This window comes from Notamacropus eugenii, chromosome 5 (assembly GCF_028372415.1).
Source record: "Notamacropus eugenii isolate mMacEug1 chromosome 5, mMacEug1.pri_v2, whole genome shotgun sequence".
Classification (NCBI taxonomy): Eukaryota; Metazoa; Chordata; class Mammalia; order Diprotodontia; family Macropodidae; genus Notamacropus; species Notamacropus eugenii.
This window is the reverse complement of record NC_092876.1, coordinates 152,579,959-152,711,333: the sequence shown is the minus strand read 5'-3', so window position 1 is coordinate 152,711,333 and position 131,375 is coordinate 152,579,959. Positions and strand designations below refer to the sequence as shown.

At 39.4% G+C, this 131,375-nt stretch overlaps 1 long non-coding RNA gene and 1 pseudogene across 1 annotated transcript; one reads left to right on the top strand and one right to left on the bottom strand.

The window, feature by feature from the left end:
* Positions 1–12,790: 12,790 nt before the first annotated feature.
* LOC140505351 (uncharacterized) lies at positions 12,791–70,428 on the top strand. The gene is made up of 4 exons (XR_011967461.1): positions 12,791–13,460; positions 40,578–40,640; positions 66,169–66,248; positions 70,269–70,428. It is a non-coding gene; the product is annotated as an uncharacterized lncRNA (long non-coding RNA).
* LOC140505350 (cAMP-responsive element modulator-like) lies at positions 43,151–45,629 on the bottom strand (annotated as a pseudogene).
* Positions 70,429–131,375: the final 60,947 nt, after the last annotated feature.

Genomic DNA, 131,375 nt, shown 5'->3' with positions numbered 1-131,375 from the left:
ATCAGACAACATACCAAAATTTTGTGCATGCAGGCAAAGCAAATAGATCTCTCAATACTTTCACCGACAAAAACAAGAAAAATAGACCAAGAAATGGGACATAATTTTTTTAAAAAATTAGAAAGGCAACATTTTTTTAAAACCTAAATAAATGCCAAAATAGAAGTTACAAAAATAAAAAAGATAAAAATTGAATTAATAAAGGCAGGGGTTGATTTTTATAGTGATAAAACAATAAAATACATAAACAATTGACTTTTAGCTAAAAAGAAGAAAAAGGAAAATCAAATTACCAGTATCAAAAATCAAAAAAGGAAAATTTACAAGTAGGGATCACAGTAAGTATAGCACTGGACCTAGAGCTAAGAAACCCTGAGTTCAAATTCAGCCTCAGACACTAGTTGTGTGACCCTAGGGAGGTCATCTTGCCTCAGTTCCCTCATGTAAAGTGAGATAATGATAGTACCTACCTCCCAGGGCAGTTGTGAGCATAAAATTAGATAATACCTGTAAAGCACTTTGCAAACTTTAAAGTTCTATATTCAGTTCTATGTAAGTATTATTAAAGAATGTTATCAAAAACTATTTTGTCCAATTTTATACCAACAAAGCCAACAACTTTAATGAAATTGATGAATGTTTAATAATATATAAAACACATAATTTAGCAGAATAAAAAACAGAGAATTTAAAGAAGTCAATCTCAACAAGAAAGGAAAGAAAAAAAGAAATTGTACAAGTTATCAATGAACACACAAAAGGAAGAAAAAGCCCTGGACAAAGCTGGATTTACAAATAAAAGAAAAACTAATCTTAATATTGCTTAATCTGTTTTCAAAAACAGAAAAAGAAAGGAATCCTACCAATTCATCATATAATATAAAAATGGTCTTAATACTAAAACTAGGCAAAGTCAAAACAGAAATAGAAGTATAGAACAATAGCCTTAAAAATATAATGTAAAAATGTTAAATGAAGTATAATCAAAGCTACAGCAAGATAGCAAAAAAGATTAAACACTGTCATTGGATTGAATTTGTAACAGAGATTCAGGGTTAGTTCAATATTAGGAAAGCTATAAATATAATTTAGCCATATTAAGAACAAGAATAACAAAAACCATGTGATTATTCTGTATGTGCAGAAAAGACTTTTGACAAAATGCATTCTATGCAGTACAACTAAATATAGTCCTCTTAAGTAAGATGAAAGGTGAAGCAAGGATGTCCATTGTCACTACTGTTTGATGCAGTGCAAGAAATGCTAACTGTAGCAGTAAAAGAGGCAAAAAAATGAGGGATTAAGCATAAGAAAAGAAGAAATAAAACCATTGCTTTATGTAGATGATAAGGTTCTAGAGAACTCTAAAGATTCATCTAAAATTAATTGAAACAATAACTTCAGCAGTTTCAGGTTATAAAATAAAACTACATAAATCATGTATATTAACAATAAAACCTCACAGGAAGAGATGGAAAAGTCCACTTAAAATAACTATGGAATATATAAAATATCAGGGAATATCTCTATCAGGAAATGCACAGGAGCTGTGTTAATACAACTACAAAACATAGTTTATAAAAATAAAGACCTAGATAAGTGGAGAAATATTGCTCGCGGGAAGACTAAGCCAATCTGATAAACATAGCAATAGTCTCTAACTTTATTTTCTTGTTTAGTGCAATAACAATCAAATTACCAAAGGATTACTTTACAGAATAAGAAAAATAATAAAATTCACCTGGAAGAACAAAAAGTTAAGAATCTCCTAGTAAATAATGAAAAAAAAAAGTGGGATGTAATGCAGTCTTACAGTGCCAGATCTCAAACTGTACTATACGGTAATAATTATTGAACTATCATTTTGCTCTCTTCAGAGTTACCAATGATCACTTATATGGCAAATTTGCAATTTTCCCAATCTTCATCCTTAAAGGAAAAATTTGTAAAACTTAGCAGAGTGCCTAGCATATAGTAGGTACTTAATAAAATTCTTGTTCCCCCAATCCTCCTCATCTTTGTTTATCTCTCTATAGCCTTTGGTACTGTCAATTATATGCCTCTCTTTGATATTCTTTTCTCAAAAGATATTCACCCTTTTTTACTCTCTCCTAGTTCTCTTCCTATCAGGCCACTTCTCAGTCTCCTTTGCTGAATCTTTATCCAGATCACACCTGCTAAGCATGTGTGTCCACCAAGGATCTGTCTTCAGCCTTCTTCTCTTCTCCCTCCATATTGGTTTTTTCAGTGACTCTCATGGATTCAGTTATCATCTCTATGCTAATCATTATCAAATCTACTTATCCAACACAAACCCTTATACCGTTCTGGTATCTCCAGCTGCCTATTGGACATCTGAAACCAGATATCCTATAGGCATCTTAAACCCACATGCTCAAATCTAAGCATATCTTTCCCCACAAACAGTCCCACCTCCCTAACTTCACTATTAATGTTAAAGAGGAATAGTGTCCAGGCCTGGAGATGTGACAGTCCTGCTGCCTGGTCAGATGACATCTCCAAGACACTGTTTGATTGAAACTATTAATGTTAAGAGTATCACTATCCTCCAAGTCACTAAGGTTCACAACCACAGTGTTATCTTAAAGTCCTCACTCTCACCCTCCACATCCAATCTGTTGTCAAGGTGTGTTAATTTTACCTGTGTAACATCTTTCATATATGCCCCTTTCTGTTCTAATACTGCTACAACTCTGATTCAGGCTCACATCACCTCATTCTTGGACTATTATAATAACCTACCGGTTAATCTCTATACCCTAAGTCCCTCCTCACTCCAATACATCTTCTACGCAACTGTCAAAGTGATTTTTCTAAAGTGCCAATCTCCCTACTCAATAAACTCCAGTCACTCTCAATCACTTTCAGGATTAAATATAAAATTTTCAGTTTGGTGCCCAAAGCCCATTCTAACCTTCCCTCTTTAGCCCCTCCACCTTTCCAGTCTTCTTATACCTTACACTCCCATGCGTACTCTGCAGTTTAGTGATACTGACCTCCTTGCTCAAAACACTCCAGTTTTTTATGGGCAATTATGGACATCTGGACCCTCCCCTGTGCTTGAAATGCTCTCCTTCCTCATCTAAAACATTAGGGTCATTCCCAAGCGTAATAGGCTGCCTCAGAATGGTATCTGGGTGGGAGACTCCCTCTCACTAACAATCTTAAAGCAAAAGGTGCATGACCACTTGTCTGTCATGTTGTAGAGGAGATATATGTTGAACTATATTCAATGAGTACCTATTTCACATAAATGTGTATTAACTTGTTTATAGAAAGTAAGATCCTTGAAGTCTGGGAATGTTTCACTTTGATCACTTTATCCCTAGTACCTGGCACAGTCATTGACATATAGCACACATTCAATATATGCTTGTTGAAAGATCAATCGAATATCCATTCATTCAAAACACTTTTTTTTGGCTTGGCACTAAGAAGTAGAGACAATGAATACAATTTGCAGAGGCAAATTCAGGCTTGATTTCAAGAAAAGCTTGCTAGCAGCTCGAGCTGCCCAAGGTTAAGTGGACTTCATAAAACCTTTCATAAGAGGTAGTGGATTCTTCTCTCTTTCTTAGGGGACTTTAGTCAATGGCTAGATAATCACTTATCAATTATATAGTGGTAGGGTTCCTTGTTCACTTGTGGGTTAGGCCAGACAACTGCTGAGGTCTTTCCCGACTCTGAAATTCTATCATTTTCATAGTATGGAGATACAAAACTGGAAATGAAATAGTCCTTGCCCAGCGCAGGGGATACAAATGAGATGGCAGTCCTGAGGGGAAGCCAGTCGCAAGTGTTGGTATTAAAAAACTTGAGCTCTAATAATAATCATAACAAATCACACTTATCATTTGAAGGCTCTGAAAGCCCCTTATACACATTATCTTATTATCACAACAACCCAGTGAGGTGGGTGCTAGTTTCATTCTGACAGACCTCTCCTGGTATTGCTGCCAGCCAGATCTCCAGGGATCTGAGGATAAGAATAGGAAGCTCAGATCATGCAACTGCCATTACCAACCTTGGGTGTTCCTACAAGTCCAAGGATCCTTCAGAGAGACAGAGACACAGAGAGAGAGACAGAGACTCACAGAGAAAGAGACAGAGGGAGAACATCTCCATGACGCAAAACAAGTTCCCCTTTGTTTCTTCTAATAAAATCTTAGTTCCTTGAGGGTAGAGTCTGTTTCATTTTTGTCTTTGTATACTTAGAACAGTGCCTTGTATGGGTAGGTACTTCATAAATCCTTGGATTTAATTGTATTCAAAATTCATCATCATTATCATCATCCCTTTAAAAATATCCTTCCTTCCTTCCTTTGCCATTACCCCTCTGGATGTTCCTAGCCATTATATAGCTACAGCTTAGTGACAAAAACAGGGGATGCTGAAGCTCCATACAAAGGAGGGGATGAGTTCAGAGAGGCTTTTGTAACTTGTGCACTGTGAGGACTCATGGGCCCAGAAGGCTGGGGTGGCTCTTCTCACTATGAAGTTCCAGCTGTGCACTCCTGAATACCAACACTGGAAGAGATTGGCCTCTAAAGAGAAGGATCAGGCTTTTCTCATTTGTCTCTGGCTCTTTATGCCAGAGTAGAATTCTGGGACTAATCACTTAAGCAGAGTTCAAGTTGGTCTCACATCTAACATCTAAACCAAAGAAACTAACTGGATCCATTCTAGAAACAGACTCAATGTACAAGAAAGATCAGGTAGAGGATAGATAGTTGTTGATTTTTCCACCATAAAGTAAATGTTTAAAACACAAAACTCATAAGCACATACTGAAAAAATTTAAGCATGAAGAAGTAATACAGTTTCATCTCAATATAATAATAGCTAATATTAATATAACACTTTAAAATTTGCAAAGATTAAGTAGCTTAAAAGGGCACTAAGATTTTGAAACACACTTCCTTATTGACTCATTTGATCTTCACAAGATAGGTCCCTATTTTATAGATGAGGAAACTGAGGCTAAGAAAAATTGTGACTTGTCCATGGTCACAGAGTTAATAGCATTCTGAGATAAGGCAGAAACTCAAGTTTTGGGACTCCAAGTCAAGTCTAACACTCTCATAGCCTAGCTGTCTCAGATCTGCTGTCTGAGCAGCTTACTCAAGGCTCCCATCTTCTGGCCAGCTAGGCATGGCTTGTCCTTATCTACCTGGTGGAAGTGTTCTCTTCCCCAGAGTGTTGTAGCAGCTGCAAGGAATCGCTCCTGTGGAGCAACCAGCACCTGGACCCCTCAGGAGCTCCTAGCCCTCTTGAATTCACAAAGTTGTCACCAAAGTTAGGAACATCTCTCAAGATTGCTGTTTAGTCACCTGAGTTCAAGGAAAAACCACAAAACAGAAGAATCAGGAACAGACTTGAGGTCTTGTCTGAGGCTTTCCTAGGCTGGCACATGTGTTTACTGGGATGTGTGGGCAGCAGTAACCACTGCTTCTAAGAGAGTGAAAGAGTGCCTTCCCACATAGAAAGTCAAAGATGGAGTTTGAAGAGTACTCACAGCATAGGAAAGGAGAGAGTTTAAGAAAGGTGAGTCGTAGTAAAGACTCTGGAGTGGACCACTTTTCCTTGATGAGTGACCAATACTCTTTGACACGGTCTCCAGTTCTGTGGGTGGGTAAGGGTGCAGAGTAGGTCATACATGGGGACTAACCAAAAGCCTCTGTCCTCACACATTCTTTGTCAAGAGGACCGCCAGAAGGGGCCAGTGTGAGGAGGCTTATCCCCATGTATGCTCCTTGTGATTATGGTTACAGCAAAATCTCAGCTAGTAAACGCTTAACGTAAGAATTATGTGGCAGATCTTACTTGCTCCATAACCAGTACTCAATCCACCATGACAATGAACCCAACTCTATCTGAAATTGGCTGTTACTAACTGAAATTGGGAATGATTCATGGATCCAGATCATACCGTAATAACAGAATATTTTTTTCATATAAGACAGTAAAGCAAAGGCCCAGAAAATTAGGGGCAATATCCAGAAAACATTAACTTCTTCATAAAAATGATACTCAGGGAAACTTTTGTTACTTTCTCATGCTTTTGCTCCTCTGTCGTATAAACTGACCTCTCTGGACATGAATGACAAGTAGGAATTGTTTGTTCCAAATGAAAACAATGTTTTTTTTTTTCTTTCTTCTCCTGTCCTCTCCTCTCCTGTCCTCTCCTCTCCCCTTCTTTTCTTCTTTTTCCTCTCCTCTCCTCTGTTCTCTTTTTCCCTTCTCTTTCTTTCCCTTCCCTTCCCTTTCTTTTTGACTCAGTAACAACTTGTCAGCGAGTCAATTTTTTTCCTAGACTCAATAACTGTGGATCTAATTTCCATTTGAAAGTAAAGACCATGCAGAGAGCATTTTCACCATTTCTTTGGTGCTCCTAAAGACTTATGTTGAGGATGCTGGGCCAGTGCTGCTGCAGTTACACCAGTCTCCCTTCTCCCAGGAGATTCTGGCCCTCTAACCCTCCTTGACACCCCTACACTTCCCTGGAAGGCTCTGGTAAACATAAAGAAGTGCATGTCTACCACAGAGAATGAAATGACTTAGAGAGAGGGGAAAACATATTTAACTTAAGGGATATCATATTGTAAAGGGGAATGAAGCATGGGCGGGGTGGGGGCAAACTAAAAGACAGGGGTGCTGCAGTGGCCTTGGCTTTGGTTGCCTAGAAAGGGAATCAGTGGAATGAAATATCCTGAGTTTGGGAGGGGAATGCAAAGAAATTATCTACACCTTCTGGAATCATCTCATCTAGTCTGGTGTCAGATGCTGCCAGAGACCATCCCAAAGTAAATAAATAGAGGCCACACAATTCCAAGTCTTTCACTGGCTTGACAACTTGTTTGCCTGAATTAATTAGAATGTCAGGGTACCTGTACGACCACAACCATAGAATAATTGTGGGCTAGGTCTCCGATTTAGATACCAGCTCAACAGCTATGATTTTGAATTTTGAACTTTCACTTTTTGGGCCACTCAGCCATAGCCCATAAGGGGTTTGAACTCTGTAATCATTAAGGTCACTTTTAACCCCATCAGTCAACCGATGTCCCTACTACTATCTCAGGTACCGTTCTAAGCATCTGGAATACAAAGACTTTATTTAAAAGAAACCACTTTGGAAAGAGTTCCATTCTACTAGTGGAGGCAATATGTACAAGTATGTGTATGTATTTACAGAATGTACACATAAACACAAGGTGATTTTGGGAGGAGGCATTAGCAGGAGAGGGAACCAAGAAAGGCTTCAGATAGGTGCTGGAAACTAGCCTGAACTCTGAAGGAAGCTAATCATTCCAAAAGGTTATTCCAGTGGTTTCCTTCTTTTAATTATTTCCTCTTTATCCTCTGTATACTTTTCTTTGCACATATTTGTTTCCATGTTGTGTCCCATATTAGATTGTAAGTGTCTTGAAGGTAGGTATTGCCTTTTGCCTCTTTTTGTATCCCCAGTACTTGGCATACTGTCAGCACTTAACAGATATTTAGAACGAATGCATTGCTGGCCTGTTGGACAGATGGTACAAAGGTGCAGACGTGGGAGATATGCCGTCGTACAGAGGATATAGTAAATATGCCTTTCTGCCTGAAAGATGGGATTGTTGTTCAGTTGTGCCTAACTCTCTTGGCAAAGATACTGGAATGGTTTGCCATTGCCTTCCCCAGCTCATTTTACAGAGGAGGAAATTGAGGCAAATAGGGTTAAATGACCTGCTCAGGGTCACATAGTTAGTACATGTCTGAGGCCAGACCTGAACTCGGGAAGATGAGTCTTCCTGACTATAGGGCTTGTGCACTATCCACTGTGCAACCTTCTGAATGTCTAAAATGGTATATTGCAGCAAAGTTGTGAAGGGCTTTGAATGTCATTTTTATTTTATCCTGCAAATGACGTCCAAAGGAAACATACTGAGTGGTTGAGTGAGTGGTCTGACGTATGCTTTAAAAATATCAGTTTGACAACTGCCTGGAGAAAGGATTGGAGATGGAAAAGATTTCAGATAGCAAGACCAATTAGAGGGCTATTCTGATAGTCCAAATAGTCTGTCTAAAGTTTGATTATTCTGTGTAATTTATTTAACACAAAAGCAGATTGGGACTTAGAGGGAAATGGATTAAAATTCTGGATCTCCCATCCTAAGCAAGTCACTTATGCCCTCTGACCGTCATATACCCTCTTTAAAAAATAAAGGTGGGGGGTTAGATTTACAACTGTAACTAGAAAACTGTTCACCTAGGGCAAAAACAAACGATGGAAGTGACCAATGGACGCTGAAGATGATTCGGTGGGTAGAATTGTACTTGGAAAGGGAACATATAAGACACCACGGAGTGGGAGGTGGAGAACACTAAGAAAGGCACACAAGTAGACTATTCACCAGTTTGACTGGAATGGAGAGTAAATGAGGAGTAATCCAAAATAAACCTGGTAAGGTAGGTGGCAACAAAATCCTACGAGGGCTGTAAATACCAGAGTGGGGGTTTTGTATTTTTATTCTAGAGACAACGGGGGATCACGAAAGGATTTTGAATGGAGGAATGACATGGTCAGATTAGTAGTTCAGAAACAGAATTTTTGTAGCAGTGTGGAGGATGGATTGGAGAAGGAAGAGACAAGAGTCACAAAGACCAAATAAGAGACAAATGCAGTCAGAAAGAGGGGAACAAATGTGAGAGAATTTTGTGGAAGTAATCAAACCATAAAGAAATAGAACTATTGTAATGTAGGTAGGAAAAGAGAATGCTAAGAAAAAATAGCAATTTTTTCCCACTAACTTCCTCTAGCAATTCCTTATAGTGTCATATGGTTGACCCTTTCCAGGTGACACTGGGAAGTTCCTGTATCTTATGTTGAGATGAAGAACATAAAATGATACATGGGACAATACCCTAAGTCATAACACTGATAGGTAAAACCAGTGATACTTATGTCTGATGCTTTGAGGATTCATAACGCTTTTCTTTAATTATTTAAGACTTGAATTATAAACTTTAAGAATGGCTAATGTAGAAGAAATAATAAAGATCTTTTATTTGTATACAGACATTTTGGTTTTCAAGGGCAAAGAAAAAGAAAAATACTAAGAAAAACAGAAATATTACAAAGAAGTTCTATGAAAGTTGGTAAGCATGCAATCGGGGTTCATCTTTCTATCTCGCTTTAGAAACAATCAAAAACTTGCCCAAGAGTCCTTTCCATATTTGCAACAGTACAGAAGGAACTCTGGTAGTTGTCTCTCTCATCCTATTTGGATGATAAACATCTGGTCGTTTTCCTCTTCCCACTCCCTCTACTCTTTTTGATTCCATCATTCAAAAGATCATAAATTTAGATCCTGCACATGCCATCTATTCCAGCTTCCCCTCTTATTTCACCAATGAGGAAACTGAGATCCAAGCAGGTTAAGTGACTTCTCTAAGGCCAAATAGCTAGTAAGTGACAGAGGCAGGATTTGAGTCCAAGTCTTTTGACTCAAAAGCCAGTGCGCCTTCCATTCCATTACATGATCACTTTGATTTCCTCTGTGTAGGGACCACCACCCTTAGTGCTCAAAAAAGTTCATTAACCTGGTGGCCAACCATTTGAGGCAGATTAGGTCTTCTGTCCCTCAGAATATAGGCATATAGTTCACCTCTGGGACAATATTTAAAGCATATCCAACTTGAAAGGACCTAACAGAGCTTGTACTCTGTGGTGAAAGCTTTTGAAAACCCAAGGCTTAAAATGTTTTTACCCATCATCATGGAGCCCCAAGGAATTGGTCTGAGGACCATTCTGCATTCCTCATTTTATTTATTTATTTTTTATTTCTGTGTAGTTTTGCAAATGATTTCCATACTAGTTGTGTTGTATAGGACTAACTATATTTCCCTCCATCCTATCCTGTCCCCCATTACTTCTATTCTCTTATGATCCTTTCCCTCCCCATGAGTGTCGACCTCGGATTGCATTCTCCTCCCCATGCCCTCCCCTCTATCCTCCCCCCCACCCTGCTTGTGCCCTTGTCCCCCACTTTCCTGTATTGTGAGATAGGTTTTCCTATCAAAATGAGTGTGCATTTTATTCTTTCCTTTAGTGGAATGTGATGAGAGTAGACCTCATGTTTTTCTCTCGCCTCCCCTCTTTATCCCTCCACTAATGAGTCTTTTGCTTGCCTCTTTTATGAAAGATAATTTGCCCCATTCAATTTCTCCCTTTCTCCTCCCAATATTTCTCTCTCACTGCTTGATTTCATTTTTTTTTAAGATATGATCCCATCCTCTTCAATTCACTCTGTGCACTCTGTCTCTATGTATGTGTGCGTGTGTGCATGTGTATGTGTGTACTCCCACCCAGTACCCAGATACTGAAATGTTTCAAGAGTTACAAATATTGTCTTTCCATGTAGGAATGTAAACAGTTCAACTTTAGTAAGTCCCTTATGACTTCTCTTTGCTGTTCACCTTTTCATGGTTCTCTTCATTCTTGTGTTTGAAAGTCAAATTTTCTTTTCAGCTCTGGTCTTTTCATCAAGAAAATTTGAAAATCCTCTATTTCATTGAAAGACCATTTTTTCTCCTGAAGTATTATACTCAGTTTTGCTGGATAGGTGATTCTTGGTTTTAGTCCTAGTTCCTTTGACTTCTGGAATATCCTATTCCATTCCCTTCGATCCCTTAATGTAGAGGGTGCTAGATCTTGTGTTATCCTGATTGTATTTCCACAATATTTGAATTGTTTCTTTCTAGCTGCTTGCAATATTTTCTCTTTCACCTGGGAATTCTGGAATTTGGCCACAATGTTCCTAGGAGTTTCTCTTTTTGGATCTCTTTCAGGCGGTGTTCTGTGGATTCCTTGAATATTTATTTTGCCCTCTGGTTCTAGAATCTCAGGGCAGTTTTCCTTGATAATTTCATGGAAGATGATGTCTAGGCTCTTCTTTTGATCATGGTTTTCAGGTAGTCCCAGAATTTTTACATTGTCTCTCCTGGATCTATTTTCCAGGTCAGTTGTTTTTCCAATAAGATTTTTCACATTATCTTCCATTTTTCCAATCTTCTCGCTATGTTCTGTGATATCTGTCTTTCTCACAAAGTCCTTAGCGTCCATCTGTGCCATTCTAGTTTTGAAAGAACTATTTTCTTCAGTGAGCTTTTGAATCTCCTTTTCCATTTGGCTAATTCTGCTTTTGAAAGCATTCTTCTCCTCATTGGCTTTTTGAACCTCTTTTGCCAATTGAGTTAGGCTAGTTTTCAAGGTGTTAATTTCTTCAACATTTTTTTGGGTCTCCTTTAGCAGGGAGCTGATCTGCTTTTCATGCTTCTCTTTCATCCCTCTCATTTCTCTTCCCAGTTTTTCCTCCACCTCTCTAACTTGATTTTCAAAATTCTTTTTGAGCTCTTCCATGGCCTGAGCCCATTGGGTGAGCTAGGACACAGAATCCATGATTTCTGTGTCTTTGCCTGATGGTAAGCATTGTTCTTCCTCCTCATAAAGGAAGGGAGGAAATGTCTGTTCTCCAAGAAAGTAGCCTTCAATAGTTTTATTTCTTTGCCCTTTTCTGGGCATTCTCCCCAGCCAGTGACTTGACCTCTGAATATTCTCCTCACACCCACCTCGCCTCCTGGTCCTCCCAGCCAGCGTTTGGGGAGTGAGATTCAAATGCTGCTTCCCTCCTTAGGGCTTTTGGCGGGGGCAGGGCTGCTATTCAGTGTGAGAATTAAGTTCAGGTGGTCAGGTCGGGGCAGGGCCTCCTCTCAGGCTCAGTTCCCTCAGGGGGTTTATGTACAGACCTTCCACAATGGATCCAGGCTCCCGCCCGCTTGAGGAGCCCCTGTCTGCAGCCGCCTCTCAGCTTCTATCTCCCGGGGGGGCCCGAGCCATGGGGGTACCCACTCGACCCGCCAAAGAGACTCTTTCACCGACCCCCATCACCTGTGGGTGGAGGGGCTTGTGCTGTGCTGGAGATCCCGTCCCCGTAGCCTGCTCGGATCTTTTCCTCACGGTGTCGCGGCTGCTGCAGGGCTGCCCTCTGCTCCCAGTCCCGGCGCCCAGTCCGCAGCGTGAAGGACCCCCCGCGAGAGGTTTGCTGGTCCCTCCGGAACAGAAATCTCCCTCGCTCCAATGTTCCGTGGCCTCTGGGTGCAGAATTCACCGTGAATTGGTCCCCTCTAGCTGTTGTGTGGGTTGTGGGTTCGGAGCTATGCGTATGTGCGTCTTTCTACTCCGCCATCTTGGCTCCGCCCCCGCTGCATTCCTCATTTTAAACATAAGAAAACACAGAGAGAGATGAAGGCAACTTTTCAGGCTCATTGACCAATTAGAAATAAAGTTAGAGCCAGAATTCAAATACCCCAAATTTTCTGCCTATAAGTAAATTTTTGTTATTATTTCTCAGAGTTCAGTTTCCCAGGATCCAATTCCTGTTCCCAAGTAGTAAATATGAGTTCCCACAGTTATGGTTCAAAACATCTCTACCATGCTTGTGCAGCATTAGATGATGGTAAATAATATAAACACCCACTGCGACTGAACAATGAGATACAGGAATGAGGTGATGTAAACCTGTGAGGCTACTGATGGCAACGTGCCTTCTTTGTCTATTGGCCTATAAAGCAGATGGCTATTGGTCAGTGAATGAGGAACTTTAGAGTTGAATGCACGAATGCTGTATGTGCCTTGACGGGCCCCCATCCAGGCTTGGGGGAAATCTGTGTTTGCCTCAACTGGCCCCCACTGAGGCTTGAAAGGATTTAGGGGATGCACAAGCTGTGTCTGTCTTGATCAACCCCATCGAGATGTAGGGATAGTTGCTCCCTCCCCCCTTCTTGTCAGTCCCTGCAAGAAGGGTGATTAGGGAATGCTGGAGGAGTTTGTCCTCCCATTATCAGCAATCCTCTTCTGAGAAAATGAGGGGGAAGTAGGATTATTAATCCCTTCTTAGTGTCTTTTCTGTATGACCAGATCATAAGTGACCCTGTGCTAGCAGCCCTCCTGTGTGCTGTGTTCATCTGTCTTACTCCCCCAAACCACATATGTAGAAAAAATGATTGGACGAGAAACTCAGAGAAGCAATAGGAACCCAAACAATTCTATGAAGACTACCACCCTCAGGATAAAAGGGAAAATGCACTTTTTGATGTCAGATTGCTTTTCCTTTAGACACAGCTAGGTCCCTACTTTAAGGAAATTGAAGTATGGAAATTCATTTTTCAAGAATAGATAAATCAGGAAGCAATTAACAAGGAAGTCCACTCAGATTGCAGGGATCTAGAGAACCTTGAGAATACAATTCAAATGACATCACAAGTATACCATTTATTTTAGAATTCTTAGTAATATCTGAGGAAGCTAAGGTAGCACATTCTATACCGTGCTCGACATGGAGTCAGGAATAATGGGGTTCAAATCTGTGCTCAGACACTGACTAGCCGTGTGACCCTTGGTAAGTCACTTAACTTCTGACTGCTTCAGTTTCCTCATATGTAGACTAGGGATAATGATAGCCTCTACCTCCAAGGATTTTTGTGAGGATAACATATTTCTAAAGCACTTTACACACCTTAAAGCACTATATCAATGCTACTTATTATTATCATTATATAATAGAGGACTGACTGGGAATCAAGAAGAACATGGTTCAAATCCCTTAACATCTTGTTTCTTGTCCAACTCCCTAAGACAATGCTATAGAAGGATTGTTGATCTTTATAGATTGTGGAGGGGATTCCATACACTGATTAAATTAAAAATCTAGACATCACTCCTATTGAGGTTCTATCATGCCTTACACCTCACATATAGTAGGCATTCCAGTACTTGTTGATGAAGTGATCAGAAATGAAAATGGCACTCCAAACTTAACCTGTGGTGTTTCTGTCCAGAAATGCACTTGTAGTATAAACGAGAAATTAAGAAAAGTTGATATGTGAAATTCCATATGTGATATTATCTAGAGGCACTGATAAAATATTGAATGGGACAGTTCTAGTGGAAAATCCTGTGGTACTGCATGAGAGACCTTCCTCCAAGCTGATATTGTTTCATTAATCAAAACTATTATGGTTTTGGAATGGAACTACCGTTCAGGTAAATAGTTCTGAACTTACCTCTTCTATCTCACCATTTTGTCCACAAGGAAAGCATAAGAAACTTTGTCAAACACCTTGCTGAAAACCAAATACACCATATCTAGAGCATTTCTCCAATTTGCTCTTCTAACAACCCTGTCAAAAAAGGAAATAAGGTGAATCTGTCAAGATATCATTTTAAAAAATTTTATTGTTGGTTTTCCATAGCTTTTTAAAATTGCTATTACTTCAAAATACCAATTCTGTCCAGAACGTCCATGTTTAAGAAATAGTCACACAAAGCAAATCAATACACTGACCATGTCTGGCAGCACATACCTCATGCTGAATTGATAAACTAACACCATCTCCTAAGAACAGCCAAGTTTGTTTCTTCAGGAGTCTCTCTCCCAGTGTAACTTCATCACTGCTAATCTCACCACCTGCTAACTCAAACCTTGATTGACATCATCTCCCTCAACCTCCTTTGCCCTTTGACTAGAGGATTGGAGGGTGGGGTGTGAAACTTTACTCAACACCTTCCTTTATAGAGGGCAGAAGCTAGACTCTTAGCTCATTACACTTTGTGTCTGCTGCTCTGCCTGGCTTCAACTCCATGGAACAAAATACCTAGTGTGGGTACCCCCTGGTGTCCCATCCCTCAACCCATTTTATTGCCTTCTTTTATGTGTTGTCTTCCCCATTAGAGTGTAATCTTCTTGAGGGCAAGGGACTCTCTTTCTTTTTATTAATTTTATCTTCCCCTGCTTAGCCCAGTGCCTGGCACACAGCTAGGCACTTATGTATTGAGTTGGGTGGAAGATTGATCACTGTGCTATCTGAATTCTAACGCTTTGCAGTACCCTTTCCTCTTACCTTTTTGTGGTGACTATATTATTTATGAATGCTTTTATTTTCAAAGTATTCTTGCTATATTTTGGTTTTGCATAGGCTTCTTTTCCAAACATGTCCCTCCTTGGTCCCCTACCCAAAGAGCTATCTTGTATAATAGGCAGAGAAAGAAAGAAACAGAGACACACAAAGAGAGCTGAAGCTGAAAGTATATGCCACATGCAAAGCTTCTTCCCTCTTCCTCCTCCAAATACAAAGGAGGGAGGTACTTTTTCTCTTCTCTTCTTCAGGATCAAGATTGGTCATTATGCTTATATAATGTTCTGTTATTTATTTGATTTTTTTTTGCCAGAGGAAGTTTTTGTTTTTGTTCTTTATTACTATTTACTTTGTTGTATTCATCATAAATATTGTTTTCTTGGTTCTGCTTATCATTTTACATTAATTTATGTTTCTTCCCATGTTTTGTTACATTCTTCAATCCTTCCTTCCTTTCTTCCATCTTTCTTTCCCTTCCTTTTCTTCCTTCCTCCCTCCTTTCCTCCTTTTCTCCCTCCCTCCCTCCCTTCCTCCCTTTCTCACTCCCTCCTTTCCTCCCTTACTTCCTTCTTTCTTCCCTCCCTCCCTCCCTTCTGTCTTTCCTTCCTTCCTTCCTTCCTTCCTTCCTTCCTTCCTTCCTTCCTTCCTTCCTTCCTTCCTTCCTTCCTTCCTTCCTTCCTTCCTTCTCCTCTCTTGACCTTCCTCCTTTTTATGTGACTACATTTTTATGTGACAACTCTCATGCCCAATTAGAAATTCAGTAGCTACTCATGGGCTCGATTCATTGACATGGAAGCTTTGACCTGCTCCATTTTCAACCTGGACCAGTCTGTTCATCTCTCCTTAGGAAGCATGGTGGCCCTTTACTACTGATTGCTTACCATATTGATGCTAGACTTAGTGTAGACACTTGAATGGCTTTAGGCTTACTGCAGCTTAGAATGCCCAAGCTCCAGTGGGAGATTTCAGCCTCCCAAGAAGCAAGGATGACATCCATGCGCTACTCTTCTTGGCATATTTATCATGTCCTACAACACAGCAATTTTCCATTATACTCATTTGCCATAGCTAGTTTAGCCATTTCCAAAACAATGAAAATATATTTGGTTCTAGTTCTTTGCTCCTACAAAAAGATTTGTTATAGAGTGTCCCACATGATTTACTGTAGCTTTAATTTTAAGCACTATGATTTGTGGGATGCCCTATATTTTAATATATATATATATATATATATTTTTTCTCCTTCTTTGACTCCCTTGTAGATATATCTAGCATAACTGTTTAATAAGCCAAAACTGGCTTGTAGGAGTCACCTCTTGCTTTTATAAGTAGCCAAAAACCATCTTTTTAGTAACCTACTCTGGAATTTTCTCCAGGAATTGATGAAAGTACATCTCTACAGGAAAATATTCATCTTCCTCCATTTTGGGAAAATCATAACTGTTTTTGCCCACCTTTTGTCCTATGGCATATTTCCCATTCACTGTGATTTGTCATTCTGGCTACAGGGAGAAGGGTTGTGTTTCCCCTGAGGTTCAACACAACTCCATTAATTGGTACTTTCTGAACACAATAAGGAAACCAAAAAAATGAAGCATCTTCAATGTAAGAGGGTCCTTGTGTCAGTATTAAGGTCGTTTCCGTCTCCAGTCCCTTGGCTAATAGCACTCCAATGACTGCACAGGGCTAATGTAGCAGAATGAATAGTTTGATCATTTCTCCCACACAATTTATCTTAAATGTGTGTTCTAACTATGTCCCTGACAAGTAGATGCAGTGAGAAAATTGTATCAATCAAAATGCTTGTTTGTGTATGCATTTTCATTTACAAGTTTCTTCCATAAAAAGAAAGTTTCTTCAAAAAAAGAGAAAAAAATAAGAAGGAACAAAGAAAGTCAATTTGAGTTTTACTCTCTGTCATCAACACATTTACTGAGCATCAATTATGTGAATTGTTCTACCCCAGGTGAGAATTTGCAGGCTATAGAAAAAGCTACCATCCCTGTACTTTGTGACTTTTCATGCATTCTCTATTTCCACTTCTTGTTCCCTAAACATATTTCATCTCCCACTTCCAAGTATTTGTGCATACTGTCCCTCTTCTCTAGAATGCAATTCCTCTCTACTTTTGTGTTTTGAAATGTTCAACAGAGTTCAGACACCATCTTCTATAAGAGATATCTCCTCATCCCTCTAGTTGTTAGTGTTTTATATTTCATGAAATTAGTTTGCATATGCAATGTATTTATTTATCTGCATACCCCCCATGTTCCCCAGTAAAATATAAGTTCTCTGAGAACAGGGACAATTTCATTTTTGCCTTCTATCTCCCATGCCTAGCAAAAGTTGATTGCATATAAGTAAGTGTTTAATAAATGTTGGTTGAGCTGAATTGAATTGCGTTAAAGAGGCAAAGGAACTAAACTAATGTGTGGTGACTAAGAATCATATGGATCATATCTAGGTAAGGTCACATACACTATTGTGTATATATGGACACAGGATAGGCAGTTAGACTGTGATTGTATCACTAGGCGGAAATGGCTGCTTGTAGTCAGCCCAGAAATGTTAATAACAACTTATTTTTTATATCCTAATTTGTCATTTTCAAGGCATTTTCACAATAGTCCAATGAAATAGGGAGGAAAATACTTTTATCTTCATTTATTCAGATGAAGAAAGGGAGAGGCCAGAAGGTTAAGAAGTAACATAATTCCTGGCAAAACCAGAAGTAAAGCAGTGTGGCAAAGGGAGGGAGCACTTTATATAGGTCAGAGGACTTGGATTCAGGTCCCAGTTGTGTCACTGAGTTATTGTGGGACCTTGGACAGATCACTTGATCTCCTGGGTATCAATTTTCTCTCATACTCAATGAAGGACTGAACCAGATGGTCTCCAAAATCTCTTCTAACTATAACCTTCTTTGTAGGATGATCCATGTCCTGGCTTAGATGAGAAAATGAGGGGACACTAAACAAGAAATAATTTAATAATTGCTTTAGAGATTTCCAGCAATAGTAGAAGAGAAATCATTAAGGTAGAGTGGAGCTCATGGGGAGATTTCTAAAGATTATTAGCTCCTGGGAGGCGTGGACTATATCTTTTCCTTATAAAATCAATTACCTAGAACCCAAAGCTCTGGGTTTATGTGGAACAGAGGGCTTTTTAGAAATTATTCTTTGATTCACATCCCAACTCAGAATCTTCCTGGAAATATATCAGAATTTGGACATGACAAAATCTCCACCAATACAGGTGGGAAGGACCTCAGGTCCAGTCATGCATTCAGGCTAACAGTATGTATCAAACACAGGACAACCACCCAGAAGCATTCATTGTCCAGAATCTCCTGCTCTCCTTATCAAGAGTCTGGTACAAGAACTTCCACTTCTCCAATGCTGCCTCCAGTTGCTGTCCCTTCTGGGACTTAGGGTTTTTTTCCTCTAGTAGAGCCACATGACTTTACCTTTAGCAATTCCTTCGCTGCAATGCTACTCCCTCTTCATAGCTGCCATATCTGAGATTTAGAGGCTCAGACATTTTCTATCCACAGCTACTATATCCCAGGAGCTATTTTGATATTCAGGCTTCACCCTCAAGTACCTCAGTGCATTCTCTGTGTATTGCTTCTCTCTCCACTTTTATGTGTATTTTAATTAAAATGTGGCAAACTCTAATGCTCATTAATAGGAATTAGATTCTCCTTTGTTTGGGTTTCCAGAGTAGAAGAAGGAGAAAATGAAAAAAAAAATCAGTTGAAATGATTCCTGAAGCAGCTAAGTAAGTTGAGGATGGCTGGTTTAAAACTACAGACTAGTGGAATTGGCCTTAACATCACCAGGTGATTCAAATGCAGTGAGTAGGTGAAGGAAGCTTGCATTCTTTGGAGAGAAGCAACTGAAAGGAGCAATCATTGTCGCCTGATGACTGGATTTGGCTAGAACCCTGCCAGTGATTTCCACTAGCTAGATGACCCATGGGCAAGTCATCCAACCTGTCTGAGCCTCAGTTGCATCATTTGTAAGATACAAAGAATAATATAGCATCTATCTCATGGGGTTATTATGAAGATCAAATGAGATAAGATGTGTAAAGGACCTTTAACACTTACACCTCTTAAGTATACAGGGTGTGTACCTAGCAGGCTCAGTGTAATTTTAAGAAGCTTATTTTATAATATTTAAGCTTTTAAAGTTTGAAATTGCACTAAAAACTTTTGGGACACCCTGAAATTTCATCAGCTTAAGGAACTAGCTCCCTTGTGAAGAAATTTATTCTACCAGTTCAGATCAGCTACTTTTCTGTGACACAGAGTTGTCTGGAGTACTGAGAGGGAACAACATGTGGAAGGTCACTGAGTCAGTATGAGTCAGGTGCCAGACTTGAGCCTAGGTCATCCTGGTTTGAAGAACAGCTCTCCATCCACCAGGTCACACACAGACCACACTGCCTGTCGTTATCCTTCTTATTCTTCTCATTTTATATTAAATGGAGTTCAGAGAGAAATGGTGCTGGAATAAGTCACTCTCTTATTATTCTTTTATGTTTATTATTTGACTGTTATTTAGATGAATAAATTGTTTTTTTGTATAACTGTATAAAAGGTTTAGGCTATAAATTCATCTGTAGGTTCACTGAAAGCATCCAGATAGAATGACAAAAATGAAGTGCCCCTTATCCTGTTCCCATGAAGTTTTGATTCCTCTTGCTAATTCTCTGTATTTGGGGAACTTTTTCCATATTGGAAGCACTATTAGCTTGTGAAGGATGGTGAGTTTGTTGTATGTGGTTCTGGCCAAATTATTGTGTCTTTCTAGGTATTCAGTAAATACATTTTTGTAACTTGCAGTAACAGATAATACAATTTCTACCATTTCCTTGTAAAATTTACATTAATCAATAAGTCTGAATTCCTTAAGGTAACCTTTCTGGCAGCAATGACATAGTAAAACAAATCTTTCTGTTTCTATAAACAAATCCACATGACTCAGCCATCTGTTTGTGGCTTTTTTTGTTGTGGCAATTAAAATAATTTAGAAAGATAACATTTTGTGTAAATTATAATCAATTTTGGCAATCATGGCCAGCAAGAGATTGACAAAATGGCTCCTCTAATTCTTCAAAAAGAGGTATGGCTACCTCTTTAGGTTTTTATGCCTTTAGACAAGAAGTGGTCCATCAAACAGCAATGAGTTCTAATTGGTTAACACAATGGAAGGTGGGCTATATTAGGATGAGGGGCTGAGAGTGACATCCCTCTATACCAGACCACCCCCAGTCTTGAGCTATCTATTCAAAGATTTATGTCCCCTCCCCCCCCAACCCCCACCCAGTCTGAGCTGTCTCATCCCAATAGCTGTGGCATCAGGGTGGGGTCCTAGTCCAATCTTATTATCAGCAATGTCCTTCAAGAGATTGAATTTTTAAAATCAGTAGTTGGGAAGAAGGGAAGAACTCTGCATCTCCCCCAAATTATTGGTTATTAATAATCATTTCTCTCATTGTCAACATAGTGTTGGCTGAATTCATGAACATTCCACTCATGGAAGACCTTTTAATTCAACTCTTGGATCTTAACTGTTTCAAATATACTATCCAGAGGGAAACTAATATTGGTCATATTTGACAAAAGTCCAGTGGCATGTTCCTAGAGTCAGCCTTTACTATTGTTCTGTGACTATGTAAGTAGTGTTTTTTGGTACCAGAAATATTTCTTTAAGTAATTACCCTATTTATCATATGATTTGAAAACATTAGTAAGTCCTCTTCCTCCTTTTACTTTTTCTATAGCTACCTTAAGGTGATGGGTCCAGAGTTTCATTACTGTTACACAGGTTGTGGTTTGGGGGATACTTTAAAATATAATATTATCCATATTACATTTTTAGAAGTATTCATTAGGCTACCATTACAAAGGCATTATTTGATCTCAATGCATTCTTTTCAATAAGCTTTTGGTTTAAGATGCCAGTATTTTGACATACACAGTCATAGCTTTCTCTTTGCTAATTTTATGCTCGATTTATCTTGCCTGGAGAAGACCAAGGCATTTCTAAATGCTGCATATAACCACTCGTTCTATCTGACTTGTATATTCAGAATTAAAAGCTTCAGTCTCTGTTTTTCCTTAGCATACTTTTAGAATTTTACTTATCAATTTCAAAGGACAGTGAAATGAAGAAACTGTTTAATATATTTTTCAGCAGAGCCATATAATTTGATGTCATTCACTTGTATCAAGTGATTTACACAATGTTTTTGTGCAATTCTCTTTTTAATTCAGGAGTCATGCTCAGGTCCTCCTATTCTTTGCTTAACTTAGGTCTAGGAGAACCGTAATGGGTTTAAACTGACTCTCTGAAATTGCCATTTTTTATTTAAATTGTGTTTGCTATTATTGTGCTGATGGTGTATCTTTAGCAGACAATGGTTTTCCCATGTAGACATCAAGTGCTCTAGCATTCTTACTGTATTTCACTCTATTTTATGTTAACAATACATGAATAAATCATAAGCACATAACAGAATTAAAAGCTTTTCAGTAATCAATAAGGGTAGTATAAATGTTATAATACTTTCAGGTAGCTTATTCAATATTTTCCACATCAATAATGAGTTGTTCTTTATACTCTCTGGAACAATCTTTTTACACATCACTCTTGATCCTCAGCTGACACATCATTTTCTTGTAATCATTTTTACATTTGTATATGTGTATATGAGTGTCATGCAAGTGAATGATTTGTATGGTGCATATCTTTAGGGATTCTCTTGATTTTTTTATATCTAAGTAAAGGTATTGTTTGATGTTGAATTATTTATTTTGTTTTTGTGTTGCTTTGTATCCTCTTAACCTTTTGGCCTTTGCTGTCAATTTTTGATTAAGGGTGTCTGGAATTTGTTATACTTCTGTTTTCTCTATTATATTCTGCATGTTATTTTTTTGGTACTTTCAATTGGGAGATATGATATCCATGTTTTTTATTGTGAGTGCTGTCTTGATGATGGTTCAGTCTTCTAATGCCTTTTTATATGTCTTCAGTAGCGTTCTTATGACACTTCTGCCATAATGGTGTTTGATATCTGTCATTGGGGTATTCCTGGAAGCCGCCAGCTTTCTTTGTAGAATCTTTATTGTGGCGATGGATGTAGAGTATGCTGTTGTGTGCAGATCCAGAAGGTTTATGTTAATGCATATGTTGGTTGGTTGATTAGTTGTTGTCCTTTGTTCTTGAATAGGACCAAAATGACATCACCATGATAAAGTGAAGTTTCAATGTGTCTGACTGTGGCTGATCAGACCAATACAAGCTTGGAATGCTTTACCACAGATCGGGCACAGATAATCCATGTGAATATTTGTGGTGGATACTCTAAATTTGTGCATCCTATGTTTCCTTTGAGCTGTTTCAATTCTGCTTTGCTCATAGAGCACAGCATCCTTTCTGATGTGGGCATGCCATGCTGAGCAGTCCTGTGTCAATGTCTCCCATGTCACACAGTCAAATCCAAAGTTCTTGAGAGAGACCTTGAGAGTGTCCTTGTATCACCTCTTCTGACCACCATGTGATTGCCTGCCCCATGCAAGTTCTCCATTGGCAAGCGCACATTTTGCATTTGAACAACATGGCCAGCCCATCAGAGTTCAGCTCTCTGAAGCATAGTTTGAATGCTTGGCAGTTCAGCTCGAGCAAGGACTTCAGTATCTGGTACCATATGCTTCCAGGTGATCTTCAGAATCTTCCAAACACATTTCAGATGGAAGTGATTCAGTTTCCTGGCATGGCACTGGTAGACTGTCCATGTTTCACAGGCATACAACAATGAGGTCAGCATACAACAACTCTATAGACCTTCAGTTTGGTAGTCAGTCTAATACCTTTTCTCTCCACTATTTTCTTCAGAACCTCCCAAACATTGGACTAGCTAAACATACATACACACATGTGTATACATGTGTACATATACATGTATATAGCCAGGGTTTAGAACTTATCCAGGGTCAAACAACTAGTGCATGTCTGAGACTGGATTTAGACTCAAGTCTTCCTGATTCCAGACCCAGCACTCTATCCACTGAGCCATCTAGCTGTCTATGTGTTAGTATACATATATATTATATACATATGATAAATACATATACACTTATGTATTTTACTAAGTACTGTGAAAAAATACAGTTGTTCATGATAGTTATAGCCAATGGTTCACGCATAAAACTCAAAATAAGCTTTTCAAAATGCTAAAAAAATGAGTATTTCCATATGCACAGAAGAACATAGAAAGAAGATTCTATATAAAGCTGTGAAGGTCCATTTCATACCTTTTATACTATTTAGAAGAAATACATAATAAATTCTACACATTATTTTCAAAACTGTTCTGTTTACCTGAGCTTCCCTCTGAATTCCATTGTTTTCTTTTGTGCAGATAAAAAAAGGGACAATGGCCCTCGTTTTTTGGACATCATTATTTCTAAACTACCCTCCTATCTATTCAGTTCCCACCCCCACCACTATTAACTTCTTTCAGCATCAGGAAATTTGTTTTACTTTTGAGTATTTTCTCCTACATGCTATCCCTTATCTTGCTCAAATATTTATTTTTCTAACATGCGGTCATTGATTTCTGCTTGGTCTATTCTAATTTTCAGAGATTTCATTTCTTTGGTAAGGTTAACTATTTTCTTTTTTTAGTTACTTTTTTTCCTTCCAATTATTTTGTTGAGTTTTATTTTTTTATTTCTTGCTTCATTTATATATTAAGGTATTCATGTAGTCCTTTTAAAATTTCCCATTTTTCCTCCTTGGGTCTCTACTTAAGAAAGTTTTGTTTTGTTCAGTTGTTTTGCAGTTGTGTCTGACTCTTTGTGACCCCATTTGGGATTTTCTTGGCAAAGATCCTAGAGGGGTTTGGCATTTCCTTCTCCAACTCATTTTATAGGCCAACAAGATTGAGTGACTTGCCCAGGGTCACACAGCTAGTAAATGTCTGAGACTGAATTTGAACTCACAAAAATAAGTCCTCCTGATTCCAGGCCTGACATTCTATACACTGGGAATTAAATTTAAAATCATTTTTGATAGTTGTCAAAATTTTCTTTGATTTATTCATTTCTCCTACTATGATTTCTGAACTGGGGCTTTCTGTCAGGATAAGACCTTGCCCTTTGTCACACTTTTAGGTGGGGTGGTCAGTCCTATTAGGTCTTGCCCTGCCTGAATCCCCTGGGTTCACCTTAGGTTAGGTTCCCCTGAATCTTTGAAGTTCAAAGCGCTGAATTTTCTGGGCCCTTTTTGACATCTCAGGATAGTGTTTGGGAACTCAGAGCTGGTCCTCAGAGAGGTCCTGGGCTGTCTTGGCTTGAGTGCTGTGGAAACTTGCTGGTCACTGCCCCTGCTACTTTCTAAATTTCTAAGGTTCCTATCCTAGAGTTTTCTGGCTACCCTCAGGTATTTTCAGGGGCCCCTCTGGCTCTTGATGCCTCTAGACACAGAGGCTTTGACAGAGCCCCCTCTTTACCCTTGCTCATGCATTGCTGGCTGACATTTTGTACAGGTCTTGGGTGGAAGATATCACTGTAGTATTTCACTGGATTTCTTCACCATTATTCAGCCTAGTGCAAACTTCATCGTCATTGTGTTCATCCTTTGTTGCCAAAGAAGACCATGCCATCAGAGTAATGATAACGTGACTTGCACTTGACTTTGTTTAGAGTGAGGGAGGGCTGTGCAGGTCACCAGCCTCACTCCTCCTCCAGAGCCATTTGAATCCAGTGACTTGATATTCCTCAGGATGACTAAAGATGGCACTGGGAGAGCTTGGGCCCTTCAGACCAAAGTCTTTGCAGGTACTCACTTAGGGTGAGGTAATTCCCATTCATTGTTTAAGAAGTAACCATGGCATGGCCCCTTTAATGAGGTCAAGAAAAAGAAAGATGTCAGGCTAGGTGGGAAACAGCAACAGTTACTATTGATAATCACTGTAAAGGTAGGGGGGTCCAGGAGCCCTTGGCAGGGGCCCATTGGTATACCAGCTTCAGAGTGTGGTAGGTTTAAGGTTTTGGGACAGGAAAGGGGAGAGGAGAGGGGAGGTGAGGGGAGGGGAGAAGAGGAGAGGGGAGGGGAGGGGCGGAGAGGAGGCAGTAAAACCCAAGTCAACTGGTCAACTTTTGGCCATCCAAATTTATCTTCCTTTGGAGAGGAGAAGGAAGGGGAGAGAAGGCAGACAGGGGAGGAGGAAGTGAAGTACCCAGCTAGCATTCAGCCAGCTGCATCTACCCACGTGATTGCATTCATCCTTTGTTGCCAAAGAAGACTATGCCATCAGAGTAATGATGACATGACTTGCACTTGATTTTGTTTTGAGTTAAGGAGGGATGTGCAGGTCACCAGCCTCACTTCTCCTCCAGAGCCATCTGAATCCAGTGACCAGATATTCCTCAGGAAGTGTAAACTTCAGGATTTTGTTGGAGTAGGTATGTAGGTGCTAAGCAGTCTGTTTCATATTCAGGTAGCCATATTGGCCAGAAGTCATCAGCATGGTGGGGCACACACAGTGTATAGAGTACTGGGCTTGGAGTCAGCATAGACCTGAGTTCTAATCTAGCTTCAAATACTTACTAGCTTGATGTGCCCAGGTAAATCATGTAACCCCATGACCCTCAGTTTCCACTTCTGTAAAATGAGCTGGAGAAGGAAATAACAAACCACTCCAATATCTTTGCCAAGAAAACCCAAAAATGAGGTCATGGAGAGTAGGACACACTGAACAATGACAACATCAGCATGTTTTTTTTGTCATCTATAACATTATTATTTAGAATTTTTGGAGTTGATGCTAAGTGAGGGTATTAAATAACTTCAGATTTTCCTTAAGATTCAAATAATTCTTCATGTTCCACTCTTATTTCATCTAATCTGGGTTTATAGATGGTGTCATTTCTTATGGTTGCCCTGAATTGATATTAAGTATATTGTCATATAGTCAATAAGCATTTATTAAGGGCCTACTATGTGCCATGCACCGTGCTAAATGTTAGGAATACAAGTACAAAAAAGAAAGACAGTGCCTGTCCTCAAGGAGCTTACATATGTTCATCCTTCCTTGCTGAAGAAGACCATACCATCAGAGACATGATGACATGACTTGCACTTAACTTTGTTTTGAGTGAGGGAGGGCTGTGCAGGTCACCAGCCTCACTTCTCCAGGGCCATCTGAATCCAGTGACTAGATATTCATCAGGATGACTGGAGATGACCCAGGATGAGGCAGTTGGGGTTAAGTGACTTGTCCAAGGACACACAGCTAGTGAGTGTCAAGTGTCTGAGGTGAGATTTGAACTCAGGTCCTCCTGACTCTGCCCTGGTGCTCTATCCACTGCACCACGTGGCTGCCCCTCCACTTTCTATAGCTTAATATCCTTCCCTTGGAAATGTGTATATTTTTATTTATGACATTTTTATTGTGTTTTTCCCCAAGCTACTTGAAGTAGAATATTTTGGTTTTACTTTTGCATTCTAATGCAAGAGATTGTGTCTGTCACATGGCAGGTGCACCAGAAATACTCCCTGAATGAATTTAATTGGATTAATTTGGGGATGGCAGAGGATGGGGGAGTCCGGGAGAATCCTCTTCTGGGCGGTGGCACCTGAGACCCGAAGGAAGCTTGTATTCTAAGAGATGAGGAAGGAGAATATTCTAAGCATCCAGGGCAGCTTGTGCACAGGTGCAAAGTCATGGATACAGAAGATGGAATATTGAGTTCTTGGAATAGCAAAGTGACAGTTTGGCTTGAATAGATAGTGTGTGGGAGTAAGTAATATAAAATCAGCCTAGAAATATTGGTTGAAGCCAAATTATGAGAGACCTTAAATGCCAGCAAAAGTCTATATTTTACCTTAGAACCAGTAGGGAACCATGGAAGCTTCTTGAGCAGTTGGAAGAAATGATCAAGAGTGTGCTTTAGAAATATTAATCTGAAAACTTTGTAAAGGAGGGATTGGGTAGGGGTAAAGGGAGAAGGAAAGATTGGAACAATCACTATGGTCTTGTTCTATCCCAGATAATTCAAAAAAAATCTTAGAATGATTTAATTATTCTCACTCACTTACTATAGAGAGAGTCTTTGGGGTTTGCAAGATAATTTGGGTGGTACTAGGATGCTTTGTCTATACATGAATAAGTGGAGGACTCATTCAGATGGGGTGTGTTCCTCTGTCACCCCTCTGAGAGGAAAAAGGACAATGAGATCTATAGTTATTAGGCTTGAACCTGGTGTTGGAGACATGACAGGGACTGTCTTGGACATAGTCAAGGAATTCTTGCTACCTAGACTGGATTTGGCGATGCTCATTCATTCTGTATATTGTCTGTATATTGTAATCCATATAACTTCCCTGATTTCTGTGTGCTGTAGCCTTGGGTAAGTGAGTGTATTTTCTATTCACTCTCGTGAATGTTTGGTGGTCTTTGTGCAACTGGCATTTGATGGGAAGGGAGTCAAACTTTTGGATGTAGCTTGGGACATTCCTTCTCCATTAGGAGATAGTGCTCAGGAGAATGGATTTAACCCCAAAATTATTTACCCTAGACTAACATTTAAGTTGGTCAGAGAGATACTATTCTAGTCTGAGGGAATCAAAAAGGGCTGGCCTCATGGCCCCAGTCATTTGCCCTTTCTTTCCCCACAAAGCCAGAATCAGTTTCCCTTGAAGAAAGGCAGAGGATTCTCTAGGGATCTAATCATATCTCCTTGGGAATCACATCTAGACAAACCGATATGAACACACATAACCTACGATGGCAACAAATATGTCTTGTAACACCTAAATGTAAGGGAAAACAATATAGAAAGCCTCCAGAACTGTGACCAATAGAGTTGGCAGTGTATGCCTCCCAACTCTCAGCAGAAAGGTGTTGGATTGTACCTGTGTTATGAGGCATACGTTGTCAGACACAGACAGCTTGTTGATTTATTTTGATTAATTACACTTCTTTGTAACAAGAATTTTCTTGGTAGAGGAGGGATTCATTGATAAGTGACAATAATGTGATAAGAAAAGAGTGTGAGACATCTTTTTATAAAGATAATACTTAATAAATGAGACTGAAGAACAATACCTAGCATTGACTGATGAGAACTCCAACATCATCCAGGGGAGCACTGTGGAAATCTGCAGCAGGAGCCTCGCCAGGGAGTCGTGCCAGATGCTACCCACTAGAATCTGTACTATCCTGAAAGGGTATATGGCTGCTGAGCATCCACCTGCCCAAGACAGTATAGACTGAAAGTGTATGTGGAGGGTTTTTAATTGGAGTTTGTCTTCATTTTCCAAAAACTGTAGTGGGTTCTGTTTTATTTTCTTTTGATGAAACTTCCCTTTGTCAAATTTTTAAGCAGCATGTTCCCAAGGAGAAGTTGACATTGGAGAACCCAGGGGTGAAACAGGGTAAGTAGAGTAGCCATATCTGGATGGCATCTAAGAGCAAAGTGAACTTGGACCTTTCATTTTAGGAGAGCACTGGCACACACACACACACACACACAATCAACAACATAAAAATAGGAATTTTTTTAAAAAGACAAATTCTTGCTTTATTCAGGTGAAAGAACAGAATGAAAGGGGGAAAAATTCAGTTCACAGGCTCATCAAAATTGCCTACAGAAGAAAGATTAACTGTCTAGATCAAAATGAAAACCATTGATAGCTTCGCAAAGTTTCTAGACAATTTCCTGAATGAAAATCAGATTTTTTTAGATCCGGCTCTGAGACAAGATCTAGTGAGATGTGAATCAAAATAACGACATAATTGAATGTTTTAATTGCCGCAGTTTGATTAGACAAACCACATTAGAATTAGCTCTTAGGCACTGCTTTTACAAATAGCTTGCCCTAAATTCAAGAGAATGTTTCATTTTTGTTGCAGCTCAATGTTTCATGTGCTGGAACTGCCAAGTTTCAGTCCTTTGAAATGAAAAAGAAGGAAAATGAATGAGGATCACAGCCAGATTAAATGAGGATAGAGGAGTTACTCAAAGGGACCAAAACAAAGCTGTGGGACTTAATTATCTGAACTCAAACTCATGGCTCCTTTGTTAAGACAGACAGAAGGAGAGATAGGCAAGCAAAACTATCATCTAGCCAAAACCAGAAGGAGCCAAAGTAGAACTAGTGAACTGAATCAGCCCAAAGTAGTGTTCATGTCCACTTAGAAGCCATTATATTAGGAGTCTCAAATATCATCAGCTTTGAAAATGTGGTAGACAATTTGTAGCCCACTGAGGACACGTAATCAATTCTGTACATTGATGTGCTGGCTCATTCTACAGAATGAAAAGTGAGAAAAGAACATCATTGAATCTCATCACAGATTTAGTCCAGAAAGGGATGCTAAGACTCATAGTATATCTTCCTAATTTTATGAGGAAAACTGAGACCCAGAGAGGTTAAGAAATTTGTCCAAGGCAATATATGTAGTAAATGACAGAAAGGGAATGCAAAATCTCTTGTCTTTGTATAAAAAATGATTCATTTTATTTGATTTTTGTTAAATTTAGAATGAAAAAAGAGAATGAAAAGTATTGAAAAGTGCCAAAGTACTATAGACACTAAAAACAGAAGAAAAAACATTTTATACCTTTCTGAAAATACTATTTAATATTGGCATCCCACAGGTATAAAAAAAATGATGAATAGCTTACAAGACTTAACCAAACTTTAGGATAACTCATATTAGGCCTGTACTTTGCCAGCAAATATTTCCATAGTGAGTCTTTTACTTTGATATTAATGAGCATGGGTAAAAGTTATAGGTAAGCTGATTTCCTCTTGATATAAAGAGGAACTCACTAACAATTAGAATGGTTAAAATAAAATTGAATTACTGCTTTGGAAAATACTGAGTTACTTGTCACTGGAAATCTTCAAGCAGAGATTGGTTTACCCTTGGTCAATCAATCAAATAATGGATCAATCAACAAACACGTATTGAGCATTTACTATGTGTCAGGCACTGTGCTAAGAACTGAGGATAAGTGAAAACGTGGCCTCTGTCCTCAAGTTGCTTACCTTCTAATGGGGGAAAACAATGTGTATGTGAATGGATATATAGAAGATCTATACAGAATAATCAGAAGATTACCTTAAAGGGGAAGGTATGTATGCATGTTCGTCTTTCATTGCCGAAGAAGACCCTGCCATCAGAGAAATAATGACATGACTTGCACTTAACTTTGTTTTGAGTGAGGGAGGGCTGTGCAGGTCACCAGCCTCACTTCTCCGCCAGAGCTGTCTGGATCCAGTGACCAGATATTCATCAGGATGACTGGAGATGACCCAGGATGAGGCAATTGGGGTTAAGTAACTTGGCCAGGGTCATACAGCTAGTGAGTGTCAAGTGTCTGAGGTGAGATTTTAACTCAGGTCCTCCTGCTGCACTGATGCTCTATCCACTGCACTACCTAGCTGCCCTTTAAAGGGGAAGGTATTGGCTATGTATGAAGGAAGCCAGTGATTCTAGAAGGTGGAGAGAAAAAGTAAGAGCATCTTAAGCATGCAGGACTCTGAAAAGACAGAGAGATAAGGATATGGAGCCCCAGATGTGTAAGGAACAGTAAAGAAGCCAGTATGGCTAGAAAGTAGCGTGTAGATGTGAGTAAAGCTTTTTAGAAGATAGGAAGAGGACAATGAGCTTTAAATCCCCCAAAGAGGAATTTCTTTGGATTCTGGAGGAAATAGGATGCCAATGGAGTTTACTGAGTAGAGGGTGACATAGCCAGACCTGTATTTTAGAAAAATCACTTTGGCATCCATGTTTTGCTTGAGTTAGAGTGGAGAGACACTTTAGGAGACTAGACTTCTTGTCTGCAATAGTGCAGACAACAAATGAAGGAGGTATGAACTAGAGTGGTTGTTGTGTGAGGGGAGAGAAGGGGATATATAGATAGACAGACAGATAGATAGATAGATAGATAGATAGATAGATAGATAGATAGATAGATAGATAGGGAGAGAGATTAGATAGATACATGTATGTGTGTATACATATATAATACGTATGAGATGCAATTTGAATAGAATTCACACCTCATGAATTAATTCGATTAGATGACCTCAAAGATGTGATTTTTTTTGTTCTTTGATTATATATTATGTGGCCTTCCTCATTATCTATGAAGCAAAGTTAGACAGCATAACGGGACTTGGTATCCAGAGAATTTATTTTTATGTTTTATTGATTTTTTTTTATTGGTCTGATTCTGCCACTGTTTCAGTAGCATTTGGTCTGGTGACCAATGCCCTCTACTCAAGAGGAAGGGGCAGCTAGTAGGGTGGGTGGGGAGAAGAGATCAACTAGATATTGAAATCTCACAAGGTTCTGTAACAAAGGCAAAAAGACGCAAACAGGAGGTGACCACATCCCAGTTACAGTCTTGCCTTGGAAGCCATGCACTCATGGCCACTGAATCTGATGAGGGAAAGGACACCTTCTTCCTGACCTTCCAGAGGTCTCCAGGTCAGTAGGTAGAAGAGGAGGTCCTAACCGATCTATTATTAATTGTCCTATTAAAGGGATTGCCCCTTTAGAATATCCCTAATAGTTCCCGCTCAGCAGCCAATTACAAATCCTCATGACTGACAAAGAAGAATCAGAGGATATCTGCCCCAGTTCTGAAAGTAGGGATGTGGGGGAGGTGGCCCCTCTATCACACACAGCCAGGGAGATGTTTTTCAGTGATGTACAACTTTTTGTGACCCCATTTGGGGTTTTCTTGGTAAAGATACCAGAGTGGTTTGCCATTTCCTTCTTGAGTTCATTTTAGAGGTAAGGAACTGAGGCAAACAGGGTCAAGTACCTTGCCCAGTGTCACACAGCTTGGAAGGATCTGAGGCTGAATTTGAATTTGTGAAGATGAGTCTTCCTGATTCCAACCCCAATGCTCTATAGCTCCCGTTTATCACTATACCCAAGCGGAGGCTAAACTCAAATTATTATAGTCACTTACATATTGTTCTCTTGGATCTACTTTCTTCACTTTATGTCAGTTCATACAAGTGTCCCTGAGTTTCTCTTATCTGTCATTTCATGTGATATAATAATATTTAACCGCATTCTTGTATCCTCCCATCAAAGGACCCCCCCAACTTTTGTTTTTATTTTGCAATGAAGGAAGAAGTACCAAAGGAGATCAGGAGGAATTAGTATTAATCTTGTCAATTTCACAATTTGACCATCTCTTGTAAAGTACTGTCTTTTGCCTAGCAGTCCCTTTCCTCGAACTGAACTGCCCTGTAGGTACTCCCAGCATGTTATGTTCCTGACTGTTAAATATTTTACTGAACTCTAACTGCAGGGCCATTCCTAGAAGTTGTGTTTCCTCACGCTAAGTGGAAATCACCTATAAATAGTAATACTTGCTATAAAATCCCTCCAAAAGTCTGGGGCTACGTGGAGGAAGAGCACAGAAAAGCAAGCAGGCACCCTTGGGACCCAGGGGATTCTGTTGTGCAACCTTATTTTGGGTGCCTAGTTGCTTTTCTGTGCTAGTCATTCATGCAGCTTTTTGGAAGGGTTTTGTAGCAAATACCTCCATTTGTAGGTCTGGGAAACTGGCTGCGTTCCAGGGCCTTGTTGCTGGAAGTCTCATTCTGCTACTTTGATTTCAAGTGTTGCACATAGGTGATGCTGGAGAAATCATTCACAGTGTCACACATGACATCTGTAGCCAAGCCGAGTCTCACAGCTTGGCTGCGAGGCAAGTTATGAAGAGGATGTTAAATGTGCTCACTTATCCTGGATCAAGAGAGGGTTTAAAGGTCAATGCCAGCCTCCTTCATGTGGAAGGATGCACACCGGAGACAGTTGAAGAATATAGTACCTGTACTTTTCTTTGTTCTTTTCTGCAGTGTGTTTTGATATGACTTTAGTATGTCTTTCCAGAGGAAATGACTCTTTGAATGTTAATTTTAATCTGTTTAGCAGAGCTTCATGAATTGAAGGATTGTTGAATACTACACTGTATTTTGCAAATCTCATTGAATGGGCTAATGCAGACTTGGCCATCACCACGTGGAATGGCTCTGACTACACTACACTACACCATGTCATTCAACACCACAACATGTCATACCATGCTGAAACAGTGTTTGAAGCAATGTGGCCATTCTATTGGAAAGCAATGCAGGATGTTAGCCATTTAAATCCCTCATTACTAGCCTATAAGAATATAATGTTTGATTTGGATATCGCCTAGAATTCTAACTCCCAGGGAATTAGCTGGGATCTCTATTTGCTTCTAAACAATTAGACACATGTTAGTTTACATTTCCAAGGAAGCCGTGCATTTATCACAGCCAGTTGCAATCTAAGGGCTGATTATTTTGAAGAATGAGGAAAGCACATCTGTGTTCAAGTGATTCCTATGCATTCAAATTGCCCTTATAACAACAGAAGTTAACTTATAGATGCTCAAATGAAGCCACTAGGTACCTGGGAACACAAATGTGCATGAACATAGCCCCCATATGGATGTGCTTGCTAAAGAAATGTTTTTTATCTTGTTAGGAAGCACACATTAATGCAAATTTGAATACAAGTTATAACCATTAAAAGTAATTCTGTTTCAGTGCTCCTTACAGAGACAGAAAATATTACATAGCTTTTATAACACTGTAAATTATGTTGGGTTTGAACTTCATTTTAAGCTCCCATAGTGAGAAAGGTCTCCAAAATTCCCTTTAAACACAAAATGCTTAAATGAGAATTCTGCACCCAGGAGACATCTGACTGACAATGTACAATCGCATGGAAGCTTGAGTGGGCACAGACCAGCACAGTTAATCAAAAAACTGCACTCATCTGCCAGCTCTTTATGCATTCATCAGACCTCAGCAGAGACTTACTAGGATGGAGGATTCATACATCAAGTCTCCAGTCTCAGGTTTCCTTGACATTCCAAGCAGATTAGTCAATGACAGGTTTCCGTAGCCCAGTAACTGGACCAACCTGAATCGACAGCAGAGCTGACAAGCAAATCCCTGGCATCTCATGTCATGCCCTCTTGTTCCATCGCAGCCTGCCGGGTTGCCACAAAAGTTACCAGAGTCACACAGTTTGGGGGAGAAATGTTTGGATTTAGACAATATGACAGGAGAGAAGAATGAACCCATTCCTCACTGACACCCACAGCAGGCTAGCTTACAAACCTTAAAAATGAAGAAAAACCTACCACTTTCCAGAATCTTCTGTTCATGGAGTGTCAATCCCTTGTATCTCAGGAAAGCCTTTTTTTCTGATGGCCAATTAAACCTAAAACTTACCCAAGGGAAAATTTTTCTGTAAAGAAGGAGCCATTAAAACTCCATCCTTATTTGTTTTGTCTCAGATATATGTAGCGCCTTTAGAACGAATGCTTCTGACTGCATCTGAAACTAGGGTATTTTTATCACATCAGCAGAAAGTCAAATGAAGTTATAAGTAATTCTTCTTTATAAATGGAGTTTTCACTTGTTTAGACACAAGTCATTCAACATTTAAAGTTTCACACAAAGTTTCATGAAGAAAATGAGGCCTCTCTGGATCCAGCTCTCTCCAAAAAGACTTGCCCAGGCTACAGATTTGCTTTGTCTTTGTTAAAGTATGAATAAAAAAGTCTATAACCACAGAATGCCATGAAACTAGCTGGAGTCTTTTGTTTATGTCTATTTTGCTTATTTGGGATACTGACATCTGTCATTTTCTTTCCTGGTCTTTCTCAGATGGAATACATCCTCTTACACTACTTCAGTCAGCAAGAAACCAAACAAACAAAAAACTCTGGAGCCAACTCTGCACAGGGCCCTGGGTCTGCTGTTCAGTATGGGGTTATAGATATGGTCCTTGAACTCCCAGGGCTTATGGTCTTACAACACTCAATTCCCATCCATACAAAAAAAATCATAATATATTTGGATTTGGTAGCACAAATGACAGTTCCCATGGAAGGGAAGCTTTTAAGAATGAAGGTCAATGTGACAATTAAATACAGGAAATATAAGTTAAGAAACTGGAACAACTTTCTGTTTCTCTTTTCCCATTAGGAAATTGAAACAGAGACAAATACCAAAAACCAAATATTTTGGGATCATTTCCTAGTTGTCAATTTTGATGCTCTTTTCTCATTTCTAATACTTCTAAACCTTTTTTTGTTGTTGCTGAATTTGACTCTGAAGGTAGAGTACCTTCTCTTCTTGAATATTCGCTCCCGTCTTAGTTTTCATGGCACTGTTATCTCCTACCCATCAGACTACTCTTTCTATCTTCCTTGTTGATTTATCATTCACATTACACCACCAAATTGTGGGTGTTCCACAAGGTTTTGTCCTGGGTCATCTTTCCTCCCTCTATACCCTCTCAGGGAACCCATCAGCTACCATGTGTTTAAATACTACCTGATGCAGATCACTCCCATGTCTATCTATCCAGCCCTAGTCTTTTTCCCAGACCTTCAGTTGTGTATCACCAAGTGCCTATTGGACATTTCAAACTGGATTTTCTAGCGATATCTTAAAATTTACATGTATAAAGGTGAACTCATTATCTTTCTTCCTAAAACCCCTTTTCAAAAATTCCCTGTTTCTATTTGACACCACAAAGATGATCAGTTATGAAAGACTTAACTTCTCTGACCAAGATAATGATCCAAGACAATTCCAAAAGACACATGAGGAAAAATGCTATCCACCTTCGGAGATAGAACTGATGAATTCTAAATACATATTTTAAAAACTTTCTTTTTATTCTTTTATTTTATTTGTGTTTTCTTTTAAAACATGACTAATATGGAAATATGTTTGCACAACCTCAACATGTATAACCGAAATGAAATTGCTTGCCTTCTCTAGGAAGGGGGGAAGGCTGAGAAGGAGGGAGAGAATTTGGAAATCAAAATTCCAAAAAGTATTTTACATGTAATTGGGAAATATTTAATGAAATAATTGAAAACAAATTTATTTTTTTATTTTTATTTTTTATAATAGACTTTTCTTAAAATTTATTTATTTGACATTCATTTTAACAAAATTTTGGGTTCCAAATTTTCTCCCCTTTTGTCCCCTCCCCCCCCAAACACCGAGCATTCTAATTGCCCCTATCACCAATCTGCTCTCTCTTCTATCATCCCTCTCTGCCCTTGTCTCCATCGTCTCTTTTGTCCTGTAGGGCCAGATAACTTTCTATACCCCTTTACCTGTATTTCTTATTTCCTAGTGGCAAGAACATTACTCGACAGTTGTCCCTAACACTTTGAGTTCCAACTTCTTTACCTCCCTCCCTCCCCACCCCTTCCCTTTGGAAGGCAAGCAATTCAATATAGGCCAAATCTGTGTAGTTTTGCAAATGACTTCCATAATAGTTGTGTTGTATAAGACTGACTATATTTCCCTCCATTGTATCCTGTCCCCCATTACTTCTATTCTCTTTTGATCCTGTCCCTCCCCATGAGTGTCGACCTCAAATTGCTCCCTCCTCCCCATGCCCTCCCTTCCATCATCCCCCCCACCCTGCTTATTCCCTTATCCCCCACTTTCCTGTATTGTAAGATAGGTTTTCCTACCAAAATGAGTGTGCATTTTATTCCTTCCTTTAGTGGGATGTGATGAGAGTAAACTTCATGTTTTCCTCTCACCTCCCCTCTTTATCCCTCCACTAATAAGTCTTTTGCTTGCCTCTTTTATGAGAGATAATTTGCCCCATTCCATTTCTCCCTTTCTCCTTCCAATATATCTCTCTCACTGCTTGATTTCATTTTTTAAAGATATGATCCCATCCTCTTCAATTCACTCTGTGCACTCTGTCTCTATGTGTGTGTGTGTGTGTGTGTGTGTGTGTGCGTGTGTGCGTGTGTAATCCCACCCAGTACCCAGATACTGAAAAGTTTCAAGAGTTACAAATATTGTCTTTTCATGTAGGAATGTAAACAGTTCAACTTTAGTAAGTCCTTTATGACTTCTCTTTGCTGTTCACCTTTTCATGCTTCTCTTCATTCTTGTGTTTGAAAGTCAAATTTTCTTTTCAGCTCTGGTCTTTTCATCAAGAATGCTTGAAAGTCCTCAATTTCATTGAAAGACCATTTTTTCCCCTGAAGTACTATACTCAGTTTTACTGGGTAGGTGATTCTTGGTTTTAGTCCTAGTTCCTTTGACTTCTGGAATATCCTATTCCATGCCCTTCGATCCCTTAATGTAGAAGCTGCTAGATCTTGTGTTATCCTGATTGTATTTCCATAATACTTGAATTGTTTCTTTCTAGCTGCTTGCAATATTTTCTCCTTGACCTGGGAACTCTGGAATTTGGCCACAATGTTCCTAGGAGTTTCTCTTTTTGGATCTCTTTCAGGCGGTGTTCTGTGGATTCCTTGAATATTTATTTTGCCCTCTGGTTCTAGAATCTCAGGGCAGTTTTCCTTGATAATTTCATGAAAGATGATGTCTAGGCTCTTTTTTTGATCATGGCTTTCAGGTAGGCCCATAATTTTTAAATTGTCTCTCCTGGATCTATTTTCTAGGTCACTTGTTTTTCCAATGAGATATTGCACATTATCTTCCATTTTTTCATTCTTTTGGTTTTGTTTTGTGATTTCTTGGTTTCTCATAAAGTCCTTAGCCTCCATCTGTGCCATACTAATTTTGAAAGAACTATTTTCTTCAGTGAGCTTTTGAATCTCCTTTTCCATTTGGCTAATTCTGCTTTTGAAAGCATTCTTCTCCTCATTGGCTTTTTGAACCTCTTTTGCCAATTGAGTTAGCCTGTTTTTCAAGGTGTTATTTTCTTCAGCATTTTTTTGGATCTCCTTTAGCAGGGTGCTGACCTGCTGTTCATGCTTTGACTGCATAGCTCTCATTTCTCTTCCCAGCTTTTCCTCCACCTTTCTAAGTTGATTTTCAAAATCCTTTTTGAGCTCTTCCATGGCCTGAGCCCACAGAACATTTAGTCTGGATGTTTGGGATACAGAGGCCTTGACTTCTATGTCTTTGCCTGATGGTAAGCATTGTTCTTCCTCATCAGAAGGGAAGGGAGGAGATGCCTGTTCACCAAGAAATAACCTTCTATAGTCTTATTTCTTTTCCCTTTTCTGGGCATTTTCCCAGCCAGTGACTTGACCTCTGAATATTCTCCTCACACCCACCTCGCCTCCTGATCCTCCCAGCCAGCACTTGGGGTCTGAGATTCAAATGCTACTCCCCAGCCTCGGAGCTTCGGCAGGGGCAGGGCTGCTATTCAGTGTGAGATTAAGTTCAGGTGTTCAGGTCAGGGCAGGGCCACCTCTCAGGCTCAGTTCCTTCAGGGGGTTTATGCACAGACCTTCAACAATGGATCCAGGCTCCTGCCTGCTTGGGGAGCCCTGGTCTGCCACTGCGTCAGCTACTGCCTCCTGAGGGGGCCTGAGTTATGGGGGCACCCCACTCCCCTCTCGACCTGCCAAGATGACCCTCTCACTGACCCCCATCACTTGTGGGTGGAGGGACCCGCACGGCTGCTGGAGATCCCTTCCCTGAAGCCCACTCAGATCTGCTCGTCTTGGTGCTGCGACCGCGGCAGGGCTGGGCTGGGCTCCACGTCCGCAGCGCAACAGACCTTTTGCGAGAGGTTTGCAGGTCCCTCTGGAACAGAAATCTCCTTTGCTCCACTGTGCTGTGGCCTCTACTACTCCAGAATTCGCCGTGAGTTCCTTTTTACCGATGTTCTATGGGTTATGGGTTCGGAGCTATGTGTATATGCATCTTTCTACTCCGCCATCTTGGCTCCGCCCTATCTGAAAACAAATTTAAAAAGGCCAACAAATTTCCAGTGTTCAATGAAGAACAACTGCTTTGAAATTTAAGTTCTCTTAAAAATGGAAATTGAAGTAAGCCTATTCAGATCTTCTTAGATCTTGATTAGCAAATAATAAAACCATGAACTGTCAGAGCTGGAAAGAATCTCAGATATCATCTAGTGGAATTCCCAAGATGGGGAAACTGAACCAGAGAGGAGCAATTGACGCAAAGTCCCAGAGGCAGGGACTAGAATTGGAGTTTACCGTCTCTTTGTCCAGTGGACTTCCCATTACATCTTTGTGCTTCCTTAGATCAAATCCCTTAGCTACTTGTTTACTCAAAACTATATAAGTGTCTTGTAGTTGTGAAAGATTACTTTACCCTGAGGTAGGTATGCTAATTCGGCCACATCAATTTTCATATCTACCCTAGAAATATAATGAGTGACTATGTGAGTCATTTACACTGGGAGTACACATAGGATAAGAATAAATTTACAAATTTAGAGCTGGGAGGGATCTTGGAGGTCATCTAGTCTACACCCACCCTTAATTTAATTTAATTTTCAGGTATGGAACAAGTATTGATTTCTCACAAACTAATGAAATTCTTAACACAAAACACTCACAGGCCCTTATTGACAGAAGGACTTAGCCAAAGAAGCGTCAGTACTAATTACTGTCTGATAACTCATTCTAAACGTGGGAGATCTTGGCCAGATTAGTGGTTAGGTTTTGTTGTATTTCACCCCAGCTCTGCACTATCCTCTCTAGATCTTGGTCTGGCCAAGCAGGCCAGGGTTAGCACTTTTTCCACCAACCCACTGGTGCAAATATCTCCAATACGGGAACTTTCCTTATTGTCAGTCAGTGCCCCCCAGTAGATCCAGGACCTCTCCAATTCATAAGGCCATCTCCCAAACCTATAATCTTACAGATGAGGAAATTGAGACACAAAGAATGATATGATTTGACCAGGGCCATAAAGAAGAGATTAAGATAAGATTCAAAACCAGATTCTCTGATTCTAAATACAGGAGTGTTTACACTATACCAAACTTCTGCCACAGATCACACCATAGTCACTCCAGACCCGCCCTCTCTTCTCCCCCCTGCCCATGTTGTTAAAAAATCTAGGAGCAGTTCGGTGTCATTTGGGAAAATGAACTACAGCCAAATGACCATGTCCCAAAGAAGGCTGAAGAGAAAAACATCACCAGTTCCCAGATGGCCCTATCTAGGGATTTTGCCACTCCTTTACACAGAGATATCCTCCTTGATGTGGCTTTGCGTAGGATATTTTTAAAGGTGACTGGAACTTAGGATGAGCAATATGTGCCTGCGATGTCCTTGCAGATACTTCAGGGCTTCTACCAACTTCTAATGTACTGTCTTCTGAAGTTAGTTTAATCTAGCTCTTAGGAAAAGTTTTTGTGTCAAGTAACATTCTCTTTTGATGCCACTGCTTTGTTCCAGGCACTGTTAGCGTAATGAGGTTTTATATTTGCAGTATTCAACAGAAACACCTGTAGAGAGACAAAGGTTTTTAGCAGGCCAAAGCCTTGTACTAAGCCAAGCAGATTTTCCACTGACATATACATAAAAAAACCAGAAAGTGCACTGGGTAGGTAGGGCTCTGACCATGTCTCCTTATCTTCCTTTTTGTCCTGGTTCAAGTTCATTTGCACCTAAGCCAGAGAGGAACATGGGGTTATGTCAAAGTTGCTGCTAACTCTAGGTTAAGTAATTAACTATGAGAGAAGGTTTTTTGTTTTTTTTTAATTTTTGTTTTTCTCCATCACAGATGTAAGATTCAAAGGAAAGACCAAATCTTAGCTTTAGAGGCACAATACCTGGCTTTTATAAGGTGAGTAAAGTGGCTATGATTAAAGAATTATTAGCCTGTCAGTTTCAGGTCAGCAAGCTCTAGCCAAAGTCCCTGAAATGGAAGATGCCATATGCCTAGTCATGAGCAGGCCTATTAAGGACAAAGTCATCATTCTGCAGTGTTGGAGATATGAGCGGCACATATTCCCTGCATTTGGGGCTCTTCATTCAGGAGTCCTTTCTGTCCTCACTCTACTAACGGGATTTTGTTTGTTTGTGAAAGACCTTATCTAATGTTTATTGCTCAAAGGTTCTATTGTAAATCTTTTTGACACAATTTCCCCAAATTTCATTTTATTTTGAACTGATTGTGTCTCTTGGCGCGCCAGAGGAAAAAGGAGGTTTACAGACTATCATTGTGAATGGATATGGACCCATGGAAAACCTAGGATGGGTATTCTGAAAGTCTCTCATGTGATAGAGAGGTTGCATAAATATGCAATGAATAAAATCCACAAATTATTTATAAATGTTTGTTAAGCACAAAGTGCTATGTCAAAAGTCTCACACGAAGTGACAGAGCCAGGACTTGAACCCAGCTTTCTTGAGTTATTTTTTTATTTCAAAGCCAGTGCCTTTATTTCTATAATACCTGTTCACCCCATAATGTGATAAATGACATCATCTTTGTTGATAACTCTCTCAGAAAACTTAGGGAAAGAATTTTCTGAATCCTGTCTCCCCACCCCCTCCAACCCCACTCCAACCTAGAAGAAATAACCTAGTCAACATTGGAATAAGTACCTGCCTGGCTTGGTACAATAGTCTGGCCATCAATAAACCCTCTGCCTCTCTATAGTTGAGAACTGGAAATTGTCTCTTCATCTTTCCTAGGATGCCATGTTTGATCATCAGGCAAGTTCAAAGATTCACAAATTCCCTTGCTATTGAATATATACCCCCAACCCCCTTTCATAATCAAGGGATTCATAATCAAATCAACATTCCCATTACTACCCTGTGGGGTACAATAGTCTAATGCTATATGCTTTGACTAAGAATAATTTTGACCATGGGAATGAGGCCTAGGCACTTACCCTTACATTGTAGGAACTCAGCAAATGGTAGGAAAAGAATGATTTATTAAGGTCAAGTTTCCATATACCAAGCCCCAGTGTGGGTCTTTTAATGAATGGATGTTTAATTTTTACATTTAGTCTGTGTCAGGGGAGATGAGTGACAGCATTTTATAAAGGAAAAATAGCAAAGCCCTTGATGAAATGACTAGTGCCAGTAAGAGATGCTGCCTGGCCCTGGATGATAATGTTGTTCCCTAGTCAATAATGACCTTCCCCACTCCAACCCCATATGGATCTTGGCTTGCATTTATCATAGACTAATCAGATTATAGCTACATGTATACCTGTCACCTATTGCTATTACATTTTAAGGGGCATTTTAATCTGAACTTTGTATCTTCCCCTGTATCAAGACCAGTATTTTGCACATAACAGGTGATCAGGAAATGATTTATTAATTGAAATGAATGTTGTTTCTAATTCAGGGAGTTTTCTGAAATATCAGAAAAGCAGTTTGCTTGGAGACCTATCTGTTTGTTTATCTATCTGTCTATCCATCCATCCATACACACACACACACACGCACACACACACACATACACACACACACACATAAAATCAAACAAATAAGAAATGGTCCTTGTCCTGATGCAAGGTAGCTGTTGGTTGTTCTACTGCAGAAGTCTCTGTCTACTGCTCTGTATAAGATCTTTGATAAAATTGTTTTAAAATGTATTTACGCTCAAATTTGTTTAGTTTTCTTACCAAGTGACTTCCATTATGCTTATTGGTTAATATGACTGGCACAATGGAGAACACGATTAATCAATTAAAAATATTTACTAAGCACTCGGTTGTTGTCCTTTGTTCTTGAAGAGGACCAAAATGACATCACTATGTTGAGGTCAAGGTGCAGTGTGTCTGACTGTGGTTGATCAGACCAGTATGACCTCAGAAGGCTGTACGACAGTTTGAGCTCAAATAGTCCATATGCACATTTGGAGGGGAGATGTCTCTAAATTTGAACCTCTCACATTTCTCTTCTTCTTAGCTCATATAGCACAGAGCCTTTTTTAATGTGGGCATGCCATGCTGGGAGATCCTGTGCCATTGTCTCCCATGTCTCATAATTGAATTCCAAATTCTTCAGAGTTCTTGAGAGTGTCCTTGTAAGCACTTAGTGGGTATAAGATATCATCCTAAGAGTTTAAAAGAGGGACACAGATGAATTAAAAGTCCTATGCTTAGAAGGGTCTTACAATTTCCTTTTTTTTTTTTGTAAGCAACACGGTTCTATTAAAAACTGTCTTCAACCATGGCATTCAAAGACAGCAATACCACATTTTCTTCACAAAACAACTAATATTAAAATCTTAAAAATGCCATAAATTCATTTATGTATTCTTATATAAGTATGCAATCAGAACAGACTTTCTATTAACTACTTCCTGAGTTATTTTTGGTGGTTTAATTTTATTGTACTGTTGGATGCATTATCTGTGATCATCCTTTCCTAAAATGATTTTTAAAAGACCTGCAAAAATTTGATTGCATAGGACACACTATTAGTGACAGAAAGAGTGGAAAACTGCAAATATGTGGCAATGTCCATCTCACAAATATTGCATTTTAAGAATTTGTTACATAAATTTTTTATAGTTTGTCTCCTTTAAAAAACGGAAGTTACAGCTTAGAGTCAACAAAGTACAGTAAAGCATTTCAGGAATGTTAGAAATTATAGTATAAGATGAATGATACAAAGGAAAACCATAATTCTTGCCAGCTGTAATATTGTATTGCCTTCAAAAGCAACTGTACATATTGTAATCAGTTCATAGTGTAAATATTCCTACTAATCTGTTTTGGGAGAGCAAATGTCTTTCAAGGTTTCAAGTTCCTCTAGAAGCTTCTTGTTCTGAACTTCCAGCACTGCAACATTCTCTCCAGACATTTTACATATTCTTTCTTTCGACGATGACATCCTTTAGCAGCTTCCCTGCAAAAAGCAGAAGCAAAAAGGGCAAACAGAAAACCTTTTGCATGCTACTGGCAAACAGATTGAAGAAAGCTCAGTATAACTTGTGTGATCATGGTTGCATTCCAAATTTTGGAACAACACTCCCAATTCAGTTTCAAATACTAAGCCAAACTGGATTCCCAAGGGTCACAAGTGTCCTTTCCACAAGTCCACCTGGCAATTTGTAAAATTGCTGCTTCTCATGCCTCGATTAGAGTTCACAATAAACAAGGTCCAAGCCAAAACAGTTACTCTGCTTTAGGGCAATAAAGATCTTTGAGTTCCTCAATGAGAATCGTGTTTTGGTTTTCAAGAACAGTCACACAATTTTCAAGACATTTTCAAGACCTGCTCCTTCTTCTTTCTGCGATGCCCTCGAGCAGCTTCCCTATTTTTCATAAGTCTTAATTCTAATTTGTGGGTTGTCTCTTCCACTATTTGCTGTGGACTATGCAAACTTCCTGGAGAGGCTGCCATTATGACTCCCTGTGGCAAAGCTGTAGTAGGAGTTCGGATCTGGTAAGTTGGCATGTCATCAGTAGCTGTATATTGCCCCATGCTAGTCTGATATAGGCACTGTCAGGATAGTAGTTAGGTAGTGTTATTTCTTCCTCAGATTTTTCTTCTTCAATCTTGGGAACACCAGGCACATCAGATGAAAATTCATTCAGTATTTTTCGATATGAAGGTGGTCTTGAAAGGATTTCTCTACGTTTATAAGAATCAATTACACCCTCTGCTTCTGCAGACTCATCTGTCTCTGCAATTGTTGCTACCTGAACAGTTTGTATTTGTAGTGACTGGATAACCAATGACTGTGGTGTCCGAATCACTTCCTGAACATGTACAGTTTGACCTGAAGGCACTTGCACTAGTGTTACAGCTGGAGAGCCTCTTCCAATGCCTGATCCAGCTACAGAAACCATTTGGGACATTGGGCAGGTTCCTTCATCTTGCTGGGTTTGTTTCCTCATCTCTAAAATGAGGGGGTTGAATTGGATGACCTCTAAATTCTATGTTCTCATGAATGATGCCTGATCATCCTAAGTACATCTGCAGGTAAAACCAACAATGAGGTCTCTTCAGATCAGGACAAAAGTGGAACCAACAAAATGACCATACCAAGGACAGCACTTGGAGCACCTTACGAAGACGTGTGGATGGCACTTGCAAGAGTGGTTGTACTTAATCCGAAAAAACCCCTGGAGAAGAAGTCAGCGATGACTGCCACATAAATGTTCCTTTCTTATAAAGATGAGAAAAATCGATGCAATTTGAGGGTCTCCCTGAGCTAGGGTGGGAATAGAATTTTGACCAGTCTGAGTCTGTACGTGAGCAGAATCACTGTCTGTTACAGAATCTGTTACACCTCCATCTTGCTGAGATTTGACTGTTTCCATGGTCATTTGTCTTGTGTTTGTCTTAATATATTTTTTCCTGCCACATTTGCTCATTATTAAGGCATTTGTAAACAATGCTTTGCTCCTTCTCAGCTTTCTTCTTCTATTTACTCCACCGTGAAGGGATTTACTTAGCGGGTCTCCTCACTGATTACAGGCGGGAGAAGGTGGAGACAGAGACCCGGGGCCGCCAGTGGCAACTCCACTGATGATAGCCTCAATTTACTTATTTAAACAGTAGTGGATAGTGTGATGGACCTGGAGACCTGAAAACCTGGTTTCAAATTCTGCCTCTGGAACTTATCAGCGTGATGGTTCTTGGTACCTCACTTAGGACCATAGGTTCAGAGTTAGAAGGAACCTTAGAGGTTATTGAGTCTGTCTCCCTTATTTTACCAATGAAGAAACAGGCCCCTCTCAGAGTAGCCAAATGACTTGCTCAGGATCAGACAGCTAATGTGAGTCAGGATTCAAACCCAGATCTATTTGACTGTAGTGCAACACACAGCAGAACGGGCAGATGAGAATAACTTGTTCCAACGATCACTGAACTTGCCTTCTGGAGAGAAATTGAAGATGCTAAGGGCATCTATACCTCTTGGAACATTGCTCCTCATCTTGACTGTTACTCTGCCACTGGACTTTGATAACTCTGAAAGAGAGAGTTAGGCTGACTGCTTTGTATAACGTGGACTCACTTCAATTCATACACAAGCCAAGACATCACCTGTGACATCATTGGTCCTCTTCAGACATGAAGAACAAACAACACACGCTCTTCCACTTCATCCTCTGAACTTCATCTATTAAAAAAAATATGAAAGTTAGATTTAGCCTCTAAGGTGCATTTCTGCTCTAAATCTATAATTCTCTGATCCTGACATAGATGTCTCTGTCTCTCTGTCTCTCTTTTTCTTTCTCTCTCTCTGTAAAAAGAATAACTAATAATATCAGGCTATACAAAGGTATCAAATGAATTATGTAGTCAGTAAGTGCACTCTAACATGCTTTTCCAGCTTTGTCTCATGTAATTCCCCTTAACAGATTCTATATTCCAGACAAAGCAGAATACTAACTGTTCCTTGAATGTGACATTTCATCCATCACCTCTCGTCACAAAAAATCATTGACCTTCACCCTAACTGATTTGATCCTTTTGATTTCTTTTAAAATTATTTGTATTTAGTATTTTTCCCAGTTACATGTAAAAACAATTTTTAACATTCGTTTTTAAAACTCTGAGCTCCAGATTCTCTACCTTTTCCCCTCCCCTTCTCTGCCCACATTGAGAAGGCAAACAATTTTATATAGGTTATACACGTGTAGTTATGCAAAACATTTCTGTAATACTCATGTTGTGAAGGAAAAATAGACAAAAAACTCAAGAGAAATGAACAAAGTAAAAAAGTGTGTTTCAATCTGTATTCAGACACCATCAGTTCTTTCTCTGAGAATGGATAGCATTTTTCATCATAATTCCTTCAGAGTTGTAATGGATCATTGTATTGCTGAGAATAGTTAAATCATTCACAGTTGATCTTACAATATTGCTGTACATAGTGCATTTCACTTTGCATTAGTTTATGTAAGTCTTTTAAGGTTTTCTGAGAGTATCCTGTTTATAATTTCTTATAGCACAGTAGTACTCCATCATAATCATAGACCACAATTTGATCAGCCATTCCCCAATTGATAGGCACCCCTCAATTTCCAGTTCTTTGCCACCAGAAAAGAGCTATTATAAATATTTTTGTACATATATAGGTCTTTTTCGTTTTTTGTTTTTTATCTCTTTTTGGATACTGATCTAGCAGTGGTATTTCTAGGTCAAAGAGTATACATGGTTTTATAGATCTTTGGGTATAGTTCCAAAATGCTCTACAGAATGATCAAATAAGATCATAACTCCACCAACAGTACATTAAAGTTTCATTTTTCCCATGTGCCCTCCAACATTTGTCATTTTCTTTTTCTGTCCTATTAGTCAATCTAATAGGGATGAGGTAGTACCTCAAAATTGTTTTAATTTTGCACTTCCCATCAATAGTGAGCTAGAACATTTTTTTTTCATATGGCTATAGTTTTGATTACTTCATCTGAAAACTATTCCTATCTTTTGATCATTTATCAATTTGATCATTTATCAAATGGCTCTTATTTTTATAAATTTGACTCAGTTCTTTATATGTTTCAGAAATGAGGCTTTTTCAATTTATTTTTACAGTTACTACTGCTAACTGTATTTCCCTCCATTCTGTTTCCCACTCCTGTTTATTCTATTCTCTCTTTCCTTTCACCTGTCCCTTTTCAAAAGTGTTTTGCTTCTGACTACTTCCTCTCCCAATCTGTCCTCCCTTCTATCATCCCACCCCTTTCTCTTATGTCCTTCCTGTCCTACTTTCCTGTAGGGTAAGACAGATTTGTATACCCAGTTGAGCGTGTATGTTATTCTGTCTTTCAGGCAATTTTGACGACAGTAAAGCTCACTCAATCCCTCTCACTAACTCCTCTTCCCTTCCATTATAAAAGCATTTTCTTGCCTCTTTTATGTGAGGTAATTTATCCCATTCTATCTCTCCCTTTTTCATTCTCCCAGTATATTCCTCTCTCACCCCTTAATTTTATTTTTATACATCATCCCTTCATATTCAACTCATATCTGTGCTCTCTGTCTACATATTCTCCTTGTAACTTCCCTAACTAATAATGAGAAAGTTCTTGAATTACAAGTATCATCTTCCTATGTGGCAATATAAACAGTTTAACTTTAATAAGTCCCTTATGATTTCCCTTTCTTTTGTCTTTTTATGCTTCTCTTGAGTCTTGCTTTCGAAAGTCAAATTTCCTGTTCAGCTCTGGTCTTTTCATCAAGAATGCTTGAAAATGTTCTATTTCACATAATGTCCATCTTTCCCCCCAAACGATTATATTCAGTTTTGCTGGGTAGGTGATTGTTGGTTGTAATCCTAGCTCTTTGACTTCTGGAATATTATATTCTAAACTCTCTGATCCTTTAGTGTAGAAGCTGCTAAATCTTATGTTATCCTGACTGTGGCTCCATGATGCTTGAATTGTTTCTTTCTGGCTGCTTGCAATATTTTCTCCTTGACTTAGGAACTCTGGAATTTAGCTATAATATTCCTGGAGGTTTTCATTTTGAGAAATCTTTCAGGAGGTGATCAGTGGATTCCTTCAATTTCTATTTTACCCTCTGGTTCTAGGATATCATGGCAGTTTTCTTTTATTGTTTCTTGAAAAATGTCTAGGATCTTTTTTTATCATGACTTTCAGGTAGTCCAATAATTCTTAAATCATATCTCCTGAATCTGTTTTCCAGGTCAATTGTTTTTCCAATGTGATATTTCATATTGTCTTCTATTTTTTTCATTCTTTTGGTTTTGTTTTATTGTTTCTTGATTTCTCATAAAGTCATTAGCTTCCATTTGCTCTATTCTAATGTTTAAGGAATTATTTTCTTCAGTGAACTCTTGGACCTCCTTTTCCATTTGGCCATTTCTGCTTTTTAAGGTATTCTTCTCCTCGTGGGCTTTTTGCGCTTCTTTTACAATATGACCTAGTCAGTTTTTTAAGGTGTTATTTTCTTCAGTATTTTTTGTGTCTCTTTTATCAAACTGTTGACCCTTTTTCTATTATTTTCTTTGATCACTCTCATTTCTCTTCCCAATTTTTCCTCTACCTCTCTTTCTTGATTTTCAAAGTCCTTTCTGAGCTCTTCCACAGCTTCAGACTAATTCATATTTTTTTTGCTCTTTGGATGTAACAGCTTTGACTCTGTTATCTTCTTCTAAGTATGTATTTTGATCTTTCTTGTCACCTTTAATGGTGAGAATTTTTTGCTGTTGTTTGCTCATTTTTCCAGCCTATTACTTGACTTTGATCTTTTTTGCTAAAGTAGGGCTCTGCTTCCAGGGGAAAAGGTGCATTGTCCCAAGCTTCAGGGGTTTTCAGAGATATTTCTAGAAACCTGTAAGTTTTCAGTTATTCCAAGGTGGTATGATCTAAGGAGAGGTTTCTACTACTCTCCTGGACTGTGCTCTGGTCTGAGTGACCACAAGTACTCTTTTTTACTCTGGAACTATGAGGAGGGTCCCCATTCCACTGTGTCAGCAAGCTTTGGTGTGCTAGTGCTCCTCCTCAACCTGGGACTGCCACCCTGTGACCTGGATCTGAGTATGGGCAAAGTGACAGAGTCCTGCCCCAGTGCTAGCAAAGAGAGCCCTATAATCTAGATCTTTAATCTCCTCTTGATCAGTTGTTTGAGCCCCTTACTGTCCATGGATGGAGAGCTCTGGAAGCTCTGGAATCTACTGCTGCTGATTTATTTACTTCCAAGGCCTTCTCAGAGTTTCCTGTGGCCAGGGCTCTGCTGGACTGTGCTCATCTCTCACCCTGGTGCAACAGATCTTTCCTGCTGATCTTCTAAGTTGTCTTGTGCTGGAAAATTGTTTAATGCTGTCTTTTTGTGGGCTCCACCACTGTAGAATTTAATTAAAGACATTATTTATAGTGTCTGGGGGACATCACAGGGAAGTCCCTGCCTTTAATCTGCCATCTTGGACCTGCCTTCTATCTTTTTGATTTCTAAACAATACTTAAGCACTTACTACATGGCAAGCACAACACTAGATGCTGGGGATACAAATACAATGAATGCAATAAACCCAATGCTTTCTGATTGGGAAGAGTACAAGGACAGATATAAGTATATACAGAATTTTAAAAAGTGGGAAAATACAAAGTAATTACATATACAAGGCAACTTGGGAGGGAGGGCACAAAGCATTTGGGAGTAACAAGAGGGACTCTATGGAGGTTCTGTTGCTTGAGGTACACTCTGAAGAAGGGGAGGGATCTTATGAGGCAGAAGGGAGAAGGCAATGTCTTCAAGGCATGGGAGAATAGCATCGTATATAAAGAAGATAATACTCACGTGAGGAAAACCTGGGTCCAGAAGGAGGATGCGTGCTAAAGATCTCATAGGTTAAAGTCTATGTAGAAAGAAACAGAAAGAATATTTTCATTTGAAAGTGCCATGGCTCACCTAGATAAAGACAAGTAGAGAAGTGCAGTAAAGCAGCTCATCTCTAACAGGTATATTTTGTCAGAAGGGGTGGAGGAAGAATTTCCAATATCTAGACATCTACTGGAGTCTTTCTATGACAAAGTTAGAATACTTAAAAATTGCTTAATATGTTTTAATGGTAATTTTATTCTTCAAAAGCTGGAAAAACCAATAAGGGAAATTCTATTCTACATTGGATTTTCACTGAAAAAGGAAGAAGTTGTTGCTAGAATGAAAAAGATGGGAAATTTGGCAGGAATGCCAACTCCAATTTGTTGTTATTGTGTTCATTCTTCATTTTTGAAGAGGACCATGACATCAGAGAAATGATGACACGACTTGCAGTTGACTTTGATTTGAGTGAGAGAAGGCTGTGCAAGGTCACCAGCCTCACTTACCTGTCCTGAGCCATCTGGGTCCAGTGACCAGATATTCATCAGGATGACTGGAGATGGCCCAGAATTTGATGGGAGACCATGGTCTCTTTGGCCTACTCCAATTTAGAACTTAAAATAAAGAAGACCAAGAATTGTCTGCCATGTAGCCTAGATTTAAAGAGAAGAGATTTCAAAGGGTATGGAGAAAGCATACAGAAGATCTTGTGTATAAAAACTCTTTAAGTGCTGTCAGTCAATTGTGGTTGGGAAGCTCTCAAAAATTAAGTCCTAAAGACACAGAGAAAAAACTCTGATGAGAATAAAAAGTGAGTGTTGCTTGAAGAACTGATGTGGATGCAGAGTGAACTCATGCAATAGTTTAAATTTTCAAAGCATAGTTACAAAAGCTATAATCAATGGCTAGTTACAGAAGGTGATTACAAAAGCATTGAATGGTTCTGTAAGAATGGTCTCAGGAGCCCTGAAGTTCAGAGTGATATGGGGTTGGCAAGAAAAGGTAAAGAAAAGAAGGTTAGATTTGGGGTTAGGCAACTACAGTTTAAATGCCAGTTCTGCCATTAGAGCTTATATGACCTTGGGAGAGTCACCTCCTTAGGCTGGGCCAAGGTTTCTTATCTTCAAAATAAGAGGATCAGATTAAATAACCATAATAGATCTGTAGGTCTCTTCCAGTGCTCTCTCTCTCTCTCTCTCCCTCCTTCTTTCTTACACTCCATATATAATTATGTAGGACAGCTAGATGGTACAGTGGCAGTGCAGGAGTCAGGAGCACCTGAGTTCAAATCTCACCTCAGGCACTTGATACTCACTAGCTGTGTGACCTTGGGCAAGTCACTTAACCCCAATTGCCTCATCCTGACTCATCTCCAGTCATCCTGATGAATATCTGGTCACTGGATTCAGATGGCTCTGGAAGAGAAGTGAGGCTGGTGACCTGCACAGCCCTCCCTCACTCAAAACAAAGTCAAGTGCTAGTGATGGCATGGTCTTCTTCAACAGCAAAGGATGAACACACACAGATATATTTATGTTTCTATCATTCTAGATCATGGATGTAGATAGATGTCTAGTTCTAGCTATATCCGTAATCTATAAATATTTTTAAAAGTTATATTGAGGAAAAGAAAGGTATCAAAGAAGAGATAGGGCTACTACTCAGGGTAGATGAAATGTTAATTATGGATGATGGAGGGAGGTCATAGTTGTTCATTTCTATTTTTTCCCCTTTTCTGAGCTAGAAAGGGCCAAACAAAAAATGCTAATAGGGTGTTGGTATTCAAGATAAATATGGAAAGGGACTAGATTTATAATTTCATTTATGTGGGGAATTTCCTGATGAGAAAACTCCTTCTACCAATATGGAGTTTTGCATATAGTCTCACAAAATTTCCTAAAGCACTAAGTTGTTATGTGAAAACAAATAAACAAACAAAACACCCACAACCTTTCTATTGGTGAGTTCATGCCATTAGGACACTGTTAAACTAAAAAATAATAATCATAACATAGTAAACTAAATTCTCAGCTACTGAAAAAATTGGTAGACGTGGGGTCATTGAAAATATTCTCTCTACTCTCTAAAAAGAGAAGAGCATGAAATTTACAAACTCAAACTTGACTTTGATTCCTGGAAAAATTCTAGAATGATTTCTATAAGGAAAGATTAGTGAATATCTAGAAAAGAAAGTTGTCCCTACAAAGGGTTAGTGTGGTTTCATCCACAATAGTACATTCTAGACTAATCTCATTTCTTATTTTGATGGGTTACTAGTCTCTAGTAGATTGTTGATATGGTTTATTTATATTTTTGGCAAAGCATTTACTAAAAATCTTCCTTGCTATTCTTGTAAGAAAGAGGGAGAGGTGCAGAGTAGCACCAACACCCTGTAAAAAGCATGACATGTAATTTTCCGACTTCTATGCAATGGAGCTTGGAATTAGACATTCAAAAAAGAAGAATTTCCAAGTAGAAACAGGCCTCAAAGGCAAAGCTACAAATTGTGAGCCTCCTACTGATGTAAGTGGGCCCTTTTGCGAACAGCAGTAACTAATCACAGATGGACACACACTTGGGTGTTTGGAGAGGCTTCTTCTATGTTAACCTTGTAGTATATGTCCCCTTAACTTCTTGAACTAACTAAACTGGACACTTAGTATTGACATATGCCTTTCTTCTGTGGCTCTTTCCTAACTCTTTGTCATCTCTTTACCTCTCCTTTGTGCTCCCACTCCTGGATGAATTCCTTGGTCTATAGGAAAGTGTCTCCTCTTATTCTTGTCTCAGAACTCATAGCATTCATCTAGCTATAATTCAAGAGCTGTTTTGTGACACAATTTGTGTTTTTACATTGGTTGTTCCTTGAGTCTTATATTTTTCAACTTCTGAGTCATTTTCTTGTCTCCCTAACAAGATGGAAAATTCATCTAAATCAGGGATTATGCTGTAAGTACCTAAGACAATACACTTAGCAGAGAATCAGTGAATAGTTATTGATTGGATTTTTACTGAAGTCTAACATTTTTGGTTTTTTTTTCTCCTTGTGAAGTTCACAAAAAATCTTATTTGTGGGGGGGCAGAGACAAGATGGTGGAGTGAAAGCAACGACTCACCTAAGCTCCTGGAAAAACTCCTCTGGATATCTCTGGGGGGAGAGTCTGACCAGACTTTGGAGGTGTAAAATCCAGTGGGTGACGGACTTTGATGGATTCAGAGCCCAGGCTGGACCGGAGGGTCCACGGGAGGGATCTGTTCCGCGGGGGCAAGACCCCGGCGCACAGTGCAGCGTGGTCAGCGCGGCAGGGCGGAGGGGACCAGAGGAGCCCGAAAGTGGCGGGCGAGACCAGCGGAGCAGGAGATAAGCCAGGCCGAGCCGGTGAGAGCCGCTGAGTGCCAGACATCACCGCAGCAGCCCTTGAAATATTCAGCCTGAAGACGGACTTCGGTGGGTCACTACTTGAACTTCCAGGAACTGGGATGGCAGAGTGATCAGTAAGTGCTCTCTCCTCCCCCCTGATGACCGTGAGGGAACCATAAAATTCTTCCCCAGATTAATCCTGGATCAGCAGGAACAGCAGAAGGGGGCGGGTGGTCTCATAACACCAGAGGCTGGAAAAGTGGCAAAGGGGGATTCTTCCTACGGTGGCGGAGACGGCTGGAGGGACAGACGACCCAGGGCAGAGAAAATTCGCACTGAGACCCAGGCAAGCCTCAGAGCCAGGAGACGAGCCCCAGGAGGGGCGGGAACACGCGTTAGCTTCTAGGCGTGCCCCAGCCCTCCAGGGGAAAAGGGAAGACAATAGGGAAGCTGGGATTACCATCCCCTGACCTTGCCTTTGCCTCAAGTCAGCTGAGGAGATAGCCTGAGACCAGACCACACCTCCCACACACCTAACAAGCTAACCCCAGGGTTGATCAGGGAAACAAAAAAAAAAAGCCTGCTTTTAGCCCAGACACACATCAGCTCAACTTAAAGATCTGTACCTTCTGACTGAAAGAACCAAAAGCTACAACACTCAGCCAACATCATGAATCGGAAAAAGCAGACGAAAAGTGAAAAAACCATAGAATCTTTCTATGGGGATAAGGACCAAAACACAAACACCAAAGAGGTTAGGGCTGAGACTGTACTTCCATCTGAAACCTCAGATGGGACTATGAATTTCTCGCAAGCACAACTAGATTACCTGGAACGTCTGAAGAAGGATATAAAAGAAAAACTGGCCAATGATTTTAAAACTATAAAAAAAGAATTCACTGATGAGAACATCACCCTGAAAAAGAAAATTGAAGAAATGGAAAAGGAAGTTCAAAAATTAACTGGAGAGAATAATTCCCTAAAAGGAAGAGCTAATCAAATGGAAAAGGAAACCCAAAACCTAATTGGGAAAATTGATCAGATGGAAAAGGAAACCCAAAACCTAACTGGGAAAATTGGTCGATTGGAAAAAGAAGTACAAAAATTAAATGGAGAAAATAGCTCCCTAAAGGGAAAAATTGGTCAGATGGAAAAGGAGATGGAAAGGCTAACTGAAGAAAACACTACAATGAAGATTAGAATTGGGCAAGTAGAAACTAATGACTCAATGAGGCAACAAGAATCAGTCAAACAAAATCTAAAGAATGAAAAGATAGAAGAAAATGTAAAATATTTAATTGGAAAAACAACTGACCTGGAAAATAGATCCAGGAGAGAAAATCTAAGAATTATTGGCCTGCCAGAAACCCATGATGAAGAAAAGAGTCTGGACAATATCTTCCAGGAAATCATCAAGGAAAACTGTCCAGAAGTACTAGACTCAGAGGGCAAAATAGTCATCGAAAGAATCCACCGTTCCCCTCCCGAAAGGGATCCCAAACTCAAAACCCCAAGAAATATAGTTGCCAAATTTCAGAGCTATCAAGTGAAGGAGAAAATACTACAAGCAGCCAGAAAGAAACAATTCAAATATCAAGGACACACAGTCAGGATCACACAGGACCTTGCAGCTTCTACATTAAAAGATCGAAAGAATTGGAACCCAATATTCCGTAAGGCAAAGGAGTTGGGACTTCAACCAAGGATCAACTACCCAGCAAAGTTCAGCATAACATTTCAGGCAAGGAGAAAGTCATTCAACGAAATAAGGGATTTCCAGAGCTTCCTGACCAAAACACCAGAACTCAATAGACAATTTGATCTTCAAATGCAGGTCTCCAGAGAATCATAAAAAGGTAAACAGAGGGGAAAAAACAAAAACAAAAACTTGCTACTCAATTAGGGCAAACTGTTTACCTCCCTATAAGGGAAGATGATACCTGTTAATCTTGAGAACTGTGCAGCTATTATGATAAAAGGGATATATGTAGAGGGAACGGGCATAAAGTAAATGATGTCATGTCAAAAATATGATTTAAGTATGAGAAGGGAATGTAATAGGAGGTGTGGAAAGGGGGAAGCAGAAAATGGCAAATTATATCACAGGAAGAAGTACAAAACTATAGTAGAGGGAAGGAGGGGAGGGAGATGAGCATTGTTTGAGAGGTACTCTCATCTGATTTGTTCAAAGGAGGGAACAATAATCTTAAGTAGATAAGCCTAACTAGCTCTATAGGTAGTAGGAGGGGAAGGGGGAAGAAAGGGGAGGGTGGCTAAAAGGGAGGAAAGAAGCAATAAGAGTAAAGGGGACTAAAAGAGAGGGGGGTCAAAAGAAGGAGGGGAAGGCTGCAGGAGGAGGGAGAGAAAAGTGAATACTATTGAGGAGGGGAAGGGAGACGGGAGAGCTAAAAGCACAAATGGTGGGAAAGAGGTTGGAGGGAAATACACAGATTGTAATCATAACTGTGAATGTGAATGGAATGAACTCTCCCATAAAACGGAGACGGATAGCAGAATGGATTAAAAGCCATAATCTAACAATATGCTGCTTACAAGAAACACATTTGAAACGGGGGGATACACATAGGATAAAGGTCAAAGGATGGAGCAGAATATATTGTGCTTCAGCTCATGTAAGAAAGGCAGGAGTAGCAATCCTAATCTCAGACAAAGCAAAAGCAGAAATAGATCTAATCAAAAGGGATAAGGATGGAAACTATATCCTGCTAAAAGGCACCATAGACAATGAAGCAATATCATTACTAAACATGTATGCTCCAAGTGGTATAGCATCCAGATTCTTAGAAGAGAGGTTGGGGGAGTTGAAGGAAGAAATTGATAGCAAAACTATACTAGTGGGGGACCTCAACCTCCCCATCTCTGAACTCGATAAATCCAACCTCAAAATAAACAAGAAAGAGGTTAAGGAGGTAAATAAAACTCTGAATAAGGCAGATGTGATAGATCTTTGGAGAAAATTAAATGGGAATAGAAAGGAATATACTTTTTTCTCAGCGGTACATGGAACATTTACAAAAATTGACCATGTACTAGGACATAAAAATCTCACAATCCAGTGCAGAAAGGTAGAGATAATCAATGTATCCTTTTCAGATCATAATGCATTAAAAATTACATGTAATAAAAGGCCATGGAAAGAGAAACCAAAAATCAATTGGAAACTAAATAATCTAATTCTAAAGAAGGGTTGGGTTAAAGAAGAAATCATAGAAACAATCAACAATTTCATTCGAGAGAATGACAATAGTGAGACAACATACCAAAACTTATGGGGTACTGCAAAAGCAGTTATTAGAGGAAGTTTTATATCTCTGAATGCTTACATAAATAAAATAGAGAAAGAGGAGATCAATGACTTAGGCTTGCAGTTGAAAAAGCTAGAAAAAGGACAAATTGAAAATCCCCACGTAAATACCAAATTAGAAATACTGCAAACCAAAGGAGAGATTAATAAAATTGAAATTAAGAAAACTATTGAATTAATAAATAAAACCAATAGTTGGTTTTATGAAAAAACTAATAAAATTGATAAACCTTTGGTCAATCTGATTAAAAAAAAGAAAGAAGAAAACCAAATTACTAATATTAAAAATGAAAGGGGTGAACTCACCTCCAATGAGGAGGAAATTAAAACAATAATTAGAAACTACTTTGCCCAACTTTATGCCCACAAATTCGATAATCTAAATGAGATGGATGAATATTTTAAAAAATACAAATTGCCCAGATTAACAGAAGAGGAAGTTGAATACTTAAACAACCCCATCTCAGAAAAAGAAATTGAACAAGCCATCAATGAAGTCCCTAGGAAAAAATCTCCAGGGCCAGATGGATTCACAAGTGAATTCTATCAAACATTTAAAGAACAGTTAATTCCAATACTACATACACTATTCTTGAAAATTGGGGAAGAAGGAGTCCTCCCAAATTCTTTCTATGATACAAATATGGTTTTGATACCCAAACCAGGAAGAGACAAAACAGAGAAAGAAAATTATAGACCAATTTCCCTAATGAATATAGATGCAAAAATTTTAAATAAGATTCTAGCAAAACGAATACAGCATCTTATCACGAGATTAATACATTATGATCAGGTAGGATTCATACCAGGACTACAGGGCTGGTTCAATATTAGGAAAACTATTAGCATTATCGATCACATCAACAACAAAGCTAACAAAAACCACATGATTATCTCAATAGATGCAGAAAAAGCTTTTGACAAAATACAACATCCATTCCTACTAAAAACATTGGAGAATGTAGGAATAAAGGGAACTTACCATAAAATAATAAGCAGTATCTGTCTAAAACCTTCAGCAAGCATTATATGCAATGGGGATAAGCTAGATGCATTCCCAATAAGATCAGGGGTGAAACAAGGTTGTCCATTATCACCACTATTATTTAATATGGTACTAGAAATGTTAGCTGTAGCAATTAGACAAGATAAAGATATCCAAGGAATTAAAATAGCCAAAGAAGAAACTAAGTTATCACTCTTTGCAGATGATATGATGATTTACCTAGAGAATCCCAGAGATTCAAGTAAAAAATTACTAGAATTAATAAACAACTTTGGCAAAGTTGCAGGGTACAAAATAAACCCACACAAATCTTCTGCATTCCTATATATTAGCAACAAAGTCCAACAGCAAGAGATAGAAAGAGAAATCCCATTTAAAGTTAGGGTAGACAGTATAAAATACTTAGGAGTCTACCTGCCAAAACAAACCCAGGGATTATATGAACACAATTACAAGACACTTTTTGCACAAATAAAGTCAGATTTAAGTAAATGGAAAAACATTAGTTGCTCATGGGTAGGCCGGGCTAATATAATAAAAATGACAATTCTACCCAAATTAATATACCTATTTAGTGCCATACCAATTAAACTATCAGACAATTACTTTCTAGAGCTGGACAAAATAATATCAAAATTCATTTGGAAAAACAAAAGGTCCAGAATATCAAAGGGACTAATGAAAAGAAATGCTTGGGAAGGTGGCCTAGCGCTACCAGACCTCAAACTGTACTATAAAGCAGCAATTATCAAAACCACTTGGTATTGGCTAAGAAACAGAGAGGTAGACAAGTGGAATAGACTTGGCACTCAAGATGCAGTAGGCAAGGAATATAGCAACCTTCTGTTTGATAAACCCAAGGACCCCAGCTTCTGGGATAAGAACTCATTGTTTGACAAAAATTGCTGGGAAAACTGGATAACAGTGTGGAGGAAATTAGGCATAGACCCATACCTGACACCGTACACAAGAATAAAGTCCAAATGGGTACATGATTTAGGTATAAAGATTGATACCATGAATAAACTGGAGAAGCAAGGAATAGTGTATTTATCAGATCTATGGAGAAGGGAAGAATTCTTTACTAAAGGAGAGATAGAATGCATTATGAAATGCAAAATGGATAACTTTGATCACATTAAACTGAGAAGTTTTTGCACAACCAAACCCAATGCAACCAAAATCCGGAGGGATGTAGTAAATTGGGAAAGAATTTTTACAGCTAAGCTCGGGGATAAAGGCCTCATTTCTAGAATATATAGAGAACTGATCCAAATGTATAATCATACAAGTCATTCCCCAATTGATAAATGGTCAAAGGATATGAACAGGCAATTTTCAGAGGAAGAAATTAAAGCTCTCTATAATCATATGAAAAAATGTTCTAAATCACTATTGATTAGAGAGATGCAAATCAAAACAACTCTGAGGTACCACATCACACCTATAAGATTGGCAAACATGACAGAACAAGAAAATGATAAATGCTGGAGAGGATGTGGGAAAGTTGGAACACTAATTCATTGTTGGTGGAGCTGCGAGCGCATCCAACCATTCTGGAGAGCAATTTGGAACTATGCCCAAAAGGCTACAAAAATGTGCATACCCTTTGACCCAGCAATATCACTACTAGGACTATATCCCCAAGAGATCATAAAAATGGGAAAGGGTCCCACATGTACAAAAATATTTATAGCAGCACTCTATGTAGTTGCCAAAAACTGGAAGTCAAGGGGATGTCCATCAATTGGGGAATGGCTGAATAAATTATGGTATATGAATGTAATGGAGTACTATTGTGCCATAAGAAATGATGAACAAGAAGACTTCAGAGAGGCCTGGAAGGACTTATATGACCTGATGCTGAGTGAAAGGAGCAGAACCAGGAGAACTTTATGCACAGCAACAACCACAGTGTTTGAGAGTTTTTTCTGGTAGACTTAGATTTGTGTAATAACACAAGAACTTCTTACCAAAAAAAAAAAAAAAAATCCCAATGGAGGATCTCAAGGCAAAATGCCTGCCACACTCAGAGAGAGAAATATGGAAGTCACTCACATAATGTAACAGATCATGTTTGTTTATGTGTATGTGTTTGTGTATCATGTTCTGATTTGTTATACGATTTCTTTCATTTATCTTAGTCTGACTACATAGCATGACTATAGTGAAAATATACTCAATAGGAAAGTATATGTAGAATCTATACAGAATTGTATGCAGTCGTGGGGAGGGAGGGGGGGAGTGGGGGGTAGGTGGGGGGGATAAAATCACAATTGTATGGCAGTGATTGTTAAACATTACAAAATAAAAAAAAAAAATCTTATTTGTGAAAGAAGCATCATGAGGACAAACCAGCAGGCAAAGATCTCTCATTTCAGTACCTCAGGTTAGTAAACCAAGTTGAAATCTTTCACTTTAAGCTTGAAAAAAAAAATTAGATATATTCAGTATATAATCTTGTGTACACCCATGTGGTGGCAGGGCAGAATTTTATATACTTCAGCATGATAAACATTTATTAAGTGCCTACTATGTGACATTCACTGGGTTTGCAAAAACAGAAATGAAGCAATCCGTTCCCTCAAATAGCATACATTCTGCTGGCTGAAGATGTACAAAATATGGAGCTCCTTATGTTGTGTTGTATGATTCACTTCAAATGCCAAACAAAGGCAGTGTGTTACAATAGAAAGAGGCCCGCATTTGCAGTCAGAGGACCTGGGTTTATATTCTTTCTCCACCATAAGTAATCATTTCATCATCCAATGTCTCAGTTTACTTGTATGTAAGATGAAGGGTCTGAACTAGGTGACTTCTGAGGTTGCTTCAAGCCAAGCGTAATAACAGATGCTTAACAGTAACTACCTTTTCAAGAGGGTGGGGGTGGGGGGAGTGTGCCTGACACACTTTTAAATTTAATTTGCATTATTAATTTTTCTATCAGTTTATTAAGTCTAGACAATAAACAAAATAATAAATCAAGCCTTGACTTGTAATTCGTTGATTTCTGAGATAGATGTAAATGATCACACTCTACTTTGTCTATAAGCTGGCTCTAGCACACTACTGCTTCTAGCCCTAAATCTTTAATCCTGAAGCATTGTTTCCATACCTTTTCAACTATGAGGATTGCTTTACAGCATCCCAAATTCCTTGGATTCTCACCAGATGTTAATCATTCTATTAATATCTACTGATTGAAAAACTATACAATGAGTACAAACTACTGTGGATTGCATCACCATTTTAAATAAATGTCTATTTTATTCATTATAATAACATCTACATACATTTGAAAGCCAGTCCATGCTAGACTATGCTAAACTGGTCTAAAGAAGGCATCTTTGCTTATTCGTTACACTGAACCATTTAAAGGATATAGCTGGTGTGCAGATGGATTGACAGTCTCCTTGAAATAAATCTGCAGCTCCTCAGGAGTCCACAGCCCAAAGGTTGAGAAGCACTGGATTCAAGCGATGAAGTGCAAGCTTGAAACATTTTTCCAAACACTTAAAAAACTGTTTTAGATATGACACAATGCCTGAAATCTTGTAAAGCAGGACCCAAGAGAAGCAAGGAAAGAGAAAGTTTAAAAGGAATACTCTCCTAAAGTCAGAAAAAAAGTCATCTTCACACAAGGTTTTAGACAGTGACAGGTATATTTCATAAGAAATAGTCAAGATAAAATATTTATACAACATGAAAGAGATGATAGAAAATGGGATCAAAATGAAAGACATACATTGAAGCAACCCCTTCGTTAAGCTCCTCCAAGCCAATGCTCCACTGAGCCCTAAGGAGTCATAGGGAGTGAGGCACAGAAGGCATTGTGGGAGGATTTTATGTGGCTCAAACGAGAATCATTTGCCTTTTTCCAGCAGTGACATGAAGAGCATTAAGCAGATAATTCCGAGGAAACCTTTACCACAGCAGATGGCAAGCTAATGATTTAAGTTATAGGCATATTGTTAGAAGTCTATCCCTTAAGATTCATTTTAAATCTTCACTTAACTTTTTCATGTTCAAAGAGAGAAAATATTCCACTCTAAACCCTTCGAGAAAGTCCCATAAGATGTCATAAATGTTAACAATTCTGTTAGAATGAATAATTTGGGCTGAAAGTTGGTCAATAAGCATTTATTAAGCTCTGATTATGTGCCAGGCACTGTGCTAAGTGCTGAGGATACAGAGTAGAACCTCCGTCCCTTCCTACAGAAGACAATCCCTGCTCTCAAGGCCTCCACACTCTTGTGGTTAGAGCTGCCATATTGTATTTAGAACTAAACATAGCAGTAAAGATGGTCCACGTGAAACAGAGAGACAATATGCAAACAAGCAAGCTCTATACCAAATTAATTTGAAATAATCAATAGAGAGAAGGCATTAGCATTAAGAAGAATCAGGAAAATCTTCTTGAAGAAGGTAGGATTTGATTTGGGACTTGGAGAAAGTCAGGAATGTCAGTAGACAGAGTAGAGGAGAGAGAGGATTATAGGCAGCAGTGACATTTATTGAAAATTCCCAGAGCTGAGACATGGAGTATCTTGTGTAAGGAATAGACAGCAAGCCAATGTTGCTGGATCAGAGTGTGATGTGTGTGTGCGTGCGTGCATGCATGTGTGTGTGTGTGTGTGTGTGTGTGTGTGTGTGTGTGTATGTCTGGCATAAGAAGACTAGAACAGTAGGAGGAGACAAAGTTATGAAGGGCATTGAACACTAAACATAGAATTCTATGTTGGATCCTGAGGGTAATAGGGAACCATAGTTTACTGAGTGGAGGTGGGGTGGCTGGGGGGTGTGATGTGGTCAAACTTGTGCTTCAGGTAGACTACTTTGACATTTTAATAGAGGATATAGTGAAGTGGGGAGAGACTTGTAGGAGGTAGATCAACCAGCAGATTATTGTAATAGCCTGGGTATGAAGTGATGAGGATCTACATACACTAAGGTAGTAGAAGCATTAAAATAGAAAAGGGGGTAGATATAAGAGATGCTATGAAGACAAAATTGATGGGCCTTGGCAACACATTGGATATGGGAGGAGGGGGTAGAGAGAGTAATAGTAGAGAGACAAGAAGGAGATTCCTGGTTTATAAGTGGGGAAGGTTTTGGGAGAATAATAATGAATTCAGTTTTGGACGTAAACAGTTGTGTTTAAGATGCTTACGGGGCTTCCAGCTGAAGATGTCCAATAGGTAGTTTGGGAAGTGAGACTGGAGTTCAGTAGGGAGGTTAGGATGGATAAGTAGATCTGAACATCATCAACACAGAGAGTGACTTGCTTAGGGTCATACAACTAATTCCAAGTGCTGTACCACTACACCACTTATAGTAGGTTGCAATATAATTTAAATATTATACGTAGTAGCCTAATTCCAGATGTGCGAGAGCTGCCTTTAAAAACTGTCACTGATTTTTGTTCTTAAAATCCTTCATACCCATCTATTTTTAGCCTTAGCTTTGTGGTTTCTAAAGAAGTTTTGCTTGTTTTCAAATAAGAAGGAAGAGGTGATAGGCTGTCTAGGTACAAATTCAGGCTAGTTCTTTCCTATTATTCTCCTCAACATTCTCTGCCCACACACAGCAAACATTAAAAACCAAAGCTATAGGAATGGTCCAGAGTGACTTTAGATCTACTTTGCTTTTCCAGAAAAGGACCAATTGAAATACACACTGGAGGACAGGAGACAAGGGACAAAGGAGGGCTCATTAAAAAAAAAAGCTTCTCAATCTCCAGTTGAAGATCTGAACAACAAAGGGAAAACAGTTACCTACCCATCAGAGCTACAAAACGTAGGTCTCTGTCCAAGGTAGTTTATGGCTTAGGTAATAACTGAGCAATTTTGCAGGAGTTAGGGAAATTCACAAGGAGAGCATTTTCCACAACAGTTTCTGACTTTCACAAATTCAAAAAGAGGAATGAAATTGTGCATTTATTATCTCAGAATACAGGAGCTGGAAAGGATCTCAGAGGTCATCTGATCTAACTCATAGCAATACAGGAATTCCATTTACAATATGTCTGACAAATTTTACCTCAAAGACCTCCTGGGAAGAAGAACCCACAAGCTCTTGAAGGATCCTATTCCGCTCTTGGAGGTAACAATTTTTTTTTTAGGAACCTTCCTCTTATGCAAACCTAAATTCACTTCTTTGCAACATAGCCACAACTCATAGCTCAGCCTCTGGTCTAGGAACATCCCATTCAACATTAAACATGCACTGTGTCCTCCATGGGTCTTCTAAGCATTCTTAGTTCTTTAACTCTGCTTTGTGCGGCATACTTTCCAGAACTGGCAGCAACCCTGGGTGTCCACTTTTGGATGCACTCTAGTTTTTTTCAATATTCTCACTCAAATATTGTGCTTAGACCTGAACATGGTAGTAGACATAGTCTCAGTAGAACAGAGTGTGTAGCAGAATTTTCCATCTTTCCTTCTGGCTACTCCCTTTCTCAAAGGAACAAGGTATAGTATTAGCTGCTTCCACTTTCCTGCCATACCATTGTCCTGTAATCATTATGAACGCTGCTTGAAGGTTCTTAATGAAATAATTCCTTCAATTTGTGAGCTGATCTTGGTAATAATAAATGATGTGCTCTGGCCTTGTCCCCTTCACACTTACATTGAATTGGTCATTGGCAAATTTAGGAAAATTCTTGAGTAATAACCTTGTTACTTCAAACATCCATTTAATTTCATCCCACAAGTATTTACTGGCAGCCTTCTATTGCTTTAGCCTTGTGCCAAGTAAACACTTGTAGTCTTGCTTATCCATTAAATCTCTGTGTAATTTTGGACAAGTCGTTCAACCTTCCCATTCTTTAGTTTTTTAATCCCTGAAAATGAGGACTTTGGTTGGATTAAATGACAAGTCCTGTTCAAGTCTAAGATTTTGTTATCAATTATCTAAATACAAAAGAAATATTTAATGCTGCTCCAGCCTTCAAGCAGTTTATTATTTGGGCAGTTTATAAATCAGTGTTGACTGTATCTGGTTTGGGGGGAGGTACAAGGCAAGAAATTTTGAAAATTATCTTGTTTTTGAGTTGTCAGGACAACAGTTGGGATGCTATTGAAATCCTTTTTTAACCACTAATATTACTTTGGGAACAGCATACGTTCAGATTCAGGACTTATGATCCACTGAGAAATATGACTATTTCTCAGCCTCTATTGTCAACATGGGGTAGAAGATGGTGATAGTATATCAAAGAAAGTTTTATTAGAAATACAGAAAGTCAGAAAACATTAGATACTCTATAACAATTTAAAATCCCCAAATGATTCACACGTATACTTCAGTGCTCTCAACAGTTACTAAGTGAAGGGTGTTTACATATTAAGGTTTTCTGTTGATGTGAGTTCCTCCCTTGAAGTCTGTGGTATGGAACTTTCTCTACAAGATCTTCTCCACTCCCTCTGTTTATCATATTCCCCTTGTTGGTATGGCTTCTTCACTGACCTGCAGTGATATAATCATAGATCATAGATTTATTTTATTTTTAAATAGGAAGAGACCATTGAGGATTCCTAGCCCAAACCTTTCATTTTACAGATGTGGAAAAAGGCTTATTGAGGTCATGTCTTTTCTAAAGCACTCTGTCTTCTAACTCCAAATGCGTTCCTCTTTCTACTATACCTTTCCCCTGATAGTTTTAGGAACCTCCTTATATTATTATAAATCAACATTTCAAACTAGTTGTAAAAGAACATGATAATGTGCACACAACTCCCCCTCCCCCACCCCCAATGCTCAGCTCCCATCAGAACAACAGATCTCAGAGAAGTGGGTAGCAATGGGTCACATGACTGAACTGAAGAGTCAATTTTCAGTTGCAGGGCAGGACCTTAATTCAAAATTGGTTTATCATTCAAAAGGAGATGTATACCCAAGGAAGAACTGATATGTATCAGTCAATCTTCAGCATTCAAGCATTTAACTTTTGAAACTTTAAACATTCATGTCATTTTATTAGTAACTTCACTTTCTTTTTCATGTTGGCAACCAGATACATTCATGGCTATGCACAGTAGGGGAAAAAATTAGAGGTGCCATGTGTGCAAGTTTGTAGAACTGCTAGTGTCCTACTAGGGTGGTTTGATATAACTGACCACCTGGCAAGGGACACTGAGGTTGCATTTATCCTATCATCAATTTCAACTTCAAGGTTAAATGTTAACTCACCTCTGCTACATTCTCATATTCTGAGAGCCTTAAGGATCTCAAATGGCACATGAAGCAGACATCACTGATGGCTTATTTAAGCTGGTGTGTCCTTCGCGATTTCCAACTCCATCCATGAAGGACAGAGTGTCAGAGGTGATGTCAAGACCTCACTATTCTTGGTGTGTTCCAATAGCAGTGACTAAAGATCCAACAACCCCTCTCTTGTTTTTCAGAGGGTGATGAAGGTACGGAGGTTTACAGCAGTATAGTATACAGTTCAGCATCCTCAAACCACCATTGGACACAGAAAAAGGTAAGATTCAGGTTAAAAACTGTGTTAGTTTTAAGAATTTTATTTGTTTTACAGTATTTATGGTACTATAGATTTCATGTATTATGAAAATGAATATTGTTTGAAATTAATTTTTAAATTAAGATATCAGCACAAAAAGTCACCGAATTCTAAGGAATTACTAGTGAGAAAAATGCTTTGTATGTTACCAATTTTATTCTGTATACTGCATTTTATTGTTTATTTCATGGTTACTGTGTTGGGGAAAGTGCATATTATCAGAATCAATGTTTCGTTATAAAGAATTTATGCATAAAAGTGTATTATTTTTAGCAATCTCTAGCAAAAGATTACAGTTTTGTTTGGTCGTGAAAACCTAATCACCTATTTCCTAGGTTCAGCGTATTAACACTCACATTTTTTACTTTCACACCATTTTCTAGGAATGTTATTCCTGTAAAAGTTGAAGATTGAATGTATTAAGTACTTACTATGTGCCAGGCACTGAACTAGACACTAGGAATACAAATACAATAAATCAAACAATTCCTGCTTGAAAGGAGGAGAAGGTTTAGCTCAGTCTCCAGATCCCTGGAGGAAATAAAGAGCAGGATACAGCAATCTAAGTAAGAGAGATCATTTTTATTGGCCTCTTACATGTGTCCTAGCTAAACTAGTAAAAGGAAGGATACAGACAAGCTATGCGTAAGATTCCTGTGCTCTCTCTCTGTGTCTCTCTGTATCTCTGTCTCTCCCTCCCTCCCTGCCTGCCTCCTTCTCTCTCTCTCCTTCTCTCTCTCTCTGTCTCTCTCTCTCTTTCTCTGTCTCTCTCTCTGTCTCTCTGTCTTTCTCTCTGTCTCTGTCTCTCTCTGTCTCTCTGTCTCTGTCTCTCTCTGTCTCTCTGTCTCTGTCTCTCTGTCTCTGTCTCTGTCTCTCTGTCTCTCTCTGTCTCTCTCTGTCTGTCTCTGTCTCTGTCTCTGTCTCTCTCTCTCTCTCTCTCTCTCCCCCTTCTCTCTCTCTCCTCTCTCTCTCCTTCTCTCTGTCTGACTCTGTTTCTGTCTCTCTGTCTCTGTCTCTCTCTGTCTCTGTCTCTCTCAGATTCCTGGCAGACCTGTAGCTATATCTCTCTTTCTTTCCCAGGCTATTGATGAAAGTAGTCAACATCTCTTCTTTTTCATGAGAATCTAGAATTTTTTTTCTTTTCTCTATCCTTTAGGAAGGGGAGAATGGAAACTAGTGAGTGTTGGACTACTACCATAACCCCTCTCTTCTGGGGTAATGGTTGCAGTGATATATATTTCACTAGTATTTTGAATTTAATTTCCTTTCAAAATTAATTTTTAAACTTAAACTTTAAATGTACCATAATAACTATTAAATGACAATATTCTCAAATAATGAAAACTATTTCTTGTATATCCTATTTAATTCAACAACTACTTATTAAGTATCTACTATGTATTTGATTTGCCATTTCCTTCTCCAGCTCATTTTTTACAGATGAGGAAACTGAGGCAAACAGGGTTAAGTGACTTGCCCAGGGTCATACAGCTAGTAAGTGTCTGAGGCCAGATTTGAACTCAGGACAGTGAGGCTGTTGGATTCCAAACCAGGTGCTCTATCTACTGAGACACTTAGCTACCCCCTGACAACTCCAGGAGAAATGCCAGGAGCAGAACACAGCTCTGTACACAATGTTTGTAGATCTGACTAAGAACTTTAACACTATTAGTTGTGAAGGCTTATGAAAAATTATGTCAAAATTTGGTTGCCCAGAGAAGTTCATCAGTACTGTGTGTCAATTTCATGATGGCGTGTTTGCCTGTGTTCTAGATAATGGACAATGCTCTTGTGCCTTCCCAGTCATCAATGGAGTGAAACAGGGCTGTGTGCTTGCTCCCATGCTTTTTAGCATGATGTTTTCAGCCATGTTGTCAAATGCTTTCAATAAGGATGAACACAGGATCAAGGTCAACTACTGTACTGATGGTTAAGTTCTTCAATTTGAAAAGGCTACAAGCCAAGACCAAAGTGGAGGGGGTGTTGGTGCATGATTTTCTGTTTGCAGATGATTGTGCACTCAGTGCAGCCTCTGAAGCTGAGATGCAACAAAATATGAGTCAATTTCCTGCTGCCTGTGCTAATTTTGGCCTAATAATTAACACCAAGAAAACACAGGTCAACCACCACCACACCATCCAGACCTCGAAGCATTGGTTACAACAAATGGAGAAGTTTTGAATGCTGTGAATAAGTTCGCTTACCTTGGTAGTGTACTTTCCAGGGATGTACACATTGACAATGAGGTTGATGCACACATTGCCAGAGCTAGCTCAGTTTTGGGGAGATTCCGAAGAAAAGTTTAGAAGAGAAAAGGTATTAGACTGACTACCACACTGAAGGTCTACAGAACTGTTGTGCTAACCTCATTGTTGTATGCCTGTGAAACATGGACAGTCTAACAGCACCATGCCAGGAAACTGAATTGCTTCCATCTGAACTGTCTTAGAAAGATTCTGAGGATCACCTGGCAGGATAAGGTACCAGACACTGAAGTCCTTGCTCGAGCTGAACTGCCAAGCATTCAAACTATGCTGCAGAGCACAACTCCGATGGGCTGGCCATGTTGTTTGAATGCAAAATGTATGCTTGCCAAAAAGACTATTTTATGGAGAACTCGCATGGAGCAGGAGATCACATGGAGGTCAGAAGAAGTGATACAAAGACACTCTCAAGGTCTCTCTCAAGAACTTTGGATTTGACTGTGCAACATGGGAGACACTGGCACAGGACCTCTCAGCATGGTATACCCACATCAGAAAGAATGCTGTGCTTTATGAGCAAAGCAGAATTGAGATAACAGAAAGTAAATGTAGGATGTGCAAATTTGGAGTATCCACCCCAAATATTCACATGGACTATCTGTGCCCAGTCTGTGGTAGAGCATTCCAAGCTCATATTGGTCTGATCAGCCACAATCAGACACACTGAAACTTCACTTTATCATGGTGATGTCGTTTTGGTCCTCTTCAAAAGTGAAGAACAACAACCAACCAACTATGTATTTGGTACCATGCTAGGCTCTAGTGAAATAAAAAGAGTCATTGCCTTCAAGGGACTTGCATTCTATTGGAAAGAGATTATTTAGTGTATACAGTTAAGCAAGTACAAAGTAATTTGGGGAAAGAAAGCAGAGAGGGGACAAATAGGGGGAGTAGAGAAGGCTTTGAAGGAAACTAAGGCAGCCAGGTGGTTGAGTGAGCCTGGAATTAGGAAGACCTATCTTCCTTAGTTCAATTCCAACCTCAGACATTTACTAGCTGTGTTATCAATGGCAAGTCACTTAACCCTGTTTGCATCAGTTTGCTCATCTGTAAAATGAGCTGGAGAAGGAAATGGCAAACCACTTCAAGGATCCTTGCCAAGAAAACCTTCAAATTGGGTCATGAAGAGTCAGAGACAACTGAAATGACCAAACTAGGACAACAAAAGAATTCTGAAGAGAAACTATACAAAAAAATGCTAACAAGGGAGCAGAACCAATGGATGGGTGTGATGCAGGTTGTCACCCTCTGCCAGAAAACCTTTTGTTCTGCTTTTTCCTCTCTCTCTTCTCCTAGGTAAACATTTGTGGTGCCTGAAATTCAGACCAAGTATCTAGATAAAGTTTATGAAGAAGTGATATAATACAGTAGGATATACATTTATTAAGTGCCTACTGTCTGCCAGGCACTTTGATGAGTGGTGGGGATACAAATTTGAAAAAAAGTAAATCTGTTTCCTCAAGGCATTTACAACATCATTGGAGAATACAAAACCAAAAAGGAAGCTGAAAAGTGTGTTCGTGGGGGATCGGGGTGGAGTGGGGTACCACAAGCTGCACAATACAGAGACAGGGTGAAGATGTTGATGGTAGATTCAGAACCAAACAGAACAGTCAGGAGCAAATGAAGAACTGGTTGGGATTTTGAGCCCTCTAGAAAAGGAGGCCATGGGAGGAATTTTTTTTTTTTTTTTTGCTGTTGTTGTTCTGCCCTCTAGACCTCCAATCAGAGAGGAAGAGGCAACTAATGGTTGAAGCAACTAATGAGTCTCCTGGTGCACATCAAAAACCCACTGATTTGTATATGGTGGAATTACAGGTAATTATCTCAGATATGTAGGCCACATGCAGGTATACCATACCAAATACACAAGGAGAATTTCATATATTATAGCAAACCCATAGATCACACAATATTAGATGATACATCATAGCACATAGTAAAGTTGCATACAGTAGATTAAACCCAGGATTCATAGGCAGTACAAAATACAAAGCATCACATGCGAAGTTTGATGCAATAGATACATATATGTCCTAAGTTTGATCTGCTGCATGGAACTATTTATGCAGAGGATAGGAAAACATCTTGCTCTCCTCTGCTTTTTTCCTTGCTCAGCCCATCCACTGACTATAGCATTGACCCAGAGTTCTCCTCCTTGGCTCCCCTACCTCCCCTTCAGCATGCATAGATTTCTTCCCTTGCTACTTGCCCCAGGTAAAAAATTGCAAGTTACATTTCTGCATTATTTTCTTTTGGACTAAAAGTAAACCATGGATAAAAATTGTATTTCTCTTAATTTATCACATATTTGTGAGATCTGAGTATGGACGGTTGATGTAGTATGCAAAAAACAAAAGTAAGACTTTACTTATAAAATGTGGAATTGGAAAGTTCTTTGAACTCACTATCTTGTGGCTGTAGCTGTGCAAAGGGGCTACAGTCTGGGGTTTAATCATTACAGAGATATTTAAAAATCCCTTTAATCTTGTTGGCTTCTAACTAGAATTCAGCATTATTAAAAATGTACACATTCTTAACAACTAGCTCTACACAGAAGTGGTTGTACCATCCTTCCTGAAGTATTAAATTAAGTTATTAAGGCTAATAATTAATTACGTTATGTAAGGAAGCACATTATGCAGCATCCAAGTAAGACTGCTGATGAGACTACTTGGAAAACTGGATTGGTTTTTCTATTCTCTTAGACTGAGCAGATACTACATCTTCTAGTCCAGTTGGAGGTGCACAGACTTGAATTAAAGGTCTGTCTTAGGCTTAGGCATAGCACACAGTCACTTGCTAGTGTGATTTGAGGGTGCTTCCCAAAGTGCCTTCTTTAGTGTCTAATTCAGTGTTTCTCATTCCCGGTGAGTCTTACTGCCTTCTTTCATGCTCTTGTTTTCAGAAGGAGAAGACTACAACAGATGATATCTAAGGATAATTAAGCCAGCTGAGTGTTCCAGTGGATGGAGGGCTAGACCTAGAGTAAGGGAGGAACACCTGAGTTCAAGTCCTGTCTTACATACTTACTAGCTGTGTACACCTGAGCAAGTCACTTTACCTCTGTCTGCCTCAATTTCCTCACCTCTGAAATGAGGAATAGTAATAGCACCTACCTCCCAGGACTGTTGCAAGGATCAAGTAAGATCCTATTTGTAAGGCACTTTGCAGGCCTTAAAGTTATATAAAATGTTTATTGTTGTTTCAACTATTATTTTGACCACTAATCCATTCACATATAGTAATATATTGGCCCAGAAGAATTTACCAGATGAGGAAGACCGGAGAACAGGTCCCAGGGGAAACAAGACCCAGAATAGGTAAGCTTTGATGGATAGATGGGAGAAAGAAAGGTACAGAGTATGGGGTTCTATTAGAGGAGAGCAGGTTTCAATTGATGGGAAAGACTTTGAGTGAGAGAATTCATAACTGGGTAGGTGGCAGAGCACTGAGTGCTGGCAGAGACAGACAAAGTGAAGGACAATGAAAAAAATATTTCTGCTTAAAATTTTTGCCAAGAGCTGGCTTTGTCTGTGTTCATATTTTGGTTTCTGTTCATTGGACTCCACTGTTGGCCTCCCAGCTGTGCTTCAGAAGGATTGCACTGAGTATTCCAAACTCAACCATCTGGGGGCTATGGGCTCCTTTCACCTGCAGGATGTATTTCTCAGCAACACACCAGCCATCTGGACTATAAAACTGAAAGGAGTATGCAGAATTCAATTTAGAACCACAAGCACCCTCACAAGTCATCCAGTTCATTCAACCCTTGCCCCATTTTATAACCAAGGAAACAGAGATCCAAACAGATGAATTTAGTTGCACAAAGTCAAATGGCAAATACAGGCAGCTAAGTAACAAAGTGGATGGAGTGCCAGGTGGGAGGAAGGAAGATTCCTCTTCAGAGTTCAAACCTGGCCTCAGACATTTACTGGCTCTGTAATCCTGAGAATGTTGCTTACTCTTGTTTGCCTCACTTTTCTCATCTGTAAAATGAGCTGGAGGAGAATGGAAAACCATTCCAGTATCTTTGCCAAAAAAACCCCAATGGGATCACAAAAAATATGGGAAATGGCAAAGCCAAGGTTTTTGCATGCAGGTCCTGACTCCAAATCCAGTGTATCACAGCATCTTTGTAACCTTCTAGGAGGAAAGCAAGACAGTCAGGAAGATTCAGAGAAAATGGGAGCATGAGAGGAGCTTCAAGAAAGCATAGGACCAGGGCTAGAAAAAGAGAAAGGAATAATATCAGGCCTTGGCCAAGGAAATCTTCATTTTTTAAGTTTATTCTCTGTCATCATTTCAGCAGACAAGATTGCAGTCACTTAGTGGCTGTCCATAAATCCAGGTCACCCAGCCTGGATAAGCCACATCCTAGATACTAAAAGAATTGGCAGATGTGATTATTGAAATACTGTGGGTGAATTTTGAAAAAAATCTTCTGTATTGTGGAAATAATATAGACCTAAAGATGAAAAGTTTTCCTAAGTCTGAAATAAAGGAGATAGAGGTCTCAAACAACAGAACTGTGGGTTTAATTTTTATCCTGAAAAAAATATCCATTGGTCATACGTGTGTGTGTGTGTGTGTGTGTGTGTGTGTATACTCTTCCAGGAACTTGTGATATAATAGGGGAAGACAATCTGCAAAAGCAAGCTGGAAAGTGAGGGGGAAGAGATAAAAGGATGCCCGCTGTGGGGTCATCTTGTTCTGTGCCGTTGAAAACCAAACAGAGCAGCAGATGGAAAGTGCAGTGAGCTAAAAGTCCAATTTCTGTCTCTATAAAGGAATGCTTTGGGAGGAGTTTAGTGAGCCATCCTCCAGCCCTCCAATCGGAAGCCAGAGGAGACTGAGGGAGGTGGAAAGGTTTTAGAGTATCCAATCCTGAGTGAGCAGCATGGTGGTGAGATTAGAAGTGATGAGTTTATCCTGAAAGGGGCATCATGTTCAGTGGAGCTGAAAGCAAGTGAACTGCAAATGCAAATCTCAGAGTGGAGCTCTAAGATCCTTGGCTTTAAGCCCCCAAGTCCTCTCTTTTCCCCTAATTCTTAGTAAACGATCTTTCCTCCAAATAACTTAAGATCAGAGCCATTGACTGTAGGTGGCTTGGTGGATAGAGTGCTGGGCTTGGAGTCAGGAAGACCTGAGTTCAAATCCAGCTACAGACATTTACTAGCTATGAGACCCTGGGCAAGTCACTTAACCTCTGTTTGATTAATCCACTGAAAAAAGAAAATGGCAAACCACTCCAGTGTCTTTGCCAAAAAAAAAATCCCGTGGACAATATGGTCCATGAGGTCATGAAGAAACAGACATGACTGCACAACAGCACATTTACCCTATTCTTCCAGTTCTTTCAGCTTCTCTATGTCCTCCCTTATCACCTTATCTTTCTTTCCCATCTCTGAAGAAGAGATGGTTCTACCTCCTTGCTAAGAACAAGCTCCCTTTCTTTTTGTTTGATCCTCTTCCCTCTCACCTCCTTTGTGACTATGCCTCAGTAATTATCCCTTCTCTGTAATGCATCTTCAACCCCTTCCTTCATACTTGTTTCCCCCTCTACATAACAAATATTCTCAGATTTCTTTGTTCCAAATACCATCCCTTGAATCTACTACCTTCTCAAGCCAAAAAGAAACCTCTCTTATTGATGTGTTAATTTCATCACCCAATGCAATCTGGCTTCCGTCTTCATTTCTTTACCATTACTTCTATTTCCAAATAACTTCCTTATCAACATATCCAATGATTTTAAAGAAGTCCTTGCTGCAAGGTAGGACTGACCACCTGAGTCATGTTCAGTATTGGAATAAAGTGAAATAATACCAGAAGAACTGACAGTTACAAAAATATTTGCTTAGCCATACCAGGTGAGGAATATTCAGTGAGGCCGCAGTACTAAGCATACACCTCTCTCTTTTTTTCTAAGTTTTTCAGAGTGGTTGGCTGATCAAACACCAGGGTCCATGTAGGACTCTTTGTGGTTTCTTATTGTTGTGGTTGAGTTTGTCCTTCATTCTCAAAGAGGACCGTGATATCAGGATGATGGCATGACTTGCACTTGACCTTGATTTAAGTGAGGGAGGGCTGTGCAAGGTCACCAATCTGATTTTTTCCTCCAGAATCATCAGGGTCCAGTGACCTGATATTCATCAGGATGACTGGAGATGACCCAGGATGCAATGGGAGACCCTGGTGCTTTCAGGCTAAGGTCTTATCACATTCTCACTTTGAGTGAGATATATCCATTCAATGAATAGGCTTCTTGGACTCAAGAAACAAGGGCAGTTTCAATACTTTTAAATGAAAAATCAACCTAGCCTACATGAGGTAGGGCTTTAAGATTGGGGAATTGCTGCCATCATAAACCTCAGTCTCTTTGATTATGTGTAGCATTGTTCGTAACATCATAGATTCAGAGCTGAAAGAGACATTAGAGATTATCAAGAACTCCCTCATTTCCAAATAAAGAATTTGAGGATGAGAAAAATTAAATGACTTGCCTAAGGTCACAAATGAATAAGTGTCTAAGGTAAGATTTGAACTCAGACTTCCTGACCCTAAGTCTATTACTCTCTACTCCATTCTATCCAACTTTCCCTGTTACATTTACCTGACCACCTTTTTCTTGATGCCATCTCGTCCCCTGACTTCTGTGATTCCACCCTCAGCATGTTCTGCCTACCTTTCTGATTGGTCCTTTATCCCCTTCACTATTTCCTTACCTTCTCTTGTCCTCTTAAATGTTAGTGACTCCCCCAAGCCTTTGCCCTTCTTATTTTCTCTTTCTATGTTCTCTCCTTTGGCAGATTCATTCATGTCTATGGCTTTACTTATCCCATGGATGTAGGTGACTTCCAGCATACTCCCCTAGCCCTAGCTTCTCCATGGTATTGTAGTCCTCCAATTTTAGCTACTTGCTGGATAGCTCCACCTGGATGTTGTCCTGGCACTTCTAACTCAACATATCCTGGACTGAACTGATCATCTTCTCACAAAATCTGCCACTCTTGCTAACTTTTCATTATCTGTTGCTGACACCCTACCTGACCTTTAACTTGTCCCTCTTCTTCCCCTCTCCCCTACACAAAACTTGTCAAGTCCTATTCATGCTACCCCCACAGCATCTCACATATCTGTTCCCTCTCTTTGACTCTTGGGTTTAGGGCTCTTATTCCTAGACTAGGAGTAGGGAACTTGTGGTATTGAGGCCTCTAGGTCCCCTCTAGGTCCTCAAGTATGGTCCTTTGACTGAGTCCAAACTTCACAGAACAAATCCTCTTAATAAAATGACTTGTTCTGTAAAACTTGGACTCAGTCAAAAGGCTACACCCAAGGACCTAAGAAGGCTACGTGTGGCCTCAAGGCCACAAGTTCTGTACCCCTGTGACCACTGCAACCCACCTGCTCTCCTTACCTCTCCATTCTCCTATTTATCCTTCCCAAAGGGCCAGTCTTCCCATTGTATCATTCTAATTACCTTACAACTGTACTCAAAAGCCTTCAATTCATCCCCATTGTCTAACAAAATAAAGAATAATCTCCTTACCCTAACATTTCAGTCTCTCCATAGTCTGACTCCAACTTAACTTTTCAGTATTCCCTCACATCTGCACATACTCTGCTCTAGAGAAATGCAAACTACTCACCCAGTCTAATGCTTGTCCTTCCTGAACCTTTCCCTATGTCTGGAAAAAAGTCTCCCTGTGGCAGCAACAGTAGCCTAATGCTCATCTCTCCCACCTCCCCCTTCCCCCCATGTAGATCAGACTAATTTTTCCTTTAAAGGTATTGAGAGGTTCCTCAAGTCTTGGACTGTTTAAAGGATTGAGGGCTTAGAATATTGACATCATTCACTCGCTGCTTGAGTACAAAGCACCCAGGAGAAGTGCCAGGAAGCTTTCAGATTCCTGGCTGATGGCTCTGGATGGGAGCTGCGCTCAGCTGAATGAATTCACAGTGTTCTCAATGCCAATCCTTGTTGAATATACTCCTCCTTTGGCTAAGTAAATTACTTTCTGCTAACTGTAGAGTGATTGAGGAGTTTTTCATTTTGTTCCAGTATCAAACCTAAACTATTAGGGAGCTGGCTAGAGTCAGGCCCAGCCCAGAACACTGCACACCCCACCTCCCATTTCCTGCTTATTATTTCCTTTTCACAATGGCCTAATTTACATACCATAATCATTATTAAGACATCAATAATAACTAATATACATATGGAGAAATTTAAGGTGGCAAAGTATTTTACATACGTTATATCAAATATCAACTCAATGAGGTGGGTTCTTCAGCTATTATTAATTCCATTTGACAGATAAGGAAACTGATGGTCATGGACATTAAGTAACTTGTCCATGTTCACCTAGTGTCAGAGGTAAGTACAGTTTTGATTCTAAGTTCAGTACACTTTCTTCAGGATAATGCTATATTCCCTGATTATCTTGGGTAAAAGCCTATTGTAATGGAAAGAGCACTGGTCTTAAGATCAGAACAGTGGAATTCTTCTAACTCTGAGATTTACTAGTAGTGTAACCCATTAACTTCTTTGGGCCGCAGCTTTAATTTGTAAAATGGGCACAGTAATGCCTTATGAGATTTTTATAAGGAAAATACTTTACAAGCCTTAAAGTGTTGTTGTTCAGTTTTTTTTTTCAGTTGTGCCTGACTCTTTGTGACCCCATTTGGAGTTCTCTTGGCAAAGATACTAGAATGGTCTGCCATTTCCTTCTCCAGCTCATTTTACAGATGAGGAAACTGAGGCAAACAGGGTTAAGTGACGTACACAGCTAGTAAGTGTCTGAAGCCAGATTTGAACTCAGGAAGATGAGTGATTCTGACACCAGGTCTGGCATTCTGGCCACTGTGCCACCTAGTATTGGAAGTGGAGGATTGAGGGTGTAGAATAAGATGGAGTGTGTGTGTGTATGTGTGTGTGTGTGTGTGTGTGTGTGTGTGTGTGTGTGTGTGTGTGTGTGTGTGTGTAGAGAGAGAGACAGAAACAGAGAGAAATAGAGAGAGACAGAAATTTGTACATAGTCAACGAAGGAATTAATTTTGCTTGACAATGTTTATTTGTTACAAGAAAATGGTTATCTTTCTTCTCTCTCTCTCTCTCTCTCTCTCTCTCTCTCTCTCTCTCTCTCTCTCTCTCTCCAGTGCATTAATAGTAAGAAAGAGAAAAAAATAGATTTCAGTTAAAAATTTCTTTTAAAAGTGATCTTTACAGCTAGTTTGGCAAAAGGGGTGTGAAAAATTGTTGTAAGGATAATAGTTTGTGAATGTATAGTTCTTACAAAGCACACTCCCATCTCATTAGAGTCTCACAAGTAGGGCTAGAGTGAATTTTCCATAAACTTGGGTGCTAATGACATTTTGATGAGCCTGTAAATTAGTCAATAAAAAAAGACGTTTGATCAAGGCAAATCACAGTGTAGAGTGGGCAGGGTCATTCGGCCTCCTTAAAGCAGGTAAGTTTATACTATTCTGGTGAGGGGGTGTAGTATCCCTTCCTTTCTTCCATCTCCTTCCTCCCCTACCTGTGTCTTTGCCCAAGCTGCCCTGTATCTTGAATGTCTTTCCTCTTCCTCTCTGCCTCCTAGAATCCCTAGCTTCCTTTAAACCCACCCAGGGAGATACCTCTTTAATGAAATTTATCTGATCCACTCAGTCATTAATTATGTCTTCCCTGTGAAATTACTTTGATCCTGATGGTGGGGAAGCATTTATATAGCACCATCTGTGTGCTAGGTGCTGTATTAAGTGTGTTGAACATATTTTCTCATTTGACCCTCACAATGACCCTCACAGATGCTGTAATTATTCCCTTTTTACAGTTTTGAGGAAACTGAGATAGACAGGTTAAGTGACTTGCCTAGGATCACACAACTAATAAGTGTTTGAGGCTGTATTTGAATTCATTTTCTCCACCTAGCTGCCTTTATATTTACTTATCTGTGTGCATTGTGGTGCTGTGGATAGAGCGCAGGACCTGGAGTCAGAAAGACTTGAGTTCAAATCTGGCCTCAGAAGCTTACCGGCTCTGTGGCCCTGGGTAAGTCACTTAGCCTTTATATGCCCCAGTTCCTCACCTGTAAAATGGAGACTCCATGGAGAAGCAAAGGGCAAACCCACTCTAGTATCTTTGCTAAGAAAATCCCATGGACAAATGATTGTTTCATCTTGCCAGTAGAAAGTAAGCTCCTAAGAGGTCAAGAATTGTCTCTTTGTAGTTTTTATTTGCCAAGGAGTCTACCAAGCACAGTCTTATGATTAGTAGGCAGGTTAATAAATGCTTGTTGAATTGAATTGACAGAATTTGGCAATTCCCAAGCACGTCAATCACCTGCTAGCCACTAGGGGGCAAACTTCCCACTGTCCTGAGTGTAGATCAATTCAGCAAAAACAAAAAGTAACATGCCTAGAATATGCTAGACTGGAGAGATCTTAGGAGAAACAGCGAATCTGTCCCCTCAAAGCACTTATTAAATTGATTTGGAGAATAAGGATGCAGAAAGCAGGTCAGGACTTACATTTAGTAAGGGAGAAAAACCCAGAGCACGTACAATCAACCAATACAGGTTAAAATGTGAAAACTAGATACGAGGAAAAATCCGTTGTTTGTACTATCTCCAACAGTATGGAAAAAAAAAACCCCAAAACAAAACAAACCCTGGATCTAGACTCAGAGGACTTGAGTTTCAGTCCTGGCTTTACTTGCTGCCTCGGTTACCTTGCTAAGTTATTCCTTCCTCTAGACCCTCAGTTTCCTCAACTCATCGTGCTGAGTTCAAATCTCATCTCAGATATTCAGGAGCTGTGTGACCCTGGGCAAATCACTTAACCCTGTTTGCCTCTGTTTCCTCATCTGTGAAATGAGCCAGAGAAGACAGTGGCAAACCACTCTAGTATCTTTGCCAAGAAAACCCCAAATGGGATCCCAGAGAGCTGCCCACGACTGAAAAACATGTGAACAAGAACCAAAAGGGATTGGACTAGAGCTTACCATTCCAGTTGGCTCTTTCAGCTCCGACTCTCTGGTCTACAAGCATGTATGCTTAGAAGAGGGCAAAAGGAGCTGCAGGACCAGCTTGCCCAGGCAGCATCCCCTATTAGGAAACCCTTTCAGAGAGGGGAGTTTCAAGATTCTAAATGCTGGAGGGAGGACATGTATGTCCGAGAGGATTCCAATAATTCTCTACACCTCCAGGGAGAAAGAAGCAGATGCCATTTGAAAAGACCCTGATTATGGAGCATGTCCCCCAACAGCGTACCTGATTGGCATCTGTGGCTTTATAGCCAGACCATCTGTTTTCACTAATGCAGCCTCAAGTGTGCAGAGTAGCAAGGTCGGGGTCAGGGCCATTTTTGGTTCAAGTCTGTGGCTATGGCTCTGCTCCAGGGCTAAGCAAGCAGTGCAGTGCTGCTGCTGGGCCCACAGGCCATGAAAATCTGGGCCGAATGTCACCAGGGGACAGAGAGGAAGTGGGCAGCATTGGCCCCCTTTCTTGATGTTTCTATGGTATGTGACAGTGCAGGAAGTGGAGCCAGGAAGGAGAGGGAAAGAAGGCAGAGACTGACTGGCTAAGGATAGATACCATTACAGTGAACAGAAAGATTAGTGAAAGAGAAAGACAAAAGCCAAGTGGACTTCCTGAGATGAAACCACCTGAGAGGAGAAGAAAGAGTACTGCTCAGTGGGGAAAAACCAAGATTAATTTTTCTGGATGGGAGGAGCTCAGTGTTTAGTGGCTGAGGTAATATTAGAGTACTCAGCATGTGGACTTGGGGCTGAAAAGAGACCTAAGGATTTAACTAGTCAAACCCTGTCACTTTATATATGAAAAAATTGAGACCCAGAAAAGGGAAGTTATTGTCCAAAATTCATTTACCCACCAGCAGCAAGTGACTGCCTCTGTATACATTAGCTGCTCCTTGTATTTTGTGTTTTCACCAGCTGGGTTAGGGGATGTCGGCTGATCATTTGGTGACTGATCAATTCCTTCCCAACTACAATTATTAAAAATAAAAATAATTATACCTGGCATTTTGTGAAGCAATCCCAGTATAGTGGATGGAAAGAGGATGTAAGAGTTAGGAATACCTGGGTTCAGATCTCAACTCTGACTTATTGACTGTATGACCCTGGGCAAGTCACAACTTCTCAATGCCCTAGACAAGTACCTAAGACGGGCTTGCAGAAGAATTGGTTTATCTCAATTAGTTAGAAGATGTTTGCTGAGCAGGAGCTTTCAATATTTATAAAAGCACAGGTCTTGCCCCACCCCCATATATACATATAGGTATATATATGTATATATACACACACTTGTGTACGTGTGTATGTGTGAGTGTATTGCTTTAAGATGTGCAAAGAACACTGGATTTGGAGTTAGAGAACCTGAGTTCTAATCCCACACCTGCTCCTTGGTACCTATGTGACTTTGGAAGTCATCCCTACTCCGAGCCTGAATTTCCTCATCTGTCAAATGAGGGAATTGGGCTCGATGGCCTCTAATGTTTCCTCCAGCTCTGTATTAGTATGATGACAATAATTTCATTTTATCCTCACCATAGCACTGGGAGAAAAACATTCTGGGTATTATTATCCACATGTTGTTGATGACAAAACTGAGGCTGTAAGAAATTCAGGGATTGGTCCAAGGTTATCTAATCAGGAATGATCAGAGGTAGTCAGAGGAAGGGTCCGAATCCAAACCTCCCCTGACTTCTGGACTGGCACTGCATGGGATTCATAAAGAGAGGTCACCAGCCAGCCTGTTACTCTGCTTTGGTCATCCCTCATCTGGAATAGTGTTCTCAGGTCTGCTCATATCTGCATATCAGTCAATAAGCATTTATTAAGCATGCCAGGGATACTGGAAAACCCTGGGAATATAAGGAAAAGCAAAACCAAACCAAACTAAACCAACCAACAAACAAATATAACTAAGTCCTACTTTGAAGAAATTCACAACATATATAAATAAATAGATGGCTAGGTGGTGTTGTGGATAGAGCGCTGGACTTAAAGTCAGAAAGACTCAAGTTCAAATCCTGCCTCTGGAACTTAATAGCTATGTTACTTTGGTCAAGTCACTTAACCTTTCTATGCCTCAGTTTCTTGATCTATACAATGGGAATAATAATAACACCTACCTCCCATGTATTTGTAAGAATAAAATAGGATAATAAAATGCTCAACACAGTGCCTGGCTCATAGTAAACACTATTTAAATCTTAACTATTATTATTATTAGCTATTATTCTCAGTGAACCCCTAAGCTAAACCATAGCTCAAAGGAATGCTCCCTATAACACATCTGAGAAGTAATTATTTTGCCTTTTCTAAGGACCTCCAAGGAAGGGAAAGTCACCACTTCTCAAAGCAGCTGATCTCACTTTTGGACAGCTCCTATTTTTAGGTTGTTTTTCCTGACATCAAACCTAAATTTATCTCTTAGCCATTTTTCTTCTAACATTATTTCTATCTTTTGTCTTTTTTGACAATTTGCCTTGCAGTTCTATTTCACAGTCTGGGTTCTAGCCAAACTGGACAGTGGGGTGTTCCCCGATATTGACTCTTTGTCTTCTGTCTCTGTGCATGCTCTTGGACTTGCCTTTCACCCCTGCCTATCAAACTTCTTCCATTCTTTCTAAAATAAGCTCAAGCACCGCATCTTCCATGAATTTTTCTCTAATTCTCAATGAAAAGTGTTCTGTGCATACTCAGATTTTCCTAGAATCATTTCTTCACCTTCATTTCCTTATTTCGTTCTCTCTTTTTCAACTAACTTTAGGAAAGCAAGAAAATTTTAGAATTCCCAACTGAATTCAGAAGAGCATGAAATCCCATGACTCAAGATTTCTCCCTTTTTCAAGTCCTTTCTTTATCTCCTTGTCAATTCTCCTGTAGGCTTTTTTCCTGAGAGACTACAGGACTTATTTTCCCTGGTTTTCCACTGATTCCCTGTATTTGATCTACTCAAAATGGGGAATTAGTTTTGAGACTCACTTGGTAAATGAAGGTGACATAAAGATGAAAGATATTAATAAAAATTTACCAAGCCTATTTTGAAGATAGGGCAACCTGAGGAAAGTAATTTTTATCCTCCTTTCCCCAAACTAACTGTGATTAAATAGCTGCATAAATGTGCATTTATTTTCATTTTGATTCCATTATTTTGAGTTCCTTATCAGGTAAAAATTTATTCAACATAATATGGTGGATTGCAAGTTATTGTAGCAATAAAGTAAGAAAACAAAGTTGAGAGAATACATATAAGTGAAGAGTCAATAAAATTATTGCTTTTTATACATCATGTAATTGTTTACTTAGACAACCCTAGAGATTCTACTCAAAGTTAATTGGAACAATAAATTCAGCAAAGTAGTCAGATACAAAATAAACTTGCATAAATGATCAACTTTTCTGTATATTACTAATAAAACACAACAGGAAGACATAGAGAAATTCCATTCAAAATAATTATAGATTCTACAAAATAATTTGGAGCTTGCTAACGCAAAAATAGAAAGGAACTGTATGATTACAATTAGAAAACATTCTTTGCAGAAATAATGGCAGACAAAAAATTGGAGACATATATATTGATTGTAGTTGGTCTGTGCCAATATTTGAAAAATGATAATACTACCTACATTAATTTGTTTATTCAGTGTCATTCCAATCAAAACCAAACAAAATAATGAAAAAGAAATGAGAAGGAAGAACTTTTTGTTGTGTTCATTCATTTCAGCTGTGTCTGATTCTTTGTGACCCCCTTTGAGTTTTCTTGGTTTGCCATTTCCTCTTTCAGTTTATCTTATAGATGACGAAGTAAAACCAACAGGATTAAGTAACTTGCTAGGAGTCACACATCTAATAAATGTCAGATTTAACTTATGTTCTTGACTCCAGGGCTGGTCCTCTATCCACTGTGCCACCTAACTATGAGTTGTTCTTCATCCTTCCTTTTCAAAAGGGCTGGTGATATCATGACTTGCTCATAAATTGTATTTATACAAGGCAAAGTTGCACAAAGTCATCAGCCTCACTCTCTCTTTCAGAGTCATCAAAGTCCAGTGACAAGACAAAAGTCAAGATGAGTAGTGATGACTGGGAATGCAGTGGATGAGCTTGTCATCTTCTATGTCTGACCAAGCTCTAAGTACTCTGTAGAATCCGCTTCAGTCACTTTCATGGCCCCTGGAACAAATAGTTCTCATCCACTCATTTCCTGGGGAAATCTTCATGTGCTTTGGATAGGCATCCCTATAATTCACTGCTGGGTTTGAGGTTCATTGGTTTCCCTCAACCTTGTTCAGTCCACCCGACAAGACAGCTTGCTGACAGCTTTTTGGAGCCACAGGTAAGAGTTGAACGATAGGTAGACACCAAAGGTAGATAAGCAGCCCTGTAAAGAGCTCAGCAAGCCCTCACACTAGAGGTGCCAATCCTTCTTGAATACTCCATTCACCTCAAGAACTTAAACTATATTGAAAAGAAGTTATCATTAAAACTACTTGGTACTAGTTTTTTAAAAAATTGAAATGTAGAATAGATTAGTTTTATAGCATAAATAAGGAAATAAACAGATTAGCACACTGTTCAATAAACCCAAAGACCCCAATTACTGAAGTAAGGACTCATTACTAGGCAAAAGCTAATAGGAAAATTGGGAAGAGGTCTGGCAAAGAGTAGGTTTGGACCAAGATCTCACACCATTTAAAATAATAAGTTCCAAATGGATATATAACCTAAATATAAAAGTTCACAACATAAATAAATTAACATGGCGAGGGATATGATACCTTTCACAATTACAGACAGAGGTAGGGTTCATGAGCAACAAGGGATAAAGAAGATCAATCATAGAAGAAAAAAATAATTTTAATTTCAAAAAGTTGAAAAGCGTCTGTACAAACAAAACCAGTGCAGTTAAAATTAGAAGGAAAACAATTCATTAGGAAAAATCTTCTGTAGCAAATCTCTCAGAAAAAAGTCTGATATCCAAGGCATAAAAGGAGCCAATGAAAATATACTAGCATGATCCATTCTTCAGTAAATAAATGGTCAAAGGATATACACACTTAGTCATCAAGGGACTAAATCTAAGCTATCCACAATCATATAAAAAAATGTTCCAAATTCTCCAAATTCAAAAAATTCTGAGGTTCCACTCATACCCTTCATATTGTCAAAGATAACAAAAAAGGGAAAATGGCAGTTGATTGAAGAGGCTATGGGAGGACAGGCACATTAATGCATTACTGATGTAACTGTGAATTTGCCCAGCCATTCTGGAAAGCGACTTGGAGCTATACACTACTATACTAGTGTATAGTTTCTCGAGAGCCAAGAAAAAGGGAAAGGATCAATAGGAATAAAAAAATAGTTATAGCAACTCCTTTTGTTGTAGCAAAAAATTATTAACTAAAGGGATGTCTATTAGTTGGGGAATGGCTGAATGAAGTTGGATAATGAAGTATTTGATTCAGAAACACACACACATACACCCCTTTATGTGTTGTGTTCCCGCATTAGAATATAATGAGGAGAGACTTGTTTTTTGCTTGTTTTTGTATCCCCAGTGCTTAGCACAGTCCCTGGCACATAGTAAATTTTGGCTTATTTCCTTTGCCAGGGGGATTAAATAGATATCAATAGCATATTGGATTTATCTTTAGTAGGAGAAAGGTATCCACACCCATGAACAGGTGATGCATACTGAGATGTAATATTGTCCTGTGGGGTACACCTAAACTTGCCACAGCGTACCCAGTATAGATTGTTAAATTAAGAATACTGGTGTGAGCTAGTTCTTTTATGCAAATTGTTTGGAAATTTCTACCCAGGCTATAAATGAACTTTGGATATTTGTCAGTTGCAATGGAGCTGTGACTTCACTGACATGACTAGTTCTTTCGGCGTCACAGATCAGAAGCTCATATTTGCTTTCTCATGTTGTGAACTTCTTGTTCTTCTTCTCTTATATTTTCTCCTTAGAAGGTTTATCTAATTATCTAGGGTCCTTCTTGATTTCTTGACCTAATGTGAATATCAATGGATGGTTCACACATATGGCATATTGGCTATTTCTTGCTCTTACTACATGACCTATGTACTCCTTTCCCTCACATTTCTCTCTAACCTTCTTGCCACTCATCCTATGTAATTCTTCATCGGTAATGTGTTGCCACATACTCATGCCTACCATATGTCCTTTCATTGCCCTTTGGATGATCCACAACTTTTATTCTTCAGAGCTGTGGTATTCTATAACTTGTAGCCAAGTGTGCAACATTACTGGAAGGATATTAATGTTAAGGGATGAGCCTTTTGTTTTGGGGGGCTTTCTTTAAAAAGCTCCATGCAACTTCTCAGAAAATAATTCTCAAAAAACAATTTCTCAAACTTCCCTCCTCTTATTCAGTTCTGGGCCCAGTTTCTTGGCCTTCTCCACTGCTTGTTCAAGATAGATGGGCTAGATATTTGGTTTGTCTACCCAATTGTATATCATAGTTGGGATAGTAGGCATTTTTGATAAACACTTATTTTTTTCTGGTTTGGATAATTAGTAATTAGCTAGAGCTCTTTTAAGTGATCATTGATTTTATTTAAGAGCCTCTGCAGTACCCTGGGGTTAGGTGAAATTAGCGTCATGTTATCTGCCAATGATAGAGGCAGCTAGGTGGCTCAGTGGATAGAGAACTGGGCAAACTATAGATCAGGATGACTCTCCTGTTACCAGCTATTCAGTAAAAAAATGGTTGAGAAGCAAGGGAAGAAAAGGGTTGAAGGACTGGAAATAGTAGCTGAGAGTCAACATTTTTTGATACTCCTTTTTGTGATTCTCAGTTTCTGAAAGATGGAAAAAACACTGGCTCTGGAAGCAGAGGTGACTGTCATTCAGTTGTTTTTCAGCTGAATGTGACTCTTCATGACTCCATTTGGGGTTTTCTTTGAAAAGATCCTGGAGTAGTTTGCTACTTCCTTCTCTGGTTAATTTTACAGATGAAGAAACTGAGGCAAATAGGGTTTAGGTGACTTGTCCAGAGTCATAGTTAGTAAGTATCTGAGGTCAAATTTGCACTCAGGAAGACTCATCTTCCTGACTTCATGCCTGGCACTCTATCCACAGCACCCCAAAGCTGTCCCAAGTATCAGAGGACCCAGATTCAAATCCTGTCTTTGTTTTTATTTCTGTTTTTTACTTTCTTTATATCCCTAGTATCTAGCACAGTTTCTGGCATGTAGGAGACATTTAATACATGTTAGTTGACTGACTGGAAATCTGGTAGGGCCTTTCTTTTCAGAATAAAGTTTTTAAGTGCATGAAAGAAAATATATAGTATTACAAGGGAAATGAAAGATTAGTGAAAATAGATTCATTTTCCCCATCTATCTAAAACCTAGCCAGAGACTCCCAAGGGAAGGAGAACCCCAGGGTAATAACCTCTGTCCTAGAAATAGTCACTGGCCTCCTTTCAAGGAAGAGATTAAAGAAATTTCACAATGTGTAGGGGATAACAACAGCTAATATTGGTATAGTACTTACTGTGTGCTAGGCTCTGTGCTAAGTGCTTTACAGTTATTATCTCACTTGCTCCTCACAACAGACCTGGGAGATAGGTCCATTTTACAGATGAGAAAACTGAGGCAAACAGAAATTAAGTGACTTGCCTGGGTTTACACAGCTAGTAAGTGATTTGAAATCCTGTCTTCAGGGCTAGTGTTCTATCCATTACACCACCTAGCTTCCACTTAGATACTGGGATCAACAGTATCTGAGAATCAGGAAGGAAATCTTCCCAGACATACACCAGTGTCAGGCATACCAAAACAAATACAAATACAGTACAAAATTAATCTCCTGGAGATTAATAGGACATTTGGATAGTAGATCTAAAAATCTTTGCCCTCATCTCATTTACTGATGTGAGGTTCTACATGTGGGGCCGTGGAGGCAGGACTTAATGAAACAGCCTGCCTACCATACCTTTAGACAGGCCTAAAATCAACGCTTGCTATTCTGATAATTTAATATTTCTTAATACGAATCATCATTTAATTGTGTCCTAACAAATCTAAGAGCTTTTCAGTCAGGTTGTAAAATGCTCTTTTCCCCTTGGCAGAGGAGTGGCATTTCCTGGACTATTCATAGTGAGAGAAAAGATTGGCTAGTGTGGACTCATCACACCCTGAAAGTGATTTCCGCATGAGAATGAGAGACTTCAAGCTACAGTGTCTAAATTAATAATTTCCATCCCCAGGATCCCCTCAGGGTAGCTATAATTATTTCAAGGCATGGGGTAAAATTCTGCAAAAAAAATATGTAAAAACAAAATTCTAATTAAGTGAAGAAATAAATTATGTCATGTCTCAAGACTGAGGATACTGAAAAAAAAAAAAGGGATTATTAGCCTAGATCCTAAAAGACAAGAGAGTGGTGCATTCTCAAAATATTGCTTCCTTAACTGAAGGGAAAAGAGAGGAGAAAGGTCTTTGATTTTATCTGTGTTGCACAATCTCATCCTCTGATTACTTCAAGTGTTTGTCTCCTGTCTTCAATAAACTGAAAACTTGTTGAGAAGAAGGATAACTTTTTCAGTAGCGTTTGATTCATCATGACCCCATTTGGGGTTTACTTGGCAAAGATATTGGAGCAGTTTGCTATTTCCTTCTCCAGCTTATTTTACAGATGAAGATGCTGAGGCAAAGGGGGTTAAGTGAATTACCAGGGTCACCCAGGTTGATTTGAATTCAGGAAGAGAAATCTTCCTGACTTCAAACCCAGTTCTCTATCCACTGAGCCACCTAGCTCCTGGTGCAGGGGATTATGTTCCCTTTCAAATATTTATTGAATTTAGTAGGATTTTTCCAGTGTGGTCTCCAGTTCCACAGCAATGTGGCACAAGTCATTGGATGATTTGTTCTGTATGAGGCTAAACTAAAAAATATAGATCATTCACTAATACAAAATAATGAGAAGCTACAATGAGGCAGTCCTTTGATGGAAACTAGAAACTGAAGGTCCTTTCCTGCTCTACTGGAGCATCATTTTTATATGTATGTACACACACACGTATGTATGTATACATGCATGCATGTATGTATACATGTGTATATGCATGTATATGTGCATGTATGCATGTGTGTGTGTGTGTGTGTGTATATATAAAATTTGCTGTAATGTCTCATGCTTTGGGGCAGTTAGGTGGTAGAGTGGACAGAGCACCAGTGCAGGAGTCAGGAGGACCTGAGTTCAAATCTCACCTCAGACACTTGACACTCACTAGCTGTGTGACCTTGGGCAAATCACTTAACCCCAATTGCCTCATCCTGGGTCATCTCCAGTCATCCTGATGAATATCTGGTCACTGGATTCAGATGGCTCTGGAGGAGAAGTGAGGCTGGTGACCTGCACAGCCCTCCCTCACTCAAAACAAAGTCAAATGCAAGTCATGCCACTATTTCTCTGATGGCATGGTCTTCAGCAACGAAGGATGAACACATCAATGTCTCATGCTCTACTTTTAATATTATAATATCTAAAACCTGCAACCAGAAAGCATACTGATCAATTACCCCAATTTTGCAAGCCAGACTGGTTACCATGAGTAATCTGTTTCAATTAATAAACATTTATTGTGCCTACTATGTGCCAGCACTAAGAGCTGGAAATAGAGTCAAAAAGATCTCTCCCCTAAAGAAGGTCACAATCTAATGCTTCAGTAGCTGTCATATAGATTGTAAACAGCAATGAAAGTATAGTTTGTGGTTTACCTCATCATTCAGTCCTGCAAAAAGGAACTAATGTATTTTATCACAATCAGTGCAATTTTCCCTATGGAAGACATATATATCCACAAGGATACTTTAAATGACAACCAGGTATAACTGACATCTCTGGAATCTGATCCACCTCTTTCCAAAGGAGACAGTCTGTGATTTCTGACTTGAGGGGGGCTAGCTCTTTTCCTTGTCTGTCTCCAATAGAGTTATTGACTTCTTTCCCCCAGTACTTCCAAACAGGTCTGGAACAAAAGTACTTCCTTGTTTGCTCTTAAGGGGGAAGGTACTTCCTTCCTTAGCTTATCCTCTGGAGTCTTAGTTCTCACCAAAAGCTGGTTACACAAAAGACTATCACAAATAGTGAATAAAACCATATTTCCAAGCAAAAATTCTAAAAATTGTACAGATCTCATATACCTGAATATACATACATGTATATACATATATATACAAGTAAATGAGCTCCTTAGCTGAGAACAAAATAAAATCTCAACTCAAACCAAGGGGAAGGTCAACTTCTTACCAAAGAGAAAGTATCTGAAATCCCTAGGGAAAAAAGTTTGAAACCAGATACATGATGAGGAATTTACTTCCTTTACATGTTTTTAGTTCCCAAAGTAATTCTCTGTTTTTGTCACGTCTCTCCTGAAGAGTGTCTGGAACCACAAGTGTCTTTCCCCAAAGATGTCTGGAATCAATTCTTTCTCTTATGCAGATGTTCAGTATCACTGGCATTCTTTCCCCCAATTTCTCCCTCGGCAGTCATAGAAGCACCCCAAAATGTCCCAGGGTTGGTTGGAGGCCCAGTTACACTTCGATTACTCTCCGACTCTAATCAGAAGGAAATTTAAAAAACTTTTAGGACTCATGAATTGGCTATCTGTATAGCTCTTTGTTCTTTGGATGACTCAAAATATTGACTGACTTTTAATTAAAAGTATGACACAGTTTTGGCCTTCATGAAAATTAACTCAAATATCAGACTATGGAAATGTTGCCCTAGCAGAGACAGGAGGATTGTTAATATTGAAGAATTTGATGACCTCGCAATTTCTTAACATGTGTCCTTGCAATGATTGATTGTCAAGGGTAAAATTAATTATTTTCAGTTAAATACAAGCTGAATACATATTTAACTGGGCAGTAGAATTAGAGATGGGGAAAGCAATCACAATAACCAATCTCTTTTCCTATAAATATTCTGACACAATCATCTACTACTCAGCTCATAAAAGCCTTCCATAGTAATGGGGAAAAGGAAGTTGGCTGTAGGATAGTCCTGATTTTCAAACCACTATACAAATAAAAATCTTCCATATGGTTTTTTTTAAACAAAGAAGAAAATGAAATGACTGAGCTGTTCAGAGTTATGCTCTAGGGTTAGGTATCTATTAATTCATTCAATAGATGTGTATTTTCCTTGCGCAAGGCATTGTATGAGAAGCAAAGGCAAATACTTCCAAGATCCTCCTTATTGTCATCATGTTTTTCACCTTTCCCTTTATAGCATGTGTTCTATAAATACTTATTTTCTTCCCTTCCCCACCTCCAGCTGCAATCATCTGAGCAAGGACTACATGGGGTAAGCAAAGTATTATTATCCCAACCTCATGATTAGAACCCTAGAACCAATTTGTTCTATGAGCTTCTGCCTACTTGTCCCAGCCCCTTCCCACCCCTGATACCAACACCACCAAACAATTTCTTAGCAAATTTCTATCCTGAACCACTTCCTTCCCAGGCAAAAATTCTTTCTTTGTGACAATCTCTTCCTCTGTGCTCCTCCTCATCTGCCTCAGCCCTGCCTCTAGAACACCTACTAAGTTTCCTTTCATGCTTATACTCTTTCTTTTATGCCCTTTCTATCTACTAGCATGAATTGAAACGGATTTTGTTTTATTTTTTTTTATGAAGACACCACATGCCTTGCTCCTTTCTCCAAGCTTTATTTGATGTAGAATTCTTTCTGTAACACCACCAAGTGACCGTTCAACCTTTATTTGAAAACTTCCACTGAGATCAGGAACCAGCTACTTCCATTTGTAGCCCATTTGGGGATAATTCTAATCTTTTGGAAGTTTTTCTTTACATCAAGCAAAGATGTATCTTGCTGTTTCCCTCCAACCTGTTTTCCTAGCTCTCCCAGATGAGACTAAGAACAACTGTAATCTCTTTTCTACATCGCTGTCTTTAAAATACTTAGGATCATAGATTAAGAGTTACAAGGGACCTTAGAGATCTTCTAGTTCAACCCTATTATTTTACAGATGAAGAAAGTGACTCCCAGAAAAGCTATTGTTTTAGCTTGTCCTTTGTTTTTTGAAGACTACCAATACCAGCTCTGGTCATGTCTTGGCTTGTGGGTGAATTCGATTTAAGAGAAGCAGAGTTGGGCGTAGTCTTCAGCTTCATTCTCTTTCAGAGACATGCAAGTCCAGTAGCAAGACAAAAGTTAGGAAACTAACCAGCAATGTCCCGGGATGCAGTGGATAACCTTTGTGTCTTTGATATCTGACCAAGCTCTAAGCATTTCACAACCCCTGAGTCAGCCACTTTCATGGCCATTGGAATAAATTATTATTATGTGTCCATTCCTTGGGGGGGATTTTTCACATGCTGGAGGTAGACACCCCTCTAAATCACCAATGGGTCTGTGACCAATTGGTTACCCTCAACCCAGTGTAGCCCATCTGCTAATATGGTTTAGCAGGTGGGTCCACTGCATATGCTACAGCTTCTTGCAGCCACAGGTGAGAATGGAGTGCTAGGTGAACACCAAAGGTGGATGAGCAACCCCAAAAAGGACTCAGCAAACCCTCACACCAAAAGTGCTAGTCCTCCTTGAAAACCTTGATCCTAAAGGTAATAGGAAGCCACAGGAGTTTATTTACTAGGGTAGTGACATGGTTATATCTGTGCTTAAGGGAAATCATTTTGACAGGTATATGGAGGTTAGTTTGGGATGAGACTTGATGAAGGGAGATCAGTCAGGGGGCTTGAAATAGTCTAGGTGAGAGATGATTAAAAATTGGTCATGTGAAGGGAAAGAAGTGGGCAGATGCAAAAGACGATGTAAAGTAAAATTGAGGTAAAATCACCATGAATTGTTAGGTGACACAGAGACTGGAAGACTGATAGGTCATGAACCTAGGTCACTAGAAGGATAGTAGTATCCTCAATAGAGACAGGGGTAGGTTTTATTGGAAAGATAATAAGCTATGTTTGGGATATGTTGAGTTTGAGACTACTATAAGAGATCCAGTTTAAAATGCCTTACAGGCAGTTGGTGATGTGGAATTGGAGCTTAAGCAAGAGACAGATTTAAAGATTTGGGAGTCATTCTCATAGAGAAAATTCATGGAAATGCATAGTCTCAATGAAATGAGAGAGAGAGACAGAGACAGAGAGAGACAGAAAGAAAGACAGAGAGAGACAGAGAGAGAGAGAAGAGAGCCTAGGACAAAATGAGATACAACCACAGAAAAGGAGAATGATTTCATTGATGATACTGCAGAAGGGTCTGAGAAGGAATGGTCAGACAAAAGAAGGTGAACTCAAACAAAACTCAAACAATGCAATCAAGTTTAGAAAGAAAGCAGAAAGATGGGAAACATTTTTTACAGTCAGTTTCATTTCTCAAATATATAGAGATTAGAATGAAATGTATAATAATATGTCATTCCCCAACTGATAAATGAACAAAGGATATGAAGAGGCAGTTTTCAGATGAAAAAATTAAAGCTTTCTATAGTCATATGAAAAAATGCTTTAAATCACTATTGATCAGAGAAATGCAAATTAAAAAACTCTGAGGTACCACATCCCACCTATCAGATTGGCTAATAGGGCAGAAAAGGAAAATGATAAATGTTGGAGAATATGTGGGAAAATTAGGACACTAATGCATTGTTGGTGAAATTGTGAACTGATCCAACCATTTTGGGGGAGCATTTTAGAGCTATGACCAATGGGCTATCAAACTTTGATATAGCAATATCACTACTAAGTCTATATCCCAAAGAGACCATAAAAAGGGGAGAAGACCGACATGTACAAAAATATTTATAGGAGCTATTTTTGTGGTGGCCAAAAATTAGAAATTGAGGGGATGCCCATCAATCGGGGAATGATTGAACAACTTGTAGTATGTGAATGCAATAGAATGCTATTGTTCTATAAGAAATAATGAGCAAGCAGATTTCAGAAAAAACCTGGAAAGACTTACATGAACTGATGCTGAGTGAAATGAGCAGAACCAGGAGAACATTGAACACAATAATGGCAACATTGTGTGATGACCAACTATGATAGTCATAACTTCTCTCAGCAATTCAATGATCTAAGAAAATTCCAAAAGACTTGTGATGGAAAGTGCTATCCACATCCAGAGAAAGAACTATAGAGTCTGAATTCAGATAAAAATATACTATTTTCACTTTTAAGTTTTTTTTCCTTTCTTGTGGCTTTTTTCCTTTTGTTCTGATTCTTCTTTCATAACATGACTAATGTGTAAATATGATTAACAGGATTGTACAAGTATAATCCATGTCAGATTACTTGCTATCTTGGGGAAGGGAGAAGGAAGGAGGGAAAAAATCTGGAACTCAAAATCTTACAAAAATGAATGTTAAAAACTACTTTTACATATAATTGGAAAAAATAAAATACTATTAAGTGAAACAAAAAAATGGTGAGCCAAGAGAAAGTAGTGAAGAAGTCCTTTCTTCTCTCTGGAACTCACTTTTCTATACTATAAAATGAAGGTGATATATTCATTAGAAATAGGAGCTAGACTGGGAATTTATTAGTATGAAGAACTCTCTTGTAAGGAAATTCCTCTCCATGCAGACTGGCACCTTCTCTTCAATTTATAGCTCTAAAGAGTTACCTAGAACTCTGAAAAGTTGGATCCCACAGTCAAAGTATGCCAGAAGCAGGGTGGGAATCCAGGTTTTCATGGCTCTGAAGTCAGTTCTCAATTCACTTCACCAGAGGTTGTAAAACTACAGCCCAAGGGTCATATCCGACTCATTCTCTGTTTTTGTTGGCCAGGACTTGTTTTATTTGAAAAATGATTAGCTCCCATGGTTTGCCAACCCCTAAACTAGATAGACATCCTGCCATTCATTAATCAACTCACAAGTATTTGTTAAGTTCCTACTCTTTTACACACAAAAGTCATTGTGTTGTGAGAGAAAGCAGGCCTGGGAGCTAGGAAAATCAAAGTTCAAACCCGTGTGACCCTAGACAACTCATTTTTAAACTGGGTTTTAAAAGAATAAGATTTTAACAAACGGGAGATGGGACCAAGGAGAGAGGTGTGTGTTCGTCCTTTGTTGCTGAAGAAGACCATGCCATCAGAGAAATGATGACATGACTTGCACTTGACTTTGTTTTGAGTGAGTGAGAGCTGTGCAGGTCACCAGCCTCATTTCTCCTCTAGAGCCATCTGGATCCAGTGACCAGATATTCATCAGGATGACTGGAGATAGCCCAGGATGAGGCAATTAAGTGACTTGCTCAAGGTCACACAGCTAGTGAGTGTCAAGTGTCTGAGGTGAGATGGTGAGATTTGAACTCAGGCCCTCCTGACTCCTGCACTGGTGCTCTATCCACTGTACCACCTAGCTGCCTTAGGAGAGAGATATGTTGAGTTGAAGATACAGAGGTAAGGAAACGCAATGGGAAAAAAGGCATGTTTGGGAAAAGTGAATAACCAAGAAGTCCAGATGAGGAAAATGAAACCAAGTGCAAAGGACTTGCCTTAGAGGTAGCTAGGTGGCCCAGTGAGTCAGGAAGACCTGAGTTCAAGTTCACCCAAAGATACTTGCTAGCCCCTGACCCTGGGCAAGTCACTTAACTCTAGTCTGCCTCAGTTTCCTCAACTATGAAATAGGGGTACTAATACTATTTGTCTCCCAGAGTTGTTGTAAAAATCAAATGAAATAATATTTGTTAAGTGATTAGCACAGTGCCTGGCACATAGTAGGTATTTGTTTCCTTCCTTTGGGTCACTAGTAAGACTCACAGCTTGGCAGGAATGTAGTATGGAGATATGGGAATCAGGATTAGGGCAAAGGCTGATGCAGGGGGGAGGGGATATGTCACAATGAAGCGTCAGACTCTCAGAACTCTAAGGGACCTTAGAGGTCCCTTTGCATACAATGTTAGTGCCTATGATTTAATTAGTATAGGGAACTACTGAATAAGGAAACTCCTTCCACCAATGTTAGCTGTACCTTTTCTGAAATTTAGTCTTGAGTTGCCCAGAAAGGCAATTAGGTGGTGAAGCAGATGGAAAGTTAGTCCTAGAGTCAGGAAGACCTGAATTTAAATTTGGCCTTAGACATTTATAATCTGTGTGACTCTGGGAAAATTGTTAATCCCCGTCTGCCTCAATCTCCTCAATTGTAAAACGAGCAAGCACTTACATCCCAGGGCTGTTGTTAAGATCAAATGGGATAATAATTAAAAAGCAGTTAGCACAGTGCTTGGCACTTAGGAAGTGTTTAATAAATATTTACTTTCTTTTTATTTTCTTCCTCCTTTTGTAACTCTCTCCTTCTTTTCCCCTTCTTTCCTTTCTCCCTTCCTTTTTTCTTCCCTCCTTCTTTTTATCCTTTTTCCTTCTTTCTTTCCTTCCTTTGCTCCCTCCTTTTTTCCTCCCTCCCTCCTTCCTTTCCTTCTTAAGTGATTTGCCCAAGGTTTCACAGGCAGCAAGAATTAGAGGCAGAAGACAATTATTATGGACCCCACCAAATCATCCCTTCTCCAGACTAAGAGTTCTCAATCCTTGTAGACACTTTTCATATGACACAGCATATCAGGGACTCTCACACTATTCATTACTTTTTCCTAGATTATTACAAAAACCTTTAAACTGATCTTCACCTGTCAGGTCTGTTTTATTAAATCTTCCACACTCTGCTGCCAAAATAATTTCCTTAAGTTTGGATGTACCAGTGTGTGTGTGTGTGTGTGTGTGTGTGTGTGTGTGTGTGTGTGTGTGTGTGTGTGTATTGATGGGGGCCAAATAAGCAGTGGTTATTTTGACAGGAAAACTATTGCCCGTTGGATGGCTACCACCTTCTTTAGTCTTTGAATACGTCTCAAAAAGTAAGAAAAAAGTGAATATTTATTGGAAAAATGAATTCATTTGCATTTACATTAACCCATGAAACCTTATTTTGAACCCTTGCTATAGCATGAAGGTGGGCAATGCCAGTGGAGCATAATTTTTGGCAAATCCCACAGTCCTGGAAAAGCTTTGAGTAAGGGTTTCAGAAACATTATGGCTTGTCTCATGATCAGTCTAACTATGTTTAGAGAGACTCATCACAGGGTTGACTACAGTGATAATTCTTTTCAGCTGTAGTAACTCTCAAAGACCATTTCCTAAATTGTATAAAGGGAGTACAATTTGAAATGAGGTTGGAGTGGGCTGGTGATACTCTCTGTTGGAATCGGTAATCTGAGATTACTGAATTATCAAATAAATTAGATCTATAATCTAGATCTAATCCCTAGATAACAGAGATAGGAACTAGACCATTGTATTAGTATAGTAAACATCTGAGTGACTAAACTCCTTCGACCCATGCAAGTCAGCTCCTTTAGAGTATTAAAATTGCCTAGAGCACTTAGTGGTTGTGACTTCTTGAAGGTCACTTATCTAGCTAGATCTTCCTGACTTTGAGGCTGACTATGGACTTTTTGAGGCTTCTCAGGTTCTGGGATAGGGATGCAAAATTGAAAACAAAACAGTCTGTCCTCAAGTAGCTAATATTCGCTGGAGGAGAAAGTCTGTATATATAGGTATATACGGAAGAAAAGCAAAATTTATTTTTAGTGAAACCTGTGTAAAGCAAAGTCAACGTCGAGGCCCTTCTGTGTCAAAACTTATAGCAGTGTTCTGCACTGTTGAATAAATGAATGACGATTTTAAATGAACAATATATCATATATGAAAATGGAAGTTACAAAATAGCGACATGCCATACGTAGAGAAGATGTAACCATCTTTCATACAGGCTAACGAGAAAAAATATTTCCTTATAGAAGAGTCATGGCTGGGATTTTTATGTGTTGCTAAATAGGAAATTGGGGTCCAGTAGACCCTAATATGATAGAAGGTAAACTTCATTAGGATGTCAGTCTCTTTGAGGTCAGAGATTGTTTTCTGCCTTCCTTTGTGTTCACAACACAGACCCCAGTGCCTCAAACAAGTCCTTAATAAATGCTTTTGTTTGATCGGAGAAATTAGCAGCCGTGAGAGGTGGGATCTTCTCCTTTCCATTTATTCTTATGCATAGGGAGATGGAGGGGGGAAGAAACCCTCTGCCTTCGTCCCACAGGTGCAGCTCCCCCAGGGTCAGTGTACTTCAATGTGTTCCCTAGGTGTGTTCTCAGCGAATACTACAGCTCATGATTGATGTACTCACTTTTTTTATTCCTAGTCAGCCAGAGGATCCATTTAATACAAAGCAAAAGAATTTAATGAAACAGCATAGTAACCTGGGGCACAGTCCCCTACATACATACACAATCAATGGGAAGAGTGGATACATAATGTTAATAACTAGCACTCATGTAGTTCTTCAAGGTTGTGCATTAGAGAGAGCGGCTGGATTTGGAGTCAGGAAGACTCATCTTCCTGAATTCAAATCCAGCCTCAGACTCTCACTAGCTGTGTGATCCTGGACAAGTCACTTACTCCTGTTTGCCTCATCTGGTAAAAAAATAAGCTGGAGAAGGAAATAGCAAACCACTCCAGTATCTTTGTCAGAAAAACTCCAAAAAGGATCCAAAAAGAGTAGGACATGACTAAAACTGAAATGACTGAAAAAGAACTGAAATGACTGAAAAAAAAAGTGTTATTTCATTTGACCCTGAAAAATGGTAGGTAGGTGATACTATTATCCTTCCCTTGAGGTAGCGTTTGAACTCAGATCTTTATTACTCCCAAGTCCAGCACTTTTACCTACTGTACAACCTAACTTCCATAGGGAACACACATAGAAAAGCATACATGCAGAGAGCACAGGTGACTAGAGAACGCACATGGAACAAAGCACACATTGGGGACATGTGTGACCTGGGCTTATGTGTGGATGGGCAACTCATGCCTTGGACACTCTAAGGAAACTCTAGTAAGGGTATCTCACTGGACCTGCTCAGTGATGATCCCATATTGCTTATGGTGCATGTGTGTGTGTGTATGTATGCATGTGTGCGTGTGTACATGTGCATGCGTATGTGTAGGGCAAATAGTCTCTGCTATCCATTGCTGCCTCCTCATCTCTCATGACCACTTCTCGTCCTTCCTTTGCAGGTTCTGGTGTTACTGCTGTTTGCTTCTTGGCACAACTGCATCTGGCATGAAACTGGAGGGCTTCTCTCTAGTTCTAGTTTCTGGCCTTAACTGACTTCTCTGACCAAGGTCCTCCCTTTTTTCCAAAAGAGTTAGGGCAAGCTCTGAGATGCTTTTTAAACTTAAAATTCCTGACTTTTTTTTTTCTGCTATGACTCTTTTGGAAAGGCAGAGACCTCATGTCTAGTAACTGGATCAGGGAGGGGAGGTACTTAGTAGCTTTTCTCTCATTAAGTTATTGTGAGGACCAGAGGGATAGGTTTCTCAAGACACTTTCTCAGCATCTGGTAGCAACAGATGCTCCAGAAGAAAATTTTTCACTCTAGGGACCAAGTTCTTTAGAACAGAGCCACCTCCCCTAAATAGTAACTTCTGACTTGAGCCTGTTTTTTAAAGATCAGCTTCTGATCACTAAGAACAATGTGCCCATGAGTTGTTTCATTCTGACCTAGGGTTAGAATGTAGTTAATGACACACATTTGTATACTACTTACTATGTGCCAAGTGCTGCACTAAGCACTTTACAATTATTAGCCTATTTAATCTTCACAACAACCCTGCAAGGTAGGTGCTATTATTATCCTTATTTTATAGATGAGGAAACTGAGGCAAACAGCTGTTAAGTAACTTGCCCATTGTCACACAGCTAGTAAGTTCTTAGAGGTCCCCTGCCTGTTTTTGCTAAATTCCTTCCAGTTAGAAGGCTACTTTCAAGGTCTCTGAATTCAGGGTCCCTTAGTTTCTCATCCCCAGTACTCTTCTGAACTCCTCCAATAAATGGGAAGGAAAAGTCACCAGAAAAATGATAAGCCCAGGAGGAAAGTTCATTTTCTTCTTTCTGCCTAGGGGATCTCCTGGCTGCATCTTGAACATGTATAGTGGCCAGCTACAAGCTACCTTACACGTAAATGACTTCCTGGATGAGTTGAAATGCCCATTCATGGTCAATTTCTAATTGCTCGTTGTTAGGAAAGCTTGAAGACATCCCCTGGGGCTATCGTTTCACTATTTCTGGATATCCTCATCACAAAATCACTTCCTGGCAGCATCCTTCCACACCAGGTGTCTTCCAACTAGGGGAGCCTTGCACCTCCTTTCTCCAGCAGAGAAGGCTCCCCATTGTATTTCCATGAAAAGAGTAAAACTACAATTGGAAGGCAATTCCCTTCCAGCTGAAAAGACCAGCTCATACACTCAGAGCTACAACAGCAAAACAGATTTCCATGGCCTGGAAGCAGCAGCATTTAGGGCTTTCTCTTATATGGCTGGGAGGAAATTGCCTCCTCCAGACATTTCCATGTGGTCTTTTCTTACATTCTTAGTTATTGTATACTGAAGCGGTGCTGAAAATAAAGATATGAGTTTTCACTTAGATGGTATTGTTCCAAAAAGTAATTACATTAGCATTTTCCTTACCTTTCCTCTCAATGGGATTCAAGCTCTGCTCATCCCAGATTACACTAGCACTATTTTCCCACTCTGGCTTTTCCCATATCTTTGAACCTAGGCTGCAGTGAAGCTGCATCAAACACTACTTGTTTCTTTGAGTATAAATATTTTGCAAATTAGGCAAAACTGTGTAGCATTAGTCCCTTGCATCTTTCCCTCTGATCTGTCCATATTCAGTGGGATTTATTCAAAACAGAAGAAAATGCTGAGTATTCAGCTCATTGGGGAAATACACAGATCATAGCCCTCAGCCTCTCAGATCTCCTTTCCTTACCTCAGCACCCTGCACGGCTCACACGAAATAAAACAGAATATCTATTAATTAGATATATGTTGCACCTCAGATGAAAACATGAGAGTGAGCTCAAGGAGGGGATGAAAGCAGAATCAGAATCAACAACATGGTGGGGTTAAAAATCCTGTTCATCACAGGAATGTGCAACTGGCCCCCGGGATAGAGACATTCTGTAATGACTTACTCAAGGCACTCAGGGACGGCTCAACTTGGTGTGTTTCATGCTTAGGGTCAGGAAATGACAAGATTGAACAATCACCTCTTTGCAGAAATGCAGATGTGCCTCCCTAGAATGAAAGGTGAACACTCCCACCTGGTGGGATGGCTGGGTACCAGATGACAAATGGCATCCTCCTTTCTGGTCTGCAAGACCCAGTAAGGTGACCTTCAGCTCCTAGAAATGCTGGGGAATTAGTACATGACTTTCATTCTCCAAGAGAGAGATCCATGAGACAGAAAACAAACCAGCTGGATTAAAACTGGTGTACAAACTCGTACCAAGCCCCACATTGCTGTGCTGGAGGGAGAAGTGTTTCAGCTACAATGCTAACTTCTGGTGGGAGTTATAGGGGATTCAATAAAGCTTAATAATTTCAAATTTTTGTTTTATAATCTTGATATGGGAGTCATTTTGAAGCAGCTTGCCTCATCTGATTTCCTTTCTCCCTTCCCTTTTCCTTCCTTCCTTCCTTCCTTCCTTCCTTCCTTCCTTCCTTCCTTCCTTCCTTCCTTCCTTCCTTTCTCTTGAACCTAATCAGATTATTTGCCTATCTTCATTCTCACTCATGCCCTGTGGTTCAAAGGAGCTCTGCAGAGTCCGAATCATTAATGGCATCAGAAAAAAAATGTACAGAATAATAACAACCAAGGAACAACTTACACTATTGGGAAAGAAGAAACGCGAATGAATGTGAAGGGAATGTTAACCTGTACTCTATTCTCTGCCAATATCAGGGAGGACAAGTATGATTATTAGGGATCTGCATGGTGCTTGCTGATTGCAGAATGACAACTGAAAACCAAGTGGCCACCTTTGGTCTTCAGAACTCTGATATAGAATGTACCTAATTTTCCATGTAGAAGACGAATCAGAAGATAGAACAATGCTAACTTTATTGTAATAACTTATCTGTCTTTTAATAACAAGAACTAAGCATTTTTAAAAGAAAATTTCAGTACTGACCAAGAAATTTGAATACTTTCCTATTAAGTGATGATGAGAATAACGTACACAAACACTGAAAGCATCCTTGATGAAAGCATGGATGGCTGCCCACTCTGCTATGCAGTATAGTGGATAGGATACTGGATCTAAAATCAAGACGACTTGAGTTCAAATTCTTTCTCCTATACATTCTAGCTATGTGACCCTGGGCAAGTTATAGAGTTTCTTAGCCTCAGTTTGCCCATCTATATAATGGTGCTAATAATAGCACTTAACTCCCAAGGTTTCACCCAAGAGAAGAATATGAGGGTGAGCTCAAGGTGGGGATGAAAGCAGAATCAGAATCAACAACATGGTAGGGTTAGAAACTCTGTTCAACCCAAGAATGTGCAATTGGCCCACTGGGATAAAGAGACATTCCCGTTGAGAGAATGGATGTATTGTACTTGGCAAACATTGTTATTGTAGTTCAGTCATTTTTAGCCACGTTGGACTCTTCATGACCCTGTCTGGGGTTTTCTTGCCAAAGATACTGGAGTACTTTGTCATTTCTCTCTCCAGCTCATTTTATAGTTGAGGAAACTGAGGGAAATACAAGTAAGTAACTTTCCCAGAGTCACACAACTAATAAGTGTTTGGGAACAAATTTGAACTCTGAAAGATGAGTCTTCCTGATTCCAGGACTGGTGTTCTATCCACTGTGGCACGTAGTTGCCTTGAAAACTATAAAATATTATATAAACTTAGCTATTATTATCCTAAGAGTGTCAGTAGTTGGGCTCCCAAAAATAATATTCTATGGCAGATCATACTTTAAAATTCATACAAGTGAATAAAATGTGTAGATAATACAGAATCTTACTGTGTTTGTAGTCCATCGATCATAAACATTCATTTCACTCAGTTAAGCATAATCCTATCTTAAAGATCTTTCTCTGACAAGGTTCCTCACATGTATATGTCAAAATCATGCAAAATTCACTGGAAGATGTAATTACAGATAACTTTGCTTATGACTACTTTCTTCTTATTATTATCAAGTGAGGCATAAAACAGGGAGATTTATATTTGTCAAAGGTGTTTGCCATCAATATTGAGGCTGTCCAAGATAGAATCCAAATGAATTCCATCCATCTACCTATCTTACCAATATATTTTCCATGTTTACTAAGCATTTCTATGTTTACTAATCAACATGTGTGCTAACCACATATGTTCTCTATGTGTATGACCTTTTACACGTGCTCAGATCATGTGTTCCTTACGTGTTTGCCCTCTATGCTTTTACTATCCCCATTTTACAGATGGGGAAACTGATGCATAAAGGTAAGTGAATTGTACAGGGTCACATAGCCAGTAAGTGTCTTGAGACTAGATTCAAACTCAGGTCTTCCTGACTCCAGGCCTGGCACTTTTATCCTGCTGTTGTGCCAGACTTGTGATATGTTTTGCCTACTCTTCATCTGTTTCTTCTTTCTGACATGGTATATTGTTCTATCCTGGTGTTTTGGTATTACCTTCTTAATATGAAATGTTACCCAATTTTTCCATCCCTTTTAACTATACCTTATGATAAGGTATAACAATAGAGAACCAAGGATTTCTGAAGTATCTCCTCTTTCATGGACCTAATGAGTCTATAATAATTTCAGAAGCTACCAAATCCACTTTATTTAGGGTGTTAATACTCAGATATCTGGCATTAATCAATAAGCTATAGTCTACCAAGTGAAGATTTGGCTAAAAATATTTTATCAATCAATAAACATTTATTAAACACTTACCAAATGCTGGGCACTATAATATTTACATTAAGGCTCCTATGACTAGAAGGTCCAAATAAGGACCCAAGGGAGTATAAACCAGAGACTGGGACGAGTCAGGAACTACGAGCAAGATGCCAAAATTTAATGCACTAAGACAGAAGCAGGAAGCTAAGATGTTCTGCATGGAATTCAGGACATTATGACAAAAAAATACTTTCCAAAGACTCGACCATTTTCTGATAATGTGCATTCCCTACACGTGACTTGTTTCTTGCAAAGACATATTCACAGTCTGGATCAGCTGCACCAGTGAGGTTATAGACTAAGACAATAGGAGAAAGTGGCTTCCATTTTGTTAGAACCTTTATAACCTTTTCCTAATAAGCCCTCTGAGAGCTGAAAACTATGACATTCTCTGCATTTCAAGCTCTAAAATAGATTTAGGGGCATTGGGCTTCCATTCTAAGGAATAGGTCAGTTTTGAGACATGAAGATTCTAACCTGTTAGCAATACAAAACTGCCTCACAGATAGAAGATAACCTAGAAGGAATGACCATAAACAACTGAGTGGCATTGAGAAACATCTTGAAAAAAGTAGCATTTGAGTTGAGTCTTAAAGAAATGGGTTCCAAAGAGACAGAGGTAAGGAAGGATGCTATTTCATCAATGAGTTGATGGCTAGCACAAACACAGAAAGATAGGAGATGACTGAGGGACAGAGAGCAAGTACTATGGGTCAATATGGTTGGGCTTATAAGTGGATGGAGGAAAGTATGATGTTTAAAAAGGTGGAGAGGCAGCTTCTGGGTAATTAATCATTTTATTAATAATGCTACTATATTATCAATAAAAAATGGTCATTTGGCCATCTCTTTCAGATCGTAGACCAATCATGGCAGTGGGCTCACAGTTTGTATGCCCTTGGAAGAGTGGATGTTCCTGAGAGTGTCAGTCAACTCTGATTGGCTAACAATTAATGAAAGCTAGAATAAGTATTATAATGAGAAGTGGAACTATTCTAATAAGGGGCTAGGGGATGTGACTTTGATTGTATCACTCTTATTTCCAGGCCACCCCCAGATTCTAGGAAATCTAGACAAAAGATCCATATTCTCCCACCCAAGCCTGAGTAGAACACTATTGGTCAGGAGTTTCACCTTAGATTAAATTTCTTCCAAGGTTGAGTGGGGCAACAATACCTAGATTGAGGAGAATATTAATTCTATCTGCTATCATCAGTCCTGTCCTTCAGGGGCTGAACCTTGACTTTAGAAAAAGGGGGAGAACTTTGGATCTCTCCCAAATAATTGGTTATTAATAATAATTTCTATCAGAAGTAATGTATAATAAAACTGACATGATAGAATGGGGCCACGTTACGAAGGGCATTAAAAGCAACAAAACAAGAGAAGTCATGGGAAACCACTAGAATGTCTTTATTGAGTGCAGGAAGAAGGAGGTGATTTAGTCCTGCAAAAATCACCTATATAAATAATGGATTAAGTAGGGAGAGTGTTGATGAAAGGATACTGATTAGAGGGGGAGACAGACAGGAAAGGAGGAGTCGAGTCTACCCACAGGGTTGTGTTTGTCCTTCGTTGCCAAAGAAGACCATGCCATCGGAGAAATGATGACATGACTTGCTCTTGACTTTGTTTTGAGTGTAGGAGGGCTGTGCAAGGTCACCAACCTCACTTCTCCAGAGTCACCTGAATCCAGTGACCTGATATTTCTCAGGATTACTAGAGATGACCCAGAATGCACTGAGAAGGAAGGTAAATTTTGATGGCCAAAAGATGCCCAGTTGACTTGGGTTTTACTGGCTAGTCTCTCTTCCCTTCCCTTCCCTTCCCTCCCCTCTCCTCCCGCCTCTTCCCTTCCTTTCCCCTTGTGCCTACTGCACTCTTGTAACTCAGACACCATGGGGCCCCTGCCCCCTTCCCCCTGACTAAAGGCTCTCTTCTGGACCTTCCTGACTTCAGAGTGAGTATCAATAGTAACTGTTGCTGTTTCTCTCCCAGTCTGATGTCTTTCTTTTCTTTGCCTCATTAAAGGGGCCATGCCCTGACTATTTCTTGTAAACAGGCCAATTTAATGAATGGGTGTTACCTCACCCTAATTGAGTACCTGCATAGACCTTGGCCTAAAGGGACCAAGGTCTCAGACTGCATCTTGGGTCATCTCCAGTCATCCTGAGAAATATCAGGTCACTGGATTCAGCTGGTTCTGAAGGAGAAGTGAGGCTGGTGACCTTGCACAGCCCTCCCTCACTCAAAACAATGTCAAGCTCAAGTCGTGTCATCATTTCTCTGATGGCATGGTCTTCCTCAGCAATGAAGGATGAACACAACTGAGTAGAAGGCAAGGAGTGATGAGAGACTGAACTAGGGTTAGTGGCTGTATGAGTGGAGAGAAGGGAAAGTATTGAAAAGATGTGGAGATGGGAATGATAAGGTACATGGAGGGACCAGAAATGGAGAGCTGATGATGACACTAACAAAGTAAGCATGAGTGACTTGGGAGGTTCACGGGTTGACGGTATCCTTGACAAAAATGGGAAAGTCTGGGAGAGGAGTGGGTTTGATGGAAAAGCTGAGTTCAATTTTCACTATATTGAGTTTGAAATGCTTAAGGGATATCTAATTCAAATGCCCAATAGAAAGTAGTGATGTGAAACAGGAGCTCAGGAAAGAGACTAAGGGTGGATGTATAGATCTGGAGCTAATATAGATTATAAATAAACATATGGGAATTGATGAAATGACCAAATGAGAGATTATAGAGATGAAAGAGATGACCCAAGATAAATCAGTACTTCACAGACAAATATGATAGATTTTACATTGGTTGCCCAATGTTTGTGATGAGTTTAGAGATAATTATCTATAATTTCTTGCCCATTATGCTTAGGGGTAGACAAAACACATTTGTTTGAGAGTTGGTTCTGTCTGGGAGGGCAGTTTTTAATGACGAAAGAGGTATCCAGGGGGACTAAACTCAAGACTTGAATGATAGCTCCATGGTATATCCAAAAGGTTGTTGTTAACTAGGACATCAAGGAAGACTTCATAGAGGAAGTAGCATTTGAAAGGAACTTTAAGGGTTGGATAGGAATTCAATAGGAGAAGACAGGGTGAGAGATGATTCACATACAGTAAATGGCATAAACCAAGATACAGAGGCTCTGTAGCTTAGTATGTATTCATAGGGGAGAACCATTCCAGTTTGGCTGGAATGTTGAATACAGGATAAGTAATATGAGCTAAAATAAGTAAGTTAAAGTAATATCAGGTTATAAAGGGTCTTGAATAATGATGTAAAGGCTGTCTGGAACATTTACAGACTACCATTAGCTTGCTTTTCTTTTCTTTTTTTAAAGTATAATTTATTTTTCAATTCACTTCCACAAGAATTTGATTTCAATATTTTCTCCCCATCTCTTCCCACCCCAAACCTGATAGCATGCACCCCATCCACCCCTTCCTCCAGTCTCTCCTCCGTTCTATTAACCCCTTTTCTTCCTGTAGGGAAAAACAGATTTCTATACCCATTGCCTGTACATCTTATCTCTCAGTTGCATGCAGAAACAATTTTCGACATTTATTATTAAAGCTTTGAGTTCCATATTCTCTCCCTTCCTCCCTCCCCACCCATCTTCACTGAGAAAGCATTGCATCCTGTGCCATCTCAAGTTGTCCTGATGAATATCAGGCCACTGAACCCAGATGGCTCAGGAGAATCAAATGAGGTTAGTGACCTTGCACAGCCCTCCCTCCCTCAAATCAAAGTCAACTGCAAGTCATGTCATCATCTTGATATCATGGTCCTCTCTGAGAACAAAGGACAAATGCAACAACAACATTGAGAAAACCATCAATGCAATATAGGTCATACATGTGTAGCCATGCAAAACACTTCCATAATAGTTATGTTGCAAAAGACTAACCATTTCCCTCTGTTCTATCCTGCCCTCCATTTGTGACATTCTCTTCCTTGACCTGTCCTCCCATAATAGGATTTGCTTCTGATTATCCCATTCCCCAATTTGTTGTCCCTTCTATTATCTTCCTGCTCCTATCCCCTTCCCTCCTGACTTCCTGCAGGGTAAAATAGATTTCCATGTCCATTTCAGTGTGTGTTATTCCCTCCTTAAGCCAAATCCCACAAAAGTAAGGCTCACTTATTCCCTTTTATCTTCCCCCTCTTCCACTCCATTGTGAAAGCTCTTTCTTGCCTCTTTTATGTGAGATGATTTCCTATATTCCACCTCTTCCTTTCTCTTACTCCTAGTATATTCCACTCAACAGTAAATTTTATTCATATTCATATTCATATTCATCTCACCCTGTCCTCTGTCTATGTATGTATATGTATACACACATCCATATACATACATATATATAACATGCCCATACATACATACATACATATATATGTATCTATATATACATACATATATATATATACATATATATATTCCCTCTAACTACCCTAATACTGAAAAAGGTCTCATGAGTTATGAATACCATCTTTCCATAGAAATGTAAGTAGTTCAACTTTAATAAGTCCCTTATGGCTTCTCTTTCCTTTTTTAAGTTTTCATGTTTCTCTGGATTCTTGTATTTGAAAGTCAAATTTTCTTTTCAGCTCTGGTCTTTTCAACAAGAATGCTTGGAAATCCTCTATTTCATTGAAATTCCATTTTTTCCTTTGAAGTATTATACTCAGTTTTGCTGGGTAGGTGATTCTTGGTTTTAGTTCTGTCTCTTTTGACCTCTGGAACATCATATGCCAAGTTCTTCGATCCCTTAGTGTAGAAGCTGCTAAATCCTGTGTTATCTTGATTGTATTTCCACAATACTTGAATTGTTTCTTTCTGGCTGCTTGTAATATTTTCTCCATGACCTGGGAACTCTGAGAATTTCCTTTTCAGTTTTCTTTCAGGAGGTGATTGGTGAATTCTTTCCCTTTTTATTTTACCGTTATTAGGGCAGTTTTCCTTGAGAATTTCTTGGAAGATGATGTCTAGGCTCTTTTTTTGATCATGGTTTTCAGGTAGACAAATAATTTTAAAATGATCTCTCCTGGATCTGTTTTCCAGGTCAGTTCTTTATCCATAGAGATATTTCACATTGTCATCTATTTTTTCATTCTTTTGGTTTTGTATAATTTTCTGATTTCTTATAAGGATATTAGCTTCTGTCTGCTCCATTCAAATTTTTAAAGAACTATTTTCTTCAGTGAATTTTTGGACCTCCTTTTCCATTTGACCAATTCTGCTTTTTAAAGCATTCTTCTCCTCATTGGCTTTTTGGACCCCTTTTGCCATTTGGGTTAGTCCATGTTTAAAGGTGTTATTTACTTCATCATTTTGGGTCTCTTTTAGCAAGCTGTTGACTCATTTTTCATGATTTTCTTGCATTGCTCTCATTTCTCTTCCCAATTTTTCCTCCACCTCTCTTACTTGATTTTTGAAATCTCTTTTGAACTCTTTCATGACCTGAGACCATTGCATATTTTTGGGGGGGCTTTGGATGTAGGAGGCTCGACCTTGCTCTCTTTCTCCAATTGTATGCTTTGGTTTTCCTCTGATTGTATGCTTTGCTCTTCCTCATCTGAAAGGATGGAAGAAAATTCTTTTTCACGAAGAAAGTAACCTTCTATAGTCTTATTTTTCCTCTTTTTGGGCATTTCCCCAGCCAATTACTTGACTTTTGAGTCCTTTGTCAAGTGGAGGGTATACTACCCCAGGCTTCAGAGGTGTAGCTGTTCTCTGATATATCTGTAGGGACCTGTAAGTTTTTAGTTGCTCCAAAGCAGCATAGTCAAGGGAGAGGTGTTTACTCCTCTCCTGGCCTGTGCTTTGGTCTGTGAGCAATCAAAAGTACTCTTTTCTGCCTTGGAACTGCGAGTAGGATTCCCTCTCCACAGCCACCACCAACTTTGCAATGCCAGTGCTCTTCCTTTTCCCAGGACCACCACTCAGTACTGAGACCCAGATCATCCACTTGATTCCCCCAGGATCTGTAGGTTGAAAGCTCCAGAAGTAAACGCTGCTGCTCCCACACCCCTCTCAGCCAGGTGAAAGAACTTTCTCACTGACCTTGAAGGTGTCTTTGGCATTTGTGGGTTGAGAAATCTGGAAACCACAGCAGCTGCCCATGGCTCAGTGTCTTGAAGCCTGCTCCCTAGCTCACTTTTCTAATGTAACCTCTTTACATGAAAAAGCAGGATAGCATTAATGTGTATGAGAAATACCTTAGTGAGATTTGAAGCACACAGATATTCTGTAGCTATTTTTGGTTTGCTAACCATGTGGTGAATATGAATCATGAGGTTCTTCGATTGGCAATAGGTGTATTAAAATACTCCTATCAGCTTTGGTTTAGGCCTTTTGGTCATTCTTGCTTCAGCTACACTCCATTGGTATGCCTCCTTTGCTCCAAGTGTTTGGTAAGATATAAAGTGGTAAGGGGAAGACCCTTCTACCCTCTGGGGCCATGTGGCCCTGAGAAATAGGCTTTAGTCCTTGACCTTTGTATCTGTCGTTTTCCATTTTAAGTAAAGGGAATAGTGTCTCTGACCAAGTGAGTTTGAAAAGTTCAGAACACACTTAGGATCCTGGTCTAGAGTACAGGTCTGTACCTGGCCCAGCACTGATGTCCCAAGAATTAAAAAGTGGCTTTCAGGAGTGACTCTCTGTACTCTGGTCAGTGCAAATTGAAACAAGGACTCATCCTGCAGTCTTGCTGCTTCTGGACATGAACTTGGTAGTGTCAATGCTATATTGAAATTGAACCAAGTTGGTTCTACACTCCTTATATATACTATATATATGTGTGTGTGTGTGTGTGTGTGTACTATAAATATACATAAGTATATATATATATATTTATGTTTATATACTACACTATACTATGCTATACACTCCTTAGAGATCAAGGTACTGTGGAGGAAAGAATGCTCCTGAGGTATTGGGGGAAATATTTGTAGTTTTGTTGTTGTTATAACTTTGAAGTGAATATCCTTTTGTAAAAGTTGATTAGTCTTAAGTGTATAAATGGAACTGAGGTTCTAGTTGTTGGCATCTAAGAATGAGAAAAATCCAGCTGGTGGGGGCTTGAGCTGATAGCAATAGAGGAGAGATATCCCCAGATCACCCTGGGTATCCTAGAATGCTGAGGAGACATCATTTTCCTGGTCCTGGGAGAGTAGGCTAGAGCAAATGTCCTCTATTAGACACAAGAGTCTGAATTTTACACAGGCAATTGGCAGCCACTAGAAAATTTTGGGGAAGAAATGACATGGTCAGATCTGTGCATATGGAAGAGGGTTCTGGTAGGAATACAAAGCATGGATTGGAATGGAAAAGGCAGAAGTAAGAGGTCCATTTAGCTTAAGTTAAGTGTACCAAGAGCTTGTACCATAGGAGTGGCAGAGGGAAAGAAGAGAAGTGGCCAGATGCAAGAGATTTTCTGGGGAGGCACAGCCAGTGAAAAACAAGAGATATCAAGAGGATTAAAAATATCACAAAGAAGAGGAAATGCAGCAAACAGGAAGGAAAGCAAGAGGAGACAGAAGTACTTCAAGCTCTGTGGTCACAGTGAAGACTGGATGAAAGGCATAGATCAAGGGAACATTATCCTTGTCATATGTGTGTCACAGTTTCCTTTTTAGGAAATCTGGGCAAGCTGATCATGTCCACTACATGCAGCCCCCGTTAGAAGCATGGACCTGACACAAACACCCTTTGCAGTTTCTATACCTTAAGTCCTTAGCATAGTCTCCTCCTCACCCATGGTCTTACCGTTCACTGAATTCCTTAAAATAACGCTCATTAATGAGAACAGTAGCAATCCATATTCAAAGGACATACTCTGCTCTGCACTTCAAAAACATAATTTATGTTTAGTCACTTTGTTGTTCCTCCAATATATTAAAATTCCCATAAACACATTTTAGTTATTGAATTCTCCACTTTTAAACAGAGTAAACATACTTCTTAAAAATCACTTCTCCCTGTACATCATCAGCTTGAGTACTGAATCAGAGCAGATTAAAAACTGCTAGGATTTTTTTTTTACATTAAGGGTGTCTATTATGCTCACATAATTATAAGTGATGAATTAAGAGTCAAATCTTCATGCAGAGCCTCACATCAGAAGGCATAATGCTGACCTTTGAAAAGTTCACTTCCTGGGGAATTAGGGTCTCAACCAAGCAAGATGGAATCTGAGGACTTTTAGAGGCAAGAGAACAATCTTGCTAAAACCACTCAGTGTTCCATTTAATGAGGTCATGGACAGCACGCCAGGCTTCAAACAGCCAAATTCCCCATATTTGATTTACAACTTTCTCTGCATGGAATGTTTAATGAGACTCCTTGCGGTAAGCGAAGAATGCTAAAAAAAAAAAAAAATCCTTGATGTTTTGGAAAACAGGAAGAACATCCAAAATTTCTCTGGACAAATGCCATCTTGTCCTGTGACTGCACTTTGAGAACAACCCAATATTTTCCCCTCTCTTGATATTTCAACTCATGGCCTGAAAGTAAAGAGTACATCCAATCATCTCCCCAGTTACAGATGTGAGTTTCAAATTCATGTGTCAGAGGCATGGTGTCAGGAAATGGCATCTCAACTTCTGTTTAACAGCAAGAAACACACATCTGGAGCCCAAGAGGTGAAATTTCTGATCTCCCTAAAGAGGGAAACATGGGTTGAGATCCTATTATTGAGCCATGTCAGGCCAAGGTCAGCTAGTTCCAGGGCTAACTCAAACCCATCCTGGGAGTAAAGGAGTGTGTAATGAAATTTGGTTTGAGCCCTGAGATGAAAGGGTAGCAGGGAGGATTCCAGTAACAATTCATTAAGTAAAATCATGCCTCAAGGTGGAACCTCCAGTATGCTATATTTTCCCCATTAAGCAGCTCCTCCTTGGGATTAGGTTATCCACCTGGAAGGTTATGCTCTGTTAGGTCCCAAGGGAATCAGTTGATAGCTTTATTATGTATGTTATTCACGTGAGATTACTGCACTGCAAACATGTATGTGTGCTCCAGGCTCTTCCTGGTCAGAAAAGGATGGAATGAATGAGAAAAAAACAATTTTCACTTCACATTGATCCTCCTGGGATAAAATGCCTTGATCAAGTTGTTTCCAGACAAAGCCTAACAATATTTGTGACTTTCTAAAATAGCAGCTTCATAGTCTGTTTTATACAGCTTCTAAAATGTCCAGAGCAATTCATTCCTGAGTCCCTTATTTCTTCATTCTTTCCTGCCTTCCTCATATTGTTTTCTCACCCATCTTCCCACTAGGATTATGTAACACTGCTGATTATGGGCATCTTGGCGGATTGGCACAGGTGTCACAATCATCTCTTCCCTAACAGCTTATTTTTTTTCTTTGCCTTTGGAGATTTAATCAGCTAAGCAGTTTGCTCATTTTTTAGCCCATGAGCAAGATAATAAGGTCCCTTCAGGTCCATGTGGTTCCCTTCACTGATGCTTTTTGGGAGTTTCTATTAGAAGAAAAGTGATTAGCAAAATCACAGCCGCTTAGAGCCCCTGGTGAGGAAAATTCCCAACTGTTAGGAAAAGGTTCAGCTCTCTGCTCCAATTTAAATTTGTTTTTATCCCTACCTAACCCCTGGACTCTTTGAGACAAAAAAGAAATTGTAAGAGAGGAGTTGTTGAATAAAAAGATGTGAGCAGATTTTATATGTATCTCTATCTATATGTATATATGAATATTACACATGCATATATACATACATATGTGTATATACATATATGCACACACATATCCAGAACTCTACATACACACATCTATGTATATACCCAATTATATGTTAAACAATTTTTAAGCATTTTTTAAAGTTTTGAGTTCCAAATTCTCTCCCACTCTCTCTTGCTTCCCCTCTCTCTGAGACAGTAAGCAGTCAGATACAGGTTATGTGTGTGCAATTGTATGAAATATTTCCATACTACTTGTTATGTACAAGAAGACTCAAATGAAAGAAAAAGTGGAAAACAGCATGCTTCAGTCTGTATTCAAACAGTATCAGGTCTTTCACGGGAGGCAGATAGCAGGCTTCATCATGAGTCTTGGGATTGTCGGGTAATTGTATTGCTGAGAACAGCTAAGTCACTCAGGAGTCTTCATTGCACGATGTTGCTATTAGTGTGTAAAATGTTCTCCTACTTCTGCTCACTTCATTTTGCATCAGTTCATGTAAGTCTTTCCAGGTTTTTTGAGCAGATTGTATATTATAATACTTTTTACCAGACAAATATGGATAGAGGAAGTCGGGACAAGAGCAGATCCTTTTTTTTTTTTTTTTAACTTCCCTCAATCCTTGGAGAGGTCAGTACAAACTGAAGCTTTGGCCTGAGAGTATTGTCTCCTAAGCTGCTCTAAGGGGATCAGTGGCCCTTCTGGATGCCTCCCTTCTCTGCCTCAGCCACGTCCACATTTCACTTTCTCTTCTCAGTAGCACCTTTCGATTTGCTTTTAATCCTTTACATCTGTGTTGCTGATTCTTTTGGGTTCAGCTTATTAATTGATGGGGAATGATTGATATGGGGGTGCTACTCCCCACTACTGCTGCTTACCTCTTGAAACCTTCACTTATCTCTCTCAATCCACGTCTGAAAAACTGTGTATGTCTTTTCTATTTTAATTAAATTTTACTTAACTTTAATGACAAAAGTTAACAACAACAACAAACCACTAGTACAAATTTTACACAGTCAAGCAAAACAAATTCCCAGGTTGATCATGTCTAAAGTATATATATCTATATCAATATATATTGATATAGATATAGATATATATCTATACACATACACAGACATATATGTATATACACACATATATGTATATACATACATGTATATATATTTCAGTCTATAGTCCACTTCTCTATCAGGCACTGGGTAGCATATTTTATTATGAGGCCTCTGCAGTCATGGTTGATCATGGTGTGGATAAGAGTTCTTGTCTTTCAAAGTTTTGGGTTTTTTTTACAATATTATTATTGTTATCAAATAAAGTGCTTCCCTAGTTCTGCAAACTTCACTCTGCCAGTTTATATGTATTCCCAAATTTCTCTGAAATCCATCCTCTTCACTATTTCTTACAACCCAATAATATTCCATCACATTTTATTGTTGAGTCATTTCAGTCCTGTCTGACTCTCTGTGACCCCATTTGGAGTTTTTCTTGGCAAAGATATTAGAATGGGTTGTCATTTTCTTCTCCAGCTCATTTCATGGATGAGGAACTGAGGCCAACAGGGTTAGTTGACATGCCTAGGGTCACAGAGCTAGTAAGTGTCTGAGGCCAGATTTGAACTCACATCCTCCTGACTACAGGGCTACCACAGTATCCACTACATGGCATACTAACCTTATTTCATCACATACATATTCTATAACTTATTCAGCTATTCCCCATGGCCTCAAAAATAACATAACAGACTTTTTAGTCTGGTGTTTAAGGCCCTCTGCAATTTCTCTCCAAATCACCTTTAAAACTTTGTTCGTGACCTTCCCTTTTAGGCATTCTGTACTTCTGCCCAACTGGCCTACTCATAGTTCCTATTCATTTTCCTGCCCTTGACCTTCCACCTAGTATGGACCCATTCATCTTCCACCTATTCCATCTCTCAATATCTTTTAAAAAATCCTTATCTGCAGGTTTCCTTCTAATTACATAGACTGCCTTATCTTACTTGAGTCAAGAGGGATCTCTACATCGCTCATAGAAATGAAACTTTGGATCTCGTATCGCCTTCTGTGCAAGTGCAGCTGTCAACTCTTAATTAATAGTAATTTTCTCACCAACATTCTGAACAATGCAATAGCAAGCCTTATCCCTTTACCCCCTATAGTATAGAATAATACTTCATATTTTCAGACATAAAATTAAACCTAAAAATATTTCTTACATATTTCTAAATAGTCTGAATCAATTTTGGGGAGAGAGGAGGTCTGTGCTACTGAGTGGGGGATGTAATTTCATTTTTAATCAGTCAATGGAGAAACATTTATTAAATGTCTACACTGTGCTAAGGGCTGGGGATAGAAAAAGGCAAAAGATGGTCCCTGACTCAAGGAGCTCACAGTCTAGTGGGGGAAACAACATACGAATAAATACAGACAAAGCAAACTCCATACAGGATAAAGAGGAAATAACAGAGAGAATGGACGTTGGAGAAGGCTTATTATAGAAGTTGGGATTTTAGCTGGGACTCGAAAGAAGCCAAGTCAGCAGGTAGAATGGCTATATATGACTCAGTTAAGACACAGTGCACAGACATAGCGGCCAAACATGGAGTTGGGTAGTATTATGCAATATGAACAACAAAACAGCAAACGTGTGGCACTTGAGTCTCCCCTGTGTGTGTTTTAGGTGACTGAACAGCCACACTTATCTTCGTCTCATGGTTTACCCTTAGGAATAGGCAGAGGAGGTAGCATCCTTCTTGCTGTGATTTTCTAGGAGTCAGGAGGACCTGAGATCAAATCTTACCTCAGACACTTGACATTCACTAGCTCTGTGACCTTGGGCAAGTCACTTAACCCCAATTGCCTCATTCTGGGTCATCTCCAGTCATCCTGATGAATATCTGGTCACTGGATCCAGATGGCTGTGGAGGAGAAGTGACGCTGGTGACCTGCACAACCCTTCCTCACTCAAAACAGTCAAGTGCAAATCATGTCATCATTTCTCTGATGGCATGGTCTTCTCTGGCGACAAAGGACGATCACACGTACCACCTTCAGAATTCTGAAATCTCTTTCTCTGACCATAATCATTTCACTCTTCCTCTACTTTTGACTTTTTCACTCTTCCTCTATCTTCCCTCACATAACTATACTTTTCATTTGCTCTATGACCTCCAGTCCTTTGACCCCTCATTTCTCCCCCAGGCTATCTCCTCTGCCCTAGCTAGTCTCGCTTCATCTTGACTGCTTGATAAACTAATTGAATTCTATGCTGCCTTTCTCCCTTGGATCCCTAGCCTCCTCATCATATCATCTCAGCTTTGAATTATTCCCATTTTTGGTTGCCCTCCTATATATGTGATGCTGAATGAAGGTAGAGAAAATCATGCAGTCATTCTGGCTGGGCCCATTATAATTTATGTTACATAACTTTAGTAGGGTCCTCACCGCTGTTAGACAATCCTACTCTACTTCTCTCATCAACTCACTATCCCACTCTTTCCAGTGGCTCTACTAAACCTTTTCATCCTTCCTCAAATCTTCCATTCCATCATATCTAGTCCAAAGGATTGTCCCCTCTGTCATCCCTATTCTTTCAATCATTTTCAATCTCTCTCTATCACTAGTTCATTTCCTACTATCTACAAATATTGACTTCTCCCTTATCCTGAAAAAAAAAAAAAACCCTCACTTGATCCTTCCATTTTCACTATCATGCTACATATCTTCTGTTCTACTAGCTAAACTCCTTGACAAGGTTGTCTGCAATAGGTTCCTCCACTTTCTTTCCTCTCACTCTCTTTTTTAACCCCTTACAATCTGGCTTCTGATCTTATCATTCAGCTGAAACTGCTCTCTCCAAAATTACTGATGATTTCTTAGTTGCCAAATCCAACGGCCTTTTCTCCATCCTCATTCTCCTTGACTTCTCATTGATACTTTACCACAGTCTGTTCTCTATAGATTTTCAGGATACCATTCTCCCTTGGTTTTCCTCCTTCCTGCCTGATCACTCCTTCTCTGTCTCATTTGCTGGATCCTCCTCTAGATCATGCCTGCTAACCATAGGTATCCTACAGATTCCCTTCTTTTTTCCCTCTATACTACTTTACTTGGGGATCTCATCAGCTCCCATGGATTTAATTACCATCTCTGTTCTTATGATTCTCAAATCTATTTTTCCTGCCCCCCCCCATCTCTCTGCTGACCTACAATCTCACATCTCTAACCACCTTTCAGATATCTCAAACTGGATGTCTAATAGGTATCTTAAACTCAGTAAGTCCAAAACAGAACTTGTTACCTTACCCTCTAAACCTTGCCCCCTCCTACCTCCCTTATTCCTGTAGAGGGCAACACCATCCTCCTAATCTTTCAGTCTCATATCTTAGGAGCCATCCTGCCTTCCTCACTAGTTCATTCTCCATATCCAAGCTGTTGTCAAGACCTGCTGATTTTCCCTTTACAACATCTCCTGAATGTACCCCCTTCTCTCCTCTGATACTGCTATTACCCTGGTGCAGGTCCTCATCAGTTCATGGCTTGATTATCACAATAGTCTGCTGGTGGGTTTGCCTTCCTCAAGTCACTCACCACTCTAATCCATCATCCATTTAGTCACTAAAGTGATTTTGCTAAAATATAGTCCTCATCATGTCACTCCCCTACCCAATAAACTCCAGTGGCTTCCATTGCCTTTAGGAGCAAATACAAAATGGTGTGTCTGGTATTCAAAGCCCTTCATAACCTAGCCCCCTCCTACCTTCCCAATCTTCTCCTACCTTACTCTCTTACACATACTCTTTGGTCCAGTGACACTGGGTCTCCTGACTGTTCCATGAACAAAACACTGCATTTTCTCTGACTTTCCCTAATTCCTGGAACTCTCTCCTTCTTCCACTCAAACTGTTGACCTCCTTGGTTTCCTTTAAGGCTCAAATGGAAAAAATCCCACCTTCTATAAGAAGTCTTCCTCAAAACCTTTCAATTCTAGTCCATTCTCTCTGTTAATTATTTCCTGTTTATCCTGTGTGTAACGTGCTTTGCATATATTTGCTTTCATGTTTTATTAGATTGTAATGTCCCTGAGGGAAGGGACTCTTGCCTCTTTTTGTATTCCCAGCACTTAGCACAGTACCTGGCCCATGGTAACCCTGAAAACAAACACTGTTAATTTGGCCAAAGGCCAATCCAGCTCCCCTCTTCTACCACATACTATACTATTGGTTGCAAGCCTGCACTAGTTGACCTATCCCATGGATTTGGAACAAAATATGATTTTACACCAAGATCCTCCTTCCTTCTTTCTAGTACCATTGAGATATAAACTCCAAATGCAGAAATATGCTAAGGCTCCAGTAGCTTGAACCACCCTTGCTAGGGTTCTCTTAGGCCTGGGAATGTACTGCAAAAGTGGATGGAATATTGCCTGAAAACATCCTGCTCTGAAGGAAATGGTGCCACCAATAGTTGAGTTGATTCCTTTCCTAGTGGGTCTTCAGATGGCTCCTTTTCTGTAGCTTTGCTGAAGGGAGTCTTCTGGCTTCAGACTTATACAGAAAGAAAAGTGGCGAGGCTTTAGTCTCACTGCCAGGCCATACTGCCCTGACCTGTCTTTTGGGAGTTCCTTTTTTATACATATTTCAATTTTATTTTACAATTCTAAATTTTTTCCTTCCCATTCTTATCTCCCTCCCATTGAGAAAACAAGAAAAAACAAAACCATTATAAATATGTGTAGTCAAGCAAAGCAAATTTCTGTATTAGCCATATCCAAAATAAAAGTTTCATTCTGCACTGTCTATCACTTCTCTCTCTCTAGAGTTGACTGCACTCGATACATCATAAGACCTCTAGAACTGTAGGTATTCCAATGATGTTGAGTAGGGTTCCCAAGTCTTTGAAAGTTATTTTTTCTTCATAATATTGTTGTTATTGTATAAATTTCCCCCCATTTCTGTTCACTTCACTTTGACCCAATTCACACAAATCTTCCCAGGTTTTTCCAAAATCATCCCTTTCATGATTTCTTACAGCACAATGGCATCCTATCACATACATATGCCACAACTTGTTCAGCCATTCTCCAAATGATGGGCACTCCCTCAGTTTTCAGTTCTCTGTCACCACAAAGACAGCTGTTCTAAATATTTTTGTGGCAATTTCTTAAAATAAGACAACAAAGTATGCTGCATCAATTGACTCTTCCTTTCACTTAAACACTTAAGAGGCCATTTACTGGGTTATCAGTTAGCCTCATTTAATTTTGTTGTGTCTCAGGGAATAGGGAAGGAAAGAGATGGAGGAGCTATCTGGTGATAAAGCAGTCAGAACACACACAACATTTATCAATTAAGTTCACTGTCATATATGGGCACCGTTAGAAGCACCCCAAAACAATTGCAATAATAACAAAGACCACAGATTACAGATCACCAGAACGGATATGGCAACAATGAAAAGTTTTGAAATATTGTGAGAATTACCGAAATGTGACACAGAGACACTTTGCTGTTGGAAAAATAGCACCAATAGATTTACTTGATACAGGGTTACAAACTTTCGATTTATTAGAAAAAAATACAATATCTGCAAAGCACAATAAAATGAGATATGCTTGTACCTGTTTTCCCATAGCTCAGCAGAATTTGTCATTTTCTATTTTTTCAACTTTGCCAATCTGATAGAAGTGAGGTGTTACCTCATAGTTGTTTTATTTTATATTTCTCTAATTATTAGTGATTTAGAACATTATTTTCATGCAGCTATTGAGAGTTTAAATTTCTTTCTCCAAAACCTCTCTAGTCATATCCTGTGACCATTTATTAATTGACTGTTATGATGATTGTCCAGACATAAGAAAAATGATGGAGAAAATGTGAATAATGCAATTTATTCTTAGAAGTATGTCATGCATACTATTTTTTCTGGAGAGCCAGTTGTTAAACATTAAGAAATACATCCCAGACACACCTGTCTACTACTTGAGATCCCAACCCTCCTATTAGATGCTATTCTTTGTGAAATCCTAGGTCCAAAAAAAATGAAAAGCCTGTTGGCCAGACTGACCCATGTGCCTCTCAGAACTTAACTGGGCTCCTTCTTGGATGATAGCTGAAAAGGTAAGTTGGATTCTAATGCGACATTTTCTTGATTTCTTTCTCAATGTTTTTTCCCCCACACTGTCAGGAATCTCCTTAACCAAGCTGAAGGGGCAGGGGCGTGTTTTTATGCTGTAATACTTTGAGTTCCCACAAAGACTAGAGAGCCTTACCCAGCTTCTTAATGGATATTTGTTGGATGAATAATGGAATGAATGGCTGTGGATGAACATTATTACCTTCAGAGCAGCTGATTGGCTATCCTTTATCATTGCTGAGATTCTACAGGGGCTGTGTCTCCCAGGCCTTTAGCATACTTCCTCCTCATTTCTGCCTGTGGGAATCCTCCTCTTCCTTTAAAGACCTAGCTCATATTTGACCTCCTCCTTGAAGGTTTCCCTGTTTTTTCCAGCGTAAGTCACTTTTTTCTTCTACAGTTCTCCATTGGGCCTTTTATCTGGACCTCTCCTTAGTCTCCATCCCATTTTACCTTGTACCACACTTATTTGTGGAAAGGTAATATCCATTCCCCATTCCCATTCAACTACAAGTTCTCTGAGGGTAGGAATTCTGTGTTTTCTCTCATCTTTGGACCTCCAGTGCTTTGCCCTGGACCCACAGTCCTTTGCACTTGGTAGGTGTTTAATGCATGTTCGTTGACTTCGATTAAGTTCGGACAGTTTAGAAATAGACCTTTCAGTTCTGGGAAATAACTTGTCTAACTTCAAACTTTACATTTTGTTTCTGAAAATAACTTTATAATTCAACAGAATTCTCAAGCTTTGAATGTGTATGATGGAATAACTTAGCTGTTATGAAGTTAATTTGCAATTAGGATGATTTCTTGATTTACTAGTCATCAGCCTAGAAGTCCTGGTGGCATTCAAAATGTTTTCCTTTGCTTTGCCTTACTAATTGCTTTAACCTCCCTCCTTAAGAGATCTAGGCTGCCTCTTTCTATGAAGTCTGAATTTTCCATCAGCAGCTACTATTTATTTAATTGTTCTAAACTAATCCAGAGGTTTCTTTTTTTTCTTTTTGGTAAATTTGAATCTAATTTGATTTATATTCAGACACAGGTAAATGATACCTGATGATGCCAGGAAGCTGGGAGATTACATTGGATGACAGAATAAAGATAAAAAAAGAGAAATATCAGTAGGCTAGAAAGGTAAGATCAAGTTGAAAAGATGAACTTTAATAGACATAAATGCAAAGTCTTGAATTTGGGTTTTAAAAAATTAACTATACTGATAAAGGTGTCTGGGAATTATAGCTTAGTATGAGTCAGCAATATAATGTGGCAATCAAAAAGGAAATGTGATCTTACATTGAATTACAAGCATAGTATCCACAGCAGGGGAAATGTTAGACCAGGTCTAGAGTTGGACTGTATCTGAATATGGAATAAAACAAGTACCTGAAACTTTTTGAAATCAGAATTCAATAAAATCAAGGAAGATCTGTAGGATTCAATGCCCAGAGACCCCACATTGAATATAATTGAGAATGAATGGCAGACTTTAAATACTGATTACATGATCACAAGAGAAGTTAATGGAGAGGAAATGGAGAGCATATCTAAGGAAATCAATGAGGTTGCCCAGGGACCTCTCTGATGAGCCTATATATTTAAAAGGTCATATGCAAATTATGGGAGGAGAGGCATATACTAAACAACAGGTATAGAGCTGTGTGAATGTCTAAGGATAATCTTAGAAAGATCTAGGTAAACTTAAGACTTACCAAAAAAAATGGTAAGATGAACAAAAAAAGACTTTTACTTTTTCTCCTTTTTTAAAGTTTATTTATTTTTAGTTTTCAACATTCACTTTCGTAAGTTTGAATTTTCTCCCCCCTCCCTCCCTCTCCCATCCCCAAGAAGGCATGCAATCTGGTATAGACTGTATATATGCATTCCTATTAAACATATTTTCACATTAGTCATGTTGTGTAGAAAAATTAGAATGAATGGGAAGAACCATGAGAAAGAAAAAAAATAAAACAACAAAAAAAGAAAATAGTCTGCTTTGCTCTGCATTCAGTCTCCATAGTTCTTTCTCTAGATGTGGATAGCATTTTCCATCATGAGTCCTTTGGAATTGTTTTAGGACCTTGCATTGCTGTGAAGGGCTAAGTCTATCAAAGTCAGTCATCACACACTGTGGTTGTTATTGTGTACAGAGGTCTCTTGGTTCTGCTCACTTCACTCAGCATCAGTTCATTCAAGTCTTTCCAGGGTTTTTCTGAAGTCTGCCTGTTCTTATACAAAATAGTATTCCATTACATTCACATACTACAACTTGTTCATCCATTCACAATTCATGGGTATCCCTTCGATTTCCAGTTCTTGGCCACCACCAAAAGAGATGCTATAAATATTTTTGTACGTGTGGGTCCTTTTCCGATTTTTAGAATCTCTTTGGGATACAGCCCTAGCAGTGGTATTGCTGGGTCAAAGGGTATGAACATTTACAAAAAAAAGTCTTTTAAAAGCTACAGTATAGACAAGAATTAAAACTGGAAAAGAAGAGGCTCATTACTTGGGAAAGATGATATAATATAGTGGTAAGTAAAATGAGAGAAGGGGAAACTGAGGTACATTTCTCTGAGCAAAATCAGTTCAATTACAGTGACTTGTATAACTGTTAGCAAAGTGGGTCAGACTAAAACCTGTGACCCCCAGGAAAAAGAAAAGACCATTTTATTGAGATGCAGGCAAGGAAGGATGAGGGGGCAGTGAGGTAGCTGAGGAGCCTTATGAGTGACTGCAGCTGAGGAAAGTGAGTTAGTCTTCAGGTGTGTCTGATCATGCCCCACTTTGACAATTTTTTTTTTCTTTTTTATTTAACTTTTAACATTTATTTTCACAAAATTTTGGGTTACAAATTTTCTCCCCTTTTGTCCCCTCCCCCCCCCAAACCCAAGCATTCTAGTTGCCCCTGTGACTAATCTGCTCTCTCTTCTATCCTCCCTCCCTGCCCTTGTCTCCGTCTTCTCTTTTGTCCTGTAGGGCCAGATAGCTTTCTTTACCCCTTAACCTGTATTTCTTATTTCCTAGTGGTAAGAACATTACAGTTGATCCTAACACTTTGAATTCCAACTTCTTTAGCTCCCTCCCTCTCCACCCCTTCCCTTTGGAGGACAAGCAATTCAATATAGGCCAAATCTGTTTAGTTTTGCAAATGATTTCCATACTAGTTGTGTTGTATAGGACTAACTATATTTCCCTCCATCCTATCCTGTCCCCCATTACTTTTATTCTCTTATGATCCTTTCCCTCCCCATGAGTGTCGACCTCGGATTGCATTCTTCTCCCCATGTCCTCTCCTCTATCCTCCCCCCCACCCTGCTTGTGCCTTTGTCCCCCACTCTTCTGTATTGTGAGATAGGTTTTCCTATCAAAATGAGTGTGCATTTTATTCTTTCCTTTAGTGGAATGTGATGAGAGTAGACCTCATGTTTTTCTCTTGCCTCCCCTCTTTATCCCTCCACTAATAAGTCTTTTGCTTGCCTCTTTTATGAGAGATAATTTGCCCCATTCAATTTCTCCCTTTCTCCTCCCAATATTTCTCTCTCACTGCTTGATTTCATTTTTTTTTTAAGATATGATCCCATCCTCTTCAATTCACTCTGTGCACTCTGTCTCTATGTATGTGTGCGTGTGTGCATGTGTGTGTGTGTACTCCCACCCAGTACCCAGATACTGAAATGTTTCAAGAGTTACAAATATTGTCTTTCCATGTAGGAATGTAAACAGTTCAACTTTAGTAAGTCCCTTATGACTTCTCTTTGCTGTTCACCTTTTCATGGTTCACTTCATTCTTGTGTTTGAAAGTCAAATTTTCTTTTCAGCTCTGGTCTTTTCATCAAGAAAATTTGAAAATCCTCTATTTCATTGAAAGACCATTTTTTCTCCTGAAGTATTATACTCAGTTTTGCTGAGTAGGTGATTCTTGGTTTTAGTCCTAGTTCCTTTGACTTCTGGAATATCCTATTCCATGCCCTTCGATCCCTTAATGTAGAGGGTGCTAGATCTTGTGTTATCCTGATTGTATTTCCACAATGTTTGAATTGTTTCTTTCTAGCTGCTTGCAATATTTTCTCTTTCACCTGGGAATTCTGGAATTTGGCCACAATGTTCCTAGGAGTTTCTCTTTTTGGATCTCTTTCAGGCGGTGTTCTGTGGATTCCTTGAATATTTATTTTGCCCTCTGGTTCTAGAATCTCAGGGCAGTTTTCCTTGATAATTTCATGAAAGATGATGTCTAGGCTCTTCTTTTGATCATGGTTTTCAGGTAGTCCCAGAATTTTTACATTGTCTCTCCTGAATCTATTTTCCAGGTCAGTTGTTTTTCCAATAAGATATTTCACATTATCTTCGATTTTTCCAATCTTCTCGCTATGTTCTGTGATATCTGTCTTTCTCACAAAGTCCTTAGCATCCATCTGTGCCATTCTAGTTTTGAAAGAACTATTTTCTTCAGTGAGCTTTTGAATCTCCTTTTCCAATTGGCTAATTCTGCTTTTGAAAGCATTCTTCTCCTCATTGGCTTTTTGAACCTCTTTTGCCAATTGAGTTAGGCTAGTTTTCAAGGTGTTAATTTCTTCAACATTTTTTTGGTTCTCCTTTAGCAGGGAGCTGATCTGCTTTTCATGCTTCTCTTTCATCCCTCTCATTTCTCTTCCCAGTTTTTCCTCCACCTCTCTAACTTGATTTTCAAAATTCTTTTTGAGCTCTTCCATGGCCTGAGCCCATTGGGTGGGCTGGGACACAGAATCCATGATTTCTGTGTCTTTGCCTGATGGTAAGCATTGTTCTTCCTCATCAGAAAGGAAGGGAGGAAATGTCTGTTCTCCAAGAAAGTAGCCTTCAATAGTTTTATTTCTTTTCCCTTTTCTGGGCATTCTCCCCAGCCAGTGACTTGACCTCTGAATATTCTCCTCACACCCACCTCGCCTCCTGGTCCTCCCAGCCAGCGTTTGGGGAGTGAGATTCAAATGCTGCTTCCCGCCTTAGGGCTTTTGGCGGGGGCAGGGCTGCTATTCAGTGTGAGAATTAAGTTCAGGTGGGCAGGTCGGGGCAGGGCCTCCTCTCAGGCTCAGTTCCCTCAGGGGGTTTATGTACAGACCTTCCACAATGGATCCAGGCTCCCGCCCTCTTGGGGAGCCCCTGTCTGCAGCCGCCTCTCAGCTTCTATCTCCCAGGGGGGCCTGAGCCATGGGGGCACCCCACTCCCCTCTCGACCTGCCAAAGAGACTCTCTCACAGACCCCTGTCACGTGTGGGTGGAGGGGCTTGTGCCGTGCTGGAGATCCTGTCCCTGAAGCCTCCTCGGATCTGTACCTCTCAGAGCGGCGGCCGCCGCAGGTCTGGGCTGGGCTCCGCGTCTGCAGCACGATGGACCTTTTGCGAGAGGTTTGCAGGTCCCTCTGTGGGAGGTTTGCAGGTCCCTCTGTGGGTGGAGGGACCCGTGTGGCTGCTGGAGATCCCATCCCCGTAGCCCGCTCGGATCTTTTCCTCATGGTGTCGCGGCTGCTGCAGGGCTGCCCTCTGCTCCCAGTCCCGGCGCCCAGTCCGCAGCGTGAAGGACCCCCCGCGAGAGGTTTGCAGGTGTCTCTGGAACAGAAATCTCCCTCGCTCCAATATTCCATGGCCTCTGGGTGCAGAATTCACTGTGAGGTGGTCCCCTCTAGCCGTTCTGTGGGTTGTGTGTTCGGAGCTATGTGTATGTGCATCTTTCTACTCCGCCATCTTGGCTCCACCCCCCACCCCCACTTTGACAATTAAGGAATGTTAATTGCTGCCCCTTGTAATCTTGGCTGAGAGACCCAAACCACTCAATTTGATCTCCATCAAGGGAGACACAAACTTCTCCTAATTTCACAAGGAGAGACAAGAGATTATTCCCTTTCAGCCATGCCCTTAAACCAGAGAGATACAGAGACAGAGACAGATAAAGACACACAGAGACATAAAGAGAAACAGAGACACACACAGAAACATAGACATTGAGAGAGACAAAAGAGAGAGATGGAGAAAGACAGAGAGAGACAGAAACACAGAGACAGAGACAGATAGACACAAAGATTGAGACCGAGACAGAGAGAGAGAATACAAAGGAAATCTAAAAAAGCAGGAATTAGGGTAGGGGTGGAGAGAGAGGGAGAATGCATGTGAGGCGTCCAATGAGTGAATAGATCAAGGAGTAAAGTGAACCTGACCAGGCCACTTAAAAAAATGGTAGTCAGAACTAGAGAGCCTCTAATGAAAAGGGTGGAGTTTTTTCTGGGATGAGGATGATGAAGAGTTGGAGAAGTCCTAAGAGTGAACTGAGTTGGGAATGATTTCTCCTTTGTTCAATTCAACAAATATTTTAAAGTACCTATTATTTACAAAGCACAATACTAGGCACCACATATACAAAGATAAAAATCAAAATAACCTCTGACTGCAAGATGCCTACTGTAGAGATGAAAACAGAAAATACTGGATATATAAAAAGTTATAAAAAGCAAATATTTTTGTATATCCTCAATACTTAACATAATTCTTTCAATGTAGTAGTTAAGTGATAAAAATGTTGACTAAATGAATGTGTTAGGTTAAGGGTACCTAAATAGTGGGTTTAAGTGGTGGCTACATTATCTTATCAGATGGTGTAACTACTATTGGTGATGAGTAATGGTTTAGAAATCATGAAGAATAGATGTGACAGAATATTGAAGATGGGCAAGTATTTCAATTTTCAAAATCGGAAAAAGAGATGGATTTCAGACTACAGACCACTGAGTTTTATGTCAATTTCTAGAATAGATGGTTTGTGAGTACTTAAAATTACAGTAGAAATCACGAAGAACCAGCATGACAAGAACTTGTCATGCTACACTCACCACGTTTCCTTCTTGGATAGTTATTAAATCAAGGGAGTGCTTCAGACACAGTGAATCTTGATTTCAGCAAAGCCTTTGACAAAGTCTCTAATGGCACCCTTGTGGATAAGATAGAGACATGTGGGCTTCATTGATGGTGAATTCATAGCTAAATGAACTTAGAATGTTGATTAATGAATCAATATCAATTTGGATAAAGGTCTCTGGTGACATGCCATAAGGTCCTGTACTCAGTGCTTCCTATTCAAATTTTTATCAGCATAAAAACATACATGCTTATCAAAATTGCATATGACACAAAATTGGCAGGGGTGGCTAATATGTTAGATGACAGTGTTAGAATTAGAATTATCTAAACAATCTGGAATGAGCTGAAGCAAATGAGGTGGGATTTAAGAAACTCTGATTACAGATAAGCTTTCATCAGGAACGATGACCATGCTTCAAATGTGGTTTCGATCAGGCGAACTAAGTCTCTTCTAAGTCTATGATTCAATGAATTATAAATCTTGCACGTAGGTTAAAAAATATCAACAGTTGATTACAATAAGGGAAAACCTAACTTCATACCCAGCTGCTGTGAAAAAGGACAGGGATGTATAGATGGCTACAGCTGCTATTGTGCTCTATGAAGCAAGAAAACCCAAAACATTAAATTTTAGGGTACATTATTAGAAGTTGAGAGTGCAAATTAAGGAAAATACTAGTTTGGCTCTAATCTGTTTTATTCAGACAATGAGTGAAATAACTGGCTCAGTCCTGTATGCCATGTTTTGAAAGGGTCAATGATAAACCGGAGGAATCCAGAGGAAGAAGGAAGGACTGGAAACCATGTCATGAGAGGAATGATAGAAGGAACAAAGTAAGTTTGTAAGTAAGTCTAGAGTGGATTTAAAAGTTCTGCATGATAGCAGTCTTCAGACTTTCAAAGGTGTGTTATAAAGAAGAGGGATTGGTTTTATTTTTTTTTACAAGAACAAAACTTGCAAATTAAAAGAAAATTATAAAAATCCCAGGGAGGCTGACTTCAGTTCATCATAAAGAAGAGCTCTCCAGCAATTAAGCTCATGAGAAGTAGACTTTTTTACAATACTTGGCTTAGGGAAGGAGGTACAAAAATATTTGCTTTGTATAATTTTGTACATATTCAGCATTTACTTTCTGTGCACATCTCTATAGTATAGGGGTGGGGAACCTGCGGCCCCGAGGCCACATGTGTCCTTGTAGGTCCTCAATTTGGAACCTTTGACTAAATCCACACTTCACAGAACAAATCCCCTTAATTAATGGATCTGTTTTGTAAAGCTTAGACTCAGTCAAAAGGTGACACCCAAGGACCTAGAAGGCCACATGTGGCCTGACAGCTGCAGTTCCCCCTGAATGTAAGAATGACTTACTTGGCATCTGCAGCTCTGCTTGGTTGCAACTCAGATTCCCCTCCCAGGGTAAATTCACTACTTGTAAACCTACCACCATGCTGCTAATTCAAGCCTTAATTAGTACCACCTCTCTCACTCTCCTCTCCTCTATGACTGTAGGGGTGGAGGGTAGAGTACCAAATTCCTGCTAATGTTGAACAGAAACTGTACTCTCAGCTTACTACTTCGTCTGCTGCTCTGCCTAGTTTCAACTCCAGAGAACGAGGCCCCCAAGCCAGGTAACCCCTTATTTCCCCCTACACTTGCTTTTCTGCCTCCTTCTGTGTGTTTTCTCCCCCTTTAGCTCCTTGAGGGCAAGGACTGTCTTTATTAATTATGTCTCTGATACTTAGCACAGTGCCTGGCATGCAGTAGGCACTTAATAAATGTTTGTTGGATTCAATTGGATGTAAGCTCCCTGAGGTCAGGAACTATTATTTTTTTTCTTTGTGTTTGCAGTACATAGCATCGTGCTGTGCACGTAGTAGATACTTTAAAACATTTGTTGAATATGGTGAAAGTGTTGTGAAGATGGATTTTCAAATAAAATGAATTTTTTCCCACAAAGTTGATAGTTGCCCCTGTTACTGATAGTGTCCAAAATAAGACTGGATGGCAACCAGAGACTGTTTTCCTCATATGGACTTGAGGTTCTCTCCATTTTTGAGCTTCTATGATTCTAGGATTTGAGAGCAGGAATGGCCAGAGACATGAAGTTGAAGTCATTGGGCACTGAGGTCCTTCTCAACTCTACATTTTGTGTTTCTGGAATGTGGAGTTCATTGGTTAGGTCTCTAGTATTTCATGCTGTTCCCAAAGTGTGTGGAGCTGAGATAACGAGGGTAAAATGTGAAGGAAACAGGGGATGTGTGGCAAAGCGAGTGTGTACTATATGCCATTTTCTGTTTAAAATGCTCTGCTCTGTTATTTGTGGTTGCAAAGAATTGGAAACAAAGTAGGTTACAGAATAAATGTATGTCTACAACAGCATCATTAAAATGGCAGCTTGGGGCCACATGGGAGAGTTGGGAAGTAGCCAGATGCAGGGGGCGTCTCATCACTTAGAGATTGGCTAGATGTGCCAAATAAATGTGATGGAATATAGCTGCCCCATAAGAAATGATGAATATAAAGAATTCAGATAATGAAGGGTGAATAGGAACCAATGAAGATGTGTTTACAGAATGTAAATGGAAAGGACAATAAAAATTTCTCCCCCAAACAAAACTCTGAACTATGTATAATTTTAATGATCAAGAAGCTTATAGCCTTGTAGAAGGTTAGAGACAACCTCATGCCTCATCTGTGAAGGTAGAAGACTTTAACTATAGAATATTGGATACACTTATTCAACTGATCTGGCTTTATTGGACATTTTTTTCCTTTCTTTTAAAAATTGCTTCTCATAAAGAATGGTTCCCTGGGGAGAGAAGGGAGAGGGAATATTTTTGGAAATGAGGGTGATATAAAAACAAAAGCTATCAGTACAAAATATAACAAAAACAAAATGTTCTGTTCTGGTATATGGGTTACTGACTCCATCAAAGCAGAAGTAAAATGCATTTTTGGTAAAGGGAAGTCAAGCCAAGTCAACAAGCATTTATTAAGCCTTTTTTGTTGTTCCGTCAAGTCCAACTCTTGGGGACCCCATCTGTAGTTTTCTTGGTAAAGATACTGAAGTGGTCTGCTACTTCTTTTTGCAGCTCATTTTACAGATGAGGAAACCAAGGCAAATAGGGTTAAGTGACTTGCCTAGGGTCATGCAGGTAGTGTCTGAGGCCCAGTTTGAGCTCCAGTCTTCCTGACTTCAGGCCCTGTGCTCTATCCCTTTCACTACCTAGCTATCCTTATTAAGCACCTACTTATCCACTATGCTAAGCACTGGGGAAATGAAAGGAGAAAATAGTCCCTGCTCTCAGAGAGCTCACTGGGAGACAACACACAAACAATTAAATACAAAAAAGATGTATATTAAATATATGTATATATATATGTATGTATATACTTACGTATATAATATATAATATATACGTATGTATGTATATATACTTATGTATATAATGTATATATTATATATATATATATATATAGAGAGAGAGAGAGAGAGACAGACAGACAGACAGACAGAGACACAGACAGACGGGGGGCATAAACTGGAGGCTAATCTGAGAGGTAAGGCAGTGACATGGTTGGATCTGTGTTTTAGGAAGATCAGTTTGACATTTGACAGCTTTGTGGATGATGGAATGAAATGGGGAGAGACCTGAAGTAGGAACCAGCAAAACAGGCAGATAGTGTCCAGCTGTTTAGTGTATATACACATTAAGCCCAAAGAAGTGAGAGAGAAGCTCGATTCCTTTTGCTAGACTGACTTTCCAAATTGATAGACAAGAGACTTGGGATGTGGTGTTTCAGTTGTCTGTCCTTTGTTTTACCTCTTGGAAAATAGGGCTGATTAATGGAAGTCTGGGTAGGTGAGTCTCCTGGCTGGAGAGAAAAGTGGAGAGTAGCTGCCTCTCTTAGAACTGTGAAATGACTTTTCTAGACAAGTCCCTATAGTGGGGGCTAAGTGACAAGAGGAGCTTTTGACAGGTAGTTAAGAAGATGAATGAAAGAAACTGAAGTCTCTAAAGCTAATTGCAGAGTTTTAAAAAGGAAAAAAGTAAAGAGAAGTAATGACAGTTGAGACTATACTTAACAGCCAACTATAGAAAAGATAATCCTGCTATTTAAAAAAACCTGATATAATATAGGATTGTGACATGGATATTATACAGGGGACCAGTATTATACCAGCATAGACTAATGATAGCAATAAGTGACCCATATTATAT